Below are 144,179 nucleotides of genomic sequence, written 5' to 3' on the forward strand. Positions count from 1 at the left end.
ACATTTAACTAGCAGAAAACATTTATATGTTACACATTTCTTTACACCGGAGCACATCCACAGATTCTCTTGACAAGAATCTAGCAGAATATATTTATATGTTACACAGTTTACATTTAACTAGCAGAAAACATGTATATGTCAAAACTTTTTCATTTATCTAGCAGAATACAAATTTTATCACACAGTGTTCATTTAACTAGCAAAATACTTATTTTTTTTATCACAGAGTGTTCATTTATTGTAAACAACATTTATATATCACTAAGTTTTCAATTGTTTTTTTTCCTGGCTGTGCAAAAATATTTATATGTAAAATAACCATATTTATTAAAATAAAGCTATCAAAACTAATATATATAACACAGCAAATACAAAACTTTTTATATGCAAGAGGAAACTAAAATAATTGCTACACTTTATTTACATAACCACCGTAACATTTACATTGCTAAGTACCATCTAAGAAAACTTGAGAGGTGAATAAACTCTACTACTCTACTATATATATATATATATATATATATATATATATATATATATATATATATATATATACATATACATATATATATACATATATATATATATTTATATATATATATATATATATATATATATATATATATATATATATATATATATATATATATATATTATATCCTAATCAGCATACCATTCAAGATATTAATGGATTATTTATAACTTATAGGAACATTCGACAATTGTGTTCAATGAGCGGTAAATTGGATACACACATCTAACCTTCTTCTTCTTCTCTTCTTCGTTCTTAATTTTAGTGTTGGAAGGGTTTCCCTCCAATATAATTAAGTATACGTGTCAACTGGTTAGGCGCCATTGAGACAATTGACTCTGATTTCAGCCTGCTTTTCTTTTTACTTTCTCGTATATACGAAGTATAGAGAAAGTCTTGTAATCGTGCAAAAAAAATTCGAGATTTTTGCAAATCTCGACGTTTTACACCTCACTGATACGGAAAAACATAATTTTGCAATCTTGTCCGTATGTCTGTGTGTCTGTGTGTGTGTAAACACGATAACTTGAGTACCGCTACAGCTAGGTTGATGAAATTTTATATATAAGTATTTCATCAAAATCGTAGATCCCTTTCAACTTTTGAGCGATTCCCGACAATCGGAAGTGGTACTTTTTCTACTTTGAATTTTTCAAAAGCTTAGTACTTGAGTACTATTTCAGATAGATAAATGAAATTTCACACGTAAGTAAAAAAATCTAATTCTCTACCTTCTATCAAGTTTTGAGTATCAAAATGTTAATTTATAAAGTACTAATAATATTCCGCACTATTATGCACATTTTGTTTTGGCGTTCGCTTGATGCGCAATTCTTTTTTCTATGAGATTCTATTCTATTTTATAAAAGTTTAAGTATTTAAAATGGATTAAAAAACATAACTATATCCCGAGTTCCCATCCCGTTGTTTTATATAAGAATATTCGAGAAAGTTTAGGGGAGATCACTCCTGGTTTATACTTTCTCGTATACAGAGTAGGCCTATATAGAAAGTATTGTAATCGTGCACAAAATTCACATGAAATTTTGACAGTTTCCACCGTTTTACTTCTCAGTACTTCATCATAAACGGAGTATAAGGGACTTATTTTAATCGGGCAAAAATTCTAAATCCAGATTTATTAAAATTTTGGCGTTTTACGCGTAATCTTGTCGGAAAAACTGGACTTTTGCAATTCTGTCCAGATGTGTGGATGTGTGTCTTTAAACACGATAACTTGAGTACCGTTAAAGCAAGGTTGATGAAATTTCATATATAAGTATTATATAACATTTGTAGATTCTTTTCAACTTTTCAGCGATTTCCGATAACCGGAAGTGGTACTTTTTCTACTTTGAATTTTTTAAAAGCCTATAACTGGAGTACTTTTTTAGATAGATAGATTAAAATTTCACATATAAGTAAAAGATATAAATTTTAACAATGAAATAACACACGGGAACAACTACGTTTGTCTTCGTTCAAAAATACGCTCTGATAAAATAAAACTGCTGTTACCAGATCAAAATAATCAAGTCTCAATGTTCATGTGCTGTTGATGGAACAGAACACATTCAACTGTAAAATTGATAATGCTCAACATATCACTGTAATACAAACTGGGATGCACACCATGAGCCCAGGGACAATGGGCAGGGTTCAGGGCACTTGTATCTCAAGTCATGTGAAATGATTCATTCTTTGTTGAAATAGAAGCACGTCGAACACAGGCAAGGTATGAACTATTGCATTCAAATTATAGCAAACCAAAATGGCTATCTGTTTGCTAATATTAAAACTGAAACAAAATAACCTGCTTACAGTTAAACATTGAGCCACTTAATTCAAGACTATCGTACCTCGATTAACGAACGCCCCAACTTCTACTTTAGGCAATCACTTTTATTTTATTTTTACTTTCTCGTATATACAAAGTATAGAGAAAGTGCAAAAAAAGGATGTTTACAAATCTCGACGTTTTACACCTTACTGATACGGAAAAACATAATTTTGCAATCTTGTCCGTATGTCTGTGTGATTGTGTAAGTGTCTGTGTGTCTGTGTGTCTGTGTGTAAACACGATAACTTGATTACCGTTACAGCTAGGTTGATGAAATTTCATATATAAGTATTTTATCAACATCGTTGATCCCTATCAACTTTTGAGCGATTTCCGATAAACGGAAGTGGTATTTTTTCTACTTTGAATTTTTCAAAAGCTTATAACTTGAGTACTATTTCAGATAGATAAATGAAATTTCACATGTAAGTACAAGATCTAATTCTCTACCATCTATCACATTTTGAGTAATTTTCGTTGACCGGAAGTAGTAATTTACGCTATTTCCGATTTCTCAAAAAATGCATGTACATGTATAAAGTACTAATAATATTGCGCACTATTATTGGCATTTCATTTGGCGTTCACTTGGTGTGCAATCCTTTTTTTTACGAGATTTTATTCTATTTAAAAATTTAAAATGGAGTTCCCATCCCATGTTGTTTTATATAAGAATATTCGAGAAAGTTTAGGGGAGATCACTCCCGGTTAATTTTAATTTGTTTCCATAGCCTTTGCCCAACCAAGAACAAACTACAGCAGATGTTTGATTTTGGAGTTGTCTCTCCTAGAAGAGTGACTATCCCCAGCTAACGAGCCTCATCTGCCCGAGGATTTGAACTCGAGACATTTCGGTTAAGCATCATCGAGCTTTACCGACTCGACCACGCCGATCCCCAAACATCTAACCAGTATGTACTCATTTTTATCATGATTATATGTTGTCCCCACCCACTACCACGACACACACACTAACAAAACCCAGGCGAGATCCATCCGCTCCGTCAGTAGCACTAAATATATGATTGTTTAGTTTAGGCCTGTAGAAGTTTCCGACCTCTGCCCCGCGATCTAGCCGGGTACCAGACGGTAAGACGATGTCCTGCGTCTGGTGGTGGGGGAAGTAAAGCCTGGACAGAGCCTACGGATGGATAAGCGACCACAATTGGCCATTTAGTTGAAGTTCACTACGTAGAGACCTCCCTGGCTAATGGGAGTCAAACTCCTGAGCCTGTATATTCTTGTCACGATAGTTATTGAACTGTAATTCAAGTTTTTATATTGGGCATGAGAAAGCTGGAAATGCAGACTAACCTTCAACAAACGTAAATATCCATGAGAATATTAAAATTTCGTTACAGAGCAGACGATAAAGACTGGTAGCACTTGTTTGATTTTAGACGCAAAAAGAAAACAAAGAATATCAAACCACATTATGTAGGAAATTATCAATAACATACAGGGGTCAAACTAGGCCCAACTAAAACAGTAAGCACGGTATAAGCGTAGAAAGACCCACACCTCAATCCTCTTTGGTGTCATTCATTTATGAGGCCCACAAAAAGTTGGATTTCCACTGGCGTCCATTTAAAGAACGTCATCCCTGGCCTGTAAACCCGATATTAACGTTCACTAAAAATAAAGGCATATACATGTTTTTAAAAGTTTAAATCATACTGTATTTACACCAGATGCATGCCATTTATGTGTCAGAATTCGACCGCTGTTTTTGTTTTTAACTCTAAAATCAACCCTATTTATTGTTATAAGCAAACGCTGTCCGGGCGGGTATTTATACTGAAGTGTGTGCTCGAGTTTGATATTTTGATCAAAATTTGAAATAAACTTGTCATTCAGATATTAAAACATTGGCTTTTATAGTAAAAAAAACAAAAAAAAAAAACAAAAAAAAACCCAAAGATTTCACTTTAAAGGGAAATTTACTATGATTGAAAAAGGAAATTTGGGGGCCCCTAAAAATTGGGCCCCCCTGGCTGCAGCCCCCTCAGCACCCCTCTTAATCCGCCACTGATCACATCAAAACACTTCAAAACACATCAAAACACATCACAACACCTTTACATTACATTACATTACATTACATTACATTACATTACATTACATTACATTACATTACATTACATTACATTACATTACATTACATTACATTACATTACATTACATTACATTACATTACATTGCATTGCATTACATTACATTACATTACATTACATTACATTACATTACATTACATTACATTACATTACATTACATTACATTACATTACATTGCTTAACTTTTAATTAAACACTTGGAAATGTTAACATAACAAGCCTACCTGCATTGCACGATCTAATGCAAGTCAAAACTAAACAAGCGGTAATTGCAAGGTAAACAATAGCACAGCGCATGTTTCTTCTAGCTGGTCACAGGTTGTTATAAGACAACACGGTATGTGGCCGACAGGAGGCTACCTTGCTTTATATAGACAGGCAAATTAGGTCATCGGACGGGGATGCAGACGATAGGCTAGTGCACGGTCTAACTTGTGAATAGCTTGAGCTTTTAACACAAGGCAGCAGGGGCGGAACTACAGTGCCGCCAGACCCCGCAATGTGGGGGGGGGGGGGGGGGGGGTGGGGGGGGGGCACGACGTTTAGGGGCCCAATTCCGACAAAAAAAACAATTATTTTTCTTTTCATAAGTAATGTTTTTCGTGCACCTTGATAGTGGTTTTGTAAAAAAAAAAAAAGAAAAAACAGGTCTACTATAGCAGTGATTGTTCTACAGTAACTAACACACACTGTTGCGTAGAAAAATATAAAATCTACAAGAGCTGTACTTTGAAAGATAGGCAAACTTTCAGACTACTTCCATGACTTACTGCCCTTCATTAATACACGGGTGCTCATAAAGCTCATTTGAATAGTTTTGTACTTTGTAAATTAAAAAGCAATTTACTCTCTTAATTATTATTTAAATAAGGTATGCTAAAGAATCCTATAGCTATAAAAATGAATGTATTCAAAACTAATAATATTAATACAAAAAATCATAAAAATAAACATAACGCGAGAAACCATTGCACAAATCAAGCTTACGTGTTTATATAGTTTTGACCACCTAGGACACAGCGCTTGTGATCAAAGACCCCCTTGCTGAGAAAACACCTGTGGTCAAACCCACTATGATCAAACACCCCATGGTCAAAGCACCGCTATGGTCAAAGGCCCGCTGTGGTCAAACCCCCTATGGTCAAGGCCCCTATGGTCAAAGCTCCGCTGTGGTCAAACCCCCTATGGTCAAAGCACCTATGGTCAAAGCACCTGTGGTCAAAGGTCCGCGCACCCTTTTTTTTTCCTTTTTCTAATATAATTGTAATACAAACAGAAATATTACTATTGTAAATCTGTATCAGTCCTCACAAGCCGGTGATGAAAACTGTAATACTAAAGCGAACACACACAACTGACGCTGTAAATTAAATGTCTGAGGCCAAAAAAAAAAAATTGTAATACAAACATTTATAAAACACGATTATTGCTGGCCCGAAATGAGTTCGGACTTATTTTTGTCCGGTTCGTTATCTCAGAGTGGTTATACATTGCAATAAAATAGATTAAAATACTCAGGTAATAGACTATTTAAAAATTAGAGAAGCAGGCTACTTATGTATATGTATATATATATATATATATATATATATATATATATATATATATATATATATATATATATATATATATATATATATATATATACTTACATATAGGGGGCCCAAATTTTTTTTGCGGGGGAGCCTTTATTTTCTAGTTCCGCCACTGCAAGGCAGCTTGAAGTTTATTTATAATAAGGTTGAAAAACATTTCTAATTTAATTATTTTTTTGTTTATTTTCGTCCTTTCTAAACGATTCTTGCCACAAATACGATTTTATTTTAATGCAATATAACTAACGAGCCGACCTGCGGCGTATCATACGCCGCTATTTAGTTATTTTATTTTCTACTTTTCAATAAAAAAAAAAAAATCTACTTTTCAGTCATTCATAATTTGTGAATTCGACAGTACCAATGCTGCCACTGAAAACATTTGCTTTAAAACACTATTAGTAGGTAGTTGAGGACGATACTACCCCCACCCTCCCTTCCCCCAACCCCTACCCTAGACCACCTCCTTGTGAAAGCGGCCTCCTCTTAGTTACCTCCCATAAGTTTAAAATTGTTTCAAACTAAATTATCTGCCCATTAATAGTCGTCATTAAACCCGGCTCTGTTTGTAAACATTTAGCGTGAACCACAGCCCACCAGACCATGTAGGGGTAGGGGTGGTAGGGAGCGCGCTTACAGCTTGTTTTCTAGCGTCTCCCAGAAGAGAATTATATATATGTTACGGTCAAAGCCCGAAGTCGGCCAATGCTAGGATTGGCCGGCCAATCCGCGCATTGGCCAATATCGCCTCCCATAGGTCGGTCAAAGTCCGAAACTTTGCTTGATTTCGGCCTATGGCCGGCCAATCCGCAGACTGGCCATGGTGGACCGGCCAAAGTCTGAAATAGCTCTTGATTTCGGCCATTGGCCGGCCAGTCAGCGGACTGGCCATGGTGGACCGGCCAAAGTCTTAATTAGAAGATCATCTGGCTGGGTACGACCGGCCAAAGTTCGAATTAGAAGATCATGAGCAGATTTTGGTTTTTTTTTACGCCGTAAGGATCATGAAATTAAGTCTTTATTGATTATTAATTAAAGTTAATGACAGAAACATTCAAATTTTTTATTGTACTATGGTCTCAATCTATCAATATCATCATTTGTTACAACAAGTTGAACTTTTATGGCATTTAGAATTACATAGCAGCTTGTTATTTTTACACTTGCAGCGATTTGTTGTACACTTAGTTGTGCAATTGCAGCGAGTGTAACCTTGGCCCCCAGTCAATGATTGTGAAGATGCGATAGTTCGTAGTGATTTTTCCTCAGTGCCAACTGACGACAATAAGAGCAGTTTTTCGTGAAGAATTGAAAACTCACTTTTAGCATACAGTTGTTTTAGAACACCATGTGCCGTTCCTAATTTGTAGAAACCGCCCTCGACGCTCATGACCTCTGTCAACATCTGGAACACGGATGCGTACATTGTCACCCACTTCACCATCTTTAAATTTTGTATTTGATGTTTTAAGCATCTTAGCACCTTGAGTTTGCAACCCAGTATGAGCTGCTGACCTGTGTTCCATGATGTCTTGTTTGTTGTGACACAATCTGCAGGTAATGTTCCCTCCGTACCCTTCGTCTGCTTCATTGGGTATTCCACAAATAGCATGGACATCGTTGCCACATGATCCAAAAGAATGAGCTGCACTACAATGTTTTTCACAAACTATATACAATCTGTTGGCCACATTATTGTCACGCAACTGGTCTGGGCGTTCCGCCACGGCAGTAGATGTGTTAGCTGAGGATGTCGTTGCATTTATGGCAACCTCCATTTCTTGTTCAATGTTCTCAAGATCTTCCTCAGTAACTATTTTATTGAGAGCCCATATATGGAAACTAACATGGATTTACATTTTTTCTTTTGACAGCCATCTGTTATGTCTGTCTCATGGTCTGACGGCCCTTTTGATCCATGTCGCCATGCATATAGAATGCTATACAAACAAGAGCTAAACAATACGTTACTCTCAATGAAAACGCACCCAGAATAATGAAAATGCGATCACAACTTAGTCTAGATAGAACATTGGCCAGGACATACCGGCCAGTGCGCGCATTGGCCGGCCAATGTACAAAATACGCTGTCAAGTTTAAGCGCTTCGGACTTTGGCCAGTACGTCCCGGCCAGTGCGCGCATTGGCCGGCCAATGTACAAAATACGCTGTCAAGTTTAAGCGCTTCGGACTTTGGCCAGTACGTCCCGGCCAGTGCGCGCATTGGCCGGCCAATGTACGAAATACGATCTTATTGCTAAGTTCTTCGGGCTTTGGCCAAGAGAGCCGGCCAATGCGCGGATTGGCCGGCCAATCCGCACTTTGGCCACACTTCGGGCTTTGACCGTAACATATATATAGATGTTTCAACAAAAGACGATTCTATCACAATAAAAGGTCGCCAATTACATTTAATTTTATTAAACCTTCGTTTTCTAAAAGCTACTGTATCATAAAAATTTTGCTCAAATGTAAATCTAATAAAACAAATTAAGTAAAATGTTTTTCGTCGCACTTGTAAAGGCTACTCATTTGTCTTTTAAGATTAGAACCCAATGCAATACTTATGTATCAGACATGTATATACACACAGTTTAGAACCCAATACAATCCATATGTATCAGACACGTATACACAAACATTTATTGATTAATTTATTTCATCGATTTGTCACTCAGCTAAAGGGAAATAATGAATATTGTCCGAAGGTAACCAGACAGTGTTTGAAATATAATCCGGTGGCAGCTGTTGCTTATGATAGCAAGTTTTAGGTTGCTTCCCTTTGTTTTTTTTATTTAAAATTTAATGTCCGGATTTTGAAAAAAAAATTTTTTACTAAATTCCTTGATACCAGCGATAATTATAATAATTAAGTTAAAAAAGGAGCATTAAAGCAATATTCTTAAAAATAAAATAAAAGCATTGATCAACTGAATCTTTGAAAACCACAGTCCTATATTTATAGACAATTTGTTTGAGTAAGAAAATATAGAGCGTTTTCTGTTGATTACTTGTGGCACCTTTCACTTGACGACACAGTGCCTATACATGTTGAGGTCCAAAGGAGAGACGAACTTTTATTTACTGTTGCCTCTACTGTCGCCTCTAATGTTGCCTCTACTGTTGCCTCTACTATTGCCTCTACTATTACCTCTACTATCACCTCTACTATTACCTCTACTATCACCTATACTATTACCTCTACTATTACCTCTACTATTACCTCTACTGTCGCCTCTACTATTACCTCTACTATTACCTCTACTATTACCTCTACTATTACCTCTACTATTACCTCTACTATTACCTCTACTATTACCTCTACTATCACCTCTACTATTACTTCTACTATTACCTCTACTATTGCCTCTACTGTCGCCTCTACTGTCGCCTCTACTATTGCCTCTACTGTCGCCTCTACTATTTGCTCTACTGTCGCCTCTACTGTCGCCTCTACTGTCGCCTCTACTGTCGCCTCTACTATTGCCTCTACTATTGCTTCTACTGTCGCCTCTACTATTGCCTCTACTGTCGCCTCTACTATTTGCTCTACTGTCGCCTCTACTATTGCCTCTACTGTCGCCTCTACTATTGTCTCTACTGTCGCCTCTACTGTCGCCTCTACTATTGCCTCTACTGTCGCCTCTACTATTGCCTCTACTGTCGCCTCTACTGTCGCCTCTACTATTGCCTCTACTGTCGCCTCTACTATTGCCTCTACTGTCGCCTCTACTGTCGCCTCTACTATTGCCTCTACTGTCGCCTCTACTATTACCTCTACGGTTGCCTCTACTGTTGCCTCTACTATTGACTCTACTATTGCCTCAACTATTGCCTCTACTGTCGCCTCTACTATTACCTCTACTATTTGCTCTACTGTTTTCTTAAAACGGTGTTAATGAAATCGTTTGTAATTTGAAGTTTAAAAAAAAAAAAGGATTATCGCTTTCAAAATCTGTGTTTGTGTAACAATAGTTTGTGAATTCGTCTTCCTAAATATTGTTGAAAACACTACGTCCAGATATAATGTATGTTGTATGGGCGTAGCTCTGACTGTCCGAATCCAATAGAAGTTGCGGGATCATATGACCTTTGTTAAAATACTGTGCGTAGTCAGTCTCTTTAACACAGTGACGTAGACTTAACGTACAGCATGGAAATGCATACACCTGTCGGTTTTTTTTTAAACGTAAATTTTGATAATACAAATCCATGATTTATTGGTGAAAAGCCGTTTTCTTAAAATCGCTACTAAGTTTGCTATGACGCTTCAGCATTAATCTATAATAATAGTTTCGCTGTCTGTGTATCTATCTATCTATCTATCTGTCTGACAAGAACGCTCTAGAGAAAACATAAGCAAAAATTCTATCTGACAAGAACGCTCTAGAGAAAACACAAGCAAAATAAAAACCTGCATAGTAATTCGAAAAACGAAGTATGACGTCGACACATTTAGCACAGAGTAGAAAATAATCTCAAGGCGGAAAGTGCACACAGTAATATAATGACGTCATTGATTATCGCGTAAACATTGAATAAAAAGGAAATGTTGTCTAATCTAAATGGTTTGCGTGAAGAGTTTCTTGCATACAATTCTTCGGGTAGGGGCGAAGCCCCACCCCACGCGTAAGAACGTCTGAGCCCCCCCCCCCTCCCCAACTCAAAAGAAATTTCTTCATCGATACTCTATAATAAAATTACCGCCTAATTAATGTGTCTAATCTAAAAAGTGGTTTTCTTGCAATTTCTTTAATGCAATTCTTCGGGTAGTGGCTAAGCGCGACACTAGTGTTTCTTTCAGACTTTTTCCTCCCGGGAGAGGGGTGGGGGTAATTGAAATTTTCGGGGGCGGGGGTAGAATTTTCGGGAAGGGGGGCGGACACTGGAAAAAGTATATAATTATATTTCGTTGAATGGGACGGTAGACATGATTTTTTTGGGAGTGGGGGGTGGGGGGTAGGGAGTGGGGGGGGGTGGTGTGTGTGGGGGGTGGGATGTGGGGGGGGGGTGGGGTGGTTTCCTCATCGATACTCTATAATAAAATTACCGCCTAATTAATGTGTCTAATCTAAAAAGTGGTTTTCTCGCAATTTCTTTAATGCAATTCTTCGCGTAGTGGCTAAGCGCGACACCAGTGTTTCTTTCAGACTTTTTCCTCCCCGGAGAGGGGTGGGGGTACTTGAAATTTTCGGTGGCGGGGGTAGAATTTTCGGGGAGGGGGCGGACACTGGAAAAAGTATATAATTATATTTCTTTGAATGGGACGGTAGACATGTTTTTTTGGGGGGTGGGGGTGGGGGTGGGGGGGGTGGGGGTGGGTGGGGGTGGGGGGGGGTGTGTGGAGTGGGTGGGGGTGGGAGTGGTGGGGGTGGGGGGTGGTGTGTGTGGGGGGTGAGTTGGTTTTAGTTTAGAGAAAAGAGACAGCACTATCAACCTAGCGCCCGGTGTATCCTTCCTCAACGGGCCATTTTTCTCGTATTTAGTATATTTTACGTGAGAAATTGTACATGTAACAAATTAAGGCATTTCATGCAAAGTGGCATGTGGTTTTCAAAATATTGTTAAGATTTATTGGATTATTTAATGCAAATCCATCACCACCATCTAATCATTATATTATCCAAGCTTACCTTGAAATCCATCACCACTATCTAATCATTATATTATCCAAGCTTACCTAGCTAAACACTTGAGATGCAGTCTATTTTAAAAAACCAAAAACGTTGTCAATGTTTTAAAAAATTGTCTTACATAATCTGGAGTTTAAATTGATACAATCATGTAGTTTTTATGAATAAACCAATAAGAGAAAAGAAACAAAAAGAGATCAGGTTAAATAAAAACTATTTTTGTTATTAGATTAATCTACACAAATTTAAATAACTCGATAACAAATAGCTATACTTGTATTACGATAGCTTAAAGCCATTTAGAACACTCCAACACCCAAATTAATAAGGCAACCATACACATTTTCACACATGTTGAATGTTGACCACACAATCCCTTCATGTGATCGTTTACTTTATCTGACCATGACACTTTATCTGACCATTATACTTTATCTAACCATGACACTTTATCTAACCATGACACTTTATCTGACCATGATACTTTTGCTGACCATGACACTTTATCTAACCATGACACTTTATCTGACCATGACACTTTATCTGACCATGACACTTTATCTAACCATGACACTTTATCTGACCATGACACTTTTGCTGACCATGACACTTTATCTAACCATGACACTTTATCTGACCATGACACTTTATCTGACCATGACACTTTATCTGACCATGACACTTTATCTGACCATGACACTTTATCTGCCAATGACAAGTCAGATTCGACAGGGTACTTTACTATGTTTCTGTGTCTACTGTTTTCCACTATTTTACAATACAATTGACATATATAATCAATGCATATTATAGTATGGTAATAAAATTAAAGTTTGTAACTTAAACATTTCAGGTTACATTCGCGGGTCCATACATACATTCTTTGTATACCTATCATGTTTTTTTTTTATAAAAAAAAGCTGGTCTATAATTGCCTTGTGTGGTAAAACAATCAACTGCCTTATTTCTGTACTAAGCACATATAGACTTATTTAAAGCATTGATTTAGTCATTTCTAATTAATGAATGTAATAATATTTTCGAATTACAAATTAAAAAACAAAGAAAAAATTTTAAAATACAATTTTGAGAAAAAAAATAGACGCACGTACCCATAACACAACTGTATTTTAAGTTATGAAATATTACTAAATGAGGAGTACAAGACAAGAGCTTTTTAAAATTGTAACAAAACGATATCAGAAAAACAAAAACCACAAGTGCATCCATTCAATGTCCTTTAAAGAAAATCGAATATAGATACATAAAAATATGTACACAATATATATATATATATATATATATATATATATATATATATATGTATACATGTACATGTGTGTGTTAAATTGTGTGTGTGTGTGAAGTGGTCACTGAGTAATATCATAATCACTATCTTCTGAGTAAGCATTTTTTAGCTCGTAAGATGATGATGCTCCTTTATCGTTGTTGCTGTTCAGTTTAACTTCACCTTAAAATAAAGTTTTTATAAAATTGTTTTAACTAATTATGCAAGCAAATTTTTGTCACATATTGTTATATATAATGTATATTAGGCATATAGGCCAATAATATATATATATATATATATATATATATATATATATATAACATTATTTATAACGTCACGTCTATTTATTGCAAATGGCATACTTAAATACACCAGCTTGGTGAACGAATTCGATTTAGTAACCTTTGTGGATGCTGTCAAGTTTGACGTCATCCGACTTTTTATGGAACAGGGTCGACAGGTCAAGTCTGCCCATGCGCACTAACACCACAACTGCTACCACAAGAAGGACAATCAGTATCAGACAGGCCACACCGAATCCAATACCAAAACCCCTGCCCAAGTTGTCGGACATTGGTTTCATTACTGAAAATAAATCAAAACGTTTTGTGTGTGACTATAACTGGTATAAAATACATTATACCTAAGTCACAACGTTATAACTTGGGCCTCAATAAAAAAAAGTTAATCAATTGGAGATTTGGTCGCTTCGAAAAGTTTTGTTTGATGTGTTGAACAAGGAAACATAAATGTAGGTCATTACATTGGCAAACGAGATAATTAATACATTGTGTTATTTGCACAATTAATGTGAGACTTAAGCCTGCCCTACACAGGTAAGCCTTTCTCACACAGGTAAACCATTACCACACAAGCGAACCCTTACCACACAGGCGAACTATTCCCACACAGGTAAGCCTTTCTCACACAGGTAAACCACTACCACACAAGCGAACCCTTAACACACAGGTAAACCATAACAACACACGCGAACCCTTACCACACAGGTGAGCCCCCCCTCACACAAGTAAACTATTCCCACACAGATAAACTACTCCCTCACAGGTAAACTATTCCCACACAGGTAAACCATTCCCACACAGGTAAACTATTCCCACACAGGTAAACCATTCCCACACAGGTAAATTATTCCCACACAGGTGAGCCTTTCTCACATAGGCGAACTATTCCCACACAGGTAAACTATTCCCACACAGGTAAACTATTCCCACACAGGTAAACTATTCCCACATAGGTAAACTATTCCCACACAGGTAAACTTTTCCCACACAGGTAAACTATTCCCACTCAGGTAAACTATTCCCACACAGGTAAACTATTCCCACACTGGTAAACTATTCCCACTCAGGTAAACTTTTCCCACACAGGTAAACTATTCCCAAACAGGTAAACTATTCCCACACAGGTAAACTATTCCCACACTGGTAAACTATTCCCACTCAGGTAAACTATTCCCACACAGGTAAACTATACCCACCTAGGTAAACTATTCCCACACAGTAAACTATTTCCACACAAGTAAACCATTCCCACACAGGTAAAATATTCCCACACAGTAAACTATTCCCATACAAGTAAACCATTCCCACACAGGTAAAATATTCCCACACAGTAAACTATTCCCATACAAGTAAACCATTCCCACACAGGTAAAATATTCCCACACAGTAAACTATTCCCATACAGGTAAACTATTCCCACACAGGTAAACTATTCCCACACAGGTAAACTATTCCCACACAGGTAAACTATTCCCATACAGTAAACTATTCCCACACAGTAAACTATTCCCACATAGTAAACTATTCTTACACGGGTAAACTATTCCCATACAGTAAACTATTCCCACACAGTAAACTATTCCCACAAAAGTGAGCCTTCCCTACACACAGGTAAGCCTTACTTACACATGCAAGTCACGTGTAAAATATGCAATATGTGTGTGATACAATGGACAATCCTTGCAAGACGTCATACCTCGCTCACACGTGTGTCCCTCAAACCCAGGCAAGCATCCGAAACATCTGCCCGTGACGTAATGACAGCTGCCGTCTAAACAATTGTTGTTGCACTTTGTAGAGCACTTCGCGCCGTACAATCCTTCCTCACAATCTACAAGCATGTTTAAAAAATGTTTTATAAAGTAAATCAACTAATGGTACAAATGTACTTATGGCTTTGTATTATCTGAGTCAGCATTAATTAAAAATTATTAACTAAATGTTCAAGGATATGCATTTATTTTAAATAAATAAATGCTGATGATCTGTAAAAGATGTGCTAAAATTGTTTTCTGTCATCATTACCGACTTTGCATTAATGTTATGTAAGAAAATATTACATTGAAGGGTTTTCTATTAAACAAAAAATATCATACATAGTTGTTTTTGATTTTAGATTTTTATTTTTATTTTGACATAACATGCTTAAAAATTAATTCCATAGTGAAAAGCTAACCAAATATATCTCAATAATGATGGAATCCTCCGTAAAATGTAAATACTTTGCTAATATGCCAAAGTTTTTTTAGTGTATAGTATAACGTTTCGGGGTAGGGGGTTTGTTGGATGGCATCGAATACATTTATATAATCATATAAATATAATCACAGCTCAGTGCCATACTATACGCATCAGCTGACCTTAAATCTAGGGAAATACTACACCCTACTTACACAACGAGCAGTCACTGCCTCGGTACCCAGGCTTGCATCCATCCGTACACTCCCCTGTTATGAAATCACACGTTCCGTTTTCTCCACAGTTTACGGAGCAGTTCTTCAGACACCCATCGCCGTATTGCAATTCTGGACATACTATAATGACAAGACTTTTCTTGTTAGAGAATACGTTTGAACAGTGTTTCTTCCAGAATTTTTTCACCGGGGGGTGCACTTGAAATTTTCGGTGGGGGGGGGGGCGTTGGCTCCCCCCACAACTCCCCCCGATGAGATGCCTGGAAGAAACTCTGCGTTTGAACAGATGTTTTCAATAATAATTATACTTTTTTCCTAAATAAAGACATTAACTGTATCTAAGACAGGATTAAGTATGCGTATAACCTACCATGATCACAGAAGTCTCCAATATAGCCATCGGGACAATGAAAGCAAAAACCGTTTGTAGCGTTACATTCAGATCGCTCACAGCTTGGGGAACAGATCTTTGTACAGTTTGGCCCGTAGAAATGATTCTCACAAGCTGTTTCATATGGGGATGTAAAAGTATACCTCAGTAATACCTCAGTGATACCTCAGTGATACCTCAGTAATACTTCAGTGATACATCAGTGATACCTCAGTGATACATCAGTGATACCTCAGTGATACCACGATGATACCTCAGTGATACCTCAGTGATACCTCAGTGATACCTCAGTGATACCTCAGTGATACCTCAGTGATACCTCAGTGATACCTCAGTGATACCTCAGTGATACCTCAGTGATACCTCAGTGATACCTCAGTGATACCTCAGTGATACCTCAGTGATACCTCAGTGATACCTCAGTGATACCTCAGTGATACCTCAGTGATACCTCAGTGATACCTCAGTGATACCTCAGTGATACCTCAGTGATACCTCAGTGATACCTCAGTGATACCTCAGTGATACCTCAGTGATACCTCAGTGATACCTCAGTGATACCTCAGTGATACCTCAGTGATACCTCAGTGATACCTCAGTGATACCTCAGTGATACCTCAGTGATACCTCAGTGATACCTCAGTGATACCTCAGTGATACCTCAGTGATACCTCAGTGATACCTCAGTGATACCTCAGTGATACCTCAGTGATACCTCAGTGATACCTCAGTGATACCTCAGTGATACCTCAGTGATACCTCAGTGATACCTCAGTGATACCTCAGTGATACCTCAGTGATACCTCAGTGATACCTCAGTGATACCTCAGTGATACCTCAGTGATACCTCAGTGATACCTCAGTGATACCTCAGTGATACCTCAGTGATACCTCAGTGATACCTCAGTGATACCTCAGTGATACCTCAGTGATACCTCAGTGATACCTCAGTGATACCTCAGTGATACCTCAGTGATACCTCAGTGATACCTCAGTGATACCTCAGTGATACCTCAGTGATACCTCAGTGATACCTCAGTGATACCTCAGTGATACCTCAGTGATACCTCAGTGATACCTCAGTGATACCTCAGTGATACCTCAGTGATACCTCAGCTTTTGAACGTTAGTTGATTCTAACACATACCCAGTTTGGTATAAATGCAAATTCAAACGAATTTTTGTTAAGTCTTTCAAGGTAAAATTACATTATTCCCACATAGTTTGAAACTTAAGAAATGACGTTATTGAAACAATGTGCAAAGCCTAAGTAATAATGCTAGTTTATTATATAAACATACACATATTTGTTGGACTGCATTTAATTTCACAATCATCTCACACAACATCGCAGCTAAACAAATAGTGTATCGTCATTTTACCATTATAAATTCTATATTCAACCACACAGGTAACCAAAGCACATAGCATCACTCACGTGAATTACAGTACTCGCCGTAAAACCCGGGGACACAGCTAATACACTGGCCTTTGTATCTATCACACGTTGAGTTGAGACAGCGCGTGGAGCAGTTGAAGCCACAGTTGGGGCCGTAGTGATCTTTGTTACATACTAGGAGAACATAGTGAGAGTGTATTATATATATATATATATATATATATATATATATATATATATATATATATATATATATATATATATATATATATATATATATGTATAATGTGAAAAATAATAGCTGTAGGTGTAGTAGTAGTAACCTTGAATGCACACATACGGTAGTAAAGGCTATAGTTAGGTCTACTGTCTCTGTGTTGAGTTCAAAGAAACAAAGTGTCACCTACTTTGATTACACTGCGGCCCCGTGTATCCATCTACACATCCTTTAGGGCAGACTCCATTATCAGGATTACATACGATGTCTGCACAGTATCCACAGGTCTGCTTACATTGTAATCCATAACTACCTGGTGCACACACTGTAATGGATGTATTTTTATATTAAACAATGTATACATGTATAATGGACTTACTAATTGTACATCTATTCAAGCCTTTATCATCTGCTTTGTGCTACTGAAGCTACAATTTTGGTTTTGTTTAGTCATCTATTTTTAATGAAATCATTTTAGCCATAACTGCCGAATTATGTCAGTTGCCCTGGTGTAGCATTGTGTTTGTTAAAATAAAATGATAAACTAGATTTATCTTTTTATAAAATTAAAACTTAAATTCATTAAAATTGTATCTTCTATTTTATCGATTGATTCGATATTAATATTAAACAATCAGTAGTAAAATTGCCTAAACTTTATAGAGCGGTACCTTGTTGACAGCCATCACCGAAATACCCAGATGCGCATCCAGACAAACAACTTCCGGTTGTAGGAAAACATATTTCATTCGTATCATTGCACCGACATTTACTGCAGTTCATTCCAAATTTTTTATTATCACATGTGTTATCTGTGCGATGGTAAACGTGGGTATAAAAAACATGGTAATCTATCGTTTTGGGTACGTAAAATCGCCCGCGGCTATTAATGTACGAAAACGTTACCTCATTGTCAAGGCTGTAATAGAAGTATATTGTGATATGTTTGTGTCAAATATTATAGATAAATCTATATATATAAAGCAAAGTGGTCAAGTGCCCGATAGGGCACTTCCCGGCGCCGCAGGCGCGTCAAATTTGGCACGATGGTGCATTCGGGCGATATAACACGAAGGCCGGTGACGGTTGGCCGAAAAGTCTACGGAGAAGGGGTCAAAACTGACCTCGACTGACCGGCGCCTTATATGGGCTATATTACGAAAAAAAATTTCCTCCGACGACCCCCCTTGAAATTTTGTGATGTGGTAGGAGAACACCTTGGGGTGTCACAAAAAACTCGCCATGTCCGGGAAAATTCGGGAAATTGGTCAAAACTGACCAGTCGTATTTCCCTATATAATCTTTGTATTTTATGGGAAAAACAGAGGGTCATTTCAAAACGGATTTTAGGGCACTTACCCTGTTTACATCTGGCTAATTTTTGACATGTTTATAGGTAAATGGCTTGACCGTAGGGCTGACCTGTCGGTCTTACTCAAAGCCCTCGACGAGGGCTAAAAAGTGACCGCGAGTGAAATTCTCTTTATATGAGCTCTATTACGAAAAAAAATTTCCTCCGACGACCCCCCTTGATATTTTGTGAGGTGGTAGGAGAACGCCTTGGGGTGTCACAAAAAACTCGCCATGTCCGGGAAAAATCGGGAAATGGGTCAAAACTGACCAGTCGTATTTGCCTATATAATCTTTGTATTTTATGGGGAAAACAGAGGGTCATTTCAAAACGGATTTTAGGGCACTTACCCTATTTACATCTGGCTAAGTTTTGGCATGCTTATAGGTAAATGGCTTGGCCGTAGGGCGGACCTGTCGGTTTGACTCAAAGCACTCGACGAGGGCTAAAAAGTGACCGCGAGTGAAATTCTCTTTATATGAGCTCTATTACGAAAAAAAATTTCCTCCGACGACCCCCCTTGAAATTTTGTGAGGTGGTAGGAGAACACCTTGGGGTGTCACAAAAAACTCGCCATGTCCGGGAAAAATCGGGAAATGGGTCAAAACTGACCAGTCGTATTTCCCTATATAATCTATGTATTTTATGGGAAAAACGGAGGGTCATTTCAAAACGGATTTTAGGGCACTTACCCTGTTTACATCTGGCTAATTTTTGGCATGTTTATAGGTAAATGGCTTGACCGTAAAGCAGACCTGTCGGTCTTACTCAAAGCCCTCGACGAGGGCTAAAAAGTGACCGCGAGTGAAATTCTCTTTATATTAGCTCTATTACGAAAAAAAATTTCCTCCGACGACCCCCCTTATTATTTTGTGAGGTGGTAGGAGAACGCCTTGGGGAGTCACAAAAAACTCGCCATGTCCGGGAAAAATCGGGAAATGGGTCAAAACTGACCAGTCGTATTTCCCTATATAATCTTTGTATTTTATGGGAAAAACGGAGGGTCATTTCAAAACGGATTTTAGGGCACTTACCCTCTTTACATCTGGCTAATTTTTGGCATGTTTATAGGAAAATGGCTTGTCCGTAGGGCAGACCTGTCGGTCTCACTCAAAGCCCTCGACGAGGGCTAAAAAGTGACCGCGAGTGAAATTCTCTTAATATGAGCTCTATTACGAAAAAAAATTTCCTCCGACGACCCCCCTTGATATTTTGTGAGGTGGTAGGAGAACGCCTTAGGGTGTCACAAAAAACTCGGCATATCTGGGAAAACTTCGTAAAGGGGTCAAAACTGACCAGTTGTATTTCCCTATATAATCTTTGTATTTTATGGGAAAAACAGAGGGTCATTTCAACGCAGACTTTAGGGTACTTAATCTCAGTATATCTGGCTAATTTTTTGCATGCTCCTAGGTCAATGGCTTGACCTTTAGGGAAAACTGTCGGTTACACTCAAAGCCCTCGAAGAGGGCTAAAAAGTGACCGCGAGTGAAATTCTCGTTATGTGAGCTCTATTACGAAAAAAATTTTCCTCCGACGACCCCCCTTGATATTTTGTGAGGTGGTAGAAGAACACCTAGGAGTGTCACAAAAAACTCGGCATATCTGGGAAAACTTCGGAAAGCGGTCAAAACTGACCAGTTGTATTTCCCTATATAATCTTTGTATTTTATGGGAAAAACAGGGAAATTTTAACACAATTTTTAGGTTACTTAATGTCTGTACATCATGCTAAGTTTTTGCATACACTACTATAGATGACTAGGCCGTATGGAAAAACTGTTGGTGAAACTCAAAGCCCTCGACGAGGGCTAAAAGATGATCTTGAGTGAAATTCTCCTTATATGAGATATATATATATATATATATATATATATATATATATATATATATATATATATATATATATATATATATATATATATATATATAAATAAATTGACGAACGATCCCCTTAATATTATGTGACGTCGTAGACCGACCATGGAGGGTAACAAAAAAACTTTATTCCCGTCGGAAACAGCCATTATAGTCGTTAAATAAGTTCATATAACGTAATTTCTTATATAAGCAAACAATATAAGTAAACAATGACATACGTCATACGTTCAGTTTTCAAGGGAGGTAACGTTTTTAAAATTATTATTTTTCAAATAATTGTATACTATTTTAAACAGAAACAGAAAATGACGAAGTATAGCATTTGTTTTAGTACAAAATTAAGTTGTTAATTCAGTTAAGTATGTTAATTAAATTAATTAATTAATTTCAAAAGGCAATGTAATATAAACTATGAGATATACTGTTCATGAAACCTGTGTAGTTCTAATTCCATTTTAGTTATACATTGCGTACTTTCCAAAAATTCGCTACGGATCTGCATGTAAATGACTAACAAAAACATTTTTTCTAAAGTTAGAATTACTGTTTAAATTAAACTTATTAAACTTATTAAAGCACTCCACACCCAATCCATCGCTAAATAATTAAGTATTCAAATTCTCAAATGCCTTTTAAAAACCTAAGCGAAGCTAGGCAGTATGCCTAGTGAATAATAAACCTAAATCAATGGCTAAATATATCAATATAGGCCAGAAATTAACTTTAAACAGCTGTGTCTGCAAGCAAGATTTGATATATAAACAGCAGCCATTTGTAAAATAGAGTGACTTCCGCCTGAATCTCGCGCTTTAAGTCTATAAAAATAAAACTTTAACAAGATGGCTGCTATAGTAAATGAGCATGGTTGCATCTGTTGGAAACATCGCTGGTGTTCATTTATTACTGAAAAGTTTTAATTCAATTGTTTAAAAACAGGTACATAAATGAAACAAGGAAACATTTTTGTATTTTTCAAAACATAAATCCTCCTCAAAATGTGAAATAATTATAAAAATGTAAGGAGTCACCTGTTTTTCACATTACTAGTCGCGGGCGATTTTACGTACCTAAAACGATAGATTTCCAAAAACATAGACTTGCATGAGAACATCGTATAATCAGTACATACTTAAAGCTGCTAGATTATGTCATGATCGATAACATACCTCCATAAATCTCCACCTCGCATAGAGTCAGAGTATTGTCCACTGATATGCTGATAGAATCAGCAGCGACTGTTGTGTTGGGGCTGATGGTGTAGACGCTGAGGGCTGTGGTTTGTTTGTCCGTGTAGTTAAAGGTCATGTTGTTCCGGCTAAGAGTTAGCAGCTTAAACCCTTTGAGTCGATCCTGTAAATCCTCTGAGAAACAATTTAGCAGCTTTAATAAAACATAAACGTAATCACCTATGCTATAGACCTTGCATACACACATGGATCGTTGAGAAATATGAACAGCTATGAATAAGATTTCTGCACGTTCGTCTGGAAATTCTTGAGCTTTAGAACAAAAATACATTGCAACATCGAAAAGCAAAATTTTAAATCGTATATGTGATTTCTGCACGTTCGTCTGGAAATTCTTGAGCTTTAGAACAAAAATACATTGCAACATCGAAAAGCAAAATTTTAAATCGTATATGTGATGTCCTAAAATGTGAATAAAAAATTAGTCATCAAAGCAGAAACAGTGTGCCTTTGATGGCTGTTAATTTTTCAGAGTATAACGTATGAATTCATAAATTAATATAATGATTAGTGTGTGACCTACTTAGGTCGAGTCATTTTTATTTTGACATTGTATAATTCCTTATATGGAATGATGGTGTAACACCTGGGGTTTTTCCACTGACTTATTAAGGTGTTTGAAACATAGAAATTTTCCATTAAAATCTGATTGAATGATTCTGATCAGATGATTATCCCAACCAATGGCGACATGAGTTGAGGATAACCTCCCCTGTCACAGAAGTCTTTAATTGCACTGCACACTCGCAACACGAGGCAGTTTATCTTGACCTGGCAGTCTACGAGGCAGTTTTACCTTAGTCAGGCAGCCGTCCATATCGTCCGGCTATAGACTCTGACCATTTGAACGTGAGAGTACTTAAGTCCTGTGTGTGCTACGCTTTCTTAAAGTTGATTTAGTCTTCTAGTTTAATATTACTTGTCGCTAAGTAATTCTAGAAACTACAGCAGTGTTGTGTGGCCTGTAGCTGTTCTTTAGACAGTGTAGAAATCTGTGATAGTGTTTTTTCCTACATTGTGTAAGTTGGTTTTTGATATTTTATACATTAAATATTTTATTTAGTTCTACCTTGTGTTCTGCCACTTCTGAGTTCGCTGATTAAAAGGTCGTATGTAGATTGGATGAGTGTTAATTACAATAGTATCACTAGCTTCCCTAGACATTAAATTCGAGCCCTAGTGGTCGTTGTGTTAAGTGTTCATCCACTTAGGCCGTAAGGCATTTGCATATGACCCCGAAAAAAGAATCCGGGGACGTTCTCCTTCTATTTGGCTGATAGATAGGTTAACGTTACAAAGTGGGGGCTCGCCGAGATTTAATCTGTCGTTCCAGTTGTTGGTTATATCAGTTGAATACTAAGGTTAGTTGGATTTAGTTGTTTTTATATCCAGTAGCGCAGTGTCCTTACAACGCGCGCAAGCATAGAGTTATCTAGGTCAATAGCCAGACGTGTTGTCCTAGATTGAAGAGGTCAAGTACACGGCCCAACGCTGTGTGTTAAGTTAGTGAACCTAGGCTTGTTGTGATTTGAAAGTTAGTGTTATGGAGTCTTTTTTGGCTAATCCTACTTTTGAAGAGGTCGAGAAGTTGAGTAGAAAAGTTTTGATTAGTGTTGTTAAGGAATTGAAATTGGATTATTCTGTTACGCAGAAGTCAGAGGTGTTGAGAGATAAAATTGTTGTTCATTTCATTAATGAAGGGGTATTTGATGAAAGTTTGTTGGCTGGTGTATTACTTCGTGAGGAGAAAGTTGCTTTAGAGAAGGCATTAAAAGACCAGGAGTTAGAGGTTAAAATTGCTTTAGATAGGAGGAGGTTGGAATCAGAATTTGGTCAAGTTAGTGATGTCACTTCTCTGGTAGATCCAAAAAAGTTGTCGGTAGGGCAAGTGATTGCCAAATTTGGGAAATTAGTTCCTAAATTTGATGAAACAGATTTGGTCGTTTTCTTTAACTCGTTTGAGAGTTTAGCGAAGACATGTGAATGGCCCGAAACTTCCATTACTGCTTTATTGAGCTCTGTCCTTACTGGGAAAGCTGCAAAAACATACCAGGCACTCTCTCACGACGTTCAAAATAACTATAGTTTGGTCAAGACTGCCATTTTAAAGGCCTACGCACTGACGCCCGAGGCCTATCGGACAAAATTCCGAACACTCCGCAAGTTACCCACACAATCATATGTGGAATTTCTCTTTGAAAAGGAGAAAATATTCTCAAGGTGGCTACACTCTGAGGAAGTTTCTGAGTTTGAGAAACTCAGGTCACTTATCCTAAGGGAAGAATTCCTATCGTCCCTGCCTGAAGAGATACGACTACACATTCTGGATAACAAGATAACTGACATCCAGAAGGCTGCTGAGTCGGCTGACACATATATGTTGGTGCATAAGAAACCACCAGTGTCAGGAAACCGCCTCAACCCCGTGCTTCCCCTTTTTGGCAGCAATCCTCCTGTTGGCCAACACGTGAAGGCATTACAGTCCAGAGAGAAACCAAGATCAACTCTCAATCGGCGAGCAGTATGCCAGTTCTGCAAAAGGCCTGGTCATCATGTCAAGGACTGTTACAAACGTCGTCAATATAACAGAGAGGTGGTGCGTACTTCTGCGCACTATGCTCTATCCCCTCAAGCTGCCGGCTCAACTATGAACTCTAGAATTCAAAAGGACTCTAACCCTAAGTGTCCGCAAGAAGGTAGTCAAGTCTCCACACATTATGTGCAGTCACATTTTGACTGTTCTCGCCACCATCCAGTTTCTTCCGAGTCTACCGATCTCGAGGGATCGAGAAAAGTTGACTTTTCATCTTTTATTGCCGAAGCCATCATTAGCAAACCAGGTGATCCGTTGTCTCAGCGGAATATCACCGTCCTAAGAGACACAGGAGCGTCACAATCACTCCTTTTGAAAAGTTCAATGGACATTACACCAGAGACGAACACCGGAAGGATTTCCATTATCCAGGGAGTGGGGACAAAATCAACTGTCGTCCCTCTACACAAGTTTGCCCTGAAACATCATCTCGTCGAAGGTGAGGTCATTTTAGGTGTGATAGATAGTATTCCAGTCCCAGGAGTACACCTACTTCTAGGGAATGACCTTGCGGGAAGCAAAGTATACCCCTGTACGGTTTCAGACCCTTTGTCAACAGTTCCAGATAATGATTATGAACTGTATCCTGCATGTGCGGTGACAAGAAGCCAGACCAAACAATTGGCTGACACAACGTCTGAACCACATCTACCATCATCGTCAAGAAATTCGACTCCCAAACTGGAGTCTATGCTTCCAGAAAACACAAGCCTGGGCTTACCCCTGAGGATATCTCAGGAAGACATCATTAAAGCTCAACAAGTCGACGCGGAACTCAAAGCAACGGTCGAAAAATCTCTATCATCTGACGATGGAGAATATTTCGCCGAGAATGGCCTCTTCTTTCGTCGCGCTATACCAGTGATTGCCTCACCAGCCGAACCATGGTTGGGTAAAAACCAGCTGTGGGTCCCTCCACCTTATCGGCATGAAATACTTAAGCTGGCACATGACCATCCAATGTCAGCGCACCCAGGTGTCACTAAAACGACGGCGAAGATCAAAGAACTGTTCTTTTGGCCCAAAATGAGAAAAGATGTGTCGCGTTACTGCAGAAGTTGCACGAACTGTCAGTTGGCCGGAAAGCCAAACCAGACAATTCCTAAGGCCCCTTTGAGTCCGATTCCTGTATTAGAAGAACCTTTTTCTAAAATCGTCATGGACTGTGTAGGCCCCTTGCCTAAAACCAAGGCGGGCAACGAGTACCTACTTACCTTTATGTGTTCAAGTACCCGTTTTCCCGAGGCGATTCCCTTACGGAACATTAAGGCAAAGACTGTAGTCAGAGCCATGACCCGGTTCTTCACTACCTTTGGATTACCTAGAATTGTGCAAACAGATCAAGGCAGCAACTTCACCAGTCACCATTTTCAGGAAGCGCTAGCCAAGCTAGGCGTTACCCACATCACCAGCTCAGCCTACCACCCTCAGTCTCAAGGCGTACTTGAGAGGTTCCACCAATCCCTCAAAACCATGCTAAGGACATTCGCTAACAGTAACACCCAATGGGATGAGTCTGTTCCTTGGATTATTTTCGCCGCGAGGGACTGTGTCCAGGACTCTTTAGGCTACTCGCCTTTTCAACTTGTGTTTGGACATTCTGTCCGTGGCCCCCTGAAGCTGATACACGAACGTTGGACAGGTACCAGTGATCATCCAGTGGAAAACTTCGACGATTTTCACGTTCGACTGAAAGCCGTGTGCGAAATGGCTCACAAGAACTTAAGAAAGGCCCAAGTTAGAATGAAAGAACTGTATGATAAGAGTTCTTGTAAACGAACATTCAATCCAGGCGACAAAGTTCTTGTGCTAGTGCCTAATCTGAACAATGCGTTATCCTTGAGATATTGTGGACCCTTTACTGTGCATTCAAAATTAAGTGATTTGAACTATGTTGTCAATACACCCGACAGAAGAAAGAAACAGACAGTGTATCATGTCAACTCACTGAAAAAGTATTATGATAATTGTAACAATTTTCATTCCACAGCTAAAATTACTTTACCTGTATGTTCAAATGTTTCTGATGATGTGATACATGATAAATTGAAACCCCCAAAATTGGTAAATTCTCCCTTTTTAGATAATTTGAATGTCCACCTTATGCATTTGTCCACAGAGGAAAGCCATAGATTGTCTCAGTTATTTGAGACATTTCCCTCTATTTTTGGGGATGTCCCCAAAGAAGCGAAGGTTCCACCCCATAATGTAGACGTTGGTGACGCAAAACCCATTAAACAACACCCCTATAGAGTTAACCCGGAAAAAGCTGCTTTGATAAAAGATGAAATTGATTATATGCTCAAGAATGATATCATTGAGCCCAGTTTCAGCAACTGGAGTTCCCCATGTCTCCTAGTCCCGAAAGACGGTGGATCTTTCAGGTTTGTGACCGACTTTAGGAAGGTGAATGCGCTCACCAAAGCTGATTCCTATCCCTTACCTCGGATAGAAGATGTTATTGATAAAGTTGGTCAAGCTAAGATAATTTCCAAAATTGATTTACTTTCAGGATACTGGCAAATCCCCTTATCTGACCGTGCAAAAGAAATATCTGCTTTTGTAACCCCTAATGGTTTTTATAGATACAAACGTATGCCCTTTGGTATGCAAAATGCTGGTCAAACTTTCCAGAGAGTCATTAACTCTGTCATTGCTGACATAGACCAATGTGAGGCCTACATAGATGATATAGTTGTATTTTCTAATACTTTTGAAGAACATATTGTTCAGTTGACTAACCTTTTTAGAAAATTGTCTGAAGTTAATTTTACTGTAAACTTACATAAAAGTGATTTCTGTAAAGCTTCAATTACCTATTTGGGTTATCAAGTGGGAACGAACCAAGTTCGGCCCATTGGAGCTAAAGTAGATGCTATTGTAAAGTTGCCACCTCCCAAAAATTGTAAAGAGATCAAAAAGTTCCTTGGGATGGCTGGTTACTATAGGCGGTTCTGTCAAAACTTTTCAGCTATTGCTGAACCTCTTACTGCATTATTGAAAAAGGGTGTTGAATTTGAATGGTCCAATAAATGTCAAGAAGCTTTTTTAACCATTAAGTCATTTTTATCAAATGCTCCTGTTATGGCTGCACCAAATTTTAGCAAGCCCTTTAAACTTGCCATTGATGCTAGCAACTTAGCCATTGGCTCAGTCCTATTTCAAGAAGACAACATGGGAATTGACCATCCCATTGCCTTTTTTTCCAGGAAGTTAAATGAGAACCAAAAGAATTATTCTACTATTGAAAAAGAAGCTTTAGCTTTGGTTTTATCATTACAACATTTTGAAGTCTATGTCTCTTCTTCAACCAATCCAGTCAGAGTGTTTTCTGACCATGATCCCCTGAAATTTACCTCTAAGTTAGGACAGACAAATCAAAGAATATTGAGATGGTGCTTATATTTCCAAAATTTTAATCTGGAAATTTCACACATTAAGGGTAGTGATAATGTTGTGGCTGATTGTTTGTCAAGGATGTAAAATCTTGTTGCACACATTGATCATGTGACATGCTTCGTGGTTCATTAGGACCATAGACAGGTTTTGTTTGAGTGTCACTCATATGAAAATGAGTGGTGTGAGTTAGAATTTTTCAAAATTCCAATCCTGTTGAATATTTTGTTTATTTTCAGGTGAACCTTAATTAAAGGTGGTTTTTGATTATATGTAATCTTTTATAATAATATGTCTCTTATGACTCAATTGATATTGTAGCTAGTCATTGAAATAAAGGTCTTACCCTGGCGGGTTTACCACTTTTAATATCCACATGGAAATATTGTAATACCCTTTTTCGAGGGATTTTGATGTATAATTACTTTTTGAAGGGTTACTCCCCTTTCACCAATTGTAAAAGTTGGAGTTACTTCCCTTTTATGTTCAGGGATATTTTCATCTGGTATTATGATTTTGATTGAACCTACATTTGTAAAACATTTTTGTTATTTCATTGCCAGATTGGTTCCCTATGTATGTTTTTGTGGAACCTATCTGTCACTTCCAAAAAGGGAGGGGATGTGACCTACTTAGGTCGAGTCATTTTTATTTTGACATTGTATAATTCCTTATATGGAATGATGGTGTAACACCTGGGGTTTTTCCACTGACTTATTAAGGTGTTTGAAACATAGAAATTTTCCATTAAAATCTGATTGAATGATTCTGATCAGATGATTATCCCAACCAATGGCGACATGAGTTGAGGATAACCTCCCCTGTCACAGAAGTCTTTAATTGCACTGCACACTCGCAACACGAGGCAGTTTATCTTGACCTGGCAGTCTACGAGGCAGTTTTACCTTAGTCAGGCAGCCGTCCATATCGTCCGGCTATAGACTCTGACCATTTGAACGTGAGAGTACTTAAGTCCTGTGTGTGCTACGCTTTCTTAAAGTTGATTTAGTCTTCTAGTTTAATATTACTTGTCGCTAAGTAATTCTAGAAACTACAGCAGTGTTGTGTGGCCTGTAGCTGTTCTTTAGACAGTGTAGAAATCTGTGATAGTGTTTTTTCCTACATTGTGTAAGTTGGTTTTTGATATTTTATACATTAAATATTTTATTTAGTTCTACCTTGTGTTCTGCCACTTCTGAGTTCGCTGATTAAAAGGTCGTATGTAGATTGGATGAGTGTTAATTACAATAGTATCACTAGCTTCCCTAGACATTAAATTCGAGCCCTAGTGGTCGTTGTGTTAAGTGTTCATCCACTTAGGCCGTAAGGCATTTGCATATGACCCCGAAAAAAGAATCCGGGGACGTTCTCCTTCTATTTGGCTGATAGATAGGTTAACGTTACAAGTGTTTTTAATTTATTTGTTTAAAAAAACAATGACTTGTTTATTAATCGACGGATTGGATGTTAAATTCTATTTATATTCAACTACTTTAGATTGCGACAAAAAGCAGGTCGCCATTTAGGTTTGATTAATCAAACTTCACGTTATATTTGCATGCCTACTACACTCAATAGAGGAAATTATGTTTTTATGCTTACTTCGATTGTATAGAATAAATCGATTAACATTGACTGTCTGAGCAAATGTCAGGTTCCAATACACCTTTCCTGGATTTGTTGAGGAACATGAGTTTTGGTTAAAATCGTTGCTTGTATTCCCGTCAACGGCTTTGGAAGAGTCGTAGATAAAGACGCCGGACGTGTAGTTGCTGGTTTGTGTAGTAGCTGCTTTCAAAGCCAAGTTTCTACCTGTGAAATAAAACTATGTTCAATTCACGCTGCGAGCAATACAAATACGTATTTATATCAAATATAATGTGGTGTTAGAAAAGGACGCAATGATGTAAATTGTTTCATTTTTATTAGATTTTTAAACGTTGCGCACGTTTCGGAAAGGATTATGTGGATTATAAAATCTTTGCTTTTAGATTTTAACTGTTGCTTCATTGATGGCTCTCGGCTGCTGCAAATGTGTTTTTGATTATCTTAGATGTTTTCTATTGTTAAACGTTACTAAACACAATTGCATTTTTAAAGGTTTAAAATATTTTATTTATTTTCAATGAGGTAAAAAATGACGTCTAACAAAAAGGTCTAATGAAAACTGTAATGAATAATATTTATTTTCTTAAGGCTGTAGCTTTAATAAAATAAATACGTTTGTTATTTCTATAAGGTTTGAATAAGATTATCAATATTAATAGGATACGTTTGATTTGTCTTCTAATTCGTGAACAAAATGAATTCATTGACTAATACACGTATATGTAGGTTTTTTTACTTGTGTAGGTTTCAACCAAGTCAACCTCCCCCCAGTAGCGTAGCGAAGGGGGGGGGGGGGGGGCGGGGGGGGGACATATGTCCCCGGGCGCCGACCTTAGGGGGGGGGCGCCAAATTGAAAGTTTGAAGTGGGGGGGTGCAAATGAAAAGTTCGAGGGGGGGTGCAAATCGAAAGTTTGAGGGGGCGGGGTGCAAATGAAAAGTTCGAGGGGGGGTGCACATCGAAAATTTGCTCCCAAGGGGGCACCAAATTGAAAGTATGTCCCCGGGAGCCGGGAAGGGTCGCTACGCCTATGCCTCCCCCCCCCCCCCCCCCGCACCTTACTACACATTTTCACCTGTCCAAATTGGACGACAAAAATCGATGTCCCAATGGGTCAGGGCGGAAGGGCCTAAATCGATGGGTTCCTTTGAAGCAAAGAGGCTTTAACGGGGTGGGGTATGCGTAATAGGAAATCGGTTAGAGTGTGCTGTGTAAAGTGAAAGACCGTTTTCCAACGAGAAACTGGGTCATCTAGTGGTATACTACAAATCAAAGGCCTGTCAAATTTTAAATTTTAACACTTTGTTAATTCACATAATAGCTAGAACGTTTTCGGTTTTATTTGATTGCCATCGAAATGCTTTTATTTTCCCAAGAAATCCAGGAAGTATAATTCCCTATTTCAAACATTGGCCTATATTTAACTAAAATTAGAGTTTTATTTCGCCGTGAATGTATATAAAAGAAAAAAAACTATTTGCTATTTTAGAATTCTAAATCCGAAGCACAATATGAATGAATACCTCTTGGACAACAATACGAACCTCCACTGATATAAATAGAACACACAGACAACCCGGAAGTGTTGGAAGCAAACGTGAGCGTCATTAACTGGACCGCTGAGGTCAAGGTGCAGTAGACGTCCACTGTGTTTGTGTTGTAGACTTTAGTTTGGTTGTTCAGACACGGGAGGGTGGTGCTGTTGGTAGCCTGGCTAACTCTGAAGGTCATCACTGGTAGAGTTGCTATACCTAGAGGGGTCAACATAGAAAGTGGTAATGGCATTAACAGATGGTATGGCTATGATAGTTTTGGTTAGCTCTAAAGGTCATCACTGGTAGGGTTGCTATACCTATAATGGTCAACACAGTTTAGTGCAAATGGTAACGGTATTAACACAAATGGTATAGCCATGACAGTTTCGCTTAACTCTGAAGGTATTCACTGGTAGTGTTGCTATATTTATAGAGATCAACACAGTTTGGTTTGAAATATAATGGAACTACGAATATTATAGGCTGATGTGATTTGAAGGGAGCAGTCTGAATTTAGTTGTTATGTTTTTGTGTTTTAAATCCAAGGTTTTGCCTTAATTAGTCTGCCACACAATCTAAAAGATTGTGTATTATTTCTAAGTTGATTTATTGGCAAAGATATTTTAAGAACTAATTTAAATATCTCTAACCACATTAAGCACATGTTTAAAATACTTTCTTCGTGATTCCTGTATTGTAAGTTCAGTCTTTGCTTAATTAATTTCCTACTTGCAAGTAAAATAACTGTGGAACTTTGAAGTCGTTTGTATTAAACATGAGTTTCCGTAGTGGGTAAGACATACTGAGTGATATAGCCGGTAGTTATGTTATCATCACAAACTTATAAGTGGCTTTGTTAGATAAGCTTATATGTTAATAAGTCTCGTGCATTATTGCAACTTACTTGCATTAGGAATGATAAACTGTACCCAGTTGATGAAATAAGCAGTGGGCCATGAGAGGGTTAAATTCTGTAGACTTGAGCAGCTTGTATCGTCCCCATCCGTGGCCTTGCTGGTGTTGGGTGTGGCTGTAGCACCAATGTTGGCCAGGTCCTCTGTTAAGAGTGTTTGGTACTTCATGAAGTGTATAACGTTATTTCAATGTTTCCCCCCTTCTACAAGTCAGAAGTTGAATGTCGGTAGTCATTGTTTTGTGACATGTCGTGTCATACATACGGTATCTGTACTTAATTGTCATTCTTAAGGTACATTCTATAATATGACATGTCATACTTTTGATGCTGACACAACTGAACATCATAATTATTGTTTTGAGGTATATATCGTGTCGTACTTACGTTACCGGCATGCACCTCTTATTTTATGCCATACTTTTTGTACTCTCATATGCAATGTCATACTAACGGTACTTGTACATAAACTTTCTCGTGTGTACTGTATTTGTACATAAACCATGACGTACGTACGGTACTTGTACATAAACTGTTTCGTGTGTACTGTATTAGTACATAAACCATGACGTACGTACGGTACTTGTACATAAACTGTTTCGTGTGTACTGTATTAGTACATAAACCATGACGTACATACGGTACTTGTACATAAACTGTTTCGTGTGTACTGTACTTGTACATAAACCATGACGTACATACGGTACTTGTACATAAACTGTTTCGTGTGTACTGTATTTGTACATAAACCATGACGTACGTACGGTATTTGTACATAAACTGTGTCAGGCTTACTGTACTTTGTACATAAAACGTCACATACAGTGTACACACTGTGTCGTGTCATATTTAATGTACTTTGTACATAAAACGTCACATACAGTGTACACACTGTGTCATGTCATACTTACGGTACTGGCACAGAGGTCCAAACCATCCCAGCGAACATGACGTGGCATTGACGCAGACACCACTGACGTCACAGCCCTTAGCACAGCGACATTTGAACTGGCATGGCGCGCCGAACCACCCCTGGTCACATGCTAGTCGTACCGAAAATGACGTACATATTAATACTCGCCAGTGTAGCCCAGTGTCAAAATATATATTCTAGGGTATGGGGTCATCCATAAATGACATCACACGTCGTCACATAAAGCCAGACCCCCCCCCCCCTAAAATGACGTCACACCTCAACCTTCAACCCCCGCCCCATCAAAATTGCAGTTGAATTTTTTTAAAACATTGATATTTTTCCAAAATCTTGTCTAAACTATTACAATTTATTAAAACAGTTATCTAAAACGCGAAATAACGTCTAAAACTCGTTTTCTAACATTGCTTTTTTATAATGCAAAAATATGACGTCGCAACATCTGAACACCCCCCCCCCTCCCCCTCATCACACATCGTCACAAAATTACGGACCCCCCCATCCCCCCTACGAGTGTGACGTCATTTATGGATGACCCCTATGTAAAGAAACATTACAGCGTGTGATAAATGATCAGCGTTTCTCCCAGGCATCTCTTCGGGGAGTCTGGTGTAGAAACACTGTAAATGACTGCTTTCACAATGACAGAATCAAACATAGGATATACAGAATGCTTTAACATACTTGTATCTGATAATAAGAGGCACATACCTGATTGTGAGGCTGGTACCAAGCAAGCCAAGTAAATAGACAACAAATATAATCCAAATAACATGTTTTTGATGTGATGTGGACGAATTGCTAATCACGCTTATGCTACAGTCTTCACAGTTCGTAATTTAAAACAGCTGTCTGTGATGTTATTGCTAAATGTTTACATGTATTGGTGTTAAGATCAGCTTTTGATCTTCTGAATGAAAACACAAATCACCCAGCTTTAAGATCACTTCCTTTATCACAAATTCTATGTAAAAATTTAACTAGACTTAATATGTAACACCTCTTAAAACACGAGTATAAGGAACGAAATTATTTCGCTGCACTAATTCAAGATTTAAATTGAATCGATTTACAATTCTTCCATAATGGAAACGATACGTTTGGTGGAAATTTCTCGCCAGTTAGGTTTAGGACAAGTGTAAACACATAAAGTGCCCCTATTAAAACCTGTGTTGACGAGTTCTATTGCTGGAGCTGTGAATAGACCGGTTCCAGAGTGGCGCAACTCTATTCAACCCGTGGGGAATTCCTATCAAATCTTTTTATAGAAATCCTGTTTCTCGACCTGCGGTAGCCTTTAGTCCTCGTAAAAGTGAAAGCGACATTGATCGCTCAGTACATAAAAATACAAAGTCAATAGCCGTTTATTTAAATTTAGTATGGCTACTGTACACGATCGAACTTTTAGATTGGTGATCAAGTATTCACCTACACTAACATGTTATTGATTTATTAAACTCTTAAAGTGTGCCTGTTAAATATTTCAAATCAACAGATGAATTTACCTAAGTACTGCACACCTCGTGTATTAAGTAAGACTGAGAAAAGTATTTAACAATAAGTTGTAAATTTGAATTCACGATCACCGAAAAAGTCAACATTTTCACAAAACAAATGGCATATGCGAACGTATAATAGATCACATGTTAACGGTTACTGGGAAAGAAATATATTTCAGAGAGTAGCAGAGGCGTAGCGACACTTCCCGACGCCCGGGGACAAACTTTCAATTTGGCGCCCCCTCGGGAGCAAATATTCAAATTTTCAATTTGCACCCCCCCCCCCGCTTAAACTTTCGATTTGCACACCCCCCCCCCTCCCTCAAACTTTCGATTTGACCCCCTCCCCCTCGGTTTCATGACAAATGATCTCAGGACAAATGATCTCAAGGACAAATGATTTCACGGACAAAAGATAGCAGGACAAAATATATCAGAACAAATGATATCATGGACAAATGATCTCAGACAAAATATCTCAGACAAAATATCTCACAGCAAAATTTTATTAGTAGTATGTACGATGACTTTAGTTGATTTGAACTTTTTTTTATTGTTTGTCAATATGGTTTTGTTTTCTCTTTTTACGCATAATAATTGATTGTTATAAAATGAATTTGTTAAACTTAACAAACAAATGTGAATGGGTCTTCAGGTTCGTAACTTAAAACTGTTGTTTTTACTGCATCAACAAAAGAAAAATAAAGTTTACGTTACTTTGCTGGCAGGTACATCGTTATGATCACACATTTCCAATACTATATGATCATGTATTGTGTGAGCTTTCGCTGTAGCCTACATATTCTTACTTGACATTTCCAAATCTATTTGCCTGCTGCTCTACTTATGGCTTTTATACAGAAATTCACCAGAAACTAATGCCCTATACCTTATCTGCGAGGTAACGAAAGAGGTCTTAGCTGAGTAATCACCACTAATACTGCTTTGTTTGCATGTACGATACGACGAACTTCGCTCCGCGATGACCGCTGTCGTTTAAATAAGCATTTGTCACCTGATCACTAAGGTGTGACCGACGCATGTCTCCGCCATCAAAGCGGGCGGCCACCTTGATTCGAAGAGCTGTCTTTATTGTTATTTCATTCCCTTTGATCTAGTTTCGTCCACCTGACGTGGTAGGATTGTCGCATGTTTGTCAAGCCAACCTACGCTGTCTATCGAAACAAACTCTTTAATCTTCGCATACTATATTAGTAATCTTAATTTTAAAATGCTTAGTACAATATGCCAAATTTATACGGCAAACATTTCTTACAATTAATATATAGGCATATAAACAATATTAAACATAGTAAACAAAACCATATGACAGTGAATAAAAAAAAATTGTTCAGATCAACTTAAATTATCCAATACACTTTTTAAATTTTGCTGTGAGATATTTTGTCTGAAATATTTTGTCTGAGATCATTTGTCCTTGAGATAATTTGTCCTGAGATCATTTGTCCGTGAGATATTTATAATGCAAAAGCGCAGCTACAATGACATTTTAATTTGTTTTTACAACCCATTTTGGCGCCCCCTAAGGTCGGCGCACGGGGAAATATGTACCCCCTGCCCCTAATCGCTACGCCTCTGGAGAGTAGGAGAGATAAATAAGCGTGAGACTTGTGGACTTTCTCTAATCCACCAATAACATCGCCGACTGATCACATTGAAAGCAGGTCAAAACTGTTCAACTCTCCAATAAAGAGGGAAGAGAAATGGGTACCAAGAAGTGAAACGGGGGACGTCAGAAAAAAGATTTGTACTTCCTGTTGTGTTTGTAAAGAAGTGACAAATAATGTCTCAGGTAAAAACATCATTGGGTAAGTTGGAAGACTATTTTATAACACTTGTTACTACACTAAAGATTGATCTTTCACGTGTTAGATTAATAGTTTTATGGGTAATCTATCGTTTTGGGTACGTAAAATCGCCCGCGATTTGTAATGTGAAAAACAGGTGACTCCTTAAATTTTAATAATTATTTCACATTTTGAGGAGGATTTATGTTTTTAAAAATTCAAAAATGTTTCCTTGATTCATTTATGTACCTGTTTTTAAACAATTGAATTAAAACTTTTCCGTAATAAATGAAGACTAGCGATGTTTCCAACAGATGCAACCATGCTCATTTACTATAGCAGCCATCTTGTCTAAGTTTTATTTTTATAAGCTTTTAGCGCCAGATTCAGGGGGAAGCCACTCTATTTTACAAATGGCTGCTGTTTATATAGCAAATCTTGCTCTCAGACACTGCTGTTTAAAGTTAATTTCTGGCCTATATCGATATATTTATTATTTAGCCATTGATTTAGGTTTATTATTCATTTATCTATAATATTTGACACAAAAGTATGACAATATACTTCTAATAAAGCCTTGACAATGAGGTAACGTTTTCGTACATAAATAGCCGCGGGCGATTTTACGTACCCAAAACGATAGATTACCGTTTTATGAAATAGTTCCAAGGAAATCACCTTACAATGTTGTACATTTGTATTAAGCCTAAGTCACTGGAGTAACTGCTGTTTTAGTTTTAAATTTTATTCTTATTAATCTGGTTTTAAGTACATTTGTTGTAGGTCTAGATGATCTACATGGAAAACATTGCAAAGCTTTATTTAAATTTAAGCAGGCGCGGCCGAGAAAAACGTAAGAAGACGTTTATTTAGTATGTATCAAGTTACTTCCCCTTATACAAGTCAGAATACTAGCAGTGGGGTCTAAGATTTCAATGATCTTGTTGAAAATAAATTTTAAATAATGGTGTTTAGGAGCACTACAACGACTTATTTTAGGGGTGTCACTGTCATTCACCACTTCAAATGTCGATCTGTTATTTCTTTCAAAACCAGGCCCATTTGAGTAATATATACGAAATAAACATATACAGTGAATATACACCACTTCAGTGTTTTTAAACAATCAACACTCTAAAGTCTTAAGCTACTAATAATTAAACAACTGTTATAAATCTATTCTAATGGACATGCCTGATAGGTTAGGGTATATATTGCGAGATGCAAAACGTAGTATTGTGAGGAAGTAAAATGCAAGATGAATGAGCGACATATTACTTGCAGATTCACAATTAAATTGGAAGATCTAATTTACCAGATATATTTTAATTTTATATTAAGTTTCTATTTGATGTTATGGAGATTAATGGTGTCTGAGGTCATAAGTTTCTTGACCTTGGCATATGAAGGGATAATTTGGTCACCACTACTTCCAGCCACATTTACTTTTTCCCTCACGTTAGTTAGGTACCCATTAGAGCTGGGTGGACTCAGTGATGTTTACTGACTTAAACCCGGATTTAATCTAGAGACTTTCGAGTTATTAGTCTATCGCTATACTGCTAGGCCACCCTGTCCCATTTGCTCGCTGTCAATAAAGTCAAAAGATATATTATATAAAGAAAATACTTTAACCAGTGTCAGCCTCACCCTGGTAAATTTAGTTCCCCTTTCCCCTTCCCATAGAAAATGTCTGCAATAAACACTGCTAAAAAGTCACATAAAAAGATTTAAAGAATACCTTTGAGGCACCAAAACCCAAAGAATGTTTTTAAGCGTTTTGTGTATGATGCAGAAGTATTATTATAATATTGTTTTTTAAATACTTTGTTTTACTAAATTAATTATTAAAGTAATTAATTAAACAATATTCTATATTAAAATTCAAAATGTTATCAGCAGCCCCACTGCTATGTAAAAATGTCTTAACACCCACTGAAACAACACAATTTCAAGATTACTTTTTAGTTTAATCGCCCTTCACAAGTTAAAACATGTGTCGAAAGCTTTCACGTTAGGAATATCACAACTGAAATGTAGGCCTAAATTAAATTTGTAGTTTCAATAAAATAATACAAATAACCAGTTAAGAAATACAAATTTTATTGAAGCTACAATTATATTATCGCTTTATTTAGGCATATTTAGGTCTGGTTTTTAAGAAATTAGAGCTTTTGTCAGATTTAGATATTCAAAAATAAATAGTAACAGAAATTATCACAATACCAATACCAGCAACATTTATATTTTCATGTTTAAAGTTTACATAAATGTGCAATACAGAGCTCTAGGGAAAAAAATCGTTTGACAGAACAGCATACTTTTATTTGATTTTTATATTTTCTGCTTATATAATATTTAAATACTTTTCAATGAAATTAAGAACTTCTTAATCAGATTTTAAAATATGTAACACTTGATTAACATGTTGATTAAAAATGTCTTTTATTATTATTAAAGCTGCCGTTTTCCTGGAACTGTATCATTTGAGCAATACATGTTAAAAAGTTAAAACAAAATTATATATGCTGTTCAATTATATTTTATGTCATATAATTTATTTTTCAAATAAAAAACATCAACCACACATAGTTGAAACCAATAAAAGTAGTTGAACAATATAGAAAAGTAAATACAATATCTTTATGGCAGTTATCACAACAAAAATATCATAAACGCGTAAATAGGAATTATTAAAAAGACACTCGGGTTCAATGTTTATAAACAGGCAATTTAGTTAACCCCTCCACAAGCATGAAGTTAAACTTCACATTGACAAGAAGTTAAACCCCAGTCATATTTGCTGTTAAACTTCATACAAAGATAAAGTTGAACCTTTTGAAGAAAGTGAAGTTAAACCTCACTCAGAGCTGAAGTCTAACCTCATGCAGATGTGAATTAAAAAACATTACACATATCTGACGTTAAACCTTACACTTATCTAAAGTTAAACCTTACACATATCCAAAGTTAAACCTTACACATATCTAAAGTTAAACCTTACACATATCTAAAGTTAAACCTTACACATATCCAAAGTTAAACCTTACACATATCTAAAGTTAAACCTTACACATATCCAAAGTTAAACCTTACACATATCCAAAGTTAAACCTTACACATATCTAAAGGTAAACCTTACACATATCTAAAGTTAAACCTGACACAGAGGGTAAATTCTACTTTTTCCTGCACAAAAAGCTCCCAATGAACATCAGGATGTCGATGGTCAGGTGAATGACCTCAAACACACCCAGCAGTGACAAGCCAATCCAGAGACCAATACATCCACCAACATCTGACAGCATTTGGGTCAGCTGGGGTTAAACAAATGTTGTATACATCAATCAATAGTGTTTTATAATGGGCTACACAAAGATAACAAAATGAAATGTTGAATACATTAATCAATATTGTTTTATACTGGGCTACACAAAGATGTTAACAAAATGAAATTTTGAATACATTCATCAATAGTGTTTTATACTGGGCTACACAAAGATGTTAACAAAATGAAATGTTGAATACATCAATCGATATTGTTTTATAATGGGCTAAACAATGATGATAACAAAATGAAATGTTGAATACATCAATCCATATTGTTTTATAATGGGCTACACAAAGATAACAAAATGAAATGTTGAATACATTCATCAATAGTGTTTTATACTGGGCTACACAAAGATGTTAACAAAATGAAATGTTGAATACATCAATCGATATTGTTTTATAATGGGCTAGACAATGATGATAACAAAATGAAATGTTGAATACATCAATCCATATTGTTTTATAATGGGCTAGAAAATGATGATAACAAAATGAAATGTTGAATACATCAATCCATATTGTTTTATACTTGGCTACAAAAAGATGTTAACAAAATGAAATGTTGAATACATCAATCAACGGGATAAAAGCAATATTTTTATCAAATTGATATGAAAGAGGATAAAATATTTTTTATATCTTTTTCAATATATATTCTAATTTAGAAACACTGTGAGAAATTCTAGTGATGTTTATAGGATTATCCTCTTACTTCAGTTGAGCCTATAGCTATCATTAATACAGTAGATATCTTTTTCAACTTCCATGTCTAGAGCATTTAGCCTACTGCAGTTTAATTTAATCCACCACAAAGAATATTCAGTTCAGTATGTTCAGGTTCACACATTATATTACATTAATTACAAGATCAATTAACTTTTTACAGCTGCTCAAGTAAGAGATAATTACCTCATAGTCAGCTTGTTCAGATATTTTCTCATAATTCAAATCTTCAAAGTAAATGTTGAGCTTGACAAAGTCATTCCTGTGAGTTGTACAATAAAAATTGCTTATATTCCAATTATAACATTGCTCATTAAATATCTCTATCAATTCCCCTCACAACAACCAGCATTACTACCATATATAATGTCTGACACCCAGTGGCGTAGCGAGGTCGGTGTCACCCGGTGTGGCACTTAATGGTGTCACGCCCCCCCCACCCTTCCCCCCCCCCCCCCCCCCCAGAAGCGTAGCGACTCGTCCCGGGAACAAACTTTCAATTTTCGATTTGCACACCCCCTCGAACTTTCGATTTGCACCCGCCCCCTCAAACTTTCGATTTACACCCCCCTCGGACTTTCGATTTGCACCCTGACCCCTCAAACTTTCGATTTGCATCCCCCTCCTCAAATTTTTCTCTCTATATATTACTATTTTTTGCCTTGGTGTCACCCCCCTAAATGGTGTCACCCGGTGCGATCCGCACCACCCGCCCCCCCCCCCCCCCCCCCTCGCTACGCCTCTGCTAACACCCAATGCCTTTAGAATTAAGTTTTTGTAATTGTTAACCAAATGTACTGCAAGTGTTAGTTGATGTGAAATGACAATATAAATTGCCAATACATGTGTATTGTTCAAATATAATTGGTTGAGTTTTTGTTGTACATTTATACAACTCATGAAGTTGATTTAGATAGAATCACAAGACAACTAGAATCTAGACCATTAGTGGTTTGTCAGATTATGTAAAATTCAATGTCCCGACAATGTCGCTAATGGAATATTTGTAATGTTTAATGTGGCTAATGTGTGATTTGTAATAATTTGTGGTAATGTTTAGTGTGGCTATCAGTGACTTGTAATGTTTTGTGTTTAATGGGTTATTTGTAATATTTTTGTTTCAAAATGTAAAGAGATAATATTTTTAAAAAACTAACAGTAACACACCTCAAATACATGGTTCAGTAAAAATATCTAAAATCCACAGTCGTAAACCCTAAACTAAATGTGTTACTTACGGATAGAGTGACGGATCTTTGTTATGCAAATCAGTACAAGTGCTCACATTTTTCTTACACATAGTGTCAACCATTAGTTTCTACAAAGACAGAACGAACTACATTAATAACCCAATTAACTATCTATTAGTGATGCTCATACTAAGAGTAACTCAAATATACAATTTAATGTATTTATAATGATGACAGATTCATTTTATGTAAAACATGTTTTTATTTAATAAAATTTTTGTACAAATTTGTTTTCACATTTAAACTTAATGTTGAAGAATTGCTACACCCAATTAAATTAAAACAAAAATTAAAGTAGAAAAATACAAATATAATCTACTAGGCATTCTGCCTAGCTTCGCTTAGGTTTTCAAAAACATTTGATAATTTGAATACTAATTATTTGGTGATGGATGAGGCGTGGAGTTCTTAAATCTAAACAGTAATGCTAATTTTAGAGAAGATGTTGTATGTTGTTTAATATCCGCTTTCGAAAATACGCAATTTATAACTAAAATGGAAATAGAACTACAGAGGTTCCGTGAACAGTATATCTCACAATTTATATTACATTGACTTTTAAAATTAATTTTTTATTTAATTATGATACGTAGCTTAATTAACAACTTATTTTTTTTTAAAACAAATGCTATACTTTGTCGTTTTCTGTTTCTGTTTAAAATAGTATACAATTATTTGAAAAATAATTATTTAAAAAGGTTACCTCCCTTGAAAATTAACCGAATGACGTATGTCAGTGTTTACTTTTTTTTTTAAACAGTTACTATGCTTATATAAGAAAATACGATATATAAACATATTTAACGTCTACAATGGCTTTTTCCGACGGGAATAAAGTTTTTTTGTTACCCTCCAGGGTCGGTCTACGACCTCAAATAATATTAAGGGGATCGATCGTCAATTTATTTATATATATCTCATATAAGGAGAATTTCACTCGCGGTCATCTTTTAGCACTGGTCGAGGGCTTTGAGTCTGACCAACAGTTTTTCCATACTTCCTAGTCATCTATAGAAGTGTATGCAAAACATTAGCATGATGTACAGAGGTTAAGTAACGTAAAAATTGTGTTGAAATTACCCTGTTTTTCCCATAAAATACAAAGATTATATAGGGAAATACGACTGGTCAGTTTTGACCCCTTTACGAAGTTTTCCCAGATATGCCGAGTTTTTTGTGACACCCCAAGGCGTTCTCCTACCACCTCACAAAATATCAAGGGGGGTCGTCGGAGGAAATTTTTTTTCGTAATAGAGCTCATATAAAGAGAATTTCACTCGCGGTCACTTTTTAGCCCTCGTCGAGGGCTTTGAGTGAAACCGACAGTTTTCCCTAAAGGTCAAGCCATTTACCTAAGAGTATGCAAAAAATTAGCCAGATATACTGAGTTTAAGTACCCTAAAGTCTGCGTTGAAATGACCCTATGTTTTTCCCATAAAATACAAAGATTATATAGGGAAATACAACTGGTCAGTTTTGACCCCTTTACGAAGTTTTCCCAGATATGCCGAGTTTTTTGTGACACCCCAAGGCGTTCTCCTACCACCTCACAAAATATCAAGGGGGGTCGTCGGAGGAAAATTTTTTTCGTAATAGAGCTCATATAAAGAGAATTTCACTCGCGGTCACTTTTTAGCTCTCGTCGAGGGCTTTGAGTGAAACCGACAGTTTTCCGTAAAGGTCAAGCCATTTACCTAAGAGTATGCAAAAAATTAGCCAGATATACTGAGTTTAAGTACCCTAAAGTCTGCGTTGAAATGACCCTATGTTTTTCCCATAAAATACAAAGATTATATAGGGAAATACGACTGGTCAGTTTTGACCCCTTTACGAAGTTTTCCCAGATATGCCAAGTTTTTTGTGACACCCCCAGGCATTCTCCTACCACCTCACAAAATTTCAAGGGGGGTCGTCGGAGGAAATTTTTTTTCGTAATAGAGCTCATATAAAGAGAATTTCACTCGCGGTCACTTTTTAGCCCTCGTCGAGGGCTCTGAGTAAAACCGACAGTTTTCCCTAAAGGTCAAGCCATTTAACTAAGAGCATGCAAAAATGTAGCCAGAAGTAAAGAGGGTAAGTGCCCAAAAATCCGTTTTGAAATGACCCTCTGTTTTTCCCATAAAATACAAAGATTATATAGGGAAATACGACTGGTCAGTTTTGACCCATTTCCCGATTTTTCCCGGACATGGCGAGTTTTTTGTGACACCCCAAGTCGTTCTCCTACCACCTCACAAAATTTCAAGGGGGGTCGTCGGAGGAAAAAATTTTTCGTAATAGAGCTCATATAAAGAGAATTTCACTCGCGGTCACTTTTTAGCCCTCGTCGAGGGCTTTGAGTAAAACCGACAGTTTTCCCTAAAGGTCAAGCCATTTACCTAAGAGCATGCAAAAATGTAGCCAGAAGTAAAGAGGGTAAGTGCCCTAAAATCCGTTTTGAAATGACCCTCTGTTTTTCCCATAAAATACAAAGATTATATAGGGAAATACGACTGGTCAGTTTTGACCCATTTCCCGATTTTTCCCGGACATGGCGAGTTTTTTGTGACACCCCAAGTCGTTCTCCTACCACCTCACAAAATTTCAAAGGGGGTCGTCGGAGGAAAAAAATTTTCGTAATAGAGCTCATATAAAGAGAATTTCACTCGCGGTCACGTTTTAGCCCTCGTCGAGGGCTTTGAGTGAAACTGACAGGTCTGCCCTACGGCCAAGCCATTTACCTATAAACATGCCAAAAATTAGCCAGATGTAAAGAGGGTAAGAGCCCTAAAATCCGTTTTGAAATGGCCCTCTGTTTTTCCCATAAAATACAAAGATTATATAGGGAAATACGACTGGTCAGTTTTGACCCATTTCCCGATTTTTCCCGGACATGGCGAGTTTTTTGTGACACCCCAAAGGCGTTCTCCTACCACCTCACAAAATTTCAATGGGGGTCGTCGGAGGAAATTTTTTTTCGTAATATAGCCCATATAAGGCGCCGGTCAGTCGAGGTCAGTTTTGACCCCCTCTCCGTCGACTTTTCGGCCAACCGTCACCGGCCTTCGTGTTCTATCGCCCGAAGGCACCATCGTGCCAAATTTGACGCGCCTGCGGCGCCGGGAAGTGCCCTATCGGGCACTTGACCACTTTGCTTTATATATATAGATATATATAAAGCAAAGTGGTCGGGTGCCCGATAGGGCACTTCCCGGCGCCGCAGCCGCGTCAAATTTGGCACGAAGGTGCCTTATGGCGATAGAACACGAGGGCCGGTGACGGTTCGGCAAAAAGTCTACGGAGAGGGGGTCAAAACTGACCTCGACTGACCGGCGCCTTATATGGGCTATATTACGAAAAAAAAATTCCTCCGACGACCCCCCTTGAAATTTTGTGAGGTGGTAGGAGAACACCTTGGGGTGTCACAAAAAACTCGGCATATCTGGGAAAACTTCGTAAAGGGGTCAAAACTGACCAGTTGTATTTCCCTATATAATCTTTGTATTTTATGGGAAAAACAGAGGGTCATTTCAACGCAGACTTTAGGGTACTTAAGCTCAGTATATCTGGCTAATTTTTTGCATGCTCCTAGGTCAATGGCTTGACCTTTAGGGAAAACTGTCGGTTACACTCAAAGCCCTCGACGAGGGCTAAAAAGTGACCGCGAGTGAAATTCTCTTTATATGAGCTCTATTACGAAAAAAAAATTCCTCCGACGACCCCCCTTGAAATTTTGTGATGTGGTAGGAGAACACCTTGGGGTGTCACAAAAAACTCGGCATATCTGGGAAAACTTCGTAAAGGGGTCAAAACTGACCAGTTGTATTTCCCTATATAATCTTTGTATTTTATGGGAAAAACAGAGGGTCATTTCAACGCAGACTTTAGGGTACTTAAACTCAGTATATCTGACTAATTTTTTGCATGCTCTTAGGTGAATGGCTTGACCTTTAGGGAAAACTGTCGGTTACACTCAAAGCCCTCGACGAGGGCTAAAAAGAGACCGCGAGTGAAATTCTCTTTATATGAGCTCTATTACGAAAAAAAATTTCCTCCGACGACCCCCCTTGAAATTTTGTGAGGTGGTAGGAGAACACCTTGGGGTGTCACAAAAAACTCGGCATATCTGGGAAAACTTCGTAAAGGGGTCAAAACTGACCAGTTGTATTTCCCTATATAATATTTGTATTTTATGGGAAAAAAAGAGGGTCTTTTCAACGCAGACTTTAGGGTACTTAAGTTCAGTATATCTGACTAATTTTTTGGCATGCTCCTAGGTCAATGGATTGACCTTTAGGGAAAACTGTCGGTTACACTCAAAGCCCTCGACGAGGGCTAAAAAGTGACCGCGAGTGAAATTCTCTTTATATGAGCTCTATTACGAAAAAAAATTTCCTCCGACGACCCCCCTTGATATTTTGTGAGGTGGTAGAAGAACACCTAGGGGTGTCACAAAAAACTCGGCATATCTGGGAAAACTTCGTAAAGGGGTCAAAACTGACCAGTTATATTTCCCTATATAATCTTTGTATTTTATGGGAAAAACAGTGGGTCATTTTAACGCAGACTTTAGGGTACTTAAACTCAGTATATCTGGCTAATTTTTTGCATGCTCCTAGGTCAATGGCTTGACCTTTAGGGAAAACTGTCGGTTACACTCAAAGCCCTCGACGAGGGCTAAAAAGTGACCGCGAGTCAAATTCTCTTTATATGAGCTCTATTACGAAAAAAAATTTCCTCCGACGACCCCCCTTGATATTTTGTGAGGTGGTAGAAGAACACCTAGGGGTGTCACAAAAAACTCGGCATATCTGGGAAAACTTCGTAAAGCGGTCAAAACTGACCAGTTGTATTTCCCTATATAATCTTTGTATTTTATGGGAAAAACAGAGGGTCATTTCAACGCAGACTTTAGGGTACTTAAACTCAGTATATCTGGCTAATTTTTTGCATGCTCCTAGGTCAATGGCTTGACCTTTAGGGAAAACTGTCGGTTACAATCAAAGCCCTCGACGAGGGCTAAAAAGAGACCGCGAGTGAAATTCTCTTTATATGAGCTCTATTACGAAAAAAAATTTCCTCCGACGACCCCCCTTGATATTTTGTGAGGTGGTAGAAGAACACCTAGGGGTTTCACAAAAAACTCGGCATATCTGGGAAAACTTTGTAAAGCGGTCAAAACTGACCAGTTGTATTTCCCTATATAATCTTTGTATTTTATGGGAAAAACAGAGGGTCATTTCAACGCAGACTTTAGGGTACTTAAGCTCAGTATATCTGGCTAATTTTTTGCATACACTACTATAGATGACTAGGCCGTATGGAAAAACTGTTGGTCAGACTCAAAGCCCTCGACGAGGGCTAAAAGATGATCTTGAGTGAAATTCTCCTTATATGAGATATATATATATAAATAAATTGACGAACGATCCCCTTAATATTATGTGACGTCGTAGACCGACCCTGGAGGCTAACAAAAAAACTTTAATCCCGTCGGAAACAGCCATTATAGTTGTTAAATATGTTCATATACCGTAATTTCTTATATAAGCATAGCAACTGTTTGTAAAAAAAAAACAAAGACATACGTCATACGTTCAGTTTTCAAGGGAGGTAACGTTTTTTAAAATATTATTTTTCAAATAATTGTATACTATTTTAAACAGAAACAGAAAATGACGAAGTATAGCATTTGTTTTAGTACAAAATTAAGTTGTTAATTTAGTTACGTATCACAATTAAATAAATAAATAAATTTCAAAAGGCAATGTAATAAAAACTATGAGATGTACTGTTCATGGAAGCTGTGTAGTTCTAATTCCATTTTACTTATACATTGCGTACTTTCCGATATTTCTCTGAGAACGGTATGTAAATGACAAACTAAAACATTTTTTTTCTAAAGTTAGCATTACTGTTTAAATTAAAGCACTCAACACCAAATCCATCGCTAAATAATTAAGTATTCAAATTCTCAAATGTTATTTAAAAACCTAAGCGAAGCTAGGCAGTATGCCTAGTCTATATATATAAAGCAAAGTTGTCGGGTGCCCGACAGGGCACTTCCCGGCGCCGTAGGCGCGTCAAATTTGGCACGATGGTGCCTTGGGGCGATAGAACACGAGGGCCGGTGACGGTTGGCCGAAAAGTCTACGGAGAGGGGGGTCAAAACTGACCTCGACTGACCGGCGCCTTATATGAGCTATATTATGAAAAAAAATTTCCTCCGACGACCCCCCTTGATATTTTGTGAGGTGGTAGAAGAATACCTAGGGGTGTCACAAAAAACTCGGCATATCTGGGAAAACTTCGTAAAGCGGTCAAAACTGACCAGTTGTATTTCCCTATATAATCTTTGTATTTTATGGGAATAACAGAGGGTCATTTCAACGCAGACTTTAGGGTACTTAAGCTCAGTATATCTGGCTAATTTTTTGCATGCTCCTGGGTCAATGGCTTGACCTTTAGGGAAAACTGTCGGTTACACTCAAAGCCCTCGACGAGGGCTAAAAAGTGACCGCGAGTGAAATTCTCTTTATATGAGCTCTATTACGAAAAAAAATTTCCTCCGACGACCCCCCTTGATATTTTGTGAGGTGGTAGGAGAACACCTAGGGGTGTCACAAAAAACTCGGCATATCTGGGAAAACTTCGTAAAGCGGTCAAAACTGACCAGTTGTATTTCCTTATATAATCTTTGTATTTTATGGGAAAAACAGAGGGTCATTTCAACGCAGACTTTAGAGTACTTAAACGCAGTATATCTGGCTAATTTTTGGCATGCATATAGGGAAATGGCTTGACCTTTAGGGAAAACTGTCGGTTTCACTCAAAGCCCTCGACGAGGGCTAAAAAGTGACCGCGAGTGAAATTCTCTTTATATGAGCTCTATTACGAAAAAAAATTTCCTCCGACGACCCCCCTTGATATTTTGTGGGGTGGTAGGAGAACACCTAGGGGTGTCACAAAAAACTCGGCATATCTGGGAAAACTTCGTAAAGGGGTCAAAACTGACCAGTCGTATTTCCCTATATAATCTTTGTATTTTATGGGAAAAACAGAGGGTCATTTCAAAACGGATTTTAGGGCACTTACCTTCTTTACATCTGGCTAAGTTTTGGCATGCTTATAGGTAAATGGCTTGGCCGTAGGGCAGACATGTCGGTTTCACTCATAGCCCTCGACGAGGGCTAAAAAGTGACCGCGAGTGAAATTCTCTTTATATGAGCTATATTACGAAAAAAAATTTCATCCGACGACCCCCCTTGAAATTTTGTGAGGTGGTAGGAGAACGCCTAGGGGTGTCAGAAAAAACTCGGCATATCTCGGAAAAATCGAGAAGTGGGTCAAAACTGACCAGTCGTATTTCCCTATATAATCTTTGTATTTTATTGGAAAAACAGAGGGTCATTTCAAAACAGATTTTAGGGCACTTACCCTCTTTACATCTCGCTAATTTTCGGCATGTTAATAGGTAAATGGCTTGGCCGTACGGCTGACCTGTCAGTTTCACTCAAAGCCCTCGACGAGGGCTAAAAAGTGACCGCGAGTGAAATTCTCTTTATATGAGCTCTATTACGAAAAAAAATTTCCTCCGACGACCCCCCTTGAAATTTTGTGAGGTGGTAGGAGAATGCCTTGGGGTGTCAAAAAAAACTCGGCATATCTCGGAAAAATCGGTAAGTGGGTCAAAACTGACCAGTTGTATTTCCCTATATAATCTTTGTATTTTATTGGAAAAACAGAGGGTCATTTCAACGCAGGCTTTAGGGTACTTAAACTCAGTATATCTGGCTAAATTTTTGCATACTCTTAGGTCAATGGCTTGACCTTTAGGGAAAACTGTCGGTTTCACTCAAAGCCCTCGACGAGGGCTAAAAAGTGACCGCGAGTGAAATTCTCTTTATATGAGCTCTATTACGAAAAAAAATTTCCTCCGACGACCCCCCATGATATTTTGTGAGGTGGTAGGAGAACGCCTTGGGGTGTCACAAAAAACTCGGCATGTCCGGGAAAAATCGGGAAATGGGTCAAAACTGACCAGTCGTCTTTCCTTATATAATCTTTGTATTTTATGGGGAAAACAGAGGGTCATTTCAAAACGGATTTTATAGCACTTACCCTCTTTACATCTGGCTCAGTTTTGGCATGCTTATAGGTAAATGGCTTGACCTTTAGGGAAAACTGTCGGTTACACTCAAAGCCCTCGACGAGGGCTAAAAAGTGACCGCGAGTGAAATTCTCATTATATGAGCTATATTACGAAAAAAAATTTCCTCCGACGACCCCCCTTGAAATTTTGTGAGGTGGTAGGAGAATGCCTGGGGGTGTCACAAAAAACTCGGCATATCTGGGAAAACTTCGTAAAGGGGTCAAAACTGACCAGTTGTATTTCCCTATATAATCTTTGTATTTTATGGGAAAAACAGAGGGTCATTTCAACGCAGACTTTAGGATACTTAAGCTCAGTATATCTGGCTAATTTTTTGCATGCTCCTAGGTCAATGGCTTGACCTTTAGGGAAAACTGTCGGTTACACTCAAAGCCCTCGACGAGGGCTAAAAAGTGACCGCGAGTGAAATTCTCTTTATATGAGATCTATTACGAAAGAAAAATTCCTCCGACGACCCCCCCTTGAAATTTTGTGAGGTGGTAGGAGAACACCTTGGGGTGTCACAAAAAACTCGGCATATCTGGGAAAACTTCGTAAAGGGGTCAAAACTGACCAGTTGTATTTCCCTATATAATCTTTGTATTTTATGGGAAAAACAGAGGGTCATTTCAACGCAGACTTTAGGGTACTTAAACTCAGTATATCTGGCTAATTTTTTGCATGCTCCTAGGACAATGGCTTGACCTTTAGGGAAAACTGTCGGTTACACTCAAAGCCCTCGAGGAGGGCTAATAAGTGACCGCGAGTGAAATTCTCTTTATATGAGCTCTATTACGAAAAAAAATTTCCTCCGACGACCCCCCTTGATATTTTGTGAGGTGGTAGAAGAACACCTAGGGGTGTCATAAAAAACACGGCATATCTGGGAAAACTTCGTAAAGCGGTCAAAACTGACCAGTTGTATTTCCCTATATAATCTTTGTATTTTATGGGAAAAACAGGGAAATTTTAACACAATTTTTAGGTTACTTAATGTCTGTACATCATGCTAAGTTTTTGCATACACTACTATAGATGACTAGGCCGTATGGAAAAACTGTTGGTCAGACTCAAAGCCCTCGACGAGGGATAAAAGATGGTCTTGAGTGAAATTCTCCTTATATGAGATATATATATATATATATATATATATATATATATATATATATATATATATATATATATATATATATATATATAAATAAATTGACGAACGATCCCCTTAATATTATGTGACGTCGTAGACCGACCCTGGAGGGTAACAAAAAAACTTTATTCCCGTCGGAAACAGCCATTATAGTCTTTAAATATGTTCCTATAACGTAATTTCTTATATAAGCAAACAATATAAGTAAACAATGACATACGTCATACGTTCAGTTTTCAAGGGAGGTAACGTTTTTAAAATTATTATTTTTCAAATAATTGTATACTATTTTAAACAGAAACAGAAAATGACGAAGTATAGCATTTGTTTTAGTACAAAATTAAGTTTTTAATTTAGTTAAGTATCCTAATTAAATTAATTAATTAATCTCAAAAGGCAATGTAATATAAACTATGAAATATACTGTTCATGAAACCTGTGTAGTTTTAATTCCATTTTAGTTATACATTGCGTAATTTCCAAAATTCCCTGGCAGGTGAATGTACATGACGAACAAAAACATGTTTTTTCTCAAGTTAGCATTACTGTTTAAATTCAACTTATTAAAGCACTCCACACCCATTCCATCGCTAAATAATTAAGTATTCAAATTCTCAAATGTTTTTTAAAAACCTAAGCGAAGCTAGGCAGTATGCCTAGTCTGACATAAAAATACTTACTGCAGCTTCAACACTAGGCCATTGTCTAGAGGACTGACTTTTTTCATAAGCCGTTTCACTGATAGATAAAAAAATGTTCAATTAAGTAATAACTGATTAAGCTTATTTTACTTTTAGACACACTTTAATTAAATTTTAATGACATTCATTTTAAAACATACAGATATATAAAATATAATCTTTTGTCCTGCTGAATATAAATGAAAATATTCTAAAATAAACGGTCACAGAGTTTATTTACCTGCAAGGACTGGAGCAGTCACATGATGTGTCGTCATTGGAAACATTCAAATTCAGCCTCGTAACACAAATCAACTCTGAAATGTATAGAGTCATCATTGGAAACCGTTTAATTCAAACTTTTAACACACACCAATTCTAAAATTTATAAAGAACTATCATTTGAAACATTTAAATTCAGATTTAAAACATATCAGGTGGACTGAAATGGGGGGAAACCAAGCAAAAAGATATTGGCGAAGAAATACAAAACTGCAAGTTTGAAATTGGGACTGATTGTATACATTCTACATTGTACCTGGTTGTGTAGAGCAGGATCTCCACAAGAGACTCACAGGAAAAATGATATTATAAGGTCACCATAACATCCTATGCCCTACCTGTTTTATTTGAACAGGGTTTGAGAGTGCTTGGAGTCTTTATGATAGTGTTCACCTCCAGGTTACTTTGGTCGTAGCAGTTACAGACGGCCCTGACCTTGTTTTCCTGGCAGATTTTCTGGCACAACTGGGATAAAACATGACAATGGCATGCATTATACAAATGTTAGGACAAAACCTGGGAAGGTGGACTTTTTTGACTAGTTAATTATTTACATCCTTTATCACCAGATATGTTTCACTTTTTAATTGTGATAAATTTGTAGTTTCTACCATAGATTTTTAAGTTTAATACCCCATGGTAAATGTTATGTTTTCATAGTTTTTACTACTGGCAATCTTATAGTATATAAAGTATTATCTATGAATAGAAAAAAATGTAGCTTAGTTTCATATTATTATTGTATAAATGACCAGCTTACATTACGTCTGAATTTGGTATTATATTTGGCTTTAAACTCGGTATCGTCGTTGCACTTGCCATATGGTAAACCAAGACGCTCAATAGATATCTGCAACATTTTCAAAGAAAGTTGTTTAAAATAATTTCTGCTTAAGTGTCAGAGATAATTGTTTAAAATGTGTGTTCATTTGTGCTATTTGAGAAAATGTAGGCCTTTACTAATGTCTATCTTCAATTAAAAGTTGGGTAATGTCAAGATGTAGGGTCGGAAATTATCTGGCAATGTTTGTTGAGTTTCGGTAACATTCGTTACCGTAAACCATAGTTTAATTGACCGTTCAAATAAAAATAGAGTCAATTGCATTAAAGTAATGTTTTACTTAATTTAATGTTTAATTGACAGAAAATTAGCAACAATTAGTAAATCTAAATATTAGTAATAAAGTCGAGTGTAGTAATTGATGTTTTTTTTAGAAACACAGAAGAAACTTGCAGAAGATTTGCAACAACTAGAATCTAGATTATTCTAGATCTAGACCTACTTAGTAAAATAAGACGATTAGATTTACTAACGTTAAAAGCAGTAAGAAGAACTAGAACAAAGTTTAGTAGCAGCAATGATTAGCACATACACTTAAAATAATTAGAAATACAAAATAGTTAGCAAAACAGCATTTAAAATGCAACTAAAAATCAATCCTTGCACATTTTTAAACATGCATTAAAAATAATAAGGCGGCAAATAAATGATGGTTTACAGTATTTCCGGTGGTTTCGACAGGCTACGCCATTGATTTACTGTTGTTTTATTACAGTAGTTTATCTTGATACTTTGATACCATCCAAATTAAACCCTAAAGAATGAGGACCTAGATTTAGATCTAGACCTAGCCCAGACTCCTAGACTGAGAATGTGCAAGATTCTAACTCAAGGTCTAAATTTAACATTGAAGCTTAGAAATATTCATGGAGTAATAATATTTAGCACTAGAACTAGAAATAGAACTAGATTGTATAATCTTATCTAACTAGGTCTACCGGACCATTATAATATTTATTATTATTCAAGAGACTGGATGCCAATATGTGGTAGAGCTATTCTAGATCTAGAGTCTAGTTACTTACTGCTAGAAGCTTAGTAATGTGCATCAATGGTGATAAAAACAAAAATTCTAGTTGTTTCCCTTGAATTTAGAATAACTTAGATCTAGAATCTAAAAATGGCGATTAAAATAATGTATTATGTGCAATCCCGTGAATTACTATTTGGCCTATACGGTGGACTACACCGTTTTCAAATAAGTTTTGTTACGACTTTTGAAAGTCTTTAACAAAAAGTCACATCAGACTTTTAAAAAAGTTATAACTTACATCTGAGTATTTTTTTTAATTTATTTATTTTAGTTTTAGAAATGCACACACAAAAAACACGTTGACTTTACGCCAAATAAATGACAGATCTGGCATTGTTTATAATAAAATAGCTGTGATCTAAGTAGCTTGTAGATCTAGTCTATTTTATTTCTATGAATTTATCGTCTTTTTTGTGTGAACCTGTGTGGTAGTTGGTAGCTGGTATCAGAAGCCAAAGGAAAACACGTCTGACCTGTTTTAGTGCAATCACAGTTTGTTCCCCTGCGTTAATTGCTATCCCTTCTTGGTCTGGAAAGGGGACTGTATCCTGTTCGTGTATCACCACCTGTGCACCTTTTCCACTGGTGATACCTGGTATGTACTCGTCTGTTTCCAAAAATAGCACCAGCTCCAAACCTACAAAAACAAATTTACATGGTAGATAATAACAAAATGGCATAAACACCTAAATTATAATTTTAAAATGAGGGCCTAAAAATGGGGTATACTAAACTTTAGAAAACACACAAATGAATTTGAATGTGCCCCAAAATGTCACCCCCCTCCTCCAATATCATCATTATCTTTTCCTTTTGGTGTCCAAGACACATGGGGTCTCCCTAAGAAATATAGCAGTTGGTATATAATTGAAACTAGTTGTAACTTTGCTTGTTCGAATGAGATATCTTTCTTTTAAAAATTCACAGAGCCATGTTATAAAGCAAATAGAATGTGTTTGTGTATCTTTAGACAGATAGTAGGGAAGTCATTCACACGAAATTACTCCCCACATCTTGTCCACTTATTGCGATTCTGTATAGTATCTGATACTATTGAAACAAATTTGTCATTCTCTATTGTGTAACAGTTGCTTACCACCCCCTGGTCCACTTGTTCTTGACATAAACTTGTCATTCTGTATTGTGTAACAGTTCCCGTATGTGGTTGAATGGACAAGCGTAAAATTTCTGTAGAAACCAACATGCATTAAAAATGTCTAACTGAACTCCTATAGCATATACCGTATTAAATTAGTATCAACATGCACACCTATTTGTTACTAAACTGTAAAGCAGTGCACTTATTGACGTAATAAAAACAAATGAACCTAAAATAAGAAACACATTTCCAACCTACTCAACTGACGTGGTTCTACCTACTTCTTCTCACACTTTCTCCCACCAAACGAGCACTGAAACAACATAGTGCCAATCTGATGGCCAAGCTTTGAGCGTGTTGTTCTGTGGAAAAACCGTGGACACGCACATGAGATAAAACATTATGTAATTTGATGCCATTTAACCTAACAATTTTTTTTGTAAAAGCTATTTATATCGCAACGGATTATTATTAAAAACAAATACGTTGTTTCAGAAGATATACATACTATGGATAGTGATGAAAATGATGTAAATAAAAAACCAAAGCTTTCTTTAAATTGGCTTCAAAACTTGCCTTTGCTAGACTAAGCTTGAGTGCTAAAGCTCTATAGAAATAACTCACCTGTCTACATCAACTCTATAGAAACAGCTCACCAGTTTAATAACAGCTCTATAGAAACAGCTCACCAGTTTACTAACAGCTCTATAGAAACAGCTCACCAGTTTACTAACAGCTCTATAGAAACAGCTCACCAGTTTACTAACAGCTCTATAGAAACAGCTCACCAGTTTACTAACAGCTCTATAGAAACAGCTCACCAGTTTACTAACAGCTCTATAGAAACAGCTTACTTGTTTACTAACAGCTCTATAGAAACAGCTCACTTGTTTACTAGCAGCTCTATAGAAACAGCTCACCAGTTTACTAACAGCTCTATAGAAACAGCTCACCAGTTTACTAACAGCTCTATAGAAACAGCTCACCAGTTTACTAGCAGCACTATAGAAACAGCTCACCAGTTTACTAGCAGCACTGAAACACATTACCTACAATGATATCACTCACCCGTTGAGTTTGCTAAACTCAGAAATGAATGCGTCCTCATACACCGATGCACTTGATGGCTCAGAAGTCGCCTCCCACGTCCCCGCAAACTCCTCCTGTATGTAACATAATGTAACATACAATTGGGTTGAATCTCCCGTTATAGAATTATATGAGTTCAATAAAACTATTACTGTTTTCGTTTTTTTCTGTATTATAATAAAATAAAAGTAATAGAGTTGAATAATATAAACCGTTCAGACTGTAAAGGTGTTTTTTTTTTTCATTAATGCACATCGAATGTATATGTTCAGTTTTCAACATCATAATAATATTTGCAATTACTTACATTATAAAATGTAGCTTAAATAAAATGTTTTCACTAATTACAAGCAAATAGTTGTCAGATATTGTAGTATATTTTATACGTTCAGTTCAGGAACGGTTTCTGGTTTATGTAATTGTTTTTCTTCAGATGTTTAGTTATTCACATGTATGCAAGCTATATGACTCACCATGTCGTAGAGAGCTTCTTCAGCGGCATACGACTCATCGGTGACGCTGTCATTGATGGGGAAACTGTCCCAGAAGGACCCGGAACTAAAACACCAGAATCATTTACAATCATTTACATGTAATCAAAACTCGCGTTGCAATCTTTCAAAATTAAAATGATATCTAATAAATATAATAATATCATATATAAATACTATCAGTATTGGATGCGCCTTGTTATTTAAATTTCGGTTGGTTGGTGAATACATTTGTGATTTTAAATGAAGACTGTTTAAGAAATAAATTGTTTAAATTTAATTTTGGTGTGAAGATTGCGTGGTCTAATAGTAGAGTGTTCAGCTATTAATACTGAGGTCTAGAGTTTGGAGGCAGTGTTTCTTCCAGATTTTTTCTCTGGGGGGGGGGGGGAGCTTGATATTCTCCGGGGTGACTGACAACATTTTCCGGGGGGGGGGGGAGGCGGGGGGGCGGACACTGGTAAAAGTATATGTTTTCTATATAAATTTCATTTCGTTAGGGGGGGGGGGGTGTCGGCAGACCTCCGGGAGGGGGGTGGGCGAAGAGATGACTGGAAGTACCTCTGTTTTGAGGATATCGGAACCTGAGCTCATCCAGCTTCGATGGGGAAAGTAAATGTGGCTCATCAAACCATCACTTCATATCCGAGGTCAAGAAAGATTATAAAGTCCACTTTATCTGCCCAAATCTTTTTGACTGAAAGGGGATTTGTTACTCTAACTTTGTGTCAAACTATATACATCTATATCGATTGATAATCTTTTGGTTAAGTTTCCAAGTTGTAAGACGAATATTATACACGAATGTAAGCAGTTGTGTTAACTGTATCGTGAATAAAACGACTAACCTGTCGGATGTATCATCGGTCCCATCATAGGTGTAATCATCGTTGAAATCAACGTCAAGATTTTGAGCGTCCTCAGTCATTGATTTGTACGACACCTCGTAAATAATGTTGTTTATGTTGTCGTTAGCTGATTCACTCTGTTATAACAAACGGGCAATGTACAATGTTAATTGTAAAATACAGAAAATACGACTCTTGTACACAATCAGGAAAATATTGTAAAATAAATGCTTACATATATTATATATTAAATGTATATCATCATAATGTATTACAATACGTGCCCAAGATACATGGGGCAGATGACGTAGTGTTCATCTGTTTCAAAGACCGTGGTTAGAAGGGATAATATGCCCAGCCACCTTTCCTTTCCCTAATTGATTGATACCCATTAGACAAGGGTAGACTCAGGACGTTCTACTGACTAGAACCCGGATTTGAACTCGAACATTTCAGGTTAGCAGTCGAGCTTTCTAGATATTTTGTCTGAGATCATGTGTCCATGATATCATTTGTCCTGATATGTTTTGTCCTGTTATTTTTTGTCCGTGATATCATGTGTCCCTGAGATCATTTGTCATGAGATTATTTGCCCTAAAATCATTTGTCATGGAACCATATATATATATATATATATATATATATATATATATATATATATATATATATATATATATATATATATATATGCGTGCGTGCGTGTGTGTGTGTGTCTATTTGTATGTACTTGCCTGTGACAGTCTCATGATGTTTACATTACAAATGGTGACAGCAGGAAATGGCAGCACATTAAAGCCCAACTCTAGAGAGGAGTGTGTTTTGTATTGAAAGAACTTGTCAATCAACCTGAAACAAAATACAAAATATACAGACAATTCTTATTGTAGTATTTTTTTATCATTGTAAAATACTTGTAAAATAATTTTTTTCAAAGTTTTTAAGCTTTCAACTAAAACAACGTTACGCCGCCAAACGCATGCAGTGTTTCTTTCAGACTTTTTACACCGGCGTGGGATGGTGGGCACCTCAATCTTTAGGGGGTGGGGTTGGGGGGAACTTGGATTCCCGGGTAGGGGACACTATAAATTCTATTTTTTTTTCCATTTCGTTCGGGGTGTGTGCGGTAGTTTAGCTTCGGGTGGAGGGTGGGTGTCCTGAAAGAAATACTAAACACATGTGTTATTTTCTTAAGGCTGTTGGAACGACACAAACGACGTATCATGTTAATGTTACACAAACCAAGAATTAGCAGTCAGGGGGGGGGGGTGGGTGGTGGGGAGGGTAATCTAAGCCGTATTAGGTTGCGGCCCATAAGGGACCGCAGCTGTTTATGTTGATGTTATTTGTGTGCTCTTCAACGAGAAATGTTTCCCCATGTTTCTCTTGTCATGTGACTTCTGGGAATATGTGTAGATGTGACTGTGTCAACTGGCATTCAAACTCCAATCAGTATAATGACATGGGCATAGAATTAATAGAGAAATGAATATAAACCTAATGAAGGAATTGTATTTATATTATCATACTATTGCTGTAAAAAATTGGTTTTGATAAATATCAGGGTTAGGGATATAGATTTAGTTGCTTTCAGGGCTATACGCTGGTGCTAATATTATCGGACGATTGGTTTTAATGATCAATAACGTGTATTCGATTATGTTTAAAACAAAGTTTGTAACCCGCAAGCTCGTTCACACAGCGATGTTTAGTACAAGGACACTTAGTTACAAACATGTTTAGTACAAGAACTGAGTACAAACATGTTTAGTACAAGGACACTTAGCTACAAACGTGTTTAGTACAAGGACACTTAGCTACAAACATGTTTAGTACAAGGACACTTAACTACAAACATGTTTAGTACAATGACACTTAGCTACAAACGTGTTTAGTACAAGGACACTTAGCTACAAACATGTTTAGTACAAGGACACTTAACTACAAACATGTTTAGTACAATGACACTTAGCTACAAACATGTTTAGCACAAGGACACTTAGCTACAAACATGTTTAGTACAAGGACACTTAGCTACAAACATTTTAGTACAATGACGCTTAGTTACAAACATGTTCAGTACAAGGACACTTAACTACAAACATGTTTAGTACAATGACTGAGTACAAACATGTTTAGTACAAGGACACTTAGCTACAAACATGTTTAGTACAAGGACACTTAGCTACAAACATGTTTAGTACAATGACTGAGTACAAACATGTTTAGTACAAGGACACTTAACTACAAACATGTTTAGCACGCTTACTAGAATGAACAATGACACCTAGTTGCAAATATAATGAGCATAAAGTTACTCAGTCACATGTATGTTTCGTATACTTCCTTAAAAACATGTTTTGTTTAAAAAAAACAATTTAGACCAAATTATTTTGTAAGCTTCTTCCTTCCTAATTGTATTTCTGAAGTTAAATGCCTAAGAATAAAAATCAAGTAAACTATTTTTACTATGGCGTTGAAATTCTAATCAATTTCAAAGTATGTCAAGTATGAGCCGAAACAAAGGATTCTATTTAATTGTAATAGTACCCAAGTGCTCTGCTATTCTTTAGTTCAACTTAGTCTACTTATTTATAACGTCCTATTCAAGAATCTTTTGTTTCAACACAAACAAAAGCCTACTGAGTGATTTTTATTTTCCTAGCAACCCGTTCGATAAGTGATTAGTACTGTGTAAATGATCGATTAGAATTGATTGATTTAGCGAGTTCTGCGGTCATTAACTCAAAGATTTTTTTTTCGCGTGGGTTCAATGTAAAAACACGTCGGTCCAATAGACAGACAGTAATCCGAACGATCGTTGTGTCAATTTGATCAGTATTGATTGGTTCTTATTTCACGCTACATTTTTAACTGTGCTATATTACGACTCATTATTACAATTAGCATAATCGGGTGTGAGATTAATAATCAATTATGAAACGGTCAGTGAACGTGAATCTACATTAAAATAGATCTGATGTGTCTAAAAAATATGATAGGGAGAGTCGGACTTACATAGATATGGACGTAGACAAAATGTACGAAATGCGTGAAGGGGGATAACTTTGACTTGCCATAAAGGGGGATAACTGCTATTTACAATAGCGCTACATGTTTTTATCGACCACATGGATCTGAGAAAAAAAACAAATATAAGGAGTGTATATGCCCAGTAATTTAGATAATCAATGTATTGCTAGTTAAACTAAAATATAGAATATTGATTACACGCTTTAGAAATAGACGTTAAATATTAAACACGGCTATTCATTTAAATGACATGTGTAGCTCTATACGATAATGGCTATTTCTATTTGGTTTCAAGTTTCAATTGCAATGTTATTAGCATTAAGTGGGTAGGGGAAAGCAGTGGTGTGTTTGTTTGACAGACGTGGTAGGGTTTCTATTCCGGAGTTGTATGTTGAGGGGCGGCTCCATTGAATTAACGTCTAGCTAGTTCCTTTTCTCTTGGTACATAATTCAAACCGCAATTACTAGGTAATTAAAAGATTAGCATCAAAAGCCAATGCAAACAATAAGTTCTATTTAAATGGTTGTTAATTAGTGAACAAGGTAATCAGCAACAACGGGTTAAAAACACGGAAGTGTAAATTTAAATAGATGCTAATTTATTCATAAAACGATCTAGATACGCCATGAAGGAAAAAGAAACAATTTACCAGCAAGTACTGTTATCAAGGTGATTACAATAGAGTACTTCTATCAAGGTGATTAACATAGAGTACTGTTGTCAAGGTGATTATCTGTGAGTGCAGTTGTCAATGTGATTACAATAGAGTACTGCTGTCAAGGTGATTATCGTTAAATACCGCTGTCAAGGTGTTTACCGGCAAGCACCACGTTTTAGTGGGACAAGTGCAGCTGTTTAAAAAACCGTACACCAACTAACTAAAACAATACCGCCCACTGATTAACATACGATTCATATCTTTGTTTTCTCTAATTAGTTGCGAAACAACATTGATTTAATTAGCCCATTATTCAACAAACATTTTATTCCCGTGTCTGCATTTGTAGACTAAAATTCAGGTGCAGTTTTGTTTCAACCCCCAGCCCGTCCCACACACGCAATGTTCCTTTCATATCACACAGTACGTACCCCGGCAATATCAATAGAACACCCCATGATGGTTCCCGCTCTTTGAGTTCGATCAACTCCACGCCGCAATAGACAGTAGAGCCCTAGGCGATGGCCTAATTCGTCCAAATAAAATATGTCGGCACCAATAATTTCAATCAGAAATGGGACCGATGTTCTCGTTAGTTACTAAAGGAAACTATTTTGTTTCAAGTTACCGTTGTTTTATTACACGATAATATGATATTATACAGCTACGTTGTATAAATATTAAAAGTAGCAATAGACCTATTTGAAAATAAAAATGATTGTAAGATTTCTCAAGAAATTGAGAAAATTTTAAGTATAAATACCACAACTTTCAAATATATGTTAATGTTTTTCCTAAAGATATAGGCAACTAGTATAATGAGTATGTTCGAAACCAATATAACGGGATAATATGAACATTATATTGAATTAAAAAAGAATAAATATTTCATCCCAACATACAATTTTTAATGTTATACATTTTCAAATAGCGTCAATTTTCATATTTTTCTATACTTTATAGTACCCCTTACTCTCCCACAAATTAGAACAAAAATTGGATAGTTAAAAAGGGATGTTTAAAAATAATGTACTGAAAAATAAAGCTGCTTATTTTATAAATCTCATCATTAAGAAAGAATATGAGCATTGTATTTGAGAAAGGAAGCAAGACACCCCGTCAATAATCCCGCGGACATTCATCCCTTGAAGCAATTACCCCAGTCACTTACCCACCCCTTGGGGTAATTACCCCACCCTGACAACCGCGGTCATGCCAAATATGGGCACCACCTTTAAGTTGTACCTCTACTAAAATCAATTCCTTCACAGGCGACAACCAACTCTACCATACGCACTTGAACAGACAAACCAACTGATAAAACATATGACCAGTAAATTTAGGTACACGACGTTCACCGCTATATATATCTATATATCTATATATAAATAAATAAATATATATATATATATATATATATATATATATACAGATAGACATATATATATATATATATATATATATATATATATATATATATATATATATATATATATATATAGATATATAGATATAGATATGGATATGGATATGGGTATGGATTTGGATATGAGTATGGGTATGGGTATGGGTATGGGTACGGGTATGGGTATGGGTACGGACACGGACACGGACACGGACACGGACACGGACACACACACACATGTATATATATATATATATATATATATATATATATATATATATATATATATATATGTATATATATATATATATATATATATATATATATATATATATATATATATATATATATATATATATATATATATATAATGTTCCGATGGTGAGGGGTATTGACATGGGCATAACTGCTCCAGATGTAAATGGCTGTGGGGGAGGGGTTGTCAGTGGTATTTGAAGGCGGGTGGTAATGTCCTAGACCCTTTGAAAGGAGCAGTTGTGCACACGGTTTCATACAATGATTGCAATCGGAAGATATTAGGCATAATTAAAAGAAATAAAAACAAAGCAGTGTCATAAAAAGTCCCTCTCTACCACCACTTGCTAGAGACGGCCAAACATAACAACGTTGTAAACAGCCAAGACCACTTTTGTATTACATAACACACGCACAACCCCTCGACACTTGAGTTAGTCTTTTTAAGGTGGGTCTATAGAACCCGATCGACAAGCCAGATCCTGCTAACGTCATGCCTAGACTTAATACACCTGGTCCTTAGGAAAATGTCAGTGAACCATGAATAAAAGATTGCACAAATCGTGCCTGGTGATTTATGGCGTCAGTCAACCACGGTAAACGCGTTCACTGAAGCGTATCCATACCCTTGAACCGTGTATCTCTACTTGTTGAACTGACTGAATGTATATGCACAGTTTGTTTTCGACGCCGACAACTGCCGCCCCCCTCCCCCATCCCCACTTCTCGAATTAAATATAATTTGTATAAAATACTTTAAAAAAACTTTTTAAAAAACCACGTTTTTCTTGTGGACTAAAAAGTAGAAAATAACTATTTACATACATTTGATGACAAAAAACGTGGGTACGTTCACCATCAAATTTCCCGACCCATCTGCCCGACCCACGTTTTTTGTCATCAAATGTATGTAAATAGTTATTTTCTACTTTTTAGTCCACAAGAAAAACGTGGTTTTTTAAAAAGTTTTTTTTAAGTATTTTATTTTCTCCTTTTTAGTCCGTTGCTACACATGAAAAACGTGGTTTTTAAAAAAGTTTTTTATATAGTTTATTTTCTACTTTATCTAATGACTTGATTAAGTAAGAATTGACTAAGTGTTTATAAATACACGGACTAAAAAATCTTGAGCGACCAGGATTCGAACCTGGGTTGTCGCGGCCACAACGCGAAGTACTAACCACTATACGATCACGGCCAGCGCGCTCACATCGATTGGGGCCGAAGTAACTGTGTCAACAAGCCTCCAGTCTTGTCGGTATCTTTAGAAATCATGTCCTCAATTTTATGGTCCTTTGGGCGTAATTAAATTAAGCTAATTACGGTCTCTAATTGCTAGTTTTTATGATTGCATCTGAAATTGTTAGGCGAAAGTAGCATGCATGCCAAATTTCAGGTCTCTAGAGCAATCAGAAGTGGGCTAATTTTCGATGTCAATTTTAACAACAAACAAATCCACACATCCACAAACGCGAAGCTGAGTTAAGAAAAACGTGTTAATAAAAGAAATATATACTTTTAGCAGTGTCCGCCCATACGTTCCCCCTGAAATGTTATACCACCCCAGGAAAGGAACACAGCGTTTATATATGTGCACATGCAGAGGCGTAGCGAGGGGGGGGGGCGGGGGTGCAAACCGCACCGGGTGACACCATTTAGGGGGGTGACACCAAGGCAAAAAATAGCAAAATATATAGAGAAAAACTTGAGGGGGGGATGCAAATCGAAAGTTTGAAGGGGGGGGGGGGTGCAAATCAAAAGTTTGAGGGGGGGGGGTGCAAATCGAAATTTTGAGGGGGGTGCAAATTGAAAGTTTGTCCCCGAGAAGGGTTACTACGCCTCTGGGGGGTGACACTATTAAGTGCCGCACCAGGTGACACCCGACCTCGCTACGCCACTGTGCATATGGTAGTATATGTCGAAAATAGGTATCAGTTTGATTGGCTGTGAGTGGCCACTGGTCAGTATAAATACTACCCTTTCGATAAGTTGTTATCCACAAAGCAATGATATGTCCACTCCTGGAAATATAGTACAGTTTCTTCTTCGGGTGTTTTCCAACACAATACAATTTTTTGTTAAAAAGTGAAGAGTCTAATGCACAAATACAGAAGTCAAATTTTTTTGTGAAATAAGTTTAAGCAATGGTCGCTATTTCTCTAGTTTGACTTTAGCTGATGCACATTTAAAAATGCATTGAAATTCCTCTTTTAAAACACCTAAATAAAATAAAAAACAACAACAACAATCTGGTTTATAGTCTGAATACTTGAGCTCTTTCATCTCAAAATATTTATTTTCGACTCAAAAATTCAAGCATTAAGGTGTTCTCTTGTCCTTTACCACCCACAGGGTCAATTATTCATTTAATGATGTGGTAGGCCAATGTCATTATTAGACTAACGCCTAGTATGCTATTTTACAACGTTTCGCTTGAGTTACCGTAGACTAATTAAAAATTCCATTTGCCTAAAGTATTGCCCAATGCACCACCCTCATAATTCTTTAGATGATGTGCCTTGGATTAACGACACGGTATTTACTGAGTGTGATTGTATCTCTACACCCACTGAATCAAATCTACATTTTTTTAAATAGTTGGCAGACAAGTGGAGCAATCACACTAAATTGTTTCGGTGCAGATAATGTGGAACTTAATCGATAATTTAGTAGGCCGACATTTCGATATTTTAATCAACGATCTAATCCTTAGCATTATAGAGTATCTGGCTATATAAAGAAAGCCTTGGCTGAGCTTAGCGGGTCCCTGCGCTCCAAATGTTTTGATATTCTGCAATGCGGCTTCTATAAGCATTCTAAAGAGATCGAAGCAATAAAAAGAATGAATACAATTTGAACTTAAACCAACAGGTCGTGAATTAAGCTGGGAATCTTTCTCGTAGGTTGGTGGTAGGGTGGAGAGGGAGTGGCTTTATTTCTATATTTTTATGGATTAGGATATATATATATATATATATATATATATATATATATATATATATATATATATATATATATATATATATATATATATATATATATATATATATATATATATATATATATATATATATATATATATATATATATTACGTCCTGGGTATAAAAATACTATAAGAGTAAGACTTCACATATGCTTTTAGTACATCAGTATATCAAATAAATTAAAAGGTAAAAATCACAGCTAAATAAAACGACCCCGGGGGGTCGGCATGGTCGAGTTGGTAAAGCCACTGGTTGCTAACCGAAAACAAATAATGCCATGCAATTTGTTCTCGATTGGACACATATTTTGGAAGCAAAATCCAAAAAGAAAAGCGGGTCTATACGGCGCAAAAACAAGTTGACACGTAATACATAATTTTGTGTTGGAGGGAATGCTTTTCCAACATTACATTTGAGATCGAACATGAAGAAGAAACCTAACCAAAATTCGATAAAATTACTATCAAGCCTATTAAAAAGTCTTAAAGAGATAAATATACATTGCTGGCTGATGCCATGAAAGATAGAACACTCGAAAAAATAACACAACAAAACAACAACAATAAGTGTGCAAATAACGAGGTAAAGAAATACAAAGTTTCTTCCAAAAAACGTTCTTTAAGAAACGCGACAAACCACGATTCTCAATGCTCGAAACACTAAAATAAAACTGCACTTTAAAAAAGCAAAAAACTAGTCTATTTCGATCATGTCAACAGCATTTAACCTTAAGTTTCATCCAAACTGAACAATGTACACCCACTAAATAATACACATCTCCCAAGATAAAAGTTCATTCGTTTTCGTTTCTTTCTGTTTCATGGGCTAGTATTTACTGTCAAACGTTAAGGAAGGGTTGCATTCTACTTAAGTCTTTAGTTATAATTAATGGTAACTTTTCTCATTTTAATTCAATCTTACGTTTACCATTTTTTTTTAAAATCGTATCTAGACTTGAGCGTAGGTATTTAAATATGCAGCACTAAAGTGTTTCATTTCAAAAATCGTTAGGGTCAAATTAACAAGTATCAATATCGCGTTGCTTATACGATATAAATAACTTCATTACTTTTAAATATCGCTGACAATTTAGCTCATAGAGATCAGATATGCATACTTTATTAGTATCGCACATACAAAAATAAACCAAAACACATTAATTGAAGGTTAACAATTAACTTAACATTTAAACTTGCTCTTACAAAAGAGCTCATGCAAACCTAGCACATAATCCTGTTTGTTATGTGTATATCTAGGTTAAGTTTAGCGAAACTGGCGCAGGATATTATTCCCTCCTCTCAATTCCCCCCCCCCCCCCCCCCCCCCGTCATCAATCCTCAAGGCAATAAAGTCGTGCCACCACCAAAAAAGAAAACAACATTGCAGTAGAACATGTACTTTACTTGACTCACTCCTCTTTACTTCTCATAAGGCGTTTGGCCGTATCCATAATCTTTCAATTTATCCGGTCCCCAGTTGTGATTTTCTCATTAGGAAATTACTCTTGGTCAATACACCCCCCGACCCTACTCCCCGTCCACATCCTTTGTTCATTTAGAGACTGAGAGATGCGATAGTTTAATGATTATTTTAGATAGGATAACTGATAAGAATTTGTTTAGGGATGAGCATAGGGGTAGTAAAGGGATATCTAGATGGATTAGGATAAGCATGTGTGTAGCTTGTGTCCTAGGGAATTGAAATGTCAGATCCGTAAAATTAAATTTATAATGGTTGTCCTTTAGTTTTTTTTTATTGATAATAGTCGTCCTTTATTATCTTTATTCAAATTTCCGTTACGTAAAATTTTAATTTATAATGGTTTTCTTTTATTTTTTAAAAGTTTCCGTTAAGTCAAATTTAAATTTATATTGGTTGTCCTTTATTTTATTTTTTTTAAATTTCAGCTACGTAAATTTAAATTTATAATGGTTGTTCTTTAGTTGTTCTTTTTAATTGCAGGATTTACTATAACAAAATCAAATATCTCTAATGTTAAGATTTTTTGTATTGTTTAATTGTCGTACGTAAAGTTTAGGAGCGGGGGGGGGGGGGGGGATGACTTATGAGTGGGAGTTGGGTAATTGGCAGATATGGTAATATTAGGGTGGTAATCACTCCAGGGGTAATGACTGACGGTTGATGTACGAATTAGTGAGTTTAAACAATACGGGGGGTGCGAGGTAATGCCCAAGTGAGTGTAAATTGTTGGGACACAATGTTTTTATACCATTACTCACGTGTAGAGGTGATAGATCATCGCCCCGATGGCTATAGCAAGCAGCAAGCCCCAGACAGCTTTCACGATATAGCTGCTAGCTAAGTTGATGACGTTGACGCCGTTAATGGTGGCCGTCTCAGCGTAGTTGGCGAACACGCCACGGAGACCATCGCCGAAGGAGTTCTTGCCCTTGTCGTTTCCGATTTCTGAAGCGACACTTTTTCTTCGCTCTTTTTCGGGGAAAACCAGAGGCGACACCTTCAATTGTATACAGATGTTATAATGTTCAAATGATAATACTTGTTTGCATATTAATTTCTAATAAGGGTAATTAAAGAATAATGTATTATTGAGTAATTATAATATTAATGAGTTTTTAAATAGAATACACATCCTATTTGATATAATTATAAAATATAAAATACTTTAAACTTGGGGGAGCTACCATCTCCTACCGAGCGCGTCCCCAGGTGGCGGATAGGGGAGAGGCCCTTAGATATGAGGGTTAGCTGTGAATACCAAATAAACAGCCGAGGACCAACTGGTTTGTGGTCATGGAGGATGAGGTGGGATATCCATTGGTTAGGATATCTAATAAAAAACATCTCATAAATCCAAGGAAATGACTTCAACGGCGAGCATGGGGCGCTATAACTCCAAACCCGGACAGATGGGGCTCGTTAGCTGGGGACAGCAACCCATCTAGGAGAGACAACTCCAAAATCAAACAGCTGCTGCCTTGTAGTTTGTTCTTGGGTGATCAAAGGCTATGGAAGCAAATCCAGAAAGAAAAGCAGGCTGAAGTCGGAGTCAACGGGCCATCTAGTATGGCGCATAACATGCTGGCACGCACTGCTTAATTTTATGATGGAGGAAAGAAATAGAAATACCGCCGCGCAGGTAGGGGGCCGGGCTCTCCGCCTCGAAGGAGCCCACAAAAGCAAGCTGGTGGTTCCTCTAGTCTTGCCTGGCCAGCCAGGGGCAAGGATCAGAAGGTAAATTCTACTGGCCAAAATAGTGAGGAAAACAACAAATATCTTGTTATCCTGCAGTGGAATGCAGAGGGAGTTCATAAAAAAGGAAGCCTTAAAAATATTCCTACATGAAAATAAAGTAGACGTTGCTTGTATTCAAGAAACTCACCTCAACAACAATCTTCGCTTTTCTATTAGAGGATACACCTGCATAAGGCAGGACAGGGAAAACAGACCTAAAGGAGGTATCCTCATTCTCATAAAAAATGACATTCCAACAACAGATATCGTTATACCAAACTCAACAGCATCTGAGATAATGGGCACCAAACTCATACTTGCAGAAGGTAACCTAAATATCTTCAATTGCTACTGTCCTCCTGATAAGGACCTGGAACTGGACCGCATCTCCCTGCCAAACAGCGAAGAGTGCCTGGTTGTGGGAGACATGAACAGCCACTCCCAGAGCTGGGGTTACCCTGACCTCAATGCTAAAGGGGAGGAAATTGAAGAATGGCAAGCAGAAAATAGGCTCATCCTTCTAAATAAACCTGATGACAAACCAACTTTTTACTCAAGGTCTTGGTTAACCACGTCTACCCCCGACCTAGCTTTTGCTACTAATGGAATATCCAAAAAATGCAAAAGAGAAGTTGCAGATCAACTACCCACTAGCGACCACCGACCAATCCTGATCCAGATAGAAACATCAAACAGGCCAATTGAAGCCTACCCCCGCCCTAGATGGAACTACAAAAAAGCTAATTGGGAGCTCTTCTCTTCCCTCACAGACTCCTACACAAGACCAATCAACTGTAAAACCAAACAGGTGAACAAGTCATACACAGCCTTCTCAAAAGCTGTTCTGTTAGCAGCCAAAAAATCTATTCCAAGGGGAGCAAGGAAAAATTATATCCCAAACTGGACTCCAGACCTCCAGATACTCCATAACGAGACAATTGATGCTAGAAACATTGTTGAAGAAAATCCCACAGTAGAAAATAACATAACATTAAAATCAGCAAACGCAGTTTTTAGAAAAAAGTATCTAACTGCATTGAGGAAAAGCTGGCAAGAAAAAACAGAACACCTCAATGTAGATAGAGATGGTCATAAACTATGGAGTATTGCAAAAAGGCTAAACCAAGAAGAAAACAGAGCTACTCCCATAGTCATCGACATTGAAAACACGATCAAAACAGAAAAGGATGCAGCAAAAGAATTTATAACCCACTTCAGCAAAGTGGGACAAATAAATATCAGCCACCAAAGAGTAGAAGAGGTTAAAAATCAAACTGAAGTTAAAGAAAAACTACAGAAAGTCTCTCCCCCCTCCTCCACTGGAATGGTAGCTCGAATTAGCAAGAAGGAGCTCGGAGAAGCAACGAAGCTCCTCAAACTTAAGCAAGCTCCAGGCCCTGACAAAATCTCAAATGATATGCTCATGCACTTGGGCCCCAATGCTAAGAAAAAACTGCTCCAAATATTTAATGCAAGCTGGAAATCTGGGAAAATCCCAAATATTTGGAAAAAAGCAATCATGATACCTGTTCTAAAAATAGGAAAACCCAGGAACAAAGTCGATAGCTATCGCCCAATAAGTTTAACAAGCTGCGTTTGTAAACTGATGGAAAGAGTAGTAAACAACAGACTGACCTGGTTTCTAGAATCGAACAATCTACTAGCAGACGAAAAGGCAGGCTTCAGGAAGTGCAGATCTACTGAAGACCAAATCACCTTCGTTTCTCAGGAAATAGAAGATGGCTTTCAAGAAAAAAAACCAACCTCAATAGTGTGGGTCGACTTTGAAAAAGCCTTTGACAAGGTTTGAAAGCAAGGCTTAATTCTAAAGCTAATAAACCATCAAGTATCTCATAACATGCTAAACTGGATAAAAGGTTACCTAAGCAACCGAAAAGCATCAGTCTCCATGCAAGGAAAAAGAAGTCACGCAGTAACTATAAAAAATGGAGTCCCTCAAGGAGGAGTCTTGTCTCCTACTATCTTCCTCATTTATATAAATGACTTAAATGAAAACATCCCAAGGAGTGTAAAAAGAAGCATGTTTGCAGACGACCTTTCACTAATCAGCACAGAGGAATATATTGGTACCTCAAAATTTCGTCTTCAAGAAACACTTGACAAGCTCGGCAAATGGTCCAAAAACTGGGGCTTATCCATCAATACCAAGAAAACAACTTATTCAATCTTCACCTTATCAACTAAACATCAAAAAATGAAACTTACCCTAGAAAACCAAGAGCTAGAAAAAAATGACCACCCCAAATACCTAGGAGTCACTTTTGACACTCGACTTACCTGGAGAAAACAAATAGAAAACACACAAAGTAATGGGATCAAAAGACTTAATCTAATGAGGAAACTGGCAGGAACAGACTGGGGAGCAAATCACCACATCCTGAAAAAAACCTACACCAGCTATGTGAGACCTACGTTAGAATATGGTGCTTCGGCTTGGGGCTCAGCAGCAAAAACAAATATTAGCAAAATTGACAAAGTTCAGAACATTGGATTGAGAATAATGACAGGAGCCATGAAAACAACACCCATAAAAGCTATGGAGGAAATAGCCGCTCTTAGCTCAATAGAAGAAAGAAGAGAATCAAAAATCCTCACTCAATACACAAAGCTAGAGGCACTGGAAAACCATAACCTAAAACAAAAACTCCAGAAACCCAGTCCATCAACCAGACTACAAAGAACAAGTTTCATCAAAGAAGCAAAGAATCTGAAAAAGAAATATGAAATCGAAAATATCATTCCTGAAGCAATAAAAACTCAAAACTTCTCCCCGCCTTGGATCTCCCACTGTCACTTAACCATTATTGACTCAATAGACACCATAGGAAAAAAATCTGACTATGATCTAGAAGAACTTAAGAAAATAACAAACAAACACATTAAGGATCAGTACCCCAGCAACACCTGGATTAGAGTTTTCACAGATGGCTCAGCTGAAGATGCCACAAAAAACGGCGGGGCTGGCATCCTTATTGAATGGCCAAGCGGAGAAAGCCTGGAAAAGGCAATAGCCACAGGCAGCCTATCCGACAATTTTAGGGCAGAAAAAGAAGCTTTAGAACACGCAGCAAACCTCCTGTCAGAACACCCTGAATCACCGAATAGTCAGATTGTATTTCTTACAGATGCCAAATCAGTCCTGCAATCCCTACAAAATCCGGAGTCCTATATTCAAACACTTATGACAGCACTAGAGAGGCTAAAAAATACCTGCAGCAGAATTGTGCTGCAGTGGATCCCGGGCCACTGCCAGATCCAGGGTAACGAGATCGCAGACCAACTGGCAAAAATTGGGGAAAAGAAACCACAACCGGAAATTTCGCTACACCCAAAAGAAATAAAAAGAATAATTAAAAGCAAACAAACGCAAATGTGGTCTGTCACACACCCTCACTACATTAAAGACGACGGCTATTACAATTTAACACGAAAACAACAATACACAATCTTTCGACTCAGAACAGGCCACAACAGACTAAATCAACACATGCACAAAAAACTGAAGGTTGGGTGTAGCGAAATGTGCCCTTGTGGCAAGGCCCCGGAAAACACAGAGCACGTACTCCAGGAATGTACTCTGTATAGCCAGGCAAGAGGCAGACACTGGCCCCAGCCCACCCCACTCAGGGAAAAATTATATGGGACACCTGACAAATTGGAAACCACAGTCCGGTTTGCCCACGAAGTTGGACTTGTTGTCTGAATCCTCCACCATATTCAAAAATTAAGAACGAAGAAGAAGAAGAAGAAAATACTTTAAAAAATAAGTAATTTAAAAGATGAAACGGCCTCAGACATAGCGGCCCTGTCAAAGTAGCCCCGACTTTTAGGCTCCTGTCCAATTGGTTCCAGTCATGTTGACTCCCGACATATGGGCTTTTGACAAATAATTTGTGTGACCACATTTGGTATTGAAGTAACCATTTTATCCAACCCGCCAGCCATACACAGTGCCTACTACCACTTCTACCATGACCTTGCCCGAATAAAAACTCTTCCATGAACCCACCGCAATTTATAAACGAATCGAGATCTTGACAGAAACATTTTTAATGTAGACGTTTTATTGAAACCCGTGAAGATCTGTTGCTAGAAAGCGAGTACATAGGTTTAAATGTATGATATGCATGGTGTTTACATCTCGCAACACACTGTCTACTTGATAAACTACGTTTAAACAATGTAACATTTACATTTAAAAAAGGGAGCCCATATTACCTTATAATGTATACATGTGTTGGCTAAGCTAACTCTGAAAACAATGGAACGGCTCATATCCAAATAGACCGATTTGCTGGCAGAATTCAGACTCAACCGACACCGTATTGTCAGTGACCCTTTAGTCGGGAGCCTAAATGACCGACGTCCTATACGGTGTGAGCCTTATTAACGGTAGCCATTATGACGAGAGTTTATTTTTTCTGTAGCCTAAATGACGGGAGGCTCTTTAGTAGGGGCCGTTTTAACACAGCACGAGATTAAAGGCATTCTACTTTTACATTTCTTTTATATATGTCTGGATTGTTTTCTGTCAAAACAAAGCCAACTTATAATAATAGCAAATTTAAAATATATTTTTATAAAATGTGAATTTATTACGATATTTGTATTCATAATTCAGTTTTGCTCAACATAGCTTTTCAGAAAATGTTTAGACATTTTTTTTTTAAATTAATAAATACCTTGACAGTTTCTTTCATCTTCTACTCCCTTGGAGCGGGGTGTAGAAATCTCTGTACAATGTATTCTAGGAAATTGATTTTTGTGTCGTTAGAATTAAATTCTGCAAAAAAATAAAATAATAAAAACCTTTTTAAAAACACAATTCGTATATATTTCAATATTTCAAAGCAATTAGATAACTTCATGAACTTGCGAAGTAAATTGTATTTCACCAGAACTGCGAAAAACATTGAATCAATAGGAAGACTAGTATTACGTGCTATATGCGAGTCAACGTGAATTCATTGATTTTTACGTGAAATATTTTAACAACGGTAGTTTGAAAAATATGTTCAACTGTGGAAATACAGCTAGCCACTGCCTTATAAACCACATATATATATATATATATATATATATATATATATATATATATATATATATATATATATATATATATATATAGGCATACATATATATATATATATATATATATATATATATATATATATATATATATATATATATATATATATATATATATATATATATATATATATATATATATATATATATATATATATATATATATATATAAGGACTTGAATGTCTTAAAGTTGAATTCGAAGAAAGAGAAGAAACACATGAATAATCACTGAGGTAATATAAGCTGTTAAGATAATTGTGTTCCGAAATATTTCCTCCTCAATATAAAAGACGTATGCTATCGCAGTTACAAACTCCAAATATAAAACACATTTAAACGTATTAATTTTTAGCAAGCGTGATCATTACAACAAACTAAAACTCCCGAATGTTGAATAGAAATTACACCACAAAGTTTACCTTAGCTTACCTGTGTAGCTGCGACCCAGGACTCCACCTGTCCGTGAAGTCTGTCATGTGTATCAGGATCCACCGACTAGTCACCCCTCCGGCGCAGCGGCGATTGCGACACCCGTTCCTTCCGCGTGAACTCTTTTGTGTTGTTTAACGACGGGCTGTATGTATAGATTATTGCGCACGAGTGGGTTAACTTCATTGGCTTAATTTAACAATACATGAGTCGTTTTATACCACGCCTGCGTAAATAATTCAACACTGGTTGTGACTATGTTTAAATCGTTAGCAGCAAATTAAAACAATTTTATGGTCGATCGACGAATTATTTTGCGAGTTGATTATTTTTTATACGTCAGCTTACAGGCATGCCGTTTTATAGCTATTTATATCACACTACAGTGCCTTATTATCATTTTATAAACCTCCCCAGCGCGTTATCTTTTGTGTATTTTTAAACGTGTGACCTTGTTTTCTTTAAGTGAGATATTTAAATGCAACAAAGCCGGCGCGTTACTTCTTAGATCGTAGATTTGTCCACACCACCGCCCACACGCCCCCTACTGTGTACGTTATAATCCATCCGAGACGTATCGGTACAGAACCCTCTGTGACCACCCAGGTGTTAGGGGCGTCACGGGATTTAAGGGTTACAATACCGAAGGGGCGCCAGGTGCAACCTCTTGTTCGGTTTAGTTATCAATGCAGAAGCCCGAAGTGCTCCTTGTGTGAAGCACTCCTTAAAACGATTATATGCGCCTTAAGGCTTCTAGGACGCTGTATGTCATACGACCGCCGGGGCCGCCCCTGTTGCAGTTTGACAGCTTGTTTGGGACGCTTAATCAACAGGCCCCCTGTTCTTAGGAAGCCGCCTGTAAACCGTACTCTAGTGCCGGGGCCGTGAATGACTACCCTCGTTTAATTTATTCACTGATTATTGTAGACCACCTAGTAGTGCCTATCTTTAGGTGGCACGGCGTGGCCTTGCAAAAGAGCGCTTGACTACCAATCCGAAAGACTCGAGTAAAACATCGAATACGGGTTCAAATAAACATCTCTGAGTTCACCCAGCTATAATGGGTACTTAACTCCCGATATGGAAATAAAGGCGGCTGAGCATGGTGCTTACCACACTATCCCATCTTATGTCGAAGTCAAAAACATATGAAGTCTACCTCATATGCTTAATAGATCGCTAATTCTAAGAGGAATCTTCAGTTTGTTTTACTATCTATTGTTACACTTACAATAAATCTACAATGTTTTGAGAATTTTAAATACATAATGCAAGCTAACAAGAATTAATCATAATACTGAGAACTAACAACATATTTTCTTTACTGGCACAAATCTTTATTTCAAGATATTTGAAGTAGTAAAGCAATCTTACATTTTATTTCATTTTTAATTCAAAGCTCTAAAGCTTAACAAAAAATAATTCTAATGTATGGAACTACCAAAACTATGCTCTGACAATAAGTGTAAAACAAAAAGAGATGTAAGTCTATGAGAAAAGGAGAAAAAAAGTCGAAATTTCCTTTAATAATTATCCGTCCCAAGGTTTCACATTTCTATCACTCAATACATTGATTTTAACTGTTTATACAATGAAACGAATCAATAAATCAATTATCGGGTTCACAGCAAACGCGTTTGAAGTGCGATAAACTCTTTGAGAGAATAATGGAGCAGATGCAACAACTGATATTTTGCAGTTAATTACTTAATTATTTATCTCTCATTTAACGCCCACTTTATCTTTACAGTTTCGCTAGTGTCGCAGACACAACGACGTCTAGTAGAGAGGCTTGTATGTAATGTTTTCACTTGAAAACAAGATCATTTTACATCAAGTACGCTATCAAAAGTTAATTATGTAGTGACTTGTAAATAGTTGTTTAATTACTTGTGATATAACAAGTTGAAAAAGCAAAATTACTTTTAGTATTATACCCCCCCCCCCCCCCAACCTCCAATCTCAGTTTGTATTAAAGTACAATCTATTACTAATTCAAATACATTTTTAGTTAAGGTTTGCGATTTCCATCATTTTTAAGCTGATGTAACACCCTCTGCAAAACCATTATCCTTCACTTTGAAAGAGACCTCGTGACATTGTTTTACTACATGTTTTCTTATTGTAGAGAACACACTGATGAACCTGTAAAGCGAATTAAGTGCGTCGCACAAGTTATAAGGAAAACACCGCAAATGGTTTATAACATGTTTAATAAACCTTCAACACTATCTAAGCACAGAGAACCACAGTTAAAAAAAATTACAACAAAAGGAAACACAAAACTTATAATAAGGTGGTTACTATATAGAACTAAAGTACACTATTAGGTATATGTATATTGTTAATGATAAGCCTCAAACAACGCTGACACACCTCTAATACACCCGTGCAAAACTAGTACAAACCCCGCTGCTCATTCGGTTTGTGACCCCTAGACATTATGTTAGGGTTAAACCCTCTGCACTGACTCACACCTTAGTCCTAAACTTAACCTTCCTTGTGGTAATAACAAATTGCTTTTAATACTTAATATGTAAAGAGTGTATGCTTATATATATATATATATATATATATATATATATATATATATATATATATATATATATATATATATATATATATATATATACATATATACATATATATATATATATATATATATATATATATATATATATATAATTCTCTTCTTGGAGACCCTAGAAAACACCAATCTGTAAGCGCGCTCCCTACCACCCCCACCCCTACATGGTCTGGCGAGCTGTGGTTCACGCTAAATGTTTACACTCGTAGAGCCGGGTTAGGGACGGCTATTAGGGGCAGATAATTTAGTTTGAAACGATTTTAAATTTAGGGGAGGTAACTAAGAGGAGGCTGCTTTCACGGTGGGGGGGGGGGGGGGGTTGGGGTTGGGGAAAGGAGGGGGTGGGGGTTATCATCCTTAACGAGATACTGATAGTGTTTTAAAGCAAATATATTCAGGCGCATCAGTGGTACAGTCGAATTCACAAATTATGAATTATTGAACAGTAGAAAATAAAACAACTAAATAACGGCGTATGATACGCTCGTATATATATAATTATCTACGTGGACACCACCACGCACGCAAGCCGAATCTCTAACCCTCTTTCCGCCCCTTCCCTCGCTCTCCAGGCATTAGCAACAGACCACATCCCTATCACCCACACCCCCACCAGTCTGTTGAGCTGTGGTTTATGCCGAATGTTTACAATCGTAGAGCCGGGTCGAATTAGTGACGGTTATTAGGGGCAGATAATTTAGTTTTTAAACGATTTGAAACTAAACTGAGCTAACAAGTTCTGCTTGATCTTTTCAATTCCTTCCGTAAACTGTTGTCACGGACGGCTGCTTTCACAAGGGCGGGGGTGGGGTTGTGGGGGTGGGGGGAGTGAGGGGGTGATAATCGTCCTTCACCAGCTACTGATATTGTTTTAGTGCAAAGTATTTTCAGTTGCAGCATTGGTAGTGTCGAATTCACGAACTATGAATTACAGAAAAGTAGAAAATAAAATAACTAAATAGCGGCGTATGTTACGCTGCGGGCAGGTTCGTCTAATATATAAAGCTCAAATAGATTATGTGGCTCGGTATCTGTGTATGTGGCAGCGGACGGACCCGTGGCAGACATGCTTATAGTAAAAAACTCGACTTGATTTCCACAGGGTAATTTTGTTAAATTATAATAAATGATTAAAACAAAATAATATGGATGGTTTTGTAAAAAAGTTTGATTTTCCTAACTTACCATTTTAATTAACATCACGTGGAATAAATAAAGTCAAAAAAATATATCACAAAAATTTAAAAAGTGAACAACTAGCTTCTTTTCATCCTTTTAGTATCAATTATTTTCCTTAATACATCACGAAAAAAACAACTTCCCTTTAAAAAAAATTACATCGAAAAAAAAAAACAATACTTTTTTTTAAACATAATTAGCATGGATTAATAAAGTGCAATATGGTAGGTAGAACGCGGATATTTGACAGTGCCTTTTATTTATTTGATACACTGAACGTACTGTATACGAATATGTTAGAAGAAATGTATAGAAGCCGCTCCTTAATGTCTTATACGATTACTTCTATCTTTCCGTTTGTGGAAAAGCTTGTGGGTAAAATAGTCGTTCACAAAATTGATTCAGGCGCGTTCGTTAAGTGTTCGATTTTTTCGCCATGGGCTATCGTGTGAGCACTATGCGTTTATGTTTACATTTACGTATGTATTTGTGTTATGCGTTATTGATTGCGTTTACGCTTACTCTTTTGTTTGCGTTTGTATTTGTGTTTGTGACTGTGTTTGTGTTTTTGTTTTTGTTTGTATTTGCTTTTATAGTTGTGTTGGTTTTTGCGTTTTTGTTCCTGTTTACGTTTACGTTTGTGTTTGCGCTTGCTTTTGTGTTTGAGTTTGGGTTTATGTTTGGTTTTGTTTACTTTTGTTTTTGAGTTTGTGCTTTGATTTAGTTGGTTGTGGTTAGGGTTGTGGTTAGGGTTAATTAAAAAAGTAATATATTTTCTAACCCGGGCGATTTCGGGTATATGTTGCTTACTAAACAAGCAAGTTATTGTCCTTTACAGATATGTTTTTCACAGAGGCCAGTGCGTTGCCTGGCCGAGACGACTTGCATTTTATAATACATACATATATACACATATATACATATAATTAAACCACTTTAAAAATCTGCAAAAATATTTCTGAAAATCAGTAATATATGACAATGGTCCAAAATGAAAAGTATTTACAAAATCATTGCAGTTAAGATTTTCTTCATCTCTTTAATGCACATATTTCCGTGTAGCATATATACATATTTCCTTACTCGAAAAACGAAAGTATCATTTATAATTTAGGGCTCTATATCTCGATTTGTATCTGGTCACTTAAGACAACGTACTATGGTAAAACTTCACATCTAATGTTTAAAAAACCACACAAAGATATCATATCGAAGTATTTTAAAATACTAGTTAATTGTCCCGTTTAGGAAAAAAATACAACGACCGTTAAAAATCACACAAGTACACTATAGCATAAAAAATGATATAAAATGTTTGTTGAATTTAAAATCTAAATAATAGTTTAACAGTTACTGTAACTGTGACTAATAATTTAGCCGAAGAGAAGTTTTAACATAGAGTAAAAAAAAAACCAAACCACGAAATGTAGGCCTAACTAACAACTGAACTTTAGGTGGCACCGGAACTTTTTAAAAAAAACTGGAACTCAATCTTTTACCGGTTGCAAATTTGACCGAATGGGGAGCTTTACATGTTACGGGAAATAGTGCATGCCTTTTATTGTACTATTTTAAAATTACATGAGCGCTCTTTTTTAAAATGTATACTTATCAGAGTAATTTAAAAAAATGACGTTTTTAAAATGATTATTTAGATATGAACATTAACAATATTATGTTTACTAGATCGAAATGGGTTAAAACAAGTCTTATAAAAATTAGGATTACTATTATTGGGTTATAATATGAACATTGACCTGGTCTGACAAGTATTATGACGAAGTTTAGGCTGCAAACTCAAAGTATGGGACGGATGAAACAGGTAAGGCTTATGAAGACCTACAACTTTTAATCTACATGTGTGCTAATCTTTTCTGGATATGTGTCTGACCACCAGTACAATAACATCGATGATGAGGTGTAGGAGCTCAAACAGGCTCAAGAGAGACAACCCGATCCACAGTCCGATGGATCCACCAACATCAGACAACACCTGTATTACCTGGAATTTCAAGTCAACAATAAAACAATGATTAACGTGTTTTTTTTAAAAAAAAAACGACAGTTTTGACATAATTTAAATTAAAAGCATGTTCTTCTTCTTATCATATGTGCCATAATAAATAACATATGGCACCTTTAAGGGCGAATAGAGTATCTGTGGTCAAATCTATTTAATTTGATCATTTTGTTCGAATAAAACAAAGACAATAAATGAATAGGAAACCAATACCTCGTAGTCAGGTTGTTCAGTTATTTTCTCATAATTCAAATCCTCAAAATAAATGTTAAGCTTCAGAAAGTCATACCTGTAAAGTATTGCTTCTTTTTATACTTGTAAATTATAATTATCATGCTAATGTTTTTTGCATTGTTAAACTTAATAATAAAGCGCTAGACAATCACAACTTGCACTACAAGCTTATAAACATTTGAGGTCAGACGCACAATTCAATTACCACGTGTTACGTTAAATGCATACGGATTTAGAAAAAAAGAGAACATTTAAAAAAAAAACAATTTTTCTATATACACAATTTTAGTAATGGAGCGAAATGCTGCGTTATATAAATGTAAACAAAATTAAATTATATATTATGTACAGGGGCGTAGCGAGGGGGGGGGGGGCGGGGGGTGCGGACCGCACCGGGTGACACCATTTAGGGGGGTGACACCAAGGCAAAAAATAGCAAAATATATAGAGAAAAACTCGAGGGGGGGGGGGGTGCAAATCGAAAGTTTGAGGGGGGGGGTGCAAATCGAAAATTTGAAAGTTTGTCCCTGGGAAGGGTCTCTATGCCTCTGGGGGGGGGGTGACACCATTAAGTGCCGCACCGGGTGACACCCGACCTCGCTACGCCACTGATTATGTATTGCTACAGATGGACATTGTCAACATTTTCTCTGAATACACATAACCCTACATAATATGTGTCTACTACATATTGAGTACTAAAGTCTATTGATATGAAAATAGACAAAAAAGTAGCCTACTGAAACACTGCTACAAATGGATAGTGCTAAAATGTATTTTCATCTGAATCGGTATACCACAGTTTTAATAGTGGTTTTGACCAATGACAAAAGAGAAACAGCACGTTGTTGCAGTGAAGTGTAAGGTTTAAAAAAAAAACCTGAATATAAGTCATCTTTAAATTGTACTCAATTAGTACTCAATATGTAGTATACACATATTATGTAGGGCTATGTGTATTCAGAGAAAATGTTGACAATGTCCATCTGTAGTAATACATAATATATAATGGTGAATTTTCACTTTAGGTAAAAACAAACTCTAAGATGTAAAAAAGTATACATTTAATACTTACGACCAATATAGTACATGTATTTTTGTAAATATCAGAATTATTTTACATAAATCAATCCAGATACTCATTTCAGCTAACCGGGCCAGAACCAGTGAAATATATAGAAGCAGAATTGCAATAAATCACCAACCGCTTTCAAGTTTAAATTATTTCAAATGCATTACTTACGTATATACAAAACTTCTGTTTAGCAGTATAGGACATTCAGTCAGGTTTTTTGTTTTACACATGGTGTCTATCAAAAATTTCTGCAATAATAAAACACATTACATCATAGAGAAAAGACTAGGTTTTATAACTACAGCGATTAAAGACTATAAATCATACGTTTAACCTTAGTATTGGCACACATTATGTATATATTTGTAATAAAGAAATCACATTTTCTTTTGGTTTTTTTTTTGTAATACAAAAAAATTAAAATGTTTAACTCAAACAAAACTCACTGCTGTTTTATAATTTGGCCAATATCTCGAGGACACGCTTTTTTCATAAGCCTTTTCACTTTAAAATAGAAATGCATTTATTACATGGCGAAACATAAATAAATATCTAAACAATTAAACAGTCCATTTATTCATTATCAAACATCAAACATTCATATATATATATATATATATATATATATATATATATATATATATATATATATATATATATATATATATATATATCCCAACGGATCTTTACCTGTGTTTGGCCCCATCGAGGAGGCAGGTGGCCAGCGCTTGAATAGCCGGCCAAGTAATTAAAATGAAAAGCGGAGGCATGTTCATGCACTGGCAAGTATAGGCCGTGAGAGTCTGGGGGTTTTGACGCAGTTGACGGCCACACCACGGATTAGTTTCCACGCTGTGGGCGTGGCAGAATTGGAGTCTTCGGGACTCGGCTATTAACGTGGCCAAAAGGCCCGTGATTTACGGCTGGGAAAGCCATCCAGATCGAACGGGGCCGAGTGGACCGTCATGGACGGAGCTGACCTAGGGAAAGGCTAATTAAAATTGTTCCCACGGTGAAGAACGGGGGACGAGTACTTTAGGAGGGTAGACCGGACACTCGAGGGGGGGGGCAGACACTCGGACACACATTCGGACACACACTCGGAGACGGACGGACTCGTCTCGGATCGTTAGGTTTAGAGGAGACAGACATGGGTCGTCTCTGTGAGCTAGTGGAAAGCCACGACATGTATTAGACCTAGGCTAGCCTTGACAGTTAGGGACAAGTAGGGCAGTCGAATTAAGGACTTTAGTTGTTGTAGATAGTTGTGTATTTTTCCTATTGTGTTCCATGTGGTGGCGGGTTTAACGTTAAGTATTGTAACTTGTGGCATTAAATAGGAATCACTTAAATTGGCATTTATTTATTTTTATTTTCTTCTTCTTGTTTACGATTCCCTGACTAATTCGAAAGGGTTAGAGAAGGGGGTCGTAACAATATATATATATATATATATATATATATATATATATATATATATATATATATATATATATATATATATATATATATACTACTGTCAAGGATCCAAAAGTCCGCCGTATACATACATACAGAGCCACAGAATCCGTTTTAGCGGATTTTTGTCTGAGATATTCTGTCTGAGATCATTTGTCCTGTCACCATATATATATATATATATATATATATATATATATATATATATATATATATATATATATATATATATATATATATATATATATATATATACATATATGTAACAATAATTTTAAAATATATAAACGAACGTTATGATAACAACCTTCTATAAATGCACCTAAACGAAATACAATAATTACCTATTCATATAATTACAAAGAAAGTGTAAGTCGCCATTAAAGTGCTAACCAAATACACAACGTTATATAAGAGATAGATTGCCCATCGTACGTTGATCCGATTTCAGAAGAATGGAAATTCAAAGAAGTTTGTTATGATAAACTTTAACTGAAGTCGGAACTTTAAACCAGACCGGAACTAAAACCAGATCGGTATTTATAAACAAGAAGTTAACTGAAATATGAACTTTAACCTGAAGTGAGGCTGAACCATTACAGTGACCAAAGCATTAATCTAATTAAAAATAAATAAATCGGTTTTCGATCTATGAAGGACGGAGAGACAGAGCAGCACGTGTAAGGTAAATTGTTTTATGAATCAAATGCATCAAGCGTATAAAATTACAAGCACAATTTTACCTGCAAGGACTTGAGCAGTCACAACTTGTGTCATTATTAGAAACAACCGAATATATTTCTCTAACACACTGCTGCTCTAAAGTGAAAGAAAAATATACAATTTTACAATTTTCATAAAAACTTGACGACTAAATTCTGAAAAGTCAAATCGGGAACAACCATACAGTTTTACTTGATCAACAAAGCTACTGCTCTTAATGAACGTGTACGTTTTAACATAATACAGAATAACACGTATAATTTTTCGATAATAGGAAAATCTGTGTTCATATCGTCTATTTATATTAGAGAAATTATCCATTTTCAAACCACTGCAATGAAAGCATTTGTCAACATTTTAAACGTTCGGGGGGGGGGGGGGGGTCGGTACACTTTCTTCCGAAGAGATGCCTGGAAGAAACTCTGAACATACGTATAATCTACCTGTTTGAGTAGTGCAGGGACCGAGAGTGTCCGGATACTTTATGACGTCATTCATCTCCAGGTTACTTATGTCGTAACAGTTACAGGTAGCCCTGATCTTGTCTACCTGGCAGATCTTCTGGCACAGCTAGGACGAGTCAAAGGAAATTATATTTTTAGACGTCACTAGGTCAAACATGCAGTTATTGGTCTATGGAACAGTAAAAAATGAGATAACTGCCATTAAATGGTCTGAAATTCATAGCACATTTTACTAAACGTTCATGAGTAGCAAATATTATAATGGTCAACGTGTGATATTATTCAAAATTGCTACCATCTGTATTAAATATTTGACATGCAATGTATAAATATTCTTATAACGTACGTTTCTTCTAAATTTGAACCCGTATTTGCCATAAAATTCAGTATCATCATTGCATTTGCCATATGGTAAACCAAGACGTTGAATTGATAACTGTTGAAGAAAGATTGATGATTTCTTGTTTCTTTTTTAATTATTTTAGATATATGCGTAACTAGTTGTATTTTAATGTATACAATGCTCTAGTTTTATGAAATGTATAATCCATAAGTAAATTTACGAAAATGCATTTAATAGTGTATCGTAGTAACCCTTACAAAAGATCCCGTTACATTAAATACAAGTTATTTTTCTACTGTCATTTTTAAAAAACCGAACAATTTATTTTAGTAATTAGATAATGTTTAAAAAACGTTATATTTCTACATCTAAACATGTTTAACATTTTTACTTTTACAACAAAAATGTTAAGCGATTTTAAAATAATTAACTAAAGTGACACACCTGTTTTAATCCTATCAGAGTTTGAGCCCCTGATGCTATAGCAATCCCTTCTTCGTCAGGGAAAGGAAATGTCCCCTGCTCGTGTATCACCACCTGAGCCCCCTCACCACTGGTGATACCTGGTAGGTATTCATCCGTCTCTAGGAATAAAGTTAGCTCCAGCCCTACACAAAAAAAAAAAGAAAATAAATATCAATTAACATGATTAATATATTAAAAGAAACTCTAATCCCGTACACTGACATCAAGCATATGTGTACTAACAGGACGAAACGGGTTAAACTTATTAGGGGGGCGGGGGGGGTAAAGCAGTTAATTTCCTTTTTACAATTCAGATAAAGAGGTTCACTATTTAAATAACAAACTTGAAGGTGGTGTAATAAAAAAAAGGAAACCAACTTCCCATCAACGTTTTTAACTTAATATGTTATGTCAATATTTTTTTTTGTTGATAACTTGCCACTCGTTTATATACATCTTTTTGTTAAATCCTGTCTCTCTGAATTGCTTGACTGTTTGCCAACATACCTCCACTTGGACCACTACTTTTGACGGTTAACATGTCGTTCTGTAATGTGTAGCAGTTCCCATAAGTTGCCGAGTATCTTTGTATAAAATCTCTGTGAAAGCGAACAAGAGGTAGACGTTACAGGAGGTGATGTCTAATGTGTTACTTCTGTTCTAATTAGGGCTATTGCAGATGTTATGTTAATTGCATATAATAATTTGATTGTTGTCGCTAAATATTTTGGTGATGAAGATAATGAAACTCCAAAATATCTAGTGAGTTAGTGATGTCAATAGTAAAAGTTCTAACCACCTACTTTGCCTCACAGATCCTCTCTGCAAATGTGCATCTATACAACATACTGTTTATCTCGTGGCCGATCATAGCTCTCGTGGATCTTTAGACGGACAAGCGGGTCATTAATTAGAAAAAAATACGTAGGAAAATATACCGCATCTGACAAATATTCTCATAGCATGCGGCAACAGCATGTACTGCAGTAACAAAAGCAGATTATCGAAGTTTACAAAAGTATGTGGACATTTATAATTTAGAGCACTAAGCACATAACTCATAACGGACATAATCTCAATTTGCAAGCCGTTAATACGAAAATCAAAGTCGATCTCTTTCAAAAAGAATAGTATGGTTTATTTTATACAATACCAACACTTGAATTCAACAGTTAATTCATTAAATAGATATATTACAAAACAAATATCTCTATAGGTCATTCCTTATTTTACCTGGACACTTAAAAGACCTAGCTGGAAATAAAACATAGATCTAACACGATGAAAGATTAGTACATTTTGTGGTTTAAGTTACATAATGCACCTAAATTTACTAAAACTTACTGGTTAAGTTTGCTGAACTCTGAGAAGAACTTCTCCAGATTTGCCGAGAAATTTGACTTTTTAGCTGTTTGTTCCCATGTCTTAGGAATCTCATTCTTTATTGAACAAAACAACACGATTTTTTAAATATGTTTATGAGGATTTCAATGTAATCGATATTGTATTTATAAGATAATTTATATACCAATTTATATTTTTTATATTTTAATCAACTTCTGAAACTAATTCTGAAAAATTATTTTAAAATAGATAAAAACGGTCGTGATCTTTAAATAAACTTACAACAAATGTATGACTATAAAAACGAATTAACATATACACGCAGTAATTCAAAACTTGTTTTGATAGTTAATCGTGCTGTTAATGCCATTTAATGTATTTTATTAGATTAAATTCCTAGTAATGAATATTATTATCAATGATTTATTACCGTGTCAGCTGCGTAAGATGGCGTAGACCTGTAACACAAAGTCTATGCAGTATTACACATATTTTACAAACAAGTTATCGCTGCACACTTAAAATACATATAATAAAACGTCAAATTATAAATCTAAATAACAATCAATTAAATCTGAAATGTTTCTCTGATATGCAAAGGTTAAGTGTTGCCGTTTGTATGCGCCGCTTCAGATCATACCAATCAGATGAGTATTGTACAGTATTGCACCGACAGTGCTACAGCAACTAAACTTTAAAAAAAGCATATCACGTGTATACAAGTTCTACGTATTTAGAAATTAATGATAGTAACAATTATCTTGATAGTAAGATACTTATGTAATTGTGAATAAATATTTTGCCTGTCGGTTGTGTTATCGTTATCCGAAGGATCTTCAGTGGTAGAGAGGTCTTCCGTGCTGGTGTCAACATTGTTATTTGTGGGATCTTCCAGCCACATGTTTTCTAGGATATTCTGCATCTCCTGACTAACATACGCTCCCTGGATTATCACATCAAATATGTGAATAACATGGAAAAAAAATGGAGAGTAAATTCAAAATATGTTTTTAAGGAATAAGTTTAACTTGACAGTATAGAAGTCATGCCTAAAAGTGAGCGATCGCATGATCTTTCAAGATATTACGCTACACAATGTGTAATCAGATTTTGTACACACTTTTTTATAATTAAGTGAAATGCCTTACTGCTTTGTTTATACTAGCCGTTGGTACCCGTTACACGAGAATTATCGGTCTATATATTTTTAATGGTATACATTTTTTAGAAGAATATTTTATAAAATATGTATTGGTCAAACCACAATGTGCTTAACTACAGGTGTAACGATATTATTGACAAAGCAAAGAAATAATTAAATAGCTAAAAGTCCGACACATTAAAAATAACATTGGCTACTAATACCTATTAGAAAAAATAATACCAAATTATATACATAATTAGTCAACACAACACCTTATTAAATGCATACATTATGTTGTTTTTAAGTAATTTGTATTAGTTTAACCGATAAAATTGTATAGATTTTTAGCGTCGTCTTGATGAGTAGATCTATAGATCTAGATCTAAATCAAATTTGAATGAAGTAGTTCCTTTCTTTATGTTCTAAAATAGAAAGATTCACTTATAAAAAATAATAGTTTGACTTGGTGTATCTCGATCCCGCACCATCTGCGTGGTATTATGTACACTATCATCTCAGCTATTTAGGCACCTAATACTATATGGAGAATGAAAGATTTATTTTAAAAACTTTAGGCCGGAAAAATTGTATTTAATTTTTTTTTCTAAACTCGGCAGATGACGTCATTAGTTAATGTATAAACATTAGTGACTTCATTGTTTCATGGGTTTTTTTTCAGAACTATAAACACTTTTCCTGTTGCAAAATTAAAACTGTTTTTCCACATTCGAATATGCCTTTATTTTCTATTTTTCTTCTTTAAATAAAATGTTGGTTATACATTTAAAACATCTACCATATTATTTTCAACAAAAGTCCGCATCAAGTTCTCCATATATCGCTGAAGATTCTGATGTGATATCCAGCGAAAATATTTAGCGGACAGAGAGAGAGAGAGAGAGAGAGAGAGAGAGAGAGAGAGAGACAGAGAGAGACAGAGAAGTGCACACATGGGCTTTATATATTAGGATACACGTTAAACAAATAGACTTGGCTTCGTGCAATATCAAAAGCTAGAAACTCTAACCCGAATATTCTAGTGCTAATTTTAATGTTTTATTGCGTAATGTTATGCTGGTGGATTCTCGATAAACAGTCAAAAGAGAAACAAAATTATAAATTACAATCACGTTTTTGTAGACTGCCATTTAGTTATCCTATCATGGAGAAGAAACGCGTGCTGTCTTTTCAACATATTATACTATGTTATGTAGGTAGCGTATGGAACGTTAATGAGTTATGCATATATATATATATATATATACACATGCATATGTATATATAATCAAGACATAAATAATGACAGGTACTTGCCTGTGACCACCTCATAACATTAACATTACAGACAGTAACAGCAGGAAACGGCAGCTCACTAAAGTCCAATTCCACTGAAGTGTGAGTGGGACGTACAAAGAACCTGTTCATTAACCTATGAAACAATGGTAACTGTACGTAAATCAGCCGACTTTTAAAAAAGAAACGCTGCATGTAAAGGTCTACCTCTTAAATGACATCAAATAGCACACTCGCCAATGAAGCGTGCAGTTTTTCAATACGCGATTTGACTTACATGTTAAGATGGAAGGCCATGAACCCCATGGTCGTTAACAGCAGCAACAACCAAATGACTTTGACTTTAGAGTTTTTGGCCGTATTGATCACATTAACGCCGTTCATAGAGGCGATCTCTGCATACTTTACGAACACTTCCCGTAAGTTTTTGCTGAACGATGTATTTCCCTCGTTACTAGAGGCATCTGACCCAGCATCGTTTTCTTTGTTCGGTTTATTGTAAGGCGCAACCTTGAAGATAGTTAAATAAAAATGTCTCAAGAGTCTAGCCTAGTTGAGGACATTTCATTCTCGTTATCAAAGCAAATAGGTAAATCTAGTACTCAATCCTATTATTTATGTTGATCGTTTCGTTTAATGTTAAGCTACGTATTTTATTTTATAAGTATATTTAAATCATAAATACATTAATAAATTAAAAGTATTTCAAAATATATTTTTTTGTAGCTAATCTGACGGGTGACATAATTTCCATTTTTTAAACAAATATTCTTCAGTCTATAATGTGTAAATCGAGTTTGAATCCGAGTTCAAGTAAGAAAAAACTGAGTCCACACAGCTCGTATGGGTACCTAACTGACGTTAAAGAATTCATAGGCGGCTGGGCATAGTGTATAACACACTATCCTTTCATATGCCTAATTCAGAGAAACAGGTGTCTTCTACTTCATTTCCTCAACTGGACGTAAGGTTCGAATCAAATAATTAATTACAGTGTAGACTCTAGTAGTAATTAAGTTAGTAAACAATTAACATGGCTAAAAAGCAACTATATAGATGTGTCTATTGCAATGTTTCAAAATAATTTAAAAGTAGATCAATATCAAAAGAATAGGCAGATTTATATCATCGAATATCAGGTGTTCTACAAAATACCTGAAGTTAAGTGGTTTATTATTACCACGTATTTTACAATAATACTTAATGAATAATACACATTTGTAAAACAAATCAACACTCGTGATTCTATAGAGATTCGATAACATAAAGATCACCATAGATTAAACAATACGTTTATTTTTCAAACGGATTACTAATCATTCAAAACTATCTTTAAAGACAAAAATGTAACTAAAGTTTTAATGAAATATATTCGTTAAATAAATATCTTTTAACGTGCAAGTAATAGTTTTTTTTTGTTACAAAAATTACCTTAATTGTCTTTATCATCTTTGAAAGCTTTGCAAATGTGGTCTTTGTTTCTTGTTTAAATGGGCGAACAGTATCCATTGTTAATGTTTAGTGATCACTCGTTTATTCTATCTATCACGTTGTTGGCAAATGATCCAGCATTGAATACCTTTGAATCTTCTATTAAATGAAGGTTCTTATCAAATCACAAGTCGAAATGGTATTTTTAAAGTAAGTTTCAATTCAAACACAACACGATATAAATGTTGATTTGCATAACATTCAATTGACCTACACGCTAGGGCTGTGGCTTAAAACTGAGCTAGCAGGATACAGAATGCCATCAATAACTGGGTTCATTAGCGTGAAATTAAAACGGTTCAAGTAACCAATCATGTGCGAGAGTGTAGCAGAACTAATTAATCTCAGATGACTGGTCAAGTAGTGACAGAAACGGATGTAGTTTGTTGTTGTTCCGTTGAACATCAAGATGCGGAGATGTTAAAATTACAAAACACTAATGACTTTCAACGAAACAATTATCCGGTTGCGATAATTATTGATATGCGTTTATTACAATTTTAAACTCAGTCTGATACTATCACATCTGATATGCTAGTTAGCAAATCATTCTAGTTATTTAAATGTCATTTTTACAGAAAAATAATTTGTCACGTTTGTAAAATAAATTAATTGTTTTTAAATCAATAGCCCGTGAACACGTGGAAACCAAGGGGGTTGAGGAAGTGTGAGATCACGTGACCTGTGGTCAGTGTAACACTGGGCAGAAGATAGCATGCTGACTAGATTTTATTTTGCTCACACGACATTCGACATGATTTCTGCCCAATAAACATAGGAGTAATAATATCGATTTGCAATAGTAGTCCTACATTCCTACATTTAAATACACATTGTGAGGGTTGATGAATATCCAAGAAATGCACAACACAATTGCAGTTAGATATCACAGTCCTTTATTTCTCTATCCTTCAGTCACCAAATCAACCTGCCTTCTTTCGTGCCCAACCTTCAACTGCCGTCCGCATTCATCCCTACACACCACCTTTCTCCCGCTCACAACACAGCCACTGTCACCCGACCAGTCGCTTCCCTTGTACCCTCGTTCACTCCGTACAACAACATACATGTCAACACACCCGGCCTCGCGTCTCACACATGCTACATACACACCCGCAGTGACCCGTTCCACGTATTCACCTTTCATACACATTACATCACCACACACATAATTATGTGTTATTGCTTTACATTTTTTAAAAACAAAATGGGTTGAACGACCTTATGTCAGACGTCAGAAAGCGGATCATGTTCCCTTTTAACTCACACAGCTCATTAGAGATAAACTATGCTGCGATACATTAATTCTTGTAATAAACGTGTCATTTTTAGAAGAAGTTTTCAACTAGCGTAAAGCTGTAATCATTACTTTTCCTTCTTCGTTCCTTATATGTGACTACATGAAGATCACACAAGTCCAGCTTCGCTAACGAAATGATGCAGTCGTCTCAACTCAACGAGTGCCCCTGACAATTTATCTCTCAGAAGAGTTGTTAGTCCTGACTGTGTCTGTCGATACAAAGTGCAGCCTTGTAAAGCATGATTGCTGTTTCCCTGCGGCGTACCTCTAAGTCGGTGATTTTTTGACAAGTATATACTAGCTTTCTCACCAGTGTATCACGCACATGAAGGGCATGTCGGTCGGGGTGTGAAGTGTGTTCCCAAGCCTGGGTACTTAGCTAATGACTGTCGGATTAGCAAGTTTACTAACTACAAGACTATGTCGTCATCTGATGACTGTCGGATTAGCAAGTTTACTGACTACAAGATTACGTCGTCAACTTATGGCTGTCAGATTAGCAAGTTTACTGACTACAAGATTACGTCGTCATCTGATGACTGTGGTATTAGCAAGTTTACTGACTACATGACTATGTCGTCGCCTGTTTTTAACTTGACTTGATTCGAAAACTATTGTGTACATGACACATCATGACGTATTTTTACCCACCACTACAACGTATAAGGTAGTTAAATATTTCTCCCCAGACTAGCCCAACGTATAAAATGCAATACTTATTGGTGCTGTCTTCTCCTTATTATCACAAACCACCACACAATTGGGTACAACTCAAACTTCTTCGTTTGTAAAATACATGTTCTAATAAAATTTTGTTAAATAACAAAAATAGCTGACTTTACTTTTTTTTAAAATCCAAAGGATTTAGAAAAATATAATAAATATCCCTCTTTGATATCCCGTTTATAAGTAAGTATATAGTTTTAGATATGTGATTTCCAAAAAATGTGAATTTAAAAAAAAATTAATATTAAAAATGTGAATCAACCGTTATCATCAAATATCATAAAACTGATCACTTTGTACATAAAATAATCTGCGTAAAATGTTGTCATTAGATCTCACAATTTCAGAAATGAGACACGTATCGTACCAGTAACTTCTAAGCTAAGGCGGATACTGTAGTCACTTGTCCGTTTATTATCGGGGTTACAACCTCTTACTGTGTCGAATTTCCATCTGACATAAAATATTGATTTGTTTGTTCGTGCACTCATTTATTGGGGAGTAGTGCCATATGATACTGCACGTCGTATCGGTAGTACTACGGATTTAAATAATGTAGCAAGTAATAAATAATCCCGTTAAGAAAGTAAATTGTACACGAACAGTAGGAAACAAGACACTTGATCATTGAGTGAAAACAGAAATCTCGCATTGTAAAGTATGCAGGGGAAATAACCGTAGCAATAATGCGCTTTACCGTCATCAGAGTTGCGCCCATTTTTTATTTCATGATGTGATGTGTTTAAAAAGCTACTTTTTACTCAGTTACTTCTCTTTGACAAATACAGTCATAAATAATCAACGATACATGTGTATGAATATGCAGATCAAAATGTATTAAAAATTATGTAGTTAAAATAAAAAAAATATCATAAAGCTTCAGTACATCACGTGCTTACAACTATCTGTCGTGTGGTCTTGACTAAATTAATACAAAAAGGTATAGTAAAATATCATAGACTTTTACAGATTTTCTTTCAATAAATATACAAAGATTTTACAGCACGTTCATATACAAGATGGCTACATGTAATACGTAATCTACACACTCGTGAAGGTCATGGCCAATTAACCTCTCAGGTGAACCCACGCCACAGGTGGATTCTACAATAGCCCGGGGTCTCAATCAAGCTATCTTTCCATGTGTTACCATAAGGCCTCGGAATAGCAATGGCGTCTCTAAACCGGGTATGTGACGAGGCGAGGTTGGCACTCATTGATTAAACGTTGATTTGGTAGTTTTTTAAAGAAAAAAAATATTTTTAAATGTCTAATTTACTTTAGATTTACTTAAGATTTTAGAAAAATGTTAGTGTTAAGGACAACTTCGTGGCATCAGTGTGTCTGGCTTTCTGTGACGTTGTGTAACAATACAACAAAAATTGTGCTAAATGTATGGCATCATTTGTGTTACACTTCATTTTTAGGTGATCATTGACTTTTTTGAAATCGGTGCAAAACAAATCGATTATAATATACGTCTAACTTTATATAAAATATATACTTTTACATACAATAGTGACATTTAATAATAATCATATAAATAGAAAGACTTGTCAAAAAGCAGCATTAAACAAAGACTCAGGAGTCGGCTTTTAAGTAGCATTATTAAACAGATTAGGGTGTAAATCTTATATACATTTGCTGCTTGGTATTTTTATTATTTTCTTTAAACCAGACAGTATTACATTTGTTTGTACTCTAAATAAATAGATTGTGATTGTTGTTCAATATAATCATGTCTTCATTACATTTTTAATTACAATTTTCTTGTATAATTACATGTTCAACTTTGTTTGTTCGTGATGGTTGACAGATGCGGGCACACATAATTTTCCATACTATCGAGACGATTCATTTTAGAATTCACTTTTAAAATATTAAATGTATATTTTTTTTTCAAATTGTTTATATGTATATATGAGGGTAATATTTATATCATTAGAAAAATACAATTTTATGAAACATCAATTCTTTGAAAATAAAACTAGGTTTGTCGAAATTAATTTCGATAGGCCTTTTAGTTTGTGAAATATATTTATATAATATAAAAATAGGTGTTATAAAATACAAATAAAAGTGCTTATAAGTAGTAAACAAATTATTCCTTAAGTTAAAGTTAAACTTGGAGCGTATTGAAATCCATTGAAGCTCTGGTACGTTTACAAATGTTCTAAATTTTTCTGCACATGTGGGTGGCCACTAGTACAACAACATCAACGATCAGATGTAGGAGCTCAAATAGGCTCAAGAGAGACAAGCCTATCCACAGTCCAATGGTACCACCCACGTCAGAGAACATCTGGATAATCTGTTTTAGAGAAAATTTTGAGACATTAATTATGTAAGATTGAGATTTACATGTGGTAACACGATTTATTCTAAGTAAAATTGAGAAATGACAATCTAATGAAAAAAAATAGTGTATTTTTAACCCATCGCATATAGTTGCAGGATAAATTGAGATATTTTTGGTTGCGAAAACTCCGTCAAGGCAAAGCGAATTTGGGTTTATTATAAAATATAAAGACATAGTTAATTTAATTTCTATGGTTCCAGCAAAGTATGTCTCACGCTAGGGTATTTTATCCTTAATATTATATTATTTTACATTTAAAAAAATAATTTAATTTAAAGACGTCACACGTTGACATGGCTACCATTGTAGGCGAGTTAAGTAATTTTACAGCATACAATTTACATCTAAATAGAAGCAATGTTCTGCTCCCCTGTCGTCAATTGACTTAGTCCTCCTTCTTCCGTGTAGGACCTCAATTTAATGTATAGTCTTCCAATAGGAATGGTCCTGGGCTGTATATTTTGCCGTCTGCCAAGATATCCCAGTATTTTTTAAAGAAAATTCCAGCTCCGTGTTTGCCTTAGTCATCCTCTCCACTGAAGGCCGTACACAAACGTCTGATGTGTCTAGTGTGTTTGTGCTTTCTACATGTGCTCCACTTCTTTCATCTTGTCTATAATGCCATAGGCTCCTGTCTATTCCTTCTGCATAGGTCTCTGTTAGGCTCTCTGTCCTGTCACCTTAATGCCAAGATTTGGCCTGTATATTCTCTGTGCTGATCTTGGAGATGTATCATGTCTCAGCTCCATATTCAAGAGTGGACATGGCAATAGTTTTTTTTATATGTGGCATAACACATGTTGTTTGTTGTAACTACCCGCCCACATGTAAGAAAGTTTAGTTTTAGAAACCTGAGCCAAATCTAAAATGACCCCAATCATCGGAATCACCAGAGAATTATGGCCTTATACTACTTAACAATACTAATTTAATTATGATGATTCTACCATAAAAACTATCATTAAGTTTATACCTCGTAGTCAGGTTGTTCAGATATCCTCTCATAGTTCAAATCTTCAAAATAAATGTTGAGCTTCAGAAAGTCATACCTAAGCGGTTATGTGAATATACATATAAAAAAAGTTACAAAACTTTCATGGGTGAAACTTTTAAATACAAAACAACATGCTTCTTATTATTATGTTGAGGTTCTTAGAGCTAAATGTTGGTAGTTATTCGTATTCATAAATTCGTATAATATGACATTTGTGTTAAATACTATCAATATTAAAGCTAGTATGACTTCATTATGTTTGTTATGATTGTGTGATGTATAAATAAATACACATACAAATAAATACATATAAAAGACATTTGAAAATTTGAATGATTAATTACTTGGTGTTTGGTTGTTATGTGGAATTTTTTTTTTAAATATTTGAAAACATGTATTTGTCATTTAAAGCCAATATATCAATATCAACATATTTTACTTAGTTTCAATCATCTAATGAAGACGAAGGATTTTACAAAAGTACATGATGAATATTTACAGGCTCTCATATATTGCATATGTGATAATACGAAATTAAAAGGGATAAACAGAAAAATGAGTTAAGGTAAATTGAAAGTGTTGGAATCCGTGTGGGGAAATAACTTGTTAAACAGCGAGAATGTTATATATATATATATATATATATATATATATATATATATATATATATATATATATATATATATATATATATATATATATATATATATATATATATATATATATATATATATATATATATATATATATATATATATATATATATATATATATATATATATATATATATATATTCCGACAGGTAAAAAGCTTTTTTGTTAGTTTCATGTCGGTCTGCGACCTCACAAAAATATCAGGGGTGGTCGTTCGATTTTATCAGAAATGTAGATCAAATAAGACGAATTTCACTCACGGTCATTTTTAAACCCTCATTGAGGGCTTAGAGTCTGAACGACAGCTTTTCCATATAGCCTGACAATTTATCGAGGTGTAAGCAATTAGTCAGGTGTACAGAGTAGAAGTTACCTAAAATCTTTGTTGAAATTACCCTGTTCTTCAGATAAATTACAAAGATTGTATAGGGAAATACGACAGGTCAAATTCGATCGATTTAAAGATTTTCCCCAGATATGGATAGTCTGACATCTATATGCGTTTTTCCACTGCCGTACAAAATATCTTTGTGTACAACCTTAAGTTATTTCAAAGGGTTCCTAGGAGGGAATTTTTATTCGCTATATAGCTCAAATTAGGAGAATTTCCCTGGCTGTCACTCAAGCCTTCGACTTGCGAGCAGAGGCTGACCGATAAGGCCGATTCATTTACTCTGGTGTCTAATTGAGCCTCATGTACAGAGCCAAAGTACCGTAAAAGTTGTTTTTCACCAAATTAATAATATTTATATAGGAAAATTCGGACAGGTCAGTTCTAAAGGCGTTCCAAAGTTTTCCCGAAGATGACATAGTTCATTTTTTTTAGTCCCGAGGGTCGATCTACGACCTCAGGAGTTCTGAAGAGATTCCTACAAGGGAATTTTGTTTCGATATATAGCTCAAATAAGGCATCGGTCAGTCGAAGTCAGTTTTGACCCCCTCTTCGATCGTCATCGGCTGCCCGTATTCTATCGGCCCGAGGCATGAGCCAAATTTGAAGCTCTTGCGGCTCCGAGAAGTCCCCATATAATATATATATATATGTATATATATATATATATATATATATATATATATATATATATATATATATATATATATATTTATTTATTTATTTATTTATTTATTTATTTATCGAATCTTTCTTTACATAGATCTAACACAATAGCAATGCATTGTGCAATAAAATGTGAGATAATTGAAAGTTGAATTAAAATTTTAAAATAATATTAATTTTTCCTGTATAAAGTACCTATTTTCCGCTCTATTTTGGTTCATTTGGTAGGTGTTTTTTTTCTACGCGATTCTATTTTAAAAAAAAAATAATATACGAGAAAATTTAAGGTAGATTGCTCCCGTTTTAATTTCCTATAAAATATTTCTTTGTGCATACAGCTTTACGTTTTAACCTACTAAGAAAAAAAACAATATTATCAAAGTAAATATGTATGTGTGATACTTACAGGTAAACATGATGATTACAAACTTCTAAGCTCTTAGTTAAGCAAATTTGCTGAAGCAAAAATTTCTGGAGATATTTTTTTAATAATAAAATATTGGCTATAGCCGTAAATGGGCAAATGATTTTACATTGAAATTATAGTATATCTTACCAAAATATAAAAGCATGATACATTTTTCATAAAAAGTCGAAGTACAAAGTATAGCTTAATGTATAAGAACAATACACTATAACTCACTGCGGTATCTGAGTTTGGCCAAAACCTAGAAGACACACTCTTCACATATTCTAGTTCGCTTTAAATTAAAAAAAAAGCACCCACAGAGATTCGTACTTATAAAACGGCATATAAACACTATAAATAAATGCGTTAAAACATAAAAATTAATAAAATGTTTAAACATTAGTTTTAATTGCTGATATAAACAAAATTCTTATAAATCAAACAAACAATATCATAAAATATTGTTTTACCTGCAAGGACTTGAACAATCACATATTGTATCATCGTTTGAAACATTTGACGAAAGTCGGGTAACGCACTGCAGTTCTGAGGGTAGGAAACATTATTTAACACATTATAAAACAAATATATAAAAAAGTGTATGTTATTACTGAAAGCAAGTTTGATTTTATTTTCACTGTATTTGAAAACTAATTATTTTAATTTTTTTTTTTGAAGAAAAAACCTTTCAAGTTCTAAACGAAATAGGCAAACCATACGACTAAAAGTATTTGCTCGTGATCGCCGAAAAGACTGTTATCTGCTCCTTTTAAGTCCACTCCCTCCCTTCCGCGTAAAAACCAATTACCGCTTATTAAAATTACATATGTATCGGTCGCAAAAGAGAGAAGTAGGCCTATATATGTGTGTGAATGTGTGTTTGTATATATTTAAATAACTATGCAGAGACAGCACAATGCTTTCTTCTTACAAGCATTATTGTATATTTGAATTGTAGTATTTTTCTTTTAAATTAGGTTAAAAATTTATTATTTTGCATTCATATTCTATATTCTTCAACTGTTAGATTCGTATACATCATTTAGGTATTCTTTCCTCGTTTTCCTGTTATTTGTGTAAAAATCAGTATTAATGATTTCAATAATATTTAAACTCGTTTACAACTTGTCAGTGAGAAAATGTGTATATTTTTATACGATGCAATATATGTTTGAAGCATCGAATTTATTTTAAACCTACATATTTTTAGAACAATGCACAACCGGGAAAATGACCTATTATTTTATTATGTTTAGTGGCATACATTGGAAATCTACAAGCCGAATTTCTTAGCGCGTAAATCCTTTTTTAAAAACATAATTTTCTGTGTAACATTTATCTATTTCAAAATTCCCTTTAACAATGTTCAAAATTATTACACTTTGTGTATTGAAACAAATTAATGGTAACCCTATCAAACATGATAGCGACTTCATCGTACCTGATTGATTTGTACAGGGTTTGAGAGTGTCTGGAATCTTCATTACGTCGTTAACTTCCAGGTTACTTGTGTCGTAACAGTTACAGACGGCCCTGACCTTGTTTGCCTGGCAGATCTTCTGGCACAACTGGGAGAATTTAAAGGTAGTTCTATTTTTACACACATTAATAGGTCAAACATTAATGCGACCTTCGTCTAAACAAACATATAAATGTGGAATCTTTGTTAAACTGGAAAGTACTAATGTTTTATCAATCTGTTGTATCAATCTATTTTAATAAATTTAATTAATTTTCACCTGGCAAACTTCAGACACATGGTCAAATTTAAATAATTCAAAACAAAATTTAGGACATGTTAATAAACTACATGTACTTTAATCAAAAAGGATGATCGTCAAAAAGTATGGATATAATAGGTTCTCATTGTATAACATACACAATTAACTATGCAAAACAATTCAGTCCATAGGTTAAAAGTAAGTAAAAAATATAAAAATGCAAACGCGTTACTTAATAATGTATTTGAGAACTTACTTTCTCTTTAAAAAGTATTTGTAAAAATTGTTCAATATTTGACTTACATTTCGTGTAAATTTGACACCGTATTTTCTCTTAAACTCGGTGTCCTGATTGCATTTCCCGTAAGGCCAGTCTAAACGCTCAATAGATAACTTATAAACAAGGTTCATTAATTAGTTATTATGTATTGGACAATACAAATGTAATGTCTATCAATAAGCAATTATTCGTATCTTTAGCTTGAAATGTATATAATGCTTCATAGCAAAAGGAATTTCATAAATGAATATGTAACATGTTAGCTATCATTAATAGCAAAATATTAAAAGCAAAAACCGGAAAAAGTTAAAATTAATTGTTATAAATCACAAACGTGTAGATTAATTTACAAAACTTGAAATTGATACAGTTTTTACATAATGTTATATATTTTAAATGTATATCCGTGTTTGTTTCTATTCATCCTATTTTGTTAACAAAAATGACGTTACAATGATGGTAAGAGAGTTGTCGAAATACTTTACAATTTTTGGCTAACATTTTGATACATTCCGAATAGCGATTAGACTTTAAATTCTAAATATGAATTGTAAAATAGACGTAATCTAAATCTTAACAAAGCGACACACCTGTTTCAATCCTATCAGAGTTTGAGCCGCTGATGCTGCAGCAATCCCTTCCTCGTCAGGGAAAGGGACTGTACCCTGCTCGTGTATCACCACCTGAGCACCTTCACCACTGGTGATACCTGGAAGGTATTTATCCGTCTCTAGGTATACAGTCAGCTCCAGACCTATATAATGAGAGGATATGGACACTGTCATAGCGTAGATCACGGGTTCCCAACCTGGGGGTCGCGACCCCCCTGGGGGTCGCGAAAGGCTTTCTGGTGGGGTCGCCAACTAGTATACTAAACCTTAGTAATGGCAAACAAAACATAAATATTTAGAAGAATATTTGAAATTCGGCTTTACTAACATCACTGGAAATGGAATACAGAAGAAACACTGCGTACTGTCCAAAGTTGTTCTCATCACGAGTTTATCCTAATAATACTATTCAGCGGCTTATAAATGTTAAATTACACATTTTTATTGAAATCAAGCTTTCACCATTGTTTGCTTTTCAAGTTAATAAATCAACAAACGTGAGTTCGTGTTCGCAGTTGCTTTTCTTTGTGAAATATATTCATTCAGAATTTAGCAAAGAAGAGCTGCTATTTTGTGAAGATAGCATGGAGAAAATCAATACGTTTTTTTAAACTGGATGATTAAAATGGGTTAAAACGGTTGTGGATTTTGTACGGATGGTGCGCCATCTATGTTTAGGTCATAATCGGGCTTTCAGAAAACTGCAAAGATTTAGCTCCCTAACCACTGTCCTTGCCATCAAGACTCTATTGATAGTATAAGTCGTAAATTATATTAAATCTGTAGCCTTCAAAGAACTGAGCATAGACATGAATAAAGATCACGATGTTCTGCTTCTACACTACAGTACGCTGGCTGTCAAACGAAATGTTGTGAATCGTGTTTTTGAACTGAAATCTGAAATCAAATTGTTCTTGGAAGTGCAAAGGAAACAAGCCATTTTGGTATACTTAAAACGACATAGAGTGGTTGGAGAGAGTATCATACCTAGCAGATGTGTTCGAACTTTAACATAAGCTTCAGAGAAAATGAACGAATATTATCACTTCGGTGAAAACTAACTGCAGCGCTATTTCTATGAGCTGAAAAAAAGAAGAATCTGCATTGTCGTATTACCCATTCTTTTCTTCCCTTGATGCTGCCAGTTCCCGATGAATTACAAGATGAATTCTTTGATTTGCAGAATGATTTCGCGTAAGATGAAAAACTGAACACACAATTTTGGTGTAGTACTCACCATTCATACCCAAACGAAAAATTGATTGACTTTCCGAGAATAGATTTTCAACACTATTCTCCGATTAATAACACAATTAAGAAATAAATTGAATGACATAGGTTGGCGTTCACAAAAACTTAAACTCAAATGTTTAGTAAATAGCATGCAATTTTACTCATGGTGTTAAACAGTTATCAAGAGTAGTTCATATTGAAAGTCTACAAGAAAATCTTATTTAGTGCTTATTCATTTCCATACTAATTTCAGCTTTTTTAATTCAATGGGGGTCGCGGGTCACTTACTTTTTATAAAAGGGGGTCGCCACTCGAAAAAGTTTAGGAACCACTGGCGTAGATAGATAAAATAAGACTAGACTGGTAAAGTCTAATAAGGACGGTAGACGATTTGGTTCGAGAGTATGTGAGCGTGTTTAATAAAATATTTTTTGCTCGAGCGTGACGCGACAAGTTACCGATGATGTTGGACGCAGGAGTGAAGACAGCTGGGGGTTAGCCGTTGTAGAGAAAGGATGTGTTGTATATTTTTTAGTGCAGTTCTAGCTCGTTTAGTATTAGTATTTGATAATAAAGTTAATTATATTTTATGATCGAAGTTGTTGATATCGTTAACTTAGTGTTGTCGGAAAATAAGAGTGTTTCCGTCCTCATCATATTTTTATAGTTGAAGTGTTAGTTATAGGAGTATTCATCATATAGATACATATAGCAACGTTTACATTTCTCCCCATCAAAGAGACATACACACAGTTCAAGGCTTAAGAGAAAAACAAGTCACACAACACGACGCACGTTCGTTGACAGATTTATGCTTGTTTAGAAATTTGCTTAATGAGTTATTCGTTTTTAGAAGACATTTTGTGTTTATGTATGGCCTAATGTGTGGCCTTATTGTCAACCACGAAATAAATAGGGGAAGACAATTAATGCAAATATTTTAAGTCGTAACAGAAGCTGTGTTAACTTATTTTTCAAACATATTTCTAAATAAATGATATTTCACTCGGGGGTGCGAGGAGCCGGTAGCCTCACTGATGATTGTAAGTAACACTGCAGCCACCGATTGGATCAATACTGTATAGGGCTTAGAAAAATAATATTCTTAAAGTTAATATCACAAAACCACATTACATGAGATGATAATGTAAACTTCTAAAGAAAAATATTTAAAAATAAATAAGGGAAACGGCAACATAATTTGAAAATACATAAAAAATATACGACATTGAAAATTGGGCGCAGAAGCCAAAAACTAATTGCCCGTAGAGTTTCGGTAACCTGCAAATTATCGGATACAGAACAATTCTAAACCTCGGTAAATGTCACATATTTTATACTTATTTACCTCCATCTGGTCCACTTCTATTAGCGTAAAACGTTTTCTTCTGTAGTGTGTAGCAGTTGCCATATTTTGCCGAGAATGATCGTTTAAAATCTCTGTAATACAATCGCCATATTAAAAGCATATGTAATCTCTTGTAGCCTAAATATCTCAAAGTCTGTTCTTTAAGTTGTTAATGTTACAGTGTATTTTAATTTCAGTTTCATAATAATATACTAAGACGCAATACAAGTTATAATTAACAAGTATATTATTAGAGATAATGTCTAAATATACTGGTTTTTGTGTATTTTTTTTACAAATAAACATGCGCGTCTATTTAAGCTTCCTGGAGAGGGTGGACTTTGCTTAGCATTCTTTATAACCTTTCATTAAGTTCAAAATTTTCTGCTTGTTTATTGATTGATTTTTAAATGTGTCTGTGCGTTTTGGCTAATCTTGTCACTGAATTTTAGAGCATTCTACTGCAATGATTTTGATTCAACGTTATAGATAGGTTCTTCTCAGATGACAAAAGAAAGGAAATCTATCTTTTAATCTAACTATCTGGGTAATTAATCGTTACCATTTTATTTAAAAATCAATACATTTATTATCAAAAGGAGAGACAGCAGAATTAATTTTAAACGATTTCTTGAATAGTCTGTTTACATTAGTGATCTGTCACGGACGACTGGTTTCCGAGCAGATAAAGACGTGGCAGATAACTGTCATTTCGAAAGTACTGATCGGGTTTTAAGGCAAGTATTTTTTGCCAACTTCATTGAGAACTGATTACTCAAAACTTGAAAAAAATATAAACATAAAAACCCATTTTAATAAATTGCTTTTAAACGCACCGAAAAAAATAAATAAAGCAAACTTACTTAAAAATCCGTGGTCGCTAAAATATTCTAGGGATTTTGTGAGCTTTTGTTGGCGAAAGCAAGTTTATTTTATTTTCTTCCTTTATAGCTTTTAAGAACCTATTATTAAAAATACTTGACTCTACGTGTTTTATTTGTATGTCTTAGGACAGTTGAGATCATGTTCTCAATGTGTTTTTATATTTAAAAGGACGTTGAAGGAACGCATTAATCAATTGTCAATAACACGAGAAACATCGATTACAGCGAAGCAGTGATGAGAGCAGTTTGAGTAATATGCATACATGTATTTTGACTGAAATAAGCAGTAGTCTTAAACAACTTACTTTGCTTCGCATACTTGTCCGGCAAATGAACAATGCATCAACATAGTGCCAATCTGATGGCCAAGCTTAGCACGAGTGGATCTGTCGCGGATGAAAATATTATGTTTAGCCACAGTATGGGTATAAGGCGTTGTATATTATACAGTTATATATATATATATATATATATATATATATATATATATATATATATATATATATATATATATATATATATATATATATATATAAACCAAATGTTTACATAATATAAATCATTAACCAGGAGTAGCGTTTAGTTTAGTTTTACCAACTTGTTCAATTTGTTGAACTCCATAAAGTATATATCCACATTATGCGAGTAAGTTGAGATGTTGGCAGTTGTCGAGAGTTCTATCTTTAACCGATAAATGAAAACAATTAGATTAGGATTAGCTTGAAATGATCATACAGTCTCTGCTCTATAAGCAAGAAGTGTATGTGATGTAATTGGCATTCCATATATTTAGTATATCAAATGCATGTTGGAAATTAAATCTAAAGAAAAAAGCAATATATAAACACAATGAATATTTTCGTGTTCAGGAATACATTATTCAATCACTATATAAATTAGATTACCGTATCGTTTACATCAGCCTTGTTGTCCGAACCATCAGTAGGATACCTTCAACAGAAGATTGTAATAAAACGTAAAACAGTATGTCTATATCTATGTATCTGTGTGTTTATATGTATATATGTGAGTTTATCAATTTTATTTCCATTTATACATATAAAATTACGTTTATATATATATATATATATATATATATATATATATATATATATATATATATATATATATATATATATATATATAGTTCGTGAATGCAATTGCTATTGAGTGATGACGTGTTTGTGTGCGTTGCTTGGATGAATAGATGAAATTGAATAGATTGGTGGGTAGAGAGGGTAGAGTTAATGAGATCGAATGAAGCTGTTGAATTTTATTTTTATTTTATTTCGCTATTCGGAAGACGGACACATTTTGTATAAATTAAATAAAACTTGTGTTTTCTATTTTATTTTAGTATATATATTAATACTCTACCAGCTTGATGAAGTATCATCGTAGTTGTCATCATAGCTATATTCTTCGTATATGTCTATGTCATAAATATAGAAGTCCTCGTGTGCTTTAGCAAATTCTGTTTTGGAAAGTATGTCTCTGATTTCCTGACTTGCGAATTCTTTCTGTTTTTCAGATATTTAACATTCAATATTATAGATTGTTGGAAAAAAAACTAGTATTCTAAAAGACATAAATAGTTAAAAGAGTCGAGAAAACGTCGCACATGTGCATGGGAGCCTGTTTTATGTCAATGTCTACGTCCAAGTCAACGTACATGTCTACGTCTACGTCTACGTCTGCATCTGCACCTGCATATGCGCCTACACCCACACCTCATCTGCATCTCATTCCTTCATCTATATATCATTTTTTTTTTAAATTATAAAATATTTTTAAAAGTGTATTCATGTTTTTAAAATTTTATTTATTTTTTGAATGAACTATATGTGTGGCAACTCGTATACTCACCTGAGAAAGCCTCATAGTGTTGACATTACAAATGGTGACAGCAGGAAACGGTAGGACACTAAACTCCAGCTCTACTGTCGTGTGGGACTTGAATAAGAAAAACTTGTCGATGAGCCTTAGGTAAGACAAAATGTATTTTCATTCATCGTTAGAATGCAACATTTATTGTATTTTCTACTGTGATATGTAATAGATAAAATGTATTACTTATCTATGATGTTTAATCTAAAAAAATTAGATACATTTGTGAGTTTATTCTAAAAATGTCAATACTTGCAAATTGCAACGCAATTTAGCCACTGCTTGAAAATTTCAGACAAAATAGCATACTATATAGAGTTACTTTTGTACATGCTAAGAAAACTAATGTTTATGTAGCATTACAACCTTATTACTGTCCATAGATATTTGTAAATTTTCTTTTAGAAGCTTACCAGTTATCAAAGAAAAAAGTATTTGACATTTAAATCTGAAGTACAATTTTTAAAATGGGTTTCAATAGATGACTTTTCCCACGCATTTTGCCTTGTTTCCATGGCAATCGAGATTGCCAGTGAGATGATTAGCTACTGTGATTTTTAAAACAGTGTAACTTTTTTTAAAAACATTTGGAAAATTATATGTTGTTAAAACGATTTCGAAATGTCCAGAATAGATTCCAACCGCCCCCCCCTTTCCCATTAATATTCCCAATTAAATTACTTAAGAGTTTATGCGCTTGAATATAATATGCTTTGTAATAACTTGTAATACATATTTATTATCAAATTTCGATTTTTTTTTGTTTAGTTGTACTCGTCTGAAGCACATTAAAACAAATTTAACCTCTTTTAACTCCAAAATAAAAAAAAAAATTAAAAATAACAACAAACAACAGCTTACAAAATGCACCCCTACCGACAAATCTCTAATTGTTGAAATAGATCAATCGCTTCAGACTAATTGCAATTAGTTTCTGTCCAACTGCGATAAAATGATATTTTATGACGTCTCTTTTAATAAACATAGCACCATTTAGTGCCATATTCTTGTCCCCTGTTGACACTACTATTTAAAGTTATATTTACCTAAACAGGGCATTTCTAAAAAAGACAGTGGGGTGCTGGTAGCTCATATTTTGATATCATTTATTATTTATGCCCTAGTCGCATGTGCTAATCTATGACAAAAGTAATTAAATCCCTCGATTTTTTAATACGGTGTTTGCTTTTAAGGACGTTTGAGTTTTAACATATGCAAAAAAATATTTTTAGCTCCCCGCTGTGTCTTAAAACATATTTGAAGGCTATCAACAATTGATTACACTGAACACCATCCACAATTTAGTGAAAACCAGTTAGTAATCTGTGTTGTCAAGGTTCAATACTACTCTTGTTAATTTATCATCTGACATTCTGGTCGTGTAGGATTTAGCCGGCTAATGCTGGTTCGTTAAATAAAATAGAAACACACTTTGACTGTTGATTCGAGATGAATTCACTTTGTTTGATCTTCCTAAAAATCACTTTTCAAAGAATAAGACACGCAATGAACCAACATAGCTCCATCGTAATAGGTCCATACACTGGTCCGCTCTGTATATCTCACATTTAACTATACTGTTCTCTCATCTCTGCGTTAGATCAACATCAGCGACCGTTGCACTTACGGTAACTTTATCGGTGAACCCGATCGTTATTGTCTTATATATATAGGCCTATATACGAGCTGACCAGCGCCGTAGGCATACGCCGCTATCTAGTTGTTTTATTTTCTACTTTTCATTAATTCATAATTTGTGAAGCAGCCGTCTGTGACGACAGTTTACAGGCGACAAAGAAAATATACGAGCGGAACTTCTTACCCCCCCCCTTAGTTTCAAATGGTTTAAAAGTTAAATTATCTGCCCCTAATAGTCGTCATATTGTAAACATTCGGGGTGAACCACAACTCACCCGACTGGTGGGGAGGGGGTGGTAGCGATATGCCAAGAGAGCGGGGTAGAAACGGCTAAGCCCTTACTTGGTGGTGTCTTGTATGGTCCCCACGTAGAGAATCTATATATACGAGCCGACCCGCAGCGTATCATACGCCGCTATTTAGTTGTTTTATTTTCTACTATTCAGTAATTCATAATTTGTGAATTCGACAGTACCAATGCTGCCACTGAAAATATTTGCTTTAAAACACTACCCCCCCCCTTTCTCCTAACCCCGACCCTACACCCCCCCCCCGTGAAAGCAGCCTGCTCTTAGTTATTTCTTCGTTACCTCCTGTAAGTTTAAAATCGAACTAAATTATCTGCCCCTAATAGACAACCGGCTCTACGGCTCTACGATTTGTAAACATTTAGCTTTGTAAACATTTAGCGTGACCACATAACACAAGACAATGTTGGGGTGGGGGTGGTAGTGATAGTGATAGAGAGATAGAGAAAGAGAGAGGACTGCAAGGAGGCGCTTGCAGCTTGTTTTCTAACGGCTCCCAGAAGAGAATTATATATATATATATATATATATATATATATATATATATATATATATATATATATATATATATATATATATATATATATATATATATATATATATATATATATATATATATATATATAATTCTCTTCTGGGAGACGCTTGAAAACAAGCTGCAAAGCGCGCCTTACAGTCCCCTCTCTGTCTCTATATCACTATCACTACCACCCCCACCCCATCCCCACATGGTTTGGTGGGTTGTAGTAAAACTAAATGTTTACATATCATAGCGCCGGGTTTAGTGACGGCTATTAGGGGCAGATAATTTTGTTTGAAACGATTTTAAACTTACGTTCACCATCAAATTTCCAAAATTCGTGTGTTGTGTGCTTTTCGCTTTAATCATAAATCTGCCCGACCTACGTTTTTTGTCATCAAATGTATGAACAGTCATCACAAGAACCTGCACAGCTCGAGGAAGCACAAAATCTACGAGCAGTCATTGGTAGATCCCCTAGGATCGGAAGAAAAATTTATTTTCTACTTTTTAGTCCACAAGAAAAACGTGGTTTTTTAAAAAGTTTTTTTTAAGTATTTTATTTTCTCCTTTTTAGTCCGTTGCTACACATGAAAAACGTGGTTTTTAAAAAGTTTTTTATATAGTTTATTTTCTACTTTATCTAATGACTTGATTAAGTATGACTTGACTAAGTGTTTTTAAATACATAAAAATTTAGAGGATTTTTTATCAAAATAAAAAGGATCAAAAGGTTTTTGAATGCTTTTAGGTAGTTGGCCCACCGTCCATCCCTCCTCGAACAGATTAACTGTCGATTCTCCACCCACCTTAAGCATTACACTGTAAAACATTTTTTAAAAAAATAGATTTTAGCGACCGATACGCTTTTAAACAGAGAAGGGGCGTAATTTAATTAAGCTAATTTAGGTCTCTAATTGCTAGTTTTTATGATTGCATCTGAAATTGTTAGGCGAAAATAGCCTGCATGCCCAATTTCAGATCTCTAGAGCAATCAGAATTGGGCTAATTTTCGTTGTCAATTTTAACAACAAACAAATCCATAAACAAACGCGAAGCTGAGTTAAGAAAAACGTGGTAAAAACTACAAATAAATAGCGGCGTATGATACGCAGCGGGTCGGCTCGTTATATATATACGAGCCGACCCGCGGTGTATCATACGCCGCTATTTAGTTGTAGTTTTTTTTACTTTTCAATAATTCATAATTTGTGAATTCGACAGTACCAATGCTGCCACTGAAAATATTTGCTTTAAAACACTAAACCCCCCTCCCCCCGCCCCCCTCCTCGTGAAAGCAGCCTCCTCTTAGTTACCTCCCCTAAGTTTAAAATCATTTCAATCTAAATTATCTGCCCCTAATAGCCGTCACCAAACCCGGCTCTACGAATGTAAAAATTTAGCTTGAACCACAGCTCACCAGACCATGTGAGGGGGGCGGGGGGTGGGGTGGTAGCGATAGAGAGGAAGAGAGGGGACTGCAAGGCGCGCTTGCAGCTTGTTTTCTAACGTCTCCCAGAAGAGAATTATATATATATATATATATATATATATATATATATATATATATATATATATATATATATATATATATATATATATATATACATATATTCTTAAAAATCTGTATCAAAGTACCCCTTTAAACCAGCCGTCTTTACTTTCCCTATCCTGAGTGAGATATAAGATGGGCATCGTACAAAATTAGCCATATCCGGTCTAGTCCAAGATCCGAACTCGAGACTAGAAGTCGAGCAAACTATTGTTTGGCCACGCGGTTTCTTACCTATTATGCTGATAACAGCTGTTTTTTTAATAGCAAATGGTAACTCCAATTTAACGTATATCAAGCTCTCTATTTATGGTAATGATTCACTTGTATAGTCTTGTTGTGATTTCATACAGTCGTTAACAAAGTATAGGACAATTACGTCGAGTGTTGAGTTGTGTGCACATTTTTGTGTGACTCTGGTATATCATTATGGTGACCGATTTCCTCTTTTGAAACATAAATAATACATAATTTAACAACTATAATCCCTCCATGCAGTGCCGTTAAGTGCAGTACTGTTTTTTTTAGATGTGATTGATTTTTTTTTTTTACTTTTCCAAATCGATGTTTCTTTGAATTAAAAATTCATTTTTTAGGATTACAAAAATAATTTTAAAATATCTGAACGCAAAAACACTACTCACAGAGAGTGGCATTGGTAGATAAAATTAATGCAGGGCTAGGTGAATAAAAATTAAATATCTAACGTTTACCACATATTTTTGGCTTAAATATAAATAATTTAATCAAACGAAAATCTCACATTGGCAGAAATATTAGAGCCCACAAGTGAGAAGGATCAGGCATACTTTGTGAGAAAAGCTGTAGACTTTTTAATCCCCATGGGAAGAGGAAAGTAGCCTGGCCAAAGCAATCTGCAAGAAGGACGGTGAAATGAGAGGCAAGGGTCGCCGGAATTACGTGGGCGATAATAACGAGAGCTGCCCGAAACAGAGCTCTGTGGAGAGGTGTGGCTGCAGCCCTTTCCATTCCAGGGGTTCCAAAAGGTATTAGTCAAGACGATACACAAAGCTATTAACCTGGGCTTAAAGTTTTTTTCTATTTTATGACATTCTCTTAATGCCATATACACTACATTATCATCAATCTTGACTGCTTAAAATTTTCAGTAAAACAATCTTACTTACATTGATAGATGAAAGGTCATCATCCCAATGGTTGCCAATAGAAGCATCCCCCAAACTATTTTCACCGTATAGCTGTTTGCCGCGTTGATCACATTGACGCCATTCATGGAGGCGGTCTCGGCATACCTTGAGAACGCATCCCGGATGTTGTAGCCGAGTGAAGTCTTTACATCAGGTTTGGCAATATCTGACACGGCACTATGTTTTCTTTCTGTGTTTGGGAAATCATACGGCGCGACCTTTGCAAGAAAATAAATATGCTGTTACACAATAGATAATTATAAATTTTGATTCAATAAAGAAAATTTTAGTTTGGCTCGTATATGCGAGGGTGTTATTATACCATCTAAACAAAAAGGGGATTAAAAATGAAAATCTCGCCGCTGTAAAAATAGTAGAAAACGATAGTTTCTTCAAAAATATTTAAAATATGTTACCGTTTTTCAGACGATTTGTATCAAATGCATTTCCATTAGTCAAAGAGGAATTAATATCGAAACAACCAGTACGTATTCTATCAAAACTAGACATACTACATCAACACGTTTCAACGCATATTTTCTTTTGCAGTCCGAACTACAATATAGAATATCTCAAACTATTCTTTACTACTCTGTCTTTTACAATAGTTGGTTTGAAATGGCAAGAAATTTTAAATGAGCCATCCTGTTTCATATTTTGTTGTCACAGCTGTACATGAGTTAATACGTCAATCATGTGTTAGGATAATAACACATTTTTTGGTTAAGTAAAATATTTTCTTAACATCTATGTTGACGAATGGGATTGTTCGATATTATTATTAAATCTTGTGTATATTTTTAACAATAGGCCTATGCTTTTTTCTTTAGCTTTAGCTAATACAGATGTCACAACGTTAATGAAAAACTAAATTTGACTTCAAGTGTTAAGACATGTATTAACACTAAAAGCCTGGCTAGCAATTTATATAATGTTAATAAAAGCAACATTAAAATACTACAATAACATGTTCTGGGATTACAACTCTTTAGGTACAAAACTCATGATTAATTGTTCATGATGATTAAATTAAATATTAACTGTAACACAGCCTATCTGCTAGGTATTGACTAAACAGAAATCTGATACTAACTTACAGATTACGAAAATGTATTATAGAATGACCACTAAAACTTTAATAATTTTAAGGTAGTTAAATTTGAATAAACAATAATCTATTTATTATATGTATTGTCAAAAGCAATTTCTAAAGGTTAGTATAAAAGCAAACAATACCTTTATGGTTTCTCTCATTCTGAATGCTCGCCGTTTTATGAATCTGTACCTGACTGGTTAATTATCTTTTGAAAAATATAGATTCATGAGTGTTTGTATCAGTCAATTCAAGAGAATTAATAAATTGCAACTTTATATTAATGTATACATATAATATGTATCTAAAATACCAGTATGCTTTAGTAATTATTTACAAATTATATAAAATTCTATAACATATAGAACAATGTAAATAGCTCCTACTATTTTTTTTGCTATTTTTTTAAAAAAAGAATAGGTGCAATGCTTTCTAAAAAAGTATTTTTTTGATATTGAACATTTGGGCAACGTATGAGAATACGGAAACGTATAACACAAGCAGCTTTCACACATCTCTGCCTAAATTTATCAACGCCCATTTCTAGAACATATGGTGTGGTTTTGGCGAAAAGAAAGATAAAGAATTACTCAAGATCTAACATTAACATTAATGTGGAAGTTACGGGTAAAATTGTTTAAAAATTTTAATTACAATAAAAGTTATAAAATTTGAACTAAAAACGTGTGATTTAGTTTCAGTTTGTTAAAAACTCGATTACTCTAGCCGATGGTAATTTAATATACAACAATCATTTAATACAAATATCAAATGTCACATGATATTACATTTATACATGAAATAATTAAATCTTTTAATGTATAGACTTACATACTTATAGCTGTAAGGTTTCCATTATGTACGTGCCGAAGATGACTGCTTACAACACGCTAAACCATCTGACAATTGTAACTGAAACAACAAGCATACAATCCAACGTTTGACGTGAACAATCACATGTGTAATAACTGATTTAAACACAACGTAAACCAGCGGAGTTAGAAGATGAGGTTTGTCGGTATCAGACCGTTGTTATGGCACCACTCCATGGTGACGAAAACAATTAGGTATAATTTATGATATTTATTTTTCTTTTCCTCGATTAATTGGATTAATGGTTAAATGCGTCGTTTATCGCCGTGTGAAATTATACTGCACAAAAGATGACGCATAGGAGGCAACGTCGACTTTATCAAATGCCACTTTTATAGGGGCATGTTCAAAATATATATTTTGTACATAAAAATCCGACAAATTGCGAGGTAGAATTAATTTAAAAAATCGACATTTCGTTTTTTTTTGTATCATTTTTAAATTTTCTACAATATTCAACATTTGTTTTAAAATATTATTTTTTTTTGTTTTAAATCGGCTAACAGTATCGTGAGCTAATCTATTAGCACTGCTCGACCACCTCGCTTTGTGCATACAGACATAGTTTTGGTTTATGCATTTATGTATTCATGCAAATATGCATGTATTCATTTTGCATTAAAATATTAGTGTTTTCATGCTGTCATGTTTTCATGATTTAATGCACTTATTCTTGTATTCATGTATTCATGTATTCATGTATTCATGTATTCATGTATTCATGTATTCATGTATTCATGTATCCATGTATTCATGTATTCATGTATTCATGTATTCATGTATTCATGTATCCATGTATTCATGTATTCATGTATTCATGTATTCATGTATTCATGTATTCATGTATTCATGTATTCATGTATTCATGTATTCATGTATTCATGTATTCATGTATTCATGTATTCATGTATTCATGTATTCATGTATTCATGTATTCATGTATTCATGTATTCATGTATTCATGTATTCATGTATTCATGTATTCATGTATTCATGTATTCATGTATTCATGTATTCATGTATTCATGTATTCATGTATTCATGTATTCATGTATTCATGTATTCATGTATTCATGTATTCATGTATTCATGTATTCATGTATTCATGTATTCTTGTATTCGTGTATTCGTGTATTCGTGTAATTATGTATTCATGTATTCTTGTATTCATGTATTCATATAATCATGTGTTTATTTATTCATGTATTCATGTACTCATGTGTTCATGTGTTCATGTGTTCATGTGTTCATGTGTTCATGGGTTCATGTGTTCATGTGTTCATGTGTTCATGTGTTCATGTGTTCATGTGTTCATGTGTTCATGTGTTCATGTGTTCATGTGTTCATGTGTTTATGTATTCATGTAATCATGTATTCATGTGTTCATGTGTTCATGTGTTCATGTGTTCATGTGTTCATGTGTTCATGTGTTCATGAGTTCATGTGTTCATGTGTTCATGTGTTCATGTGTTCATGCGTTCATGTGTTCATGTTTTCATGTTTTCATGTATTCATGAATTCATGTATTCATGTATTCATGTATTCATGTATTCATGTATTCATGTATTCATGTATTCATGTATTCATGTATTCGTGTATTCATGTATTCGTGTATTCATGTATTCATGGTGTCATGTTGTCATGTTGTCATGTAGTCATGTTATCATGTTGTCATGTTGTCATGTTGTCATGTTGTCATGTTGTCATGTTGTCATGTTGTCATGTATACATGTATTCATGTATTCATGTATTCATATTTTCATGTTTTCATGTAGTCATGTAGTCATGTATTAATGTATACGTGTATTCATGTATTCATGTATTCATGTATTCATGTAGTCATGGTGTCATGTTGTCATGTAGTCATGTTGTCATGTTGTCATGTTGTCATGTTGTCATGTTGTCATGTTGTCATGTTGTCATGTTGTCATGTTGTCATGTTGTCATGTTGTCATGTTGTCATGTTGTCATGTATACATGTATTCATGTATTCATGTATTCATATTTTCATGTTTTCATGTATTCATGTAGTCATGTATTAATGTATACGTGTATTCATGTATTCATATATTCATGTTTGTACGCTATTACACACAATTAACTGCATTCGTTTGTTTTACACATGCCTTTAATTTTGTTATTCAGTTATATTAAAATTTTAAAGGTAATTATAACAAGCTTTTATATAGGCACACAAATTGGTAAAATAAAACGATATTCTGTAAATATACAGCAATAATTAACTATAATTAAAAGCAAACAATGCTGTTTTTACAAGCATGATGTGTTTGTTTCAATCTTACTATCATATATATATATATATATATATATATATATATATATATATATATATATATATATATATATATATATATATATATATATATATATATATATATATATTATAAAAAGTGAATCGAGAACTTATCATTTTGTTTTTACATAAAATATGTTGTGTAAAATGTTATCCTTTGCCCTTAGAATTTCGTTCTCATTTGTTGGAGACTATTGTAATATTGTAATGCACACCGTAGTAGACCAGATTCAATTGCCATTTAAGAAAAGTACAAACAAGAATAATCACCGATACATAGGTAAGATACGTGCAGATGAAAATGTATTTTAAAATTATGTAGTTAAAATAAACGATATCATTAGGTTTCAGTACGTCACGTGTTTACGACTATCTGTCATGTGGTTTCGAATAAAGCAATACAATAGGTGAAATATACATATCATAGCCTTTCACAGATTTTAGTTGAACTAATATACACATATTTTACAGCATCTTCATATAAAAGATAGCTAGAAGTAATATGTAATCTACACATTAGACAAGGTCATGGCCACTTAACCTGTAAGGTGAACTCACTGTGCGGGTGTATACTACAATAGCCCAAGACCCGGGGACTCACTCAAGCTAGTCCATCCATTTGTTAGCATACGGCTCGGCTTTTGACTTTCTTTACCTTACTGTATAGAACACTTGTGATGATGCGAGGTTTAAAGAAAAAAATATTTTTAAAATGTCTGGTTTACTTTAGATTTACTTGAGATTTATGTGTGGAGTGTGAAGGAACACTTCTTGGCATCAGTTTGGTGTGTCTGGCTCTCTGTGACGGCTTTCTTTGAGGTTGTGTAGCAATGAAAAACAACTGCGTTAAAACTATGTCGTCATTGGTGTTACACGTCATTTTTATTTGATCATTGACTTGTTTGAAATTTGTGGAAAATAAATTGATTATAATATACGAATAGTGTTATATAAAATCTGTGCATTAATATATTGTAGAGACATTAAATAATTACCATATAAATAACAGATTATAAAAAAAGCGTTGAATAAGACCGAGAATTTAGCAGCAGGCTTAAATATTATTCATTTAAATGGTAATGTATTTAGAACAACTGATATAATAATATTATTTAGAATGAATCATCTGGAGTTTGACACTTATAAACATTTGCTTCTTGGTATGCTTATATCTTTTTTTTGCTATATACTGTATTTAATTATGCTTTAAATTTTTCTAAATACATTGTGATTATTGTTTAATAAAATCATTTATTCTTTAAATTTTTAATTTCACTTTCTTTTAGGCCTATATATATATGTATATATATATATATATATATTTATATATATATATATATATATATATATATATATATATATATATATATATATATATATATATATATATATATGTTAAGTGTGTATTTGTGATAATTAGCAGTTGGGGGGCACAATTGCTGTATATTAAACTACCAAATATTATATGTATACTATTTGTCCATTGTTTATATGTAAATATGAGGGCATTAATAATATCATTAAAAAAAATAAAAACAAGTAAAAGCTATAGAGAGCAATTTGTGTTTGAGACTAGACTGATTACAAAACACGAGATAAACCCGAAGGCTGAAATTATACTAGAAAAAAGATTAAAAGAAGACTCGTAAAACCTCAGTGACCTTAAATCTTGAATGTAAGAAAATATTGAAAAAAGATTGTGACACTTCCTCGTACTGAAGCTGTCATTATTGCAGTGTCTAACTTTTTAAATTCGTTTTTTCGTTTCTTCAGGTTTCACTCCAAGGACTTAACGTTTTATTTATCAGCTGTTTTCTTTTCTAAATTAAAGTTTCTCTTTCAAACCTGACAAAAGTGAAGTAGAGTTCACTTGTTTTGTGACCTCGGCATATGAACAGATAGTGTGGTCAGCACTATGCCCAGCCGCCTTCACTTTCCCTAACGTGAGTTAGGTACCCATCAGAGTTGGGTGGACTCAGGAACTATTGACTTGCACCCGGATTCGAACTCGAGACTTACGGGTTAGCAAGACCACTACGTCCCATAGTGTTTTATTTTATACCAGATATAAAATCGCAAAATGATAAAAAGTAGGTTTGTCAAGATACATTTAGACAATCCATTTTGTTTGTGAATTCTACTTATATAATATACATTTATGTGTAAAAAATATATATTAAACACTTATAAATAGTTAACAAAGTTAAACTTGAAGGGTATAGAAAGCCATTAGAGGTACAAGTACGCTCTAGGTTTGTCTGTACAGTTGGCTGGCCACTAGTGCTATAATATCAACGATGAGATGTAGGAGCTCAAACAGGCTCAGTAGAGACAACCCTATCCACAGTCCAATGGTACCACCCACGTCAGAAAACATCTGGATCATCTGGATTTTAGAGAACATTTCAAAACATCAAATTAAATTTATATTTACAAGTGGCAACACGATTTATTCTAAGTAATGCTAACTAAGGACAATGCAATAGAAACAGTAGTAAGTAAAGTTTCCCTTTCAAACCTGACGGTCTATGGGGCAAGTGAAGTACAGTTCACTTGTTTCTGTGACCTCGTCATATGAACATATAGTATGGTCAGCACTATGCCCAGCCACCTTTACTCTCCCTAGGTACCCATCAGATTTGGGTGGACTCAGGGACAGTCTATTGACTTGAACCCGGATTCGAACTCGAGACTTACGGGTTAGCAGCCCAGCTCTCTACCGCTAGACCACTCGGTCGCAAGAAACAGTAGTACTTTTTAAAAAAAAAGAACCATCGCCCATAAATAAATTCAGATATTTTCTTTTAATGGCGAAAATCTCGTTATGGAAATGTTAGGCAGTTTATTCTGCTGCCTCAACCCGATGATCTGCTAGAGACACGCGATAACGTAGGACGGTATCATGTCGTTGCTAGGATTGGAGGCTCTACGTGTCTCCTGGTGCTTCTGGTCAGTAGCGTAGCGAGGGGGGGGGGGGGACATATGTCCCCGGGCGCCGACCTTAGGGGGCGCCAAAATGGGTTGGAAAAATAAATTGTAAGGTTTGAGGTGTGCAAATGGAAATCTTTGGGGGGGGGGGGGGGGGTGCAAAACGAAATCTTGAGGGGGGGGGTACAAATCGACTAGTTTGTCCCCGGGCGCCGGGAAGAGTCGCTACGCCTCTGCTTCTGGTAGGTCTACGCCGTTAGGGACAAGATAAAACGTTGTGTCCTGGTCCTCCTACCTAGGCGTGCGGGGGGTTGACTACTTGTCAGCATCAAACAAATTGTAGTTTCAGAAACCGAAACCAAATCTAAAATAAACGCAAACTTTAGAAGAACTCGAGTGCCACAAAAAGACTTATGAAACGACACAACCTTCGCTATCGTCATCGAGTTTTGTTACTTTACTGTACTAAATTAATTATGATGTATCTACCATTGGGACGAATATAAACTCTATACCTCGTAGTCAGGTTGTTCAGATATTTTCTCATAATTTAAATCGTCAAAGTAAATGTTGAGCTTCAGAAAGTCCCATCTGTGGATTTACATGTTAATAATTTTGTTTTTTTTAAATTAGAAACTTTTATTTTTATTAATTTTCTTAGCAGCCTCATTAGTATTTGGTTTTGTGACATGTAATATTATGTGTGTGTGTGGGGGGGGGGGGAGGGGTGAACAATATTCTTAAATAGAAATATTTACATGTATGTTACTTACATATATATATCGCCGTTTATACGAGCACACGCCTCGTAGTGCCTAGTTTTACATATTTTCTCAAGCAGAAATTTCTGGAGATATTTTTTTTTAAATACAACAAATAAAGGTACAACTGATAGTCGACAATATTTTTGTCGTGTAAATTATAGTAAATGTTACTTAAATATTATTTTAAAACAAAACAAAACACCATACCCAAATAATGGATAAGTTATGTTTCTATCAGCACGTCTACGGCTGCCCCCCCCCCCCCCCCACTTCATCCCGAACAAAATATAATTTAAATAGAAAATATATTCCTTTACAAGTGCTACCCCCCCCCCCTCACTCCCAAAATTTTGAAATCCCCCCCCCCCCACTCCTTGTAGAAAATATTATGTAAGACACACGGTACACAAGATTTGTAACTCACTGCTGTTTCATCGTTCGGCCAAAACCTGGAGGAAACACTTGTCACATATTCTCTTTCACTTGAATATAAATATTATAAAAGCACAAAAAAAGTTAGTACTTATTACATGGAAAGGAAAAGATAATCACTTATTTAAAACAAAATAGTTTTAATAGATAAAATACAGAAGTCGTATATGTGAAATAAACAATTTTATAAAATCTTACCTACAAGGACTTGAACAACCACACGTAGATTCGTCGTTAGAAATATTTGACTGAAGTTCTGTAACACATTGCAGCTCTGAGAATTAGGAACAGTTTATTATTATGATTAACTTGTGTAAACAAAATATCACTTTTTAGCGAGGTCAGTCACAAATCGGCCAGGTAGAGCAATAAAAAATCGTGTCTACAAATAAATAAAAACATAATAAGCATGAAGGGGAAAAAGATTACAACTTATTATTTATTTTCCGTTAAGGAAAAACGGTGCGTGGTGATGTATATTTTAAATTATATTACTGTGAATTTTAGTAGCCAACGAACTTTCCATTATTATATAACAAAGCTTTAAATTAATGTTTTTTTTTAAACCTACACACTTTAATATCAATAACCAAGAGTAAAAATTAACAATGTCATGACTGTGTTGTGTTCGTTTAAATAAAAATATACTAAGTGTAGCAATACTCCGAAGTTCTGACTTAGCAATTATTATTGTCTTGATTTTGTTTTATATTGATATAATATGTTTATTTAACGAACAAGTGACCATGATAAGTAGTCTAAAATAAAGAAAGAGGTATGTACAATAGAAATACACGAGGAGGCGTGTTCAATAGAAAAACAGAAGCGATATGTGTTCAAAAAGACTAACTCATCACATCAATCTTGACCCTACCTGATTCCTGTGTACAGGGGGTGAGACTGTCTGGAATCTTTATGATGTCATTCACCTCCAGGTTACTCATGTCGTAACAGTTACATGTGGCCCTGACCTTGTTTTCTTGGCAGATCTTCTGGCACAGCTGGGAAGCAAAAGGTGGGTCTATTTTTAGACAACAGGTCAAACATGCAGCAAATCTTCCTATCATCCAAACTGGTAAATAAGGGATAAGTAAACTGTTATGATAAAAAAAATATTTTTAGCGAGATTTTCACATAATAAAATAAAACGAACATTGATCAATTACAAATGTTTATGGACTGAAATATAGACAAATCATTTTTGACAAGCAGAGTGCAATATTATAAATTTAAAAAAAATATAAGTGGCTAAATTGTACTCATATATTGTGGTGCAATTTTAAGATGATACATATTTTTACTAACGAATTCATTTGGTTATAGCTTAAAAGCTTGTAAAAATGTAAAAATCAAACATCAAAATGTTACTAACTTATATGACTTTTTTCTCTATAATATGATTGACTTACATTTCTTTTAAATTTGACTCCGTATTTCTTCTTAAACTCAGTGTCCTGATTGCAGTTGCCGTAGGGCCAATCAAGACGCTCAATAGATAACTTGTAAATATGAAAATGTTATTAGCTTTTTTATTAATGTATATAAATGTCTAGTTTATCTATTAGCATTCGACTATATAAATATAACTTGACATTTTTTATACATAGAAAATAAACCGGGAGAAATCTCCCCTAAACTTTCTCAAATATTCATATATAACAATACGTGGGATGGCAACTCTGAATATAGACATGATTTTTAATTACTTAAACGTTTTAAAAATAGAATAGAATCTCGTAGAAAAAAAAATTGCGCACCAAGCGAACGCCGAAACAAAATGTGCTTAATAGTGCGGAACATTATTAGTACTTTATAAATTTACATTTGAGAAATCGGAAATAGCGTAAATTACTACTTCCGGTCAACGGAAATGATTCAAAATTTAACATAAGGTAGAGAATTAGATCTTTTACTTACATGTGAAATTTCATTTATCTATCTGAAATAATACTCAAATTATAGGCTTTTGAACAATTCAAAGTAGAAAAAGTACCACTTCCGGTTATTGGAAATCGCTCAAAAGTTGATACGGATCTACGATTTTGATAAAAGACTTATATATTAAATTTTATCAACCTAGCTGTAACGGTACTCAAGTTATCGTGTTTACACACAGACAGACACACAGACACACAGACATACGGAAAATATTGCAAAACTATGTTTTTTCCGTATCAGTGATGTGTAAAACGTCGAGATTTGAAAAAATCTCGATTTTTTTTGCACGATTACAAGACTTTCTCTATACTTCGTATATACGAGAAAGTAAAAATGCATAGTCGATATAGACAGCATCAGCTAAGCACAAATACTCGGGTATTTTTTCTTTGTTTGTAGCATTTTATGGTAGGTATTATTATTACAGGAGCGATCGCTATAAGTTTTAGTGGATAAATGACTAAAAATTGTTACTTTGATGAAAATCAAAAATGTTTGTAGATTTACAGTTTTAAATCTACTTTTAAAATTGTTATAAGTAAACTCTAAATGACGTGAAAACCTGTTTTATTCCTATCATAGTTTGAGCCCCTGATGCTATAGCAATCCCTTCTTCGTCAGGGAAAGGGACTGTACCCTGTTCATGTATCACCAGCTGGGCACCTTCACCACTGGTGATACCTGGTAGGTATTCGTCCGTCTCTAGGAACACAGTTAGCTCCAGCCCTATCAAAAGAGAGTGTGTGTACGCAAATTACCTTAATATAGATGCACACAGTTTAAATTATTAGGGAAAAACATCAAACTAGACCACACTTAACATTCGTTAACGGAGTTCTGCATTGTTAGACATCCGATTGAACATTTTGTTTTTAGTAAACAAGTTTTGTTCATTACTAATTTGTAAATATAAAATTTATTTATATTTTTATTTAACTATATTTAAATATATATTACTACAACACGTATAACATTATTGTAAGTATATGATTAACAATATAATTGTTTGAACTTGAGCAAGCCAAACTAGGTGTAAAAGCCAAATGATACTTCGCTCCAGCTGTTGCCTTAGTAATGATCGCTGTCAGAAAAGGTCAAAGTCAAGTGAAGGTAAAGGTTAAGGCAAATGCTTTTGGACAAGATCAAAGTATTTACCCCCGTCCGGTCCCTTTCTGTTACTGTAAAACCTTTTCTTCTGTAGTGTGTAGCAGTTCCCGTATTTTGCCGAGTAGGATCGTTTAAAATCTCTGCCGACACAATCGTCATTGTAAACAAAGCAGAGGCTTTAATTACTTAAAATAATATATGTAAAAATACTTATGTAGTAATTATGTAAGTATTATGTTTCTTGCAGTCGAACTTACATGTCAATGTTGGATAATAGCTTCTTAGAAAGTGTGGACGTAGACAACATTAATTGAATGATTCACAAGATCTGTCTAGATCATTTCGTCATTGTCTGATTGAGACGTAGGGGGTATAGATATACATTATCTACACATTGCAAATATTTGTATATTAGAACACTTCGATTTCAACAAAGCAGTGTTGAGATTAGAGTTTCTTCCGAACCAAATGGAATTGATATTAAAAATATATACTTTCAAAGTGTGTCCACCCCCACCCCCCGGAAATTTTTAGTTCGCTCCCCCCCCCCCCCCGGGAAACTAAATTTCAATTGCCCTCCCTCCCCCGAAGAAAAATGCCTAGAAGAACCACTGGTTGAGACGTGTGTGGGTAATATGTATGTAACTATACAGTGTAGTCCAGGAGTTGCAACAATACTTCCATAACAAAACTTACTTTGCTTGACATACTTTCCCGGCAAACGAGCACTGCATCAGCATAGAGCTAATCTGATGGCCGAGCTTAGCACGAGTGGACCTGTAGGACAATCAATCAACAATTGTGTATGAACAAACACATCATTATCTAAAAGTAGAGTTTGGTTATAATAATGTTAATCTCTACTTAACTAACTTGTTTAATTTGCTGAACTCCAAAAAGTATCTATCCACATTTTGCGAGAAATTTGACTGGTAGGCAATCTTTGCGAGTTCTTTCTTTAACCGACAATGAAGAAAAAGTAACATTTTTCCAGTACATAGCAACCCCAGAAATACATTGGAAATAAGTATAAATCTACAAACGATGTTGTCTAAATTATACAAAACCGAACAAAAGCCAGAAACAAATAATATTATTTTCGTTATCAGATGGTATAAATATCGCGATCATTAAAACTATATTTCTAACCACGATATTTATGTCTTCAAATAAAGGTATACATCTGTATATCCAAATAAAAAACCATTCATAAATAGGATTACCACATTTTTCACATCATTCTCGGAGTCTGAATCATCTGTAGGATACCTATAACACAGAACATAGACAATTTCTAATCTATGTTAATCCATGTAGACCTATATACATCTTTGTCGTATTGTGAGTTGTTTTCCAGCTTTTTATAAGTTTACAGTGTTTAGCATATAATGCAACTCAATTTGAATTAGAGCAATAATATATTCTTGTATTTAAATCTTGTTTAAACTATGCTTAATAAAACAAACCACAGTAACGAGAGCTTTAATTATGTAGTTTATTATAGTGTAAATACTCTACCAGTTTGATGAATTATCCTCGTAATCTTCATCACTGCTGCTTTTCTGGTAAATATTGTTATCAATACCAGATACGTTTTCGTGTGATGTATTGAAGTCAGTTTGGGAAAGTATGTCTCTCATCTCCTGACTTCCAAGCTCTTTCTGTTATTTTTGCAAATATTACCATCCCAATTTGAAAAAAAATAAATAAATTGAAAACAAAGAAGAAAACGAGGATTATATATGTTAAGACTGCTAATCCTATAGTCTCGAGTTCGAATCACTTTGATGTGTACCTGATTTACGTTAGATATTAAAAGACTACTGATCATAGTGTAGACCACGCTATCTGTTCATAATCCGATTTCTTTTAAACAGATGAAATCTACTCTCTTTTCCCAAGTTTCTTAGCCATAAAAGTGAATAGATAAAGCTGAAGAATGAAAAGATAACATACGTAGATCTAATAATCGAAAACAAATGTTAGACACAGGCGTGGGAGAATTAAGGAATATAATCATATAAAAACGGATATACTCGCCTGAGACAGCCTCATAGTGTTGACATTACAAATGGTGACAGCAGGAAACGGTAGGACACTAAACTCCAGCTCCACTGACGTGTGTGTTTTGAATAAGTAAAACTTGTCAATAAGCCTAAAGTAATACAAACAGCATTAGCTTTCTGAACGTTCATTGTAGGAATTACTACAAGTAAATGATATGTTTCTTCACTAATATATACAACGTTAGATTTATCTATGATATTTTTTATTTATTTCAGGAATTAAAGATTTTAGTAGTTAGCAGTATTAGTAAACAGCATTTAATAAAGACGAGTTAGGCAGAAGTAGAACAATTGATTTGTGTAAATAAAGAATTATAAAACTCCTTGAATTGGACTTGTGTGTGTTGGATTTTCTCCCCCCCCCCACACCCTTACACTTGGCGGTGCAGCTTTTTCCCCACCCTCACAACTGGCGAGGCCGCGGAACGAGAAATAATGTATATGAGGTTCTCATGACGGAGCACATCTGATATATTGCTTTCTCAAACTCGACATCACAACAGTGGTGGTGCTGCTTTTTCCCCAACCTCACGCAGTTACCCTCACTATAGAAAATTGACAAAAACTTTCGCCAAAAAAAATATTATACATATACACATATATTTTTTACCAAAGTAGTTATAATCAAGAAGCTATTAAATATCATATACATAAGTGGCTAGGTGTGCTGAGAAAAAGAAAGTTTTTTATGTAATATTACCCAACAGTTTTATAATAAGTGGAGGCCACAGCGTTTAAAAATAGGAGACTGCTTTTAGAAAGCTCCAAAAGAGATGTTTAAATTATTTGTCTATTGCGGGAACTTCCAGAATTTCACTTTGACAAGATTTAAGCTATGGCATGTTTAAAGTCAGACCCAACTCCATGTAACTTGATACTTTTACAAAAAAAATACACTTACATTAGAATACTACGGCGGTAGTTTAGGCTACAGATAATCACTTAGGAAACTTAATTACAAGTTTTAAATATTGTAAGTACAGTTTTTTAAAAACATTGTTTATGATAGATTACAAATGTGTAAAAGTTTTGCCTAAAAATATGCACCAAACATTTTGCTTTACACATACAATGTCAGCAATGTATTAATTATTGATTATAATCATTGGTTTCTGACAAATTACAATTGGTTTCTGTCTGACTGCGATAATAATTTATTCAGCATCTTCTAGCGCCACTTTCATGTCTCGTGGTGATAACAACTAATGACACTGTCGTGCTATTTAAATTTGTATTTACCTGAACACCGCGTTCATAACACGGCGATGGGGTGCTGATAACGGCAGCCTGATAGAATTTATTATTCATGCCCTAATTATATGTGTTAATCTACCATAAAACTACGAAATTCATGAAATATCTCGTTTTTTCAAACAGGGTTGTTGAACAAGTAGGCCTACGTTTGTCGTGTAACATGCATGCAAACATTAGTTTTAACCCGTTTATGTGTCCAAACAAAATTTGAAAGCGTAGTGCATAACAAAGCAAATACTGAAATCATTTATAACAATAACACTGAAAAAGTAAAAGACAATTAATTTGCTAGAGAGGTGTGGCTGCAACCCTTTGCTCCTCAGGGTCCCAGAGTAATACAGCAAGAAGAAACAAAAAAGCTATGAACCTGGGCTTCAAGTCTATCTATAGTATGACCTTCGTTTAATCAGATATGCACTAAACTATATTATCATCAATATTGACTGCTTTAAAGTGTCCGTAACACAAGCTTACTTACCTGGAGAGGTGAAAGGTCATCATCCCAACGGTTACCAATAGAAGCATCCCCCAAACTATTTTCACCGTATAGCTGTTTGCCGCGTTGATCACATTGACGCCATTCATGGAGGCGGTCTCGGCATACCTTGAGAACACATGCCGGATGTTATAGCTGAACGAAGTCTTTACATCAGGTTTGGCTATATCGGGAAAAGCATTGTTTTTTCTTTCTGTGTTGGGGAAATCATTCGGCGCGATCTTTGCATGACAAAAAGAAAATACTGTTAAATAATAAATATTTAGTAAAAACAACATTTGAATTAATACACGCAGTTAAAACACGTTCTAGGATTTTAAATCTTGAATTACGATTTTTTGTCACTATAATAAAATGATATATTATGACCTACCATATAATTAATCATGTAGTAACTAAACAGATTTCTGGTATTAAATTAAAGAATATAAAAAATGAATCAAACAAAGACTACTTTACCTTTATAGTGTCTTTCATTTTTAATGTTCGCCGTTTCCTAATGTTGCGAAAGGCTTGTTAATGATCTTTTAAAAAAATATACATTCAAGAAAGTATGTATAAGTCGATCGGGGCGAATTGTTAAAATATACATTTACATTACTGTACAAAGAGAATAATTATCTAAAACACTAACAGTTTATCTATACCATTTACCAATCTCAACTAGGTCCAAATTATGCTACCAACAATCTATACTTTCTCAAATGTTCACAGCCTCCAGTGCTCCCTATATTTAACAAAACTACCTACAGAGTCTCCATTACATCTGATCTTATGTACATCCAATAGCCACCCCCTCCAACTTACATTTCCCCACATCTTATATGCTATTAATTTTCACGACATTTATTCTTCATTACCTCCAATCTCACTAGTTTAAATATCTACTTATTCATATATCAACTTTTCTCCAATATTCACAACCTGCAACTACAATTTCTTAGTATCACTAGAACCTCAACCTTTTTCTACCACAACCTTCTACTGTTTGAACCTGCACCACCTTCAACAACCACCGCTTCCTCTAACTACTTCTAAATTCTAGTACCATCAACATCTACTAACTCCAACAACTGCTACTTCCTGTCTTCAATAACTACAGCCTTCTCATACGTACACCCCACAGCAGCAAGTTTAAACAAAATCTGTCATTTCATGTCAAAATAGATTTATGGGACGCTTATGCAAAATCAGCTTTAACAAATCAGAAAAACGTTTTCGCCTTAGTGTATTCAGAACTATTTCTATTTCGTATGGTTTTGACTGAAAGAAAAATAAATAATTACTCAAGACGAGTGTCGTAGCGAGGCCGGGTGTCGCCCGGTGTGGGACCTAATGGTGTCAAACCCCCCCCCCCCCCCCTCTCAGAAAAAGACCTGTTTATACATATATTAGCGTACCCGTCCCCGCGCGTTGCCGCGGCAATAGAAGAAAGTCCGTTCGTTACCAATCCTATATTCTTAGACGCGTGAACTTGTTTTGTAAAAGTGAATTATTTAAATGTAAACAATGCCTGCGCTTGGATCTTAATATCGGGACACGGGCTTACCTACACTACCGCATGAAAACCTTGAGTGCACATTAATCACTCACCGAAATAATGAGGTACAACACACTTCGGTGACCGCCCATGCGTCAGGGACTTAGAGGGGCGCTCTCAGGAGCCCCCCTCCTCCCGTTAACACTACCGCATAGGCGCAGCGTCGTGCCCCTAGCTACTTAAAACCAAGAGTGCCAAAAAGCATCCTGTTAACAATGATGTAGATTTCGTCATTCGCTAAAGTGACAGAAATGAACTCAATTTTGTCTTTAACACGTAAAAAAATTATTTGACGTGTTTTAATCATCAATAAGACTAATGCAATATGTTAGCGTTAATAATGGTCTATTATTAGATGCTCGATCTCAATTTCTAATTGGATTGTCTAAAAATAGATGATAATTGCATCATTCGCCAAGTGACGAAACTGTTTGGATTTGTTTACGGACCAAATTAAACATCCCAGTTAATAATCTTAACGTGGTTAGTTTTTTTTTATTATTAAAATAAAACATATTACATGTCACTCAGCGGCCCATGTGAGGCTTTGGGGGCCGAAACAGAAATTTTTATTTGCAGCCGAATCGCACCCTACCAGGGCGCCGGAGGACACGCCTGATTCAATTTAGTGAGCGTTTGTAACGCCCCATCCTATCCATTGTCTATCACACTGTTTAGACCAAACGTATTCGCAATAGCGCTTACGGGAAAGACTAGGGTGCCAAACCGCAACCTGCCGGGAAGCCGCCCATGCAAAATTAAATCCCCCCAAATTCCACCCCCACCCCCTCCCAGCCCAGCAAACTTCTAGGGAGTATTTATCAACTCCCTAAAATTTTATGGCACCCGGATAAACTGTGTCGAACCGCAATCGTCTCTTATTTTTATATAACATAAATAGAGAAAAATCCCATCATCCCGTGGCGCCGCCCTTGCGAAATTCAAAAAATTAAGATTTTTTTTTTACAGAAAACTTAACTGAACAGTTCTAATTAACTACCCAAAGTTTGATGGCGATCGGATTGACGGTGTAAAACCGCAATCGACTTTTATTTTTATATAGAGAAACAAACAAATCGCGCCCTGTTGGGGCGCCACCCCTGCCCTTTTGAAAAAAAAATCCGCAGAATCCTCCCCAGAAATATTCTTAGCAACTTCCCAATGTTTTAGGCGATTGTGTGAATAGTGTCACTGCAATTCACTTTTATTATTTTTCATACCACATGTAGAGAAAAATCGCAACCTCCTGTGGCGCCGCCCTTGAGAAATTAAAAATGACTTTTTTTACACAACCCTTCTCTGTAGTCTAATGGCTATCGGATGAACGGTGTCAAACCAAAATCAACGTTTATTTTTATATACCGTATATAGAGAAAAATCGCACCCTCCTTGCGACATTAAAAATGATTTTTTTTTTAAAGAACAGCAACTTACAGCTTGTTTTCTAGCGTCTCCCAAAAGAGAATTATATATATATATAGATTGGTGACATCTCTTCCTATTTTGCCTGATTGGATTTATTTGTGCGCACAGTCCTCTTATTATTATTTTTATAATTTTTATTCTGTATCGTAAGTCATTGATTTTGGTGTCACCCCCATACTGTCGTTTATTCAATTATCTGTCAATCAAAATACTAAACATGCCTTTATTCCTCTATAAATTCCTAGTTGGTGACATTTCCCCTCCCCCATTGGATGATAGTTTAAGTGTGCACAGTTAATGGTAAAGATGGTTATCTATAGTCAGTTATTAATACAAGTGGATTCACTCTTATTAATCATTAATTGAACGGGCATAAAAACATTTTTCTTCTATATATTTTGCAATTTTTTTGCCATGGTTTAACCCCCTAAATCGTGTCACCATGTGCGGTCTGCACCATCCCCCACCACCCTCGCAACGCCTCTGCTCAAGAGGTAATATCAACATTATTGTCGAAGTTACAAGTAAAAAATTGAAACTCAGTACATATGATTTATTTTTCGTTTACTATAAATCCGAATACTTTAGCCGATGATATTTTACTAAAGAATAATCATTTGATACAAACATCAAAGTTTAAACGATTCATTTATACAAGAAATGATTACATATTTTAATTAATGTATAGACTTACGTAGCTATAACCTTAAGGTTTCCATTATGTACGTGCCGAAGATGACGTTTTAAAACACACGAAACGGTCTGACGATTATAACTGAGACAACTCAAGTGAACAATCACCCTGTAATGTATTGATTTGATCACACGTGAACCAGCGGTGACAGAGGCTGTGGGTTGTCGGCAGCAGATCTTTGGAACAATACAACTCCAGGGCGACGAAACAAATAGACACTTTTATCAGATATTCTCTTTTTACTTCAGCACAATTAATTGCATTAATAACTTATAACATAATGCGTCGTTAAACTCAGTGAGACATCATGCGGCACGAGAGATGATGCGTAGAGAGGACGGGAGGGGGTGACGTCGACGTTAGCAAATGCAAGTTGACTAATGGGACAAAATATTTTGTCAATTAAAAATTCCGACAAGTTGTGAGGCTAAATCAAATGGAAAATTCGACATGTGGGTTTTTGTTGTATTACATTTGATCATCTTCATTATTCAACATTTGTTTGAAATTATTTAATGTGTTTTACGTCCATTTAAAAAAAACGGTACATCGGGGGACCAAACTTTTTATTAGTTTGATTTTGTTTAGGAAAAAAAATATTAGCTTGGATTGATACAGTGAAATGAGGTCAATAAACACGGATATATTAAATACTGCCCTTTATATATTTTTGGCACCCCGTCAAAAGAGCGCACGACAAAAAAGCGCCGACATAAGAGCGCAGACAAAAGAGCGCCGACATAAGAGCGCCGACATAAGAGCGCACTAATTTCCCAACAAAAAAAGAGCGCCGACATAAGAGCGCAAACTAAAGATCGAAAACCATAGTTAATGGTTAATAAAAATTAACTCAGATCAGAAGGCATAGTTTGATGTTAACTCTTTATTGTTTCATTAAAAAACTAATTGTTCAGTTTCTTTAACTAAAAAACTGATAAAATCAACGTGAAGTCCAATTATTCAAAACGCAATCTAATAACACATACACAGATTTTAAATGTTAGGCCTAAATTTAGAATAAAAACTGAAATGAAATGTAACAAAATGAAAATATATTTCAAATGAATAAAACGTTTCTTTATAGTTGCATTTATATTGCTAAGTTGTAGCTATACCTCGTATTGAATAATTAGCATAGGTTGAAGCAATCCCCTGCAATCTTCGGTTCAGCTGAACATAATTGTTCTTTGAAGCTTCTGGTTGATTATCTCCAGCTAGATGACGTTCCAGTTCGATTTCGATGTGATCTTGTTCCAGACAAAACTTGTTGATCAATTTATAAACAACAGGATGGTTTCTCCTTCGCCTCCCTATGTAGTGTCCTGCCGATGATGACAGAACAACATCGTTCAGCATTTTCATCCACCCTTGGCAGCCATTGTTCTTGCAGCATGTCGTACTTCCATCAGCATTTGCTCTGTCCTTTCCACATCTGTAGCCTTCGGCCAGTATAATAACCTTCCCTTTCTGTGATTCGATCTTCTCCATGTTACTTGGGTTAGAAATATTTTCAAACTGTATTCATAGCATATTCCACATAATATATAAATAAACACATGTTGTTTTATCGTACCGCCGATTGTTTAATTAAAACAAGTGTTAACCATGTCATATTCGTTTAGCGTACAACATGTGTTTTTTTTAATTGGCTGCGCTCTTATGTCGGCGCTCTTTTGTCTGCGCTCTTATGTCGGCGCTCTTATGTCGGCGCTCTTTTGTCTGCCCTCTTATGTCGGCGCTCTTTTGTCGTGCGCTCTTTTGACGGGTTTATTTATTATTATTTTTAATCAAGAAAAGATTAGAAGCCGCTCCTAAATGTCCTCTATGTTTACTTCGATCTTTCAGTTTCCAGACAAGCTGATGGTATTAAAGTCGCTCACAAAATCGAATCAGGAACTTCCGCCGGCGCTCCATCAGGGTTTAATTTGGCACCCTGGGCTATCATGTGAGCGCTATGGTGCATATGTTTGTTCTAAACAGTACGATAGACTATCGATAAGAGTAGTTACTATAGTTTTTAACTAAATCGAATCCGGGCGGGTTATATTGCGCTGACGGCCTTTCCGTGAGCGCTATGGTGCATACGTTTGTTTTATACAGTGCGATAGGCTACGAATATACTATGGATAACAAGGGTTACTGAAGTCATTTACTAAATCGAATTGATAGCATCCTCTGGCGCCCCAACAGAGTGTTATTTGGGGCCCCGGGCCTTTCCGTGTTCGCTATGGCGCCTACGTTTGTTTAAGTGAGTGCAAAAGTGTTTAAATAAGTTATGAAATTATAGTCGTTTACTAAGTTGAATCCGGCGGTTCCTGCGGTGCCCCTAAAATGTGCGATATGGTGCCCCGTACTAGACTGTGGGCACTTTCCGTTCGTGTTTGTATTTAAGTTTGTGTTTATGTTCACGTTTACTTTAGCATTATTTTGAGTTATTGTTCGCGTTTTGGTTTGCGTTTGAGTTTCTATTTGTATTTACATTTGTGTTTGTGTTTTGTTTGTGTTGCTTTTGTGGTTGTGTTTTCTTTACAAATTTATTGTACAGTTTTACTTAAATTTAAAGTCTGTTTTGCAATAATTTATTATGTAAATGGGAAAATTAAAACATTTAATAGCGTTTTTAGAGTTTGAATGTTTGGATGCAAATACTTCTTCACTGAACACCAAGAATACATTTGTAAGTGTAAAGTACATTTACGAAACCTAGGTAGATGAAGTAGAGTTCACCTTTTTAGCGACATATGAAGTGATAGTGTAGTGAACACTACACCCAGCAATAGTGTAGTGAACATTACACCCAGCAATAGTGTAGTGAACACTACACCCAGCAATAGTGTAGTGAACACTACACCCAGCAATAGTGTAGTGAACACTACACCCAGCAATAGTGTAGTGAACACTACACCCAGCAATAGTGTAGTGAACACTACACCCAGCAATAGTGTAGTGAACACTACACCCAGCAATAGTGTAGTGAACACTACACCCAGCAATAGTGTAGTGAACACTACACCCAGCAATAGTGTAGTGAACACTACACCCAGCAATAGTGTAGTGAACACTACACCCAGCAATAGTGTAGTGAACACTACACCCAGCAATAGTGTAGTGAACACTACACCCAGCAATAGTGTAGTGAACACTACACCCAGCAATAGTGTAGTGAACACTACACCCAGCAATAGTGTAGTGAACACTACACCCAGCATCATGCTTCTTAACGCGAGTCAGGTACCCATCATGGCCGTTCTTCAAACTCTTGCCAGTGAACTAAACTCGAGACTTCTGTGTTAGAAGTCGAACCGTTCGACCACGTCCTCCCTAACAATATAGACGATTTAATAAAGGATGTTATGCAACAGTAGTGCACTGTGCGAGAGTTCTGATTTTTAGGGAGATTTGTTACTGGTGGTGTCGATAGAAATACGAGAAGGTAACGTAAAATACGTTTTAAACCTTGTAGAAACAAAGCCCACATGGAAAATTACCTTAATAATTTTATGGTTATTTAAGGTATGGATATTTTTTTTCTACTTTTTTTTTAATGCTGGACGTAAATTAACAACGACTAATTATTTACTAATTATGTGGCAATTGTAACCAGACCTTTACAGGTAGATAACCACTAGAAAACTACTCAGTTACTTCTCATTTACAAATACAAACATAAGTAATCAACGATACATGGGTATGAAATGTGCAGATCAAAATGTATTAAAAATTATGTAGTTAAAATCAACAATATTATAAAGCTTCAGTACATCACGTGCTTACGTGTGTTATTGACTAAATTAATACAAAAAAGTGCAATAAAAATCACGTAGACTTTCAAAGATTTTCTTTCAATACATATACACAGATTTTACAGCACCTTCATATAGAAGATGGCTACGTGTATTGCGTAATATACACACTAGTGAAGGTCATGGCCACTTAAACTTTCAGGTGAACCCACACTACAGGTAGATTCTACGATAGCCCGGGTCCTTACTCAAGCTAGTCCTTCCATTTGTTAGCATACGGCACTGCTTTTGAATAGCGTCACTCTACCGACTGTAGAGAGCAAAGGGAGGCTGGTACTACTTGTTTAAGTATTAATTTGGTAGTTTTTAATGAAACAAATATTTTTAAATGTCTTATATACTTAAGATTTACTAAAGATTTAATAAAAATGTGTGGAGTGTAAAGGAAAACTTCGTTGCATCAGTTTGGTGTGTCTGGCTTTCTTTTTCGACGTGTAACATTTTTAAAAACTTCTTGGCTTTAATATTATGGCATAATTTATGTTACACTAGTTGTTTTTTTTAATCATTGATTTTTTCTTTAATTGTTTGAAAATAAATCGATTACATACACGTATAATGTTAAATAAAATGTGTGCTTTAACATTTAGTAAGGGCACTTATAAAAAAGCAGCGTTAAATAAGACTTAGAGAATTTAGCAGCCGGCTTAAATATAGCAGAATTAACCATCTGGAGTTTCAAACTTATATACATTTGCTTCTTGGTATGCTTAATTTTTATTTATTTTTTTTGCATTATACTGGATTTTACTTTTTATGTTTTAATATATTCTAAATATTTTGTGATTGCTGTTTAATACAATTATTTTTTCATTATATTTTTAATATCACTTTTCTGGTATATATTACATTTACCTGTGTATGTTTGTGAGAATTAAAATTTGGGGGCACAATTACTGTATATTAAAATACAAAGACAATTACGTTTAGAACTCACTTTTAAAATATTATATGTATATTATTTGTCAATTGTTTATATGTGTATGTGAGGACATTAGTGATATCATAAAAAAATTTCAAAAATAAAATAAAATCAATAGAGAGGAATTTTTGCTTGGAACTTGACTGATTACAAAACACGGGATAAATCCTCAAGCTGAAATCATACTAAATAGATTAAACGAAGTCTCCTAAACTCAGCGACCTTAAATATTGAATAGATGAAAATATTGAAAAAAAATTATGACACTTCCTCGTACAGAGAGCCGTCATTATTGCAGTGTTTTACTTTCTTAAGTCGTTATTTCGTTTCTCCATTTCTCACTACATCTAAGGATAAAACGCTTTATTTATCTGCTGAGTTTTTTTATACGAGATATACAATGTTAAAAAGATAAAACTAGGTTTGTCCAGATACATATAGATAAGTCATTTTATTTGTGAAATCAACTTTAAAAAATATACAATTACGTGTAATAAAATAAATATAAAACAAGTATAGGTAGTTAACAAAGTTAAACTTGAAGGGTATAGAAAGCCATTAAAGGTGTGAATGTGCTCTAGGTATTTCTCCACATGTGGGTGGCCACTAGTGCTATAATATCAACGATGAGATGTAGGATCTCAAACAGGCTCAGTAGAGACAAGCCTATCCACAGTCCAATGGTACCACCCACGTCAGAAAACAACTGGATTATCTGGATTTTAGAGAACATTTAGAAACATTAAGTTACATTTATATTTACAAGTGGCAACACGATTTGTTCTAAGTAATGCTAACATGACAATACATTAGAAACAGAAGTATTTTTTTTTTTATAACCCCATCGCCCATATTGAAAAAATAAATTGAGATATTTTTTAATATGATGTATCGAGACAAACTTTAAGTCTATACCTCGTAGTCAGGTTGTTCAGATATTTTCTCATAATTCAAATCTTCAAAGTAAATGTTGAGCTTCAGAAAGTCCCATCTGTGGAGTTATGTTATTTTTTTTCAAATTATTCTTTCATATAACAACTCTTATTTCTTATTTTATGTATTTAATTTAGCCTACGTTATAGTCCAAGAGATATATTACCCACTTCCTTATTTAATTTTATGCAAATGAAATAAGACCAACTCAAATATATTTAACAGATTAAAATTAAGAAATATCGGCTTGTCATTATCTTTATACGCCTATACAATTCTCTTCAAAATGGACCATGCGAGACATCACGGAAGCAAGCCGAACCGCCCCCGCCCTGGCTCTCTAGGCATATCGCTACACCTCCACCCTCACCAGTCTGGTGATCTGTGGTTCACGCCAAATGTTTACAATCGTAGAGCCTATTCGAATTAGTGAATGCTACTAGGAGCAGATAATTTAGTTTATAAACGACTTGAAACGAAGTGGAAGTAATAAGGAAGGGTGAAGATAATCGTCCTTCATGAGCTACTGATAGGGTTTTAAAGCAAAATATTTTCAGTCGCAGCTTTAGTAATGTCGAATTATCAAATGATAAATTTACTGAAAATTATAAAATAAAACAACTAAAAGCGGCGTATGCTTATGGTGCGGGTCAGCTCGTTTAACAACATTTCAAAATATTTACATTTAAGTTTATTTCTTAGTGTCATAGATTAACAAAGATTAAGCTTCGGTCATGTTGAAACATTTTAGCGACACAAATGGAATAATAAATGTTAAATTCTAAGGTGTTTAGTATTTATTTTTGTGCTATATAGTTTTATTTAAGAGGTGGGAACTTCTTCTTCGTTCTTAATTTTTAGTGTTGGAAGGGATCGAGACTTATCTGCCAGAGGGTTGAACTCGAGACTTTTTCGAATTAATCAACCATGAGCTTTTGCCGACTCGACTTCGCCTCCATCACAATTAAGGTTACGTGTCAACTGGTTATGCGCCATTGAGGCCATTTACTCCGATTTCAGCCTGCTTTTCTTTTTGGATTTGCTTCCATAGCCTTTGTTCAACCAAGAACAAACTACAAGGCAGCAGTTTTTTGATTTTTGGAGTTGTCCCTCCTAGAAGAGTTGCTGTCCCCAGCTAACGAGCCTCATCTGCCCGAGGGTTCGAACTCGAGGCTTTTCGGTTTAGCTTTACCGACTCGACCACGCCGACCCCCCGAGGTGGGAACAATATTCTCAAATATAAATATTTACATGCATCTTACTTACTGATATACATCTGTCATATCAGCACAAGCCTCATAGCGTCTAGTTTTATATATTTTCTCAAGCAAAAATTCCTAGAGATATTTTTAAAATACATCTAATAAAGTTACAACTGAAAATTGACAATATTTTTGACGTGTAAAATATAGTAAATAATATTAAGTTTTTTTTAAACAAACGTTTAACCACACTATACCCAATTGCTACATACGTTTTGTTTCTATCAGCTCGTCTATGCCCCCCCCCCTCCTCCTGAACAAAATATAATTTATATGGACAATATATACCTGTACCAGTGTCCCCCTTCCCGAAATTTTGAAATACCCCCCTCCCACCCTCGAGAAAATAGTTTGTAAAAAACACTGTAAATAAGAACACTACATTTTTTCTATTTGTAACTCACTGCTGTATCTAGGTTCGGCCAAAACCTGGAGGAAACACTTGTCACATATTCTCTTTCACTTAAATAGAAAAGCACCAAAAAGTTCGTATTTATTCAATGGAATGGACACTATAATCAAATACATAAAAAATAGTTTTAGCAGATATAAAAGAAAAGTCGTATATGTGAAATAAACAATATTATAAAATCTTACCTACAAGGACTTGAACAATCACATGTTGATTGATCGTTAGAAATATTTGACTGAAGTTCTGTAACACATTGCAGCTCTGAGAATTAGAAACAGTGCGTTAGTAGGATGAACTTGTTTAAGAAATACAATTATTAAGCTAGGTCAGCCACAAACCGGCCCGGTAGTGCAATAACAAATCGTGTATAGGCTACACATCAATACAAATATAATACAATAGCGTATCAAGAAAAAAAAAAGAATACGACTAAATACTTTTAATTTCCGATAAGGAAAAACGGTATGTGGTGATGTGAATTTTAAATAATATTACAGTGACTATTAATAGCCAACGAATGTTTCATTATTCTATAACATAGCTTTGTAAACAATTGTAGAAATTAACAATGTCATGACTGTGTTGTCTTTATTTTAATAAAAATATACTAAGGGAATCAACGCTCCGAATTTCTCAGTTCGCAAATCTTATTTTCTCGATTGTTTTTCTTTTTATAGCATATGTTTATTTAAGGAACAAGTAACCCTGATAATGCAGTCAAATGGAGACCGTTGGTAGATGTCGATAGGACTATCTCAGCACATCAATCTTGACCCTACCTGATTCCTGTGTACAGGGGGTGAGTCTGTCTGGAATCTTTATGATGTCATTCACCTCCAGGTTACTCATGTCGTAACAGTTACACGTGGCCCTGACCTTGTTTTCTTGACAGATCTTCTGGCACAGCTGGGAAGCAAAAGGTGGGTCTATTTTTAGACAACAGGTTAAACATGCAGTAAATTTTCTCATAATCCAAAATGGTATATACGGTATTAGTTAACTTTTAAAAGGTTAAACATTTTATCATACTATTTTAATACACGAGATTGATTTTTCACCTAATAAAATAAAAGGAACATTTGTTAAATTCAAATATATCAAGATTAAAATATCGACAATTCATTACTGACAAGCAGAGTGCATATTATTACTTTAAAAACAAATATAAGTGGCTAAAATTGTACACATATAATGTTGTGTAATTTTAAGATGATACAGATTTTTACTGTCGAATGCAAAACTAAGCTGAAAAGCTTGTACAAAATGTAAAACAAAATAAAAACAAAATGTTACTTACTATTTATTTGACGTTTATATCTATAATATGTCTGACTTACATTTCTTTTAAATTTGACCCCGTATTTCTTCTTAAACTCAGTGTCCTGATTGCAATTGCCGTAGGGCCAATCAAGACGCTCAATAGATAACTTGTAAATACGAAAATGTTATTAGCTATTTATCTATATAGAAATTTCTAGTTAATCTATTAATATTTGATTATATATATATATATATATATATATATATATATATATATATATATATATATATATATATATATTAATTAAGGATTTTTACATAGTAAAAAAAAGAAAAAAAGCCATTGTCCATTAGACATCAGCTAAGCATAAAAACTCGAGTAAATTTTAAAATTATTTTTTCTTTAATTCGTGCACGTTTTGAGTTATTTACAAAACTTGTGCTTGATAGTTGTTACATTATGTTACTGATTGTATAGCACTGTTTATATATATATATATATATATATATATATATATATATATATATATATATATATATATATATATATATATATATATAATATTTTGTTAATGAATACTATGTTAGAACTATTGTAAATTGAATCGTCAAAATATGTAACATTTTATGGTAGGTATTATTATAAGAGCGATCCTTATACGTTTTAAGAGGATAAATGACTATTAATTTTTAGATAGTTTGATGAAATCTAAATATTTTAAGTTTTAAATATGTCTTCTAAAATAGTTATTAGTTATTAGGTAACTCTAAAATTTAGAGTCTATATAACGTGAAAACCTGTTTTATTCCTATCATGGTTTGAGCCCCTGATGCTATAGCAATCCCTTCTTCGTCAGGGAAAGGGACTGTCCCCTGCTCGTGTATCACCAGCTGGGCACCCTCACCACTGGTGATACCTGGTAGATATTCCTCCGTCTCCAGAAATAAAACTAGCTCCAGACCTAGACAAAGCGATGATGTGTAAGTAGATTACTTCAATATAGATGCACACCGTTTACATCATTAGGGAAAACATCGTAATAAACCACACAATATCCATTAACGGTAAAGGCAAAGGTTTTTAGACAAGATCAAAGCATTTACCCCCGTCCGGTCCTTTTCTGTTGCTGTAAAACTTTTTCTTCTGTAGTGTGTAGCAGTTCCCGTATTTTGCCGAGTAGGATCGTTTAAAATCTCTGCAGACACAATCCGCATTGCAAACAAAGCATAAGTTGATTTTTTTCTCATGATGTAACTATCTAAATGAATGTTCTTTTCTTAGCTAGAATCATGATCTTGTGTAAAGACATTTTCGTTATTAAATACTTAAAAGAATATATGTAAAAATACTTCTGTGGTAACTGTGTAAATATTATCATTTTGCAATCGAGCTTGCATGTCAATGTTTGATAAGTAAGAAAGTGTGGACGTAGATGACATTAATTGTATGCTTCACAAGCTTTGTCTAGATCATTTCGTCATTGTGTTATAAAGACGTAGAGGACATTACTAGAACTTATCTACTCATTGCCAGTATTTTTATATTAGAACACTTCGATTTCAACAAAGCAGTGTTGAAATAAATCAGAGTTTATTCCAGGCATCTCTTCAGGGGCGGAGTCCCCCCCCCCTGCCTTGTAGAAAGTCTACCAGCCCCCCCCCCCCCAAACAAAATGGAATTTATATACAAAATATATACTTTTAACATTGTCCGCCCCCTCCCCCCCCCCCCCAAAAAAAATTCAAGTGCACCCCTGAGAAAAAAAGTCTAGAAGAAACACTGGTTGAGATCAGTGTGCATAATATGTAACTAAAGTGGTGTCCAGAAGTAGAAATATTCCATAACAAAACTTACTTTCCTTGACATACTTTCCCGGCAAACGAGCACTGCATCAGCATCGAGCTAATCTGATGGCCGAGCTTAGCACGAGTCGATCTGTAGGACAATCAATCAACAATTGTGTATGAACAAAGGTAGTATGTAGTCGATATGTAGCTAATTTGCATAATTAATTGTATACATATATATATATATATATATATATATATATATATATATATATATATATATATATATATATATATATATATATATATATATGTATGTATGTATATATGTATATATATATATGTATATATATGTATATATGTATATATATATGTATATATATATATATATATATATATATATATATATATATATATATATATATATATATATATATATATATATACCTATATATGCGCTAAATATACATAAACTTGTATATGGATACAATATATTTAAATAATATTAACACAAAATTAACTAGAGGTAGAGTTTGGTTATAATAATGTTAATCTCTACTTAGCTAACTGAACTAACTTGTTTAATTTGTTGAACTCCAAAAAGTACCTATCCACATTGTGTGAGAAATTTGACTGATAAGCAATCTTTGCGAGCTCTTCCTTTAACCGGCAATGAAGAGAAAATAACATTTTTCCAGGTAACATAGCAACCCCAGAAATGCATTGGCAATAAGCATAAATCTACCAACCTTTTGTATAAATAATAAACAACCAAAAACAAACTAAATACAAATTATACCATTTTCAATTTTAGAGGGTATACAAATCTTGATCATCAAAACTTTATTTCTAACAAAGATATTCATGTCTATAAATATAGGTATACATTTATATATTGAAATAAAAAGCCATTTGTATATAAAAGGATTACCAAATTGTACACATCGTTCTCTGTGTCCGAATCATCCGAAGGATACCTTTAACAAGAACATGGACAATTGTTAATCAATGTTCGAACCGTGTAGACCTACCTAAATCGTTGTCGTTTTGAAAATAGTTCTCGGCTTTTTATAAGTTTACTGTTTTTAGCATGTAATACAACTCAATTTGAGCCAACTTCTAATACAGCTATTTCATTTTATCTCGATATATAGAACGTATCAGTTTACTTAAATCTTGTTTGTAGTATGCCTAATAAAAACAAACCACAGTAACCAGAACAGTAAATACACTACCAGTTTGATGAATTATCCTCGTAATTTTCATCACTGCTGCTTTTCTGGTAAATATTGTTATCAATACCAGATACGTTTTCGTGTGATGTATTGAAGTCAATTTTGGAAAGAATGTCTCTCATCTCCTGAGTTACGAGCTCTGTCTGTTAATTTTACAGATATTACCATCACAATATGTAGAAAAAATTGTTGTGATAATTTAAAAATAAAGAAAGCGTCGTAGGATATAATGTATGACTTCTAATCCGAAAGTCTCAAGTTCGAATTACGATTTCGAGTCTGTTTGACGTCCACCCAGCTTTAATAAGTAAATGTATCACGTTATATATAATTTATAAATTACATTCTATTAAATTTCATTAAATTTATTCTGTTTTGTGTTTAGTTCAAATATTAAACTTAGGTTTCTCAAAGTGTAGTAAGAGTAATTTTGGTACTGACTAATTGTATCTTTAGTGTTCATTTAAGTTTCAGGTTTAAGTATGGTTTGAGCAGATATTTAGAATCTTGCTACTGTGTGTGTTTAATGCTTGTATGTGTTGATCTGTAGTTGTTGCGTTTTATAATTTTAAAAAATTATAAAAGAAACGTTTTAATAACAAGCTTTTATGCAATAATGTACTAAAAAGTAGAAAATAAATTATTTTTTTAAAACAAATATCAACATACACTACTATTTAAATAAGTTTAAAGAAAAGCGTGGGTCACTTTATTACCTATTGGATACTTTAGTATTATTTAGGAAGAGACCCACGCTTTTCTTTATAGTGGTTGAAATAGTAGTGTATCATTATATATTTAAAGACAATCATTCTTTTTTTTTACTATTTAGTGCATTACTAGCCGTCAGTACGCGTGAATTACAGACCTAATTTTTTAATGTTATACGTATTTGGAAAAAAAATAATTTATAAAATAGTTATTGGTCAAAACGCAATAATACGCGTTGATATTTTAGTGATAAAGCAAAGAAATAACTAAATAGCGAAAAATCTGGCATACTTAAAATAACAAAGGCTACCAATACTAAACAAAAAATAAAAATATGCATTATTCGTCAACACAACACCATATTAAATACACACACTGATTTAGATACTTAAATGATTCCGTTAAATACCGACTGTTCAATGGTATTTATGTTGTTTTTATTAAAGTAATTTGTATTACTTTGGCAGAGAAAGTTATATACATTTCATAGCGTTGGGCATACGTCTTGACAAGTCGATCTATAGATGTAAGTAAAATTTAAATAAAATAGATCCTTTCTTCATATTCTAAAATTGGATGATGACCCCATTAGTTTTGTGTACTTTCCGAGGTTTACCCTTGTGACATGTGACGTCATTGTTTTTTGCGTTCTTGTCACAACAATAAACACTTTGCGGCTGCATAGTAAAAAATCTGTTTCTACATTTGAATATTCGTTTATATTTTATTACCTACCTTCTTTAAATAAAATTTAGTTTATACATTTAAAACATCCACCATTTTATTTTCAACAAAAGTCCGTATCTTTTAGTTTACCATATATCGATGAACATACTGATCACATAACCTAACAATATTGCGGACCGAGAGAGAGAGAGAGAGAGAAGTGCGCACATTGTCTTTTATATATAGGGTTTACATAAAAGATGTTATTAAAACGTTTTCCTTTTTTTTCTGAACTTTAAATTTTTTAGTTACAATAGATTTGCATGACTAAAAAATACTGCGCACTTAAGAAAGCGCGTATAATTTTGCGGAATAATTGGGTAACACAGCCTACTAATTTAGACACAACTTAATTAATTCATAAAAAAACTTAATTAGGCATCCAATTAAGTCAAATTTAGTGTCAGATTATATTGTTTTCATGTCTTGACCCAGATACCGAATCTGTCAGTCAAAAGTGCCCGAATTTTCACTCGGGCTTTTTGATCTATACTGATGACAGGCAGAGACACAGAAGTTAAATAAAAGCTTGTAAAAACATTCACGTGTACAAACTTTATAGTCTCGCGAAATCTCAAGGTTAACAATAACATAAGAAATGTATCATTACTGGTAATGGCTATGAGCGACTCCTAAAAGAGAACAGAGTGTATATATATATATATATATATATATATATATATATATATATATATATATATATATATATATATATATATATATATATATATTTATATGTAATGTTTGTATTTAAGATTGTGTTTATGTTCTGCGTTATTGTTTGCGTTTAGGTTTGAGTTTGTGTTTGCGTTTGTATTTGTGTTTGCGATGGTGTTTGTGTGTTTGTTTGGGTTTATGTTTTGGTTTGTATTTGTGTTTGTGTTTTTTGCCGGGACAGCGGGTATATATATATGTATATATATATATATATATATATATATATATATATATATATATATATATATATATATATATATATATATATATATATATATATATACACATACATACATACATATATATATATATATATATATATATATATATATATATATATATATATATATATATATATATATATATATATATATATATTTATATACATATACATATATATATATATATATATATATATATATATATATATATATGTATATGTATGTATGTATTGTATATATATATATATATATTATATATATATATA

The 144,179-nt window shown here is 35.1% G+C and overlaps 6 protein-coding genes across 7 annotated transcripts; all 6 read right to left on the reverse strand.

Annotated features, from left to right (window-relative positions):
- Positions 1-9,160: 9,160 nt before the first annotated feature.
- On the reverse strand, positions 9,161-13,590 carry LOC131951613 (circumsporozoite protein-like). The gene is made up of 3 exons (XM_059313945.1): positions 13,410-13,590; positions 13,110-13,187; positions 9,161-9,882 (listed from the first exon to the last, which is right to left on the reverse strand). Exons 1-3 carry the CDS (start codon positions 13,588-13,590, stop codon positions 9,161-9,163), a joined length of 981 nt encoding a protein of 326 aa, XP_059169928.1.
- Positions 13,591-17,912: 4,322 nt separating this feature from the next.
- LOC131951614 (uncharacterized) lies at positions 17,913-33,962 on the reverse strand. Its single transcript, XM_059313946.1, has 8 exons — positions 33,899-33,962; positions 33,165-33,296; positions 32,245-32,397; positions 31,350-31,556; positions 29,801-30,010; positions 22,129-22,323; positions 18,402-18,542; positions 17,913-18,055 (listed from the first exon to the last, which is right to left on the reverse strand). The coding sequence occupies exons 1-8, from the start codon at positions 33,960-33,962 to the stop codon at positions 17,913-17,915; spliced, it is 1,245 nt and encodes a 414-aa protein (XP_059169929.1).
- A 4,497-nt stretch (positions 33,963-38,459) lies between these two features.
- LOC131951619 (degenerin mec-10-like) lies at positions 38,460-73,766 on the reverse strand. 2 transcript variants are annotated; one of them, XM_059313952.1, is made up of 17 exons: positions 73,695-73,766; positions 68,016-68,254; positions 58,173-58,287; positions 57,442-57,578; positions 56,576-56,660; positions 56,082-56,176; positions 55,295-55,375; positions 55,011-55,102; positions 54,388-54,551; positions 52,801-52,890; positions 52,379-52,505; positions 52,000-52,075; positions 51,759-51,816; positions 41,789-41,868; positions 40,737-40,812; positions 39,632-39,811; positions 38,460-39,424 (listed from the first exon to the last, which is right to left on the reverse strand). In XM_059313952.1, the coding sequence occupies exons 1-16, from the start codon at positions 73,710-73,712 to the stop codon at positions 39,674-39,676; spliced, it is 1,671 nt and encodes a 556-aa protein (XP_059169935.1). In that variant the 5' UTR covers positions 73,713-73,766; the 3' UTR covers positions 38,460-39,424; positions 39,632-39,673. The 2 variants fall into 2 exon arrangements, with proteins under 2 accessions (XP_059169935.1, XP_059169934.1); XM_059313951.1 differs by having other exon boundaries at positions 38,460-39,811.
- A 6,394-nt stretch (positions 73,767-80,160) lies between these two features.
- Positions 80,161-90,368, reverse strand: LOC131951615 (amiloride-sensitive sodium channel subunit gamma-like). The gene is made up of 11 exons (XM_059313947.1): positions 90,291-90,368; positions 89,137-89,369; positions 88,881-88,995; positions 87,226-87,365; positions 86,853-86,880; positions 86,423-86,517; positions 85,882-85,962; positions 85,586-85,677; positions 85,058-85,221; positions 83,813-83,902; positions 80,161-80,298 (listed from the first exon to the last, which is right to left on the reverse strand). The coding sequence occupies exons 1-11, from the start codon at positions 90,366-90,368 to the stop codon at positions 80,161-80,163; spliced, it is 1,254 nt and encodes a 417-aa protein (XP_059169930.1).
- A 4,181-nt stretch (positions 90,369-94,549) lies between these two features.
- LOC131951617 (acid-sensing ion channel 1C-like) lies at positions 94,550-100,634 on the reverse strand. The gene is made up of 5 exons (XM_059313949.1): positions 100,440-100,634; positions 99,290-99,416; positions 98,319-98,394; positions 95,709-95,784; positions 94,550-94,687 (listed from the first exon to the last, which is right to left on the reverse strand). Exons 1-5 carry the CDS (start codon positions 100,632-100,634, stop codon positions 94,550-94,552), a joined length of 612 nt encoding a protein of 203 aa, XP_059169932.1.
- A 34,591-nt stretch (positions 100,635-135,225) lies between these two features.
- Positions 135,226-141,660, reverse strand: LOC131951618 (acid-sensing ion channel 1C). The gene is made up of 12 exons (XM_059313950.1): positions 141,539-141,660; positions 141,235-141,280; positions 140,881-140,963; positions 140,371-140,451; positions 139,620-139,711; positions 139,314-139,477; positions 138,035-138,161; positions 137,441-137,516; positions 137,248-137,305; positions 136,848-136,918; positions 135,564-135,639; positions 135,226-135,363 (listed from the first exon to the last, which is right to left on the reverse strand). Exons 1-12 carry the CDS (start codon positions 141,658-141,660, stop codon positions 135,226-135,228), a joined length of 1,134 nt encoding a protein of 377 aa, XP_059169933.1.
- Positions 141,661-144,179: the final 2,519 nt, after the last annotated feature.

This window comes from Physella acuta, unplaced genomic scaffold, assembly GCF_028476545.2.
Source record: "Physella acuta isolate Inbredline_101_S28 unplaced genomic scaffold, ASM2847654v3 ptg000816l, whole genome shotgun sequence".
Taxonomy (NCBI): Eukaryota; Metazoa; Mollusca; class Gastropoda; family Physidae; genus Physella; species Physella acuta.

Bases quoted from the DNA above. Each gene is read 5' to 3' on its own strand.
- LOC131951618 (XM_059313950.1), bottom strand. From the start codon at position 141,660: ATGAGAGACATTCTTTCCAAAATTGACTTCAATACATCACACGAAAAC. The intron at 139,478-139,619 runs GTAAATGCTTTG...CGCTTTGTCTAG, and splicing joins CAGAAAAGGACCGGACGGGG to GTCTGGAGCTAGTTTTATTT. The intron at 137,306-137,440 runs GTAAGATTTTAT...TTTCTATTTAAG, and splicing joins GATTGTTCAAGTCCTTGTAG to TGAAAGAGAATATGTGACAA.
- LOC131951614 (XM_059313946.1), bottom strand. From the start codon at position 33,962: ATGTTATTTGGATTATATTTGTTGTCTATTTACTTGGCTTGCTTGGTA. The intron at 31,557-32,244 runs GTAAGTTGCAAT...TGACCCCTCTAG, and splicing joins GTTTATCATTCCTAATGCAA to GTATAGCAACTCTACCAGTG. The intron at 22,324-29,800 runs GTAAGCATAAAA...ATTGTTTCTCAG, and splicing joins ATTTATTCTATACAATCGAA to AGGATTTACAGGATCGACTC.
- LOC131951617 (XM_059313949.1), bottom strand. From the start codon at position 100,634: ATGACAGTGTCCATATCCTCTCATTATATAGGTCTGGAGCTGACTGTA. The intron at 99,417-100,439 runs GTGTGTCGCTTT...AAATTCTCCCAG, and splicing joins CTCTGATAGGATTGAAACAG to TTGTGCCAGAAGATCTGCCA. The intron at 95,785-98,318 runs GTAAAACAATAT...ATAACCGCTTAG, and splicing joins GATTGTTCAAGTCCTTGCAG to GTATGACTTTCTGAAGCTCA.
- LOC131951613 (XM_059313945.1), bottom strand. From the start codon at position 13,590: ATGAAACCAATGTCCGACAACTTGGGCAGGGGTTTTGGTATTGGATTC. The intron at 13,188-13,409 runs GTTACTAAATCG...CTTTATTTTAAG, and splicing joins ACTTGACAGCATCCACAAAG to GTGAAGTTAAACTGAACAGC. The intron at 9,883-13,109 runs GTGATTATGATA...TCAATAGTAGAG, and splicing joins AAATGCTTACTCAGAAGATA to GCAACAGTAGAGGCAACCGT.
- LOC131951619 (XM_059313952.1), bottom strand. The intron at 58,288-68,015 runs GTGAGTAATGGT...ATTTTGTTTCAG, and splicing joins ATGATCTATCACCTCTACAC to GTTGATTGACAAGTTCTTTC. The intron at 52,891-54,387 runs GTCAGACGTGTT...AAAATGTTGCAG, and splicing joins CTGTGATTGCACTAAAACAG to ATATCTATTGAGCGTCTTGG.
- LOC131951615 (XM_059313947.1), bottom strand. From the start codon at position 90,368: ATGGATACTGTTCGCCCATTTAAACAAGAAACAAAGACCACATTTGCA. The intron at 89,370-90,290 runs GTAATTTTTGTA...ACTATCTTCAAG, and splicing joins AGATGATAAAGACAATTAAG to GTTGCGCCTTACAATAAACC. The intron at 88,996-89,136 runs GTAAGTCAAATC...ATTGTTTCATAG, and splicing joins ATGGCCTTCCATCTTAACAT to GTTAATGAACAGGTTCTTTG.